Below are 144,179 nucleotides of genomic sequence, written 5' to 3' on the forward strand. Positions count from 1 at the left end.
GTAGTGTTACTGTGTACTGCAACACTGGTGCATTTATTTAGCAATCTGGTGCCCAGTCTGTGGCCCTTTGCCCTCTGTGTTTCTCTATTGCCATGCTATGATAGTGATCTCTAGCAGTCTCATGTATTATGTCTCTAGTCTATTAATGTCTGCTGAAGCATGTCTCCAATTTCCAACAACCCCTATAGCATTTTCAAAGCCTCCTGCACCGTGTCTGCAGTCTCTGACCATCTACTGCATCATGTCTGCAGTCTCTGACCATCTACTGCATCATATCTGCAGTCTCTGACCATCTCTGGTATCATGTCTGCAATCTCTGACCATCTCTTGTATCATGTCTGCAATCTCTGATCATCTCTTGTATCCTGTCTGCAGTCTCTGATCATCTCCTATATCATGCTTGCAGTCTCTGACCATATCTTATATCATGTCTGCAGTCTCTGACCATCTACTGCATAATATCTGCAGTCTCTGACCATCTCTTGTATCATGTCTGCAGTCTCTTATCATCACTTGTATCATTTCTGCAGTCTCTTATCTCTTGTTTCATGTCTGCAGTCTCTGACCATCTCTTGTATCATGTCTGCAATCTCTGATCATCTCTTTTTTCATGTCTGCAGTCTCTGATCATCTCTTGTTTCATATCTGCAGTCTCTGATCATCTCCTGTATCATGCTTGCAGTCTCTGACCATATATTATATCATGTCTGCAGTCTCTGACCATCTCTTGTATTATATCTGCAGTCTCTGACCATTTCTTGTATCATGTCTGCAGTCCCTGACCATCGTTTGTATCATATGTGCAGTCACCCATCATCTCCTGTTGGTCAGGAGGGGCTGCAGTAGCAGCAGCGGCTCACAGAAGGCACTGGAGTTGGAGGAACAAGTGCACCGTGATAGAGGCACACTAAGAAGAAGGGGAGGGAGGGATGTCAGGGGGCGGGAGGAGAAAACTTCCCATAGAAAAGGAGGAAGCAGCAGCTGCAGTAGAGAGCGGAGCCACTGCTTATTGTATGGCTCCTGTCAAAGGCGGAGTGCATTTCATATCACTCCGCCTGTGACAGAGCCGGAACTATACAGGAAGCAGCGGCTCTGTCACTGACTCAAAAATACCAGCAATTGCATTGCTGGTATTTATATTGTACCGGTACCGGCTGGAGATCCCCAAATACCGGCTGTGTCAGTAAATTACCGGCTGGGTGACAACCCTACTCCTGTATCCTGTCTGCAGTCTCTGACCATCTCTTGTATCCTGTCTGCAGTCTCTGACCATCTCCTGTATCCTGTCTGCCGTCACTGACCAATTCTTGTATCATGTCTCCAGTCTCTGACCATCTCCTGTATCATGTCTGCAATCTCTGAACATCATTTGTATCATGTCTGCGGTCTCTGACCAACTCTTGTATCATGTCTGCAGTCTCTGACCATCTCTTGTATCATGTCTGCAATCTCTGAACATCATTTGTATCATGTCTGCGGTCTCTGACCAACTCTTGTATCATGTCTGCAGTCTCTGACCATCTCTTGTATCATGTCTGCCATCACTGACCAATTCTTGTATCATGTCTCCAGTCTCTGACCATCTCTTTTATCATGTCTGCAATCTCTGAACATCATTTGTATAATGTCTGCGGTCTCTGACCATCTCCTGTATCGTGTCTGCGGTCTCTCTCTGACCATCTCTTGTATCATATCTGCAGTCTGATTGTCTCCTGTATCATGTCTGCGGCCTCTGACCATCTCTTGTATCCTGTCTGCAGTCTCTGACCATCTCTTGTATCCTGTCTGCAGTCTCTGACCATCTCCTGTATCCTGTCTGCCGTCACTGACCAATTCTTGTATCATGCCTCCAGTCTCTGACCATCTCTTTTATCATGTCTGCAATCTCTGAACATCATTTGTATAATGTCTGCGGTCTCTGACCATCTCCTGTATCATGTCTGCGGTCTCTCTCTGACCATCTTTTGTATCATATCTGCAGTCTGATTGTCTCCTGTATCATGTCTGCGGCCTCTGACCATCTCTTGTATCATGTCTGCAGTCTCTGACCATCTCTTCTTTCATATCTGCAGTCTCTGATCATCTCCTTTATCATGTCTGCAGTCTCTGATCATCTCTTGTATCATGTCTGCAGTCTCTGACCATCTCCTTTATCATGTCAGCGGTCTCTGATCATCTCTTGTATCCTGTCTGCAGTGACCATTTTCTGTACCATGCAGTTTCTTTAACTGAATATTCCTTACATTTCTTGTCCTTTGGCCCTTTGGTGATGTCAAGGGCCACACTTGAGGCACCCTATTTTAAGAAAGTTAGCCACCACTGCTTTAGTGTTGCTGTATTATTTTGGCATGTGTGGTGGTATTGGGCATGTTACCACAAGGCATGGCTGTGAATGGGCCCAAGGTACTGCTGAACTGGAGCAAAGAACATTATCTCCAGAGCTATGCTGTGTGGCTGAGCTGTGCAAATCTCAGGACTGGATGGACAAAAAAATAACAATCTTAGGGCAGATAAAACCTGTTTGTTTGAAGCAAAGTTTTGCTAGTGGTCCATGTTAAGAAAAGACTGCCAAACTCTAGTGGATCATAAGTCATGACTTTCACATCCATTCATAATTACCGTATTCTGCAAAGAGCGCTGGGACGAAAAGGCCTACAAGAATTGGGTATATGTTGCATTGAATACTGTAGGTCGTATATTTTTATGCTTCACACTAGCTGGCATTAATTGTGCTTAATCATTAACCACAAACCTTTTATTCTGCCGATTCATTGTGACTTTGCGATACTGAGAGATGACGGAGTTCTTTGTGCACAATGACAAATATTGTGTAAATCCACCCCGGCCTGCGATGCTGCTTCCTCCTTTTCAGGATGAATCTGGGTCAAAAGAGGAAGAGGGTCTCTTCTGCTTTTCAAGTTTGACATCTCTTATAGGCGGTTCTCATTTGCTGCATTTATTAATAAATAGGATTACAAACTGTATCAGTGGTTGCCCATTGCCTTGCAAGAACAGTCGGTGCACCAGATATCTGCACTGCCTATTACAGTCATGGTGTGTACTAGTTAAAGTGAAACTTCTCAATTTTTAGGAAAAAGTTTGTGAATGTTAAAAAAAATCCCCCCCCCCCCCCAAAAAAAAAAAAAGAAAAAAAAAAGAAAAGTAACCTCCTCCAATGGCTGCAGTCTGCAACATGGCCAGTATAAATCTTGAGCCAGCCTCTCCCCGTCTGCACCCTAACTTCCCAAGGCTCACCTTCACTGACAAATAATATCCATAGGCATTACAGCAGTGATCTCCAAACTTTTTTTTTCCAGCCCTTTAGGCACAAATCCTGACACTGGCAGCAACAGTGGTGCACTATTAATCCCATGGACATCAATGATGGAGCACTATTCTTCCCATGGACACCCATAATGGGCCATAATTTTTCCCATGGACACCACCCATGATAGGCCATTATTTCTCCAATGGACCTCAATGATGGGGCATTATTCCTCCCATGGACATCAATGATGGACCACTATTCCTCCCACTGACACCAATGATGGGGCATTATTCCTTTCACTGAAACCAATAATGGGGCACTATTCCTCCCACGGATTCCAATGATGGGGCATTATTCCTCCCCTGACACCAATGATGGGGCACTATTCCTCCAACTGATTCCAATGATGGGGTACTATTTCTCCCACGGATTCCAATGATGGGGCATTATTCTTCCCCTGACACCAATGATGGGGCACAATTCCTCCAACTGATTCCAATGATGGGGTATTATTCCCCCCACTGACTTCAATGATGAGGCACAATTCCTCTCACTGATACCAATTATGGGGCACTTTTCTTCCCACTGACACCAATGATGGGGCACTATTCTTCCTGCTGACACCAATGATGAGGCACTATTCCTCCCACTGATTCCAATGATGGGGTATTATTCCTCCCACTGACTTCAATGATGAAGCACTATTCCTCCCACTGACACCAATGATGGGGCACTATTCCTTCCACTGACACCAATGATGAGGAACTATTCCTCCCACTGGTACCAATGATGGGGCACCATTCCTCCCACTGACATCAATGATGGGGCACTATTCCTCCCACTGGTACCAATGATGGGGCACTAATCCTCCCAATGACACCAATGATGGGGCATCATTCCTCCCACTGACACCAATGATGGGGCACTATTCCTCCCACTGATACAAATGATGGGGCATTATCCCTCCCACTGACACCAATGATGGGGCACTATTCCTTTCACTAACATCAATGTAAACAAGGAAGAGCTCTGTCCTGTCAGCAGGAAAGTAATACATTGACTTTACCCACAAAGCAAGGAATGAAATTGATTACTTCCCCTAGTAAAAACACCTTACATAGTACACATAAACACTGGCTAGGCACACATTTAACCCTTTGCTCGCCCCTGATGTTTAACCCATTCCCAGCCAGTGTCATTGGTACAGTGACAGTGCTTATTTTCAGCACTGATCACTGTATTAGTGTCACTGGTTCCTAAAAAGTGTCAGTTAGTGTCCGCCACAAAATCGCAGCCCCGTTATAAGTGGCTGATCGCCGCCATTACTAGTAAAAAAAAAAAATGTATTAAATTAAAATATCTCATCGTTTGTAGACGCTATAACTTTTTTTTTTTTTTTACCAAAAACCTGTAGCAGAATACATATTGTCCTAGATTTATGAAGAAATTTGATTTGATGTTTTTATTGGATATATTTTATAGCAGAGAGTAAAAAAAATTTGTTTTTCAAAATTGTAGATAATAAAAACCGCAGACGTGATCAAATACCACCAAAAGAAAGATATTTATGGGGAAAAAAAAAGACATAAATTTTATTTGGGTACAGTATCACACGACTGCACACGTGTCAGTTAAAGTAACGCAGCGCCTGATCGAAAAAAAAAATGGCCTGGTCACCAAGGGGGGGGGGGGGGGTAAATATTCCAGAGGCTAAGTGGTTAAGACCACATGCACACTAGGCGCTGTGAATCTGATCCATGCGTTTTCATGCATCTGGAAGGCGCAGCTGCAGCCTGCAGCCTGTCCTGAAAAACACTGTGCCAAGACGCGGCTGGGCACTGTACTGACGCATTTAGGGCTGTATGCATTCGGGGGCAGAAATTCTAGTATGCATGTGACCTTTTGTGTTAATCTGCATTTCGGTGCATTTGATTTGACTGCTTTTAAAGAAAAGAGAATTCTATGTGTCCAGGGACAGATCAGATACTCTGATTGCATCTAAATGCACGTAAACATATAGAAACGCACTTAAAGTGGAACTTCCGCTCATCTGCTTCCTCCCCCCCAACTCCGGTGCCACATTTGGCACCTTTCAGGGGGGAGGGGGGAGGGGGGAACGGGTACCTGTTTTTGACAGGTACCCTTCCCCACTTCCGGGGGATAGTGCCACGGCGCTGTCCCTCGGAAGTTCAGCCGCCTCCTTTTTCCTCCTCCGCCGGTCCAATTACAAAGGGCAGCGCGCTTCGCGCATGCGCAATAGGGAACCAGCTGTGAAGCCAAAAGGCAGCACCCGAGAGCCGATACGGAAATTGGCTTCAGGTGCCGACATCGCGGGAACCCTGGACAGGTAAGTTCTAATATCTAAAAGTCAGCAGCTACAGTACTTGTAGCTGCTGACTTTAAATTTTTTCATGGGGGGGGGGCGGAACTCCTCTTTATGAACAATTTCACAAAATACTTTAGGACTGGAAAGTTTTACCCCCTTAATGACCAGGCCATTTTTTGCGATTCGGCACTGCATTACTTTATCTGACGATTGTGCGGTTGTGCGACGCTGTACCCAAATAAAATTGATTTCCTTTTTTCCCACAATTAGAGCTTTCTTTTGGTGGTATTTGATCACCTGTGCGATTTTTATTTTTTTGCGCTCTAAACAAAAAGAAGCGACAATTTAAAAAAAAAAAAAAATGTTTAAATTTTTTCATAAATTTAGGTCAATATTTTTGGTAAAAAAAAAAATCCTAATAAGCGTATATTGAATGGTTTGTGCAAAAGTTATCGCGTCTACAAACTATGGGATATTGTTTACTAGTAATGGCGACAATCAGCAATTTATAGTGGGACTGCGACATTGCGGCGGACAAATCGGACACCTAACTGACACTTTTGTCACTTTTTTGGGGATCAGTGACATTATTACAGTGATCGGTGCAACAACAATACTCACTGTTAGGCCCTTTTCACACGGGCGTTCCGTATGTCCATATATCACCCTATCCGTTTGCGGGTGATATATGGACATAATGCATGTCAATGGGATTGCGGATGTCAGCGGATGACACCACTGACATCCGATTTGCGTCCTTTCAGTTCTGTTCCATTTTTTGGAACAGAACAGAACCCTATTTTTTCTTCCGTTTAAAAAACGTAAAGGGCGCAAAATCGGATGTCAGCGGTGTCATCCACTGACATCCGCAATCCCCATAGACATACATTATGTCCGTATATCATCCGCAAACGGATGGGATGATATGCGGACATACGGACCGGATGACACAAATGTCATCCGTGTCCGTTAAAAAAAAAAAAAAAAGTGCCGGAGCGGATCGAATACGGTCCGCTCCGTGTGAAAGGAGCCTTACTGTACTATTGATACTGGCAGGGAAAGGGTTAACATCAGGGGCGATCAAAAGGTTAAATATGTTCCATGGCAGTGCTTTCTAACTGTGTGGGGGATGCGCTGACAGATATCGGTGTTCCTACTTAGCAGAAACACAAGATCTCTGTCTTCATCCCTGTCAGAACATAGGCAGACCGCTGTTCTGTCTCTCAGGAACGATTGTCTGTAGCCTCTGGACCCACTGATTGGCTCCCTCTTAAGCCAATCAGTGCGGGATCGCGCCTCCAGCGGCGGTGCTCGCGCCCCTCCTGGAGCCCCTGGATGAAATGACATATAGGTCCAATTGTAAACAAACTTTATACTTGCAGATCCTCCTTGTCTACTGTATTTAATGTACTTGTGCTTACATTTACAAGCATTTACCTGCATGAAACCCGGATAAACAATTCCTGAACGAATGAATCTTCTATATGTAAACACAGCTAGGAGTGTCTTCAGCCATAGGAAATCATGACATGCTGCCAGATGTGTTCAGGAATTGGCTCCAAGGGGATTCTTGGCACATGTGTTTTGATGGCAGCGCAGATGAGACCTGTGCAGGGGAAGTTATCTGGGAAGCAGAAAAACTTTAATGCCGCCAAGATCACTTTTTCATGCATACAGATGTTCACGCTTTAACCCTTTTTGCTGCCAGAGCCAATTTTGCATTTTTTTTGCACACATGCTTAAAAAAAAAATTTGGGCCTGAAAAAGGCCGTTGATAAGGCAGTACAGCCAGCCCTCCTATACTGGGCCCAGGTCCCAGCAGTTCAGAAGGGGGGGGGCGCCCACTGTACTGTCTTATTGTAGACACTGATCCTCTTCTAACTTCACTGAGCGTTGCCAGCTTCTCCTCCTCTCCCTCCCTCCGGCTGCACTGCAAGGGGTTTGGTTCTAGCACATGCAACCCTTCCATCTGCCCCCCCCCCCCCCGTGTACCCATTTCCCCTGCGGCGCTGCCAGCTTCCCTCCTCTCCCTCCCTCCAGCTGCACTGCAAGGAGATTGGTTCTAGCACATGCGACCCTTCCATCTGCTGTCTGGCCCCCCCCCCCCGTGCCAATTTCCCCCGCAGCACTGCCAGCTTCCCTCCTCTCCCTCCCTCCAGCTGCACTGCAAGGGGATTGGTTCTAGCACATGCGACCCTTCCATCTGCTGTTTGGGCCCCCCCCGCCCCCCTGTGCCAATTTCCCCAGCAGCACTGCCAGCTTCCCTCCTCTCCCTCCCTCCAGCTGCACTGCAAGGAGATTGGTTCTAGCACATGCGACTGTTCCATCTGCTGTCTGGGCCCCCCCCCCCTGTGCCAATTTCCCCCGCAGAACTGCCAGCTTCCCTCCTCTCCCTCCCTCCGGCTGCACTGCAAGGGGATTGGTTCTAGCACATACGACCCTTCCATCTGCTGTCTGGGACCCCCCCCCCCCCCCCGTGTGCCCATTTCCCCCGGAGCGCTGCCAGCTTCCCTCCTCTCCCTCCCTCCGGCTGCACTGCAAGGGGATTGGTTCTAGCACATGCGACTGTTCCATCTTCTGTCTGGGCCCCCTCCCCCCCGTGTGCCCATTTCCCCCGGAGCGCTGCCAGCTTCTCCTCCTCTCCCTCCCTTCAGCTGCACTGCATGGGGATTGGTTCTAGCACATGCGACTGTTCCATCTACTGTCTGGGCCCCCCTGCCTGTGTGCCCATTTCCCCCGCAGCGCTGCCAGCTTCCCTCCTCTCCCTCCCTCCAGCTGCACTGCATGGGGATTGGTTCTAGCACATGCGACCCTTCCATCTGCTGTCTGGGACCCCCCCCCCCTTGTGTGCCCATTCCCCCCGCAGTGCTGCCAGCTTCCCTCCTCTCCCACTGACAGCTGCTGTAGCTGCTTGTATACATAGGCAGAGCTCCGTTCTTTGTCTCTGCCTGACGATCGGCGTGTGCCAGCAGACACCCAATGCCCAGCACCCGCAGATCGTCTTCTGCATCTACAAACTTTAGGATATTTTTATTTATTTTTTTACTAGTAATAGTGACGATCAGCGACTTATAGTGTGACTGCGATATTGCGGGGGACATTTTGACACATTGTGGGAACCAGTGACACTAATAGAGTGATTAGTGCTAACAATATACACTGTCACTGTACTAATGACACTGGCTGGGAAAAGGTTAAACATCAGGGGCAATCAAAGGGTTAACTGTGTGCCTGGCCAGTGGTTTTGTGTGTACTATGTTGTGATCTTACTCAGGGCTGCTGTTAGAAATCACGGGGGCCCGTACAGACCTGGCAGCCCCCCCCCCCCCCCCCTCCGGATTTATCAAGACAATATTTTCACTAAAAATACACTAAAATCATTATTAGCGGACACAAAAACCTGCGTGAATCAGCCCTCTTTAAAGCGGAGTTCCACCCTGGGAAAGTTTTTTTTAATAAAAATACCCCCGGGACAGTCAGGGCTAGTGCATTCCACAATGGCTAGTCTCTGATCTGTCCCGGGTTGCACTTACCTTTTAGAAGAAATACTTACCTTCGAAAAAGTATTGTCCAGCGCTGCCATCTCAGGTGTGGGCAGCTTGAAGCCAGCGCGATCCTCTTCTGTGTCCTCTTCCGTCCTCTTCGTTCCCACGATGCACTGCACCGGCCCCGCCGTCACTTCCGGTGCCGCAGCGTCATCCCTGCACAGCTTCTGGGCATGCCCAGAAGCTGTTTAGCAAGGTATGACGGCGCCTGCACCGGAACTGATGTCGGGGCCAGTGCAGGCGCATTGATTCCTGGGAGCGAGCCGCCGGGGGAGGAAGAAGGAAGTAAGGAATATTTTCTTCTAAACAAGGTAAGTAAAAAAAAAAAAAAATTGCGATTATCCATTTGTTTTTCAGGTGACCCCGGGCATGAAGATGGAGGTAAGTATAATTTTAGGGTGGAACTCCACTTTAATGTTTTTTTTTTACATTTGTTTTAAAAAAAATTATAATTTTTTTTTAAATGTTAAAAATGTTCACAATTATTTTATTTTACTTTTCTTTTTAAATTTTGTATTACAATGTTTCATTTTTATTTTTTCCAATTTGGTTATTTTTTTACAGGACAGGGAAGCCTGCAGTGCTGCGGGAGGGGGCACAGTGAAAGGGGGCACACGGGGAGGGGGGGCACAGTGAAAGGGGGCACACGGGGGGGGGGTGTATCAGAAGCAGGCAGAACATGGAGGGAAATCGGTGTCGGAGAAGCAATTACAGCAATGATTCCCTGTGTCTGTGTCTCTCCCTGCAGCAGCTGAAAGCTGGCAGGAGAGGGGAAAAACTGGCTTTCAGCTGCTGCAGAGATCCGCACAGGGCTTCCTTCTGTAATTGCCCCTCTGACCGACTGCAACAATTCCCTGTGCTGTTGGGGCCCCCTGTGTGCCCAGGCCCCCTACAGAAGGACTGGTGGTCCCCCCCCCTATCAGCAGCCCTGTGTCTCTCCCTACAGCAGCTGAAAGCTGGCAGGAGAGGGAAAAAACTGTCTTTCATCTGCTGCAGAGATCCGCACAGGGCTTCCTTCTGTAATTGCCCCTCTGACCGACTGCACCAATTCCCTGTGCTGTTGGGGCACCCCTGTGTGCCCGGGCCCCCTACAGAAGGACTGGTGGTCCCCCCCCCCTATCAGCAGCCCTGGTCTTACTAAGGGATGTGGTGGATTTTATACCCTGCTTTGCAGGGAATTACAATCCATCACTTTCTCACTGACAGAATAGAGCTCTGCCTTGTTTACATAAGCAGAGCTCTATCCTGTCTCTGTCTTTGCCAACCAGCGGGTGCCGGAGGATATCCATCGGCACCCGCTGATCGGCTTGCCCAGCGTCTAATCACAGCTCAGCTGGGTCTCCGGCGGCCCCCCTACCCAGAAGTGTCAGATCTCACACTAGATAAATGATCTGGCACAGAAGAGCGGCTCTGCCGCCATACATCTAAGTGATGCGGTTGGCAAGCGGTTAAACAAATTTTACTGAGATGTCACACAGATGTCTCGTAAAGATAATTTGTGGGCCATGCAGGGTGGGGCAGGGATTTCCTCTCACTGTGCTGCACTGATAAAAAAGTACTGCGCACTGTGCCAACACAGGAGCTGGGCACAAAGGAGACAAGGCATTTTGCCCTGTCCATGTGGTTGGACTCCGCTGGAATAGCCAAACACAGTCCCACCTTATCTGGTGTGAATATACCCTTATACACTTTATTAGGTACACCTTGCTAGTACCGGGTTGGACCCCTTTTGCCTTTAGAAATACCTTCATTCTTCCTGGCATAGATTCTACAAGGTGTTGGAAACATTCCTCAGAGATTTTGGTCCATAGTGACATGAGAGCATCACGCAGTTGCTGCAGATTTTCTGGCTGCACATCCATGATGCCAATCCCCCGTTCTCCACCACATCCCAAAGGCACTCTATTGGATGAGATGTGGTGAGTGTGGAGGCCATTGGAGTACAGCAGTGGTCCTCAACCCTGGCCTACAGGGCCCACTAACAGGCCAGGTTTGCAAGATAACTGAAATACATCCCAGGTGATATCATTTGCTGCTCAGTGATTGCAGTGCTCTCGTCTGCATCTCCCCAAGGTAATACTTAAAATCTGGCCTGTTAGTGGGCCCTGAGGACCGGAGTTGAGGACCACTGGAGTACAGTGACCGGATCTAGTGAGTGTGGAGGCCATTGGAGTACAGTGACCTGATCTGGTGAGTGTGGAGGCCATTGGAGTACAGTGACCAGATCTGGTGAGTGTGGAGGCCATTGGAGTACAGTGACCGGATCTGGTGAGTGTGGAAGCCATTGGAGTACAGTGACCTCATTGTCATGGTGAAGAAACCAGTGGTGAGATGATTGGAGCTTTGTGACATGGTGCATTATCCTGCTGGAAGGAGCCATCAGAAGATGGGGACACTGCAGTCATAAAGGGATGGACATGGTCAGCAACAATACTCAGGTAGGCCATGACGTTTAACTTACGACTGCCCGCCGCAGTTATACTGTGGCAGGCAGCCCCTCCTGGGCAAGCCGACGTAGCTATACGTCAGTCGCGTGCAGGAGGCTAGGGGGCGAGCGTGCTCCCACCCCCGCTTGTCAGCGGGGAAGCCAATGCAGTGGGCAGGTGGCTCCGATTGTCGCCTGACTCCCACGATCGCTCCCCGCTGAGAGAGAAGGACGGTCAGATGTTGTAAACACAGCAGACCATTCTTCTCTCTGAAATGATCACAGAGCTCCTGTAATCCTTCTATATAGGATTACATGTCTCTATAGTCATTCCACAAGCCACGCCCCCCACAGTTAGAAACACGCCCCTAGGTACACATTTAACCCCTTGATCATCCACAGTGTTAACCCCTTCCCTGCCAGTGTCATTATTACTGTAACAGTGCATATTTTTAGCACTGATTACTGTAGTAATGTCACTGGTACCCCAAAAGTGTCAAAAATGTCAGTTAGGGTCTGACTTCGGGGGGGGGGGGGGGGGGGGCGATTTGAAAGACATCTGCGCAGATGTCTATTGAAATCGCCCCCCCCCAAGTCGCCAAGTAGTGTAGGAACTACTTTTGGGAATCAGTGCAGCGCCACAAAGTCGGCATCGCACCAATTTGGACGGTGCCACTGCCAGCAATAGGCTCTAAATTTACGATCAGCTGTGCTGGCGGTGACGACACTGACATGCGCAGTTTGTCGGATGCACTATCCGATGGTAGATAGAGAGCGGAGGAGGGGAGAGAATCTATTGTCCGATTCTGCCTCGTTCTCTGCACATCTATCGGGACGGATGGGAATACAGTGCAGTGTATTCTTATGTGAGAAATGGCGGGAATATTGTCTGATAGAGAATACAAACACAGCTCTTGACAATATTCCCGCCATTTCACACATAAGAATACACTGCACTGTAATCCGATCCGTTCTGATAGATGTGCAGAGCCAGAGAGCGAGGCAGAATCTGACAATAGATTCTCTCCCCTCCTCCGCTCTCTATGGGCGCGCATGCGCAGATGCGACGATTCTTCCCGCAGCCCTCTGTCGAAGAGTGCATCCGACGGACTGCGCATGCGCAATAATGACGCCAACCCCAGCTGCGGAGCAGTCAGCTGGAGTGACGTAATTTACCGCGCATGCGCAGTCCATCGGATGCACTATCCGACGGAAGGCATTATCCGACGTGACACAGGCAATAGGCTCTGATTTGGCATGCGATTCGCAAAGTCGGCGTCGCACCGATTCGGACAGTGCCGCTGCAGGAAATAGGCTCTGATTTGGCGTGCGATTTGACATTTCAGATCAGCCCGACGTGAACGGGGGCTACTTGTCCTCTAAACCAGGGATCCTCAAACTACGGCCCTCCAGCTGTTGCGGAATTACACGTCCCATGAGGCATTGTAAAACTCTGATATTCACAGACACAGGGGCATAACTACAGGGGTTGCAATTGCAACCGGGCCCCATGCTCCGTGCGGCTCCCCTGTACACGTGGATAGGAGAAGCTGCGGGGGCAGCATGTAGAGAAATCACTTTCCTCCTTTTTACTCCTGTAGCTGCAGGAGGAAAATGGAGGAGATTGGTTCCTCTGTATGCTGCCCCCGCCATTCCTCCTATCCAGTTCACTTGTATTCTGCCATCTCTGGGCCCATGTGTGCTCCCCTGGTCCCCCCCCACTGTGCTCCCTCCCCTCTCCTGCCGGCTGCTGCAGGGGATGCGTCACAATAGAGGACCAGGAAGGGGTCGGTAAATATGTAATTTACCAGCTTCTTCCTTTTCTGAATGGACAGAGTCATAGTCAGTCACATTGTAAAAAAATAAAATAAAATGATAAAAAATAATACAATTAAAATACCAAAAAATAAAAACTACTGACACCAGTGGTCGCAAAGGTCACACTTGCAACTGGGCCCTGGCATTCCGACACCGTGGGGAGGCCCCAAGATGGCAGGAAGGGGGCCCACTGCAGAACTTGTGAAAGGGTCCCGCTGCGGGAGTGTAATTAAGGGCCCCGCAACGAGAGTAAAGGTGGGAAGAGCCCCAGACTTGAAGGGAAGGGTCCCGGCCAGGGGTCCGGGGGGCCCTTCATGGTTTCTTGCACCGGGGCCCTGAAGGTTCTAGTTACGCCTCTGCACAGACATGACTAGGCATGATGGGAATTGTAGTTCCTGAACAACTGGAGGGCCATGGTTTGAAGACCCCTGCGTCTAAACGCATGTAAATGTAGGTTTGGAATGCGGCCTTATTCCTCTCAGATCATTTCTCCTGTGTGAAAATAACCAAAAACACACGCCTGTTCTCTTGAATGTAAATTTCATGAAATGACTTGTTTTTACACAACATTCTCCCCGCCGGCCTCTCACAGCCAACGTCTTCAGCACACAGAATATTTGGCAATGTGAGGCTGAGAGGAGGGCGTGGAGGAGGAGGACAGGAAGGGCTGGGAGGAGATTCATCATATTTTACTCCAGAGTACTGAAGAGAAGTTCTTACAGCTTACAGGTGACCTGACCAGATCTCCGAGCGACCGTCGCCATGGACCAGCGCAGAGTGCCCTTCCAGGTACCACACACCGCCTCATATTTGCCACTCGGCAACCAAATAGGCCTTTGCACTTGAAAAATGCCTTCTTGAAATGGTTACCGTGAGCATCTCTGAGGCAATATTTTGTTCCTATTCTTCTAATCTTTAGCATATTCATTTCAGGTGCAGTAACCCATGGCAACCGGATTTCATCTTAGCCCACGTTCACATTGGTCCAATTTGACGTGCGATTTGACATGTCAAATCAGAGACAATTGCACCGTTCGAATCGGTGCGACGCCGACTTAGCTGCGTCGCACTGATTCCGAAAAGTAGTTTCTGTACTACTTTTGGCTACTTTGGGGGGCGATTTCAATAGATATCGGTGCAGGAACCTGTGAAATCACCTTCAGGGCTGGTTCACACTCTTGCAAGTGCGGCGATCGCATGTAATATCGGAGCGCACTGCTCCTTCGTTACATGCGATCGGATGTGCGGATGCGAATTCAGCCATACACCTTGTATGGCTGAAATTCGCACTGCACCCACACCAAAGTCGCACAGGACCCTTTTTTCCAGCCACATCAGGATCGGATCGCACAGTGGTTCACACTTGTGCGATCTGATCCTGTGTGAACTGTCAGATTGCACTGCGATATGCGATCAAACTGGGGGTGTCGTTAACATTTAATTGACACCCCCTGCGTATCGCATATGGCAGTGTGAACTGCCAGATGTGCGTTTGCGATGCAAATTCGCAGCCTTCCCCGCATCGCACAAGTGTGACCCGGGACTCAAAGTCGGATTGAAATCGTGCGTTCAGCTGAACGCGCGCAATTTCAAATCGGCCCCAAGTGTGAACCTAGGTTACGAAAGTGTTTTTTTTGCCTTGTTGACCTCCAGTCAAGTGGTTTTACCCCCCCCCCCCCTTTATAGCCAGGTCATTTATTGCGATATGGCACTACGTTACTTTATCTGACAATTGCGCAGTCGTGCGACGCTGTACACAAATAAAATTTATGTCTTTTCCCCCCCCCCCCCACAAATAGACCTTTCTTTTGGTGGTATTGGAGCACCTCAAAAATGACTGCCAATTTTGAAAAAACATCAATATTTTTTACTTTCTGCTTTAAAATATATCCAATAAAAAATGTATAAAAACCGAATTTCTTCATCAGTGTAGGCCAATATGTATTCTGTATGTATTTTTATTTATTTTTTGCTAGTAATGGTGGCGATCAGGGACTTAGCCCCCGTTCACACTGGGGCGACCTGTCAGGCGACCTGGTCACCTGACAGGTCGCCGTAGGTCGCCTGGCATAGAGAAGCTGTGGACCCGTTCTAATAGTCGCTCCGACTTAGAAAAAGGGTCCGGAGCTTCTTTGGGGCGACCTGGAGCGACCTGCATTGACTTCAATGTTATGAAGTCCGTGCCGGCCGCTCCGAGGTCGCGGGGCGAGCAGCGCGCCGCGACCTGTGAGTTCGCCCCGGGAAGTAGCGTCGCCCCAGTGTGAACGGGGCCTTATAGCTAGGGCTAGGTTATTGCGGTGAACAAATCGGCACTTTTCCACTGCAAGTACCGGCTGGGCTCTACCCGGCCCTGCTTGGCCCGGTTTGCTTTTCCACTGCTGGTACCGCATGGTACGGTGTTGGAACGGTTCGGTACGGTTTGGTGCGGTTTGGTACGGTTTGCATTTCCACTAAAGTAGTACTAAAGTTAAGTGGGTGGGATAACAACGGGGTGGGTGGGATTCTCTGACCAATCAGTGGCTAGTAGTGACTGCATGCAAAGGATTGTGGGATATGGTACCGGGATCAATGTCCTCCCTACTGACAGAACGGTGGTCTGCCTTGTTTGCCCTTCTGCCTGTGGACTAAACAATTGGTGGGCGACGGCGGACATCGAGTGCACGGTACCCCCCGCTGGGCTCCAGCTGTGTATGATCACAGTGGGAGCAAGTCGCCGCCGGCGCATGCCCAAGACTCAGAAAGTGTCAGATCGCATACTGGACACGTGATCTGGCGCAGAACGGCCGCAGTATAGGTGCGGTGGGCAGTCGTAAGGTGGTTAGAGCAAATTTTATATTTATAATTTTAAATGAGATTTAGGCTTAGTTTACACTTGTGCCTAGGGTAAGGTAAAAACTATACAAAGCCACGGGGGTAAACACGTGCCGCGGATTTGCACGTATTGCAATGCAGCAGAAACTATTTGCCTGCACTGGATCACATGGTACAACTTGATCATGTGATCTGGTTTCAGTACGTTTTAAAAATTGGTGCATGCATGATTTTTGGGGGCGATGCAGTGCGATTTCAGGCCTTGCACCATACTGAATCACAGGTGAATTGCACAGGACTGCAGTGGCCATTCCTGTGCGATTCATATGTGATTCATAGCGTGAACCTAGGCTTAGTGTGTGGGCAGATGTCAATATTGGGCTGGAGTGAAGTGAAGCAGGGGGTAGTGCGATGTGCATTTTAGCTCTTCACACAGTTCCCACTTTTAGGGCTCTTTCACACGGGCGATCCGATCAGATCCGCCTGTCAGTTTTTTAGGCGGATCTGATCGGATCTGATCCATGCAGCTCTATGGGGCAGCGGATGTCAGCGGAGACACCTCCGCTGACACCCGCTGCCATCCGTATCCGATCCTGTCCTTGAAATCTGGACGGATGGAAACCCTATTTTTCCATCCGTTCAGTAATCGGATCGGATGGGATGGGGTGAGAGCGGACAGGCGGTCCGCTCTCATCCGATCCCCCATAGAGGGCAGCGGGGGCTGAGACACCTCCCTCTCCGCTCTGCAAGCGGAGACGGAGCTGTCATCCCCCGACTCAGCGGGGATCGCGGATCGATCCCCGCTGAGCAACACGGATCCGCCTACGGAGACGGACCGTGTGAAAGAGCCCTTATTTTTTATTTGAGGTGCATAAAGTAACACCTGTTTAATGTCACAACACAGCAGCACCGTGCGTTGCACTGCTATGCAATGCCTTCCTGTGAGCTGCACTTGTGGTCTGCGTTGCAGTAAGAACAGGGTGCAAAGAAAACAATTGTTTTCTATGAGCCCTATTGGTGATTGGTGTTCTTCCAGTGCGGAAGAAATGCCAGTCACTACACTATGCCTGAATTAAGCCTAACCCAGTGGCCACTGGACGCGCATTGATAGCCCTCAGTGCTGGGCCCTACCATGGGTCTGGCTGGGTCCATTAGACCCAGTCGGCACTTAACCACTTTAGCCCCGGAAGGATTTGCCCCCTTTCTGACCAGGCCCTATTTTGCGATTTGGCACTGCATCATTTTAACGGACAACTGCGCGGCCGTGCGATGCTGTAAAAGTTAACGACACCCCCAGTTGCGATTGCATATCGCAGTGCGATCTGCAAGTTTGCACAGAATCGGATCGCACTAGTGTGAACCACTATGCGATCCGATTCTGCTGCGGATGAAAAAATGCCTCATGTGCGTGTTTATTGCGGATGCGGTGCGAATTCAGCCATACAAAGAATATGGCTGAAATTCGCACTGCACGTGAGCTCGCATTTAATTTAGGAGCAGTGCGCTCCGAATTACATGCGATCTCCGCGATCGCACTAATGTGAACCGGCACTTACTGGGTGGCTACCTCAGGTTCACACTCGGCTTGCAGAAGAGGGGGTCTGGAGTGTCCCTGTTCACCATTTGGGGACAAATCAAGTCGCAATTTTTGCTCGAATTCTGACCTGAAATGGAGCCAAAGACGCACAGGACCCTTCTGCAATGCGCTTCCCAGCCACCCCAGAGATGTGTCAACGGGCTCTATTGAGAGCCGGTCACACTCTCCTGTCATGCAAATTGGATGCAGGGGAAACCGGCCTCCGATTCGCATAAATGAGAACCCAGCCTGAAGGAAGTGTGCCCATCTTTAGTTCTGACTTCACTTGCTGCATGCTTCTGCTGAGATAAAGACTCATTTATGAGGCCACTGAACCAGCATGACAGCTAAGGAAGTAGTGTTTTCAGAGTTTGGCAATGTCCCAACCTCCTCCGGCTGCAGAAAATGATAACATTACATAAAGAATAACAAACAACCCCGGTGATGCGCAGCGTGCAATGATATTTCCTGCTGCGACTGTTTTTTTGTTACATATGCGGCGATGGCTTTAACCACTTTACCACCGGAGGATTTTGCTGTCTTACGTCCGGGCCACTTTTTGCGATTCGGCACTTTGCGAATTTAACTGACAATTGCGCGGTCGTGCGACGCCGTACCCAAACGAAATTTACGTCCTTTTTTTCCCACAAACAGAGCTTTCTTTTAATGGCATTTGATCACCTATGCGATTTTTAGTTTTTGCGCTATAAACAAAAAAAGAGCGTAAATTTTGAAAAAATAACAATATTTTTCACATCTTTTTATATGAAATTCCCCCCCAAAAAAAATGTAAAAATCATTTTTTTAATTTTTGGCCAATTTGTTTTCTGCTACATATATTTGGTAAAAAAAAATCACAATAAGAGTATTTTGATTGGTTTGCGCAAAAGTTATTGCGTTTACTAACTACGGGAAAGATTTCTGTCATTTTTGGTGTTTTTTTTTTTTTAACGAATAATAACGGTGATCTACGATTTTTTTTGCAGGACTGCGACATTGCGGCGGACAGATCGGTCCCCTAACTGACCTTTTTGACACTTTTGGGGGGACCAGTGACATTACTACAGTAATCAGTGCTAAAAATATTGACTGTTACTGCAATAATGACACTGGCAGTAAAGGGGTTAGCACAGTGGGTGATCAAAGGGTTAAATGTAAGCCTAGGGGAGTGTTTACTAACTGTGGAGGGCGGGGCTTGTGAAATGACCAAAGAGACCTGTGATCCTAAATAGAATGATCACAGGAGCTCTGTGATCGTACCAGGGAGATGAACGGTCAGCTGTGTTTACATATACATTGTACATTCACATCAGTCCCTGCCCTCAAGGAGCTTACAATCTAAGGTCCCTAACTCACATACATACACAGTAGGGCCAATTTGTTTTAATACAGGATCCAATTAACCTACCAGCATGTCTTTGGAGTTTGGGAGGAAACCGGAGTACGCGGAGGAAACCCACAAAGGCACAGGGAGAACATGCAAACTCCAGGCAGGTAGTGTCGTGGTTGGGATTTGAACCAGCGACCCTCTTGCTGCTAGGTGAAAGTGCCAACCACTACACCACTGTGCCGCCCAACCACTACACCACTGTGCCGCCCAACCACTACACCACTGTGCCGCCCAACCACTACACCACTGTGCTGCCTATTCTTCTCTCTGAGCGGGAAACGATCACAGGTGGCCGGTGACAATCGGGCCACCAGCCCCGTGCATTGGCATCCCCGCTACCTACTGGGGGCGGGAGCACACCGCCGGCGGCGCACGCTTGACCTCCAGCACCACGCGTGCGAATGACATAGTGCTACGACGGTTTGTGCAGCCGAGCCAGCCTGCTGCAGTAAAACTGTGGCGGGCGGTTGGCAAGTGGTTAAAAAGAATCTGTCCATAAGATTATATGTGTATATCAGATATTTTATGTGTTATTTACCTGTAAAAGCCTACGTTTTGTAGCCATTCAAAAGCCCTGAAACTGCTGCTGGTTGCCACCATCTTGGATGTGATGTCAGCAGCCCCAGCAGGCTGTCACTATGGCCACCCTCCATAGCAGCCGTTCCCAAACTTTCCACCTTTGGGGATCCCTAGAAATATTTTTCAAGTCTCAGGGAGCCCTTGCTAAAAATGTATTGTGTGATCAGTAGGGCTGGGTTCACACCGATTCATTTTGCAGCGTCTTTTCAGTTTTGCAGAAATGCACTACAGTCCATTTAACATGATTTCTTATGGGTCATGTTCACACCTCTGTGTTTTCAACCAGTGTTTTTTTTTTGGAAGGGGTGAGGGAGGTTTTTGCCCGCAGCAGGTTGCGTTTTTGGTTCTATAGACTTCAATGGAAATGCATCAGAAATGCATGAAAAACGCAGTGGAAACGCATTAACCACTTAAGCCCCGAAAGATTTCCCCCCCTTCCTGACCAGGGCCTATTTTGCGATTCGGCACTGCGTGACTTTAACGGACAATTGCGCGGTCGTGCGACGCTGTACCTAAACTAATTTGACGTCCTTTTTTTCCCACAAACAGAGCTTTCTTTTGGTGGTATTTGATCACCTGTGCGATTTTTTGATCATGCGCTATAAACAAAAAAAGAGCGTTAATTTTGCAAAAATAACAATATTTTCACATTTTTTTATATGAAATTCCCCCAAAAAAATGTAAAAATCTAATTTTTTTAACATTTTCGGCCAATTTGTTTTATGCTACATATGTTTGGTAAAAAAAATCGCAAAAAGCGTATTTTGATTGGTTTGCGCAAAAGTTATCACGTTTACTAACAAAGGGAAAGATTTTTGTCATTTTTGGTGTTTTTTTTTTTAACGAGTAATGGCGGCGATCTGCGATTTTTTTTGCGGGACTGCGACATTGCGGCGGACAGATCGGACCCTTGACTGACATTTTTGACACTTTTGGGGTTACCAGTGACATTTCTACAGTAATCAGTGCTATACATATGCACTGTTACTGTAAAAATGACACTGGCAGGGAAGGGGTTAACTGTATTGGAGAGGGAGGGGTTAAGTGTGTCCTAGGGGCGTGCTTCTAACTGTGATTGGACATGGCTACTAGTGTAAAAACAGAAATCAACGGTCCTACATAGTAGAACCGTCTGATCTCCATTTTTACACAGGGGAGAATGACAGGCGGCTTGTTTACATCAGCCACCTGCCTTTCTCCCTTCCCGGCGAACGATCGCGAGTGACTGGCGGACATTGGGTCCGCCGGTCACATGCACTGACTTGTTAAGGAACGAGCCGGGGCGGGCGCGTGCCTCAGCGGGCGCGTGCTCGCCCGCTATTGGCTCACAAGCGAGTGACAGGCTAGTGACGTACCGGTACGTCACTTTGCCTGGCCGGGGCTGACCGCCGCAGTATATGTACTTGCGGCGGTCTGCAAGTGGTTAAAGACACAAGCACTGATGCGTTTTTGATGCATTTCTGCTGGTTTCTCTGGCATGACAACAGACACCTCCCAAAGCACCAAACACATCAAAAATGTGTCAGAAACTCATGTCAAAATAAAATGCAACGGAAAAATGCATCCACTGCAACCCGCTTAGGTTTGAACCTAGGGTAAGTTGTAGATATAATAATAATAATAATAATAATAAGTAAAAACTCGACACAAAGGCTAGTCATTTTTAACACCCACATGCCCTATAGGGGAAAATTATTTTCACTAATAGTCATAAAACTAAAATTAAGTAAATAATTATAGCCATAAAAGAAAAGCAGTGAAAAGGTTGGTGCTCCCTCCCATTGGAGGTCAGGGGAAAGAACCCTCCCCTCACATTGGTGGCCAGTGTAGATGGGTCCTCTTACCATGATGGTCAGTGGGAGAGGTGAATTTTCAGATTGTTAGTATGGTGCTTTCAACAGCCGACTCCGACTTTTCGGCTGACAAAATCCTGATGTGCAGGCTATAAAATTTTTGTCGTCCGTCAAAACAACGTCCGATTTTCGTCTCATTAGTACAGATTTCGACGGAAAAAAATCTTATGAGCAAGACTGGGCATGCTCAGAGATGAAAGAACACATAGAAAGCAATCCAACACATGACATCACTTCTGAAGTAGAATTCTCGTACGGGAAAATTTGTATGAAAAAAACCTCTTCACTTTCCACATCAGACCAGCATGCCAAAAAAAACGGACGACAGATCGTTCGATAATCTGATCGTGTGTACGGGGCTTTACATTGGTGGCCAGTGATAGAACCACCTCTTAACGTTGGTGGGCAGGTGAGAGAAGGACCCTTTAACGTTGGTGGTCGTGGTACTTCTCCCTTACATTGGTAGTCAGTTGGAGATGGGCCCCTTACACTGGTGGCCAGTGAGAGAAAGACCCCTTAATGTTGGCGGTCATGGTAGTGCTTCCTTACATTGGTAGTCAATAGAAGACAGGCCTCCTTACATTGGTGGCCAGTGAGAGAAAGACCTCTTTAAGCTGGTGGTCATGTTAGTGCTTCCTTACATTTATAGTCAGTAGAAGACGGGCCTCCATACATTGGTGGCCAGTGAGAGAAGTATGCCTTTACATTGGTGGTCATGGTATGTAGTGCTCCCTTACATTGGTAGCCAGTAGAAGACAGGCCTCCTTACATTGGTGGCCAGTGAGAGCAAGACCTCTTGAAGTTGGTGGTTATAATAGTGCTTCCTTACATTGGTAGTCAGTAGGAGATGGGCCTCCTTACATTGGTGGCCAGTGAGAGAAAGACCCCTAACATTGGTGGCCATGGTAGTGCTCCCTTACATTGGTAGTCAGTGGAAGACAGGCCTCCTTACATTGGTGGCCAGTGAGAGAAAGACCTCTTGAAGTTGATGGTCATTGTAGTGCTCCCTTACATTGGTACCCAGTAGAAGGTGGGCCTCCTTACATTGGTGGCCAGTGAGAGCAAGACCTCTTGAAGTTGGTGGTTATGGTAGCTCTTCCTTACATTGGTAGTCAGTAGGAGAGGGGCCATCTTTCATTGGTGGCCAGTGAGAGCAGGACCCCTAACATTGGTGGCCATGGTAGTGCTCCCTTACATTGGTAGTCAGTGAAAGATGGGCCTCCTTACATTGGTGGCCAGTGAGAGAAAGACCTCTTGAAGTTGGTGGTCATGGTAGTGCTCCCTTACATTGGTAGCCAGTAGAAGACGGTCCTCCTTACATTGGTGGCCAGTGAGAGCAAGACCTCTTGAAGTTGGTGGTTATGGTAGTGCTTCCTTACATTGGTAGTCAGTAGGAGACGGGCCATCTTACATTGGTGGCCGGTGAGAGAAAGACCCCTAACATTGGTGGCCATGGTAGTGCTCCCTTACATTGGTATTCAGTAGAAGACAGGCCTCCTTACATTGGTGGATAGTAAGAGAAAGACCTCTTGACGTTTGTGGCCATGGTAGCGGTTTCTTAGGCAGGATTCACATATGTGCGAATTGGATGTGACCGGCTGTCAGTGGAGCTGGTTAACACATGTCCAGGAACAGCCGCGGTTCAGTTTCCAAAAGGGTGCTGTGCGTTTTTGAGTCCGGTTCAGGTGCGAATTCAGGCAGAAATTTGCACCTGAACCGCACCTGAACCGGTGAACAGGATTGCACTGGAGCCCCGGCTGCAAACTGTGGCTGCACATATGTGAACCCAGCCTCACACGGGTAGTCAGCTGTGCATAGACACGATAGTGCTCTCTTACATCAGTAGTCGGTAGAAGACATGCCTTCTTATATTGGTGGTCATGGTAGTGCTCCTTTACATTGGTAGTCGGTAGGAGACGGACGCCAATATTTTGATGGTCATTGGGAAGAATGTCAACCTTAAAGACAGTTGAAAAGGTCCTTGGTGTCTGTGGTTACCTATCAAAGATAATGGGGATAGACTCAACAGGTTCCCCTCCACAGCCCTTGATTTTAGAACTATACTGTCACTATCAGGAGGTCAATTTGTCACTGCCCACTAGTCAAATAACTCCTAGCATCCTCTAGATCAGGGGTGCCAAACTTAATTTCAATGCGGGCCGCATCAAAATTATGGTTGTCCTCAAAGAGCCGGTTATATCTGTAAGTTTAGATGTCCAGAGCACCCCATGCCCCCTTACACCCTTACATGAGATGTCAAGAGCCCCCCACCATCATAAGTCAAGAGTCACCCACCCTCCCTTACATCACAACGCACCCCCTTACCTTGTGCTACTGCCAGGAAGAAGATGCGGGTTGATCTGGGAAGAAGAAAGTGCAAGGTATGGAGGAGGACCAGAGGAGGGCTGGAGTCAGCTTACAGAGTCTGCTGAATGCTGAGACCAGCGGAGGCAGAGACAAGGTGGTGGTGTGGCTGCAGGATCTGTAGGAGGAGTTCTGCCCTCCTCTCTGCTGCAGACTGCTGAGAAGGGGGGGGGGGTGCAAAGACAGGCCTTTCTGCAGCAGCACAGAGAAACACAGGATCTGGCAAAGGAGTTCTGTCCTCTCTGCTGCCGACTACTGAGACAAGGTGGGGCAGAGAGGTGTGAGGGCCACATGAAATGACCTGGGGGGCCGCATTCGGCCCGCGGGCCTTGTGTTTGACACCTGTGCTCTAGAGCAGTGATGGCAAACCTTGGCACCCCAAATGTTTTGAAACTACATTTCCCGTGATGCTTAACTACACAGCAGAGTGCATGAGCATCATGGGAAATGTAGTTCCAAAACATCTGGGGTGCCAGGGTTTGCCATCACTGCTCTAGAGCAGTGGTCCTCAACCCTGGCCTACAGGGCCCACTAACAGGCCAGGTTTGCAAGATAACTGAAATACATCCCAGGTGATATCAGTACTCTAGTCTGCATCTCCCCAAGGTAATACTTAAAATCTGGCCTGTTAGTGGGCCCTGAGGACCGGAGTTGAGGACCACTGCTCTAGAGGAACCCCGGGAACTCCACAGAACCCTGGTTGAGAAAGGCAGCTCTATAGTATTTCCCAATGTTTCTCCCTTGAGAGCTACATAAAAGGTGAAGGGAGGGGCAGAGCATCTGGGCCAGCACAGTAAATAATTGGACAATCCCAGAGGAGGAGCTATGGCTATGACATGACAGGAGGGGAGGGGTTGTGCTAGGGAGTTGACTGTCCCTCAACAAGTTCAGAGGCATTTCAAATACTTAATATTTCTGTGATTTTACCTACACATTTTTTGGTTAACTTCCTTTGGAAACTGATAAAGGCTTATGCCCCGTACACACGCATCGATAATTGGCCGGGAATTTTCGGCCAACGTCCGATCGGCCGATTTTCGGCTTGTTAGTATGATGCTTTCGACAACCGACTCCGACTTTTCGGCCGAATAAAATCAGGTGTGCAGGCTATAAAATTTTTGTTGGCCGTCAACACAACGGCCGATTTTCCATCAGTCAGTACAGATTTCGGGCAGACAAAAATCTGATGAGCAAGACTGGGCATGCTCAGAGAAGAAAAAACACACGGAAAGTAAACCAGCACATGACATCACTTCTGAAGTAGATTTTTGTTGGCCGAGAAAATTCATGTGCAGTCTAGGCACATTCCAACCAACAAAACACCACTCTGGACAAAAGTCGGACGATCGGTCGGCCGATAATCGTTGCGTGTGTACGAGGCATTAGGCTTCCAATAAAGACTACAAGCAGACATTTCATCACTTCTATCACTGACCCATTGTAATGTCATGGCCCGCTGTTGTCACTATCAAGAAACCCTCCCTGAATAATGCAGCCAGCACTGAGAACATGTAGACAGGACATGGCTGCAAAAAGGCCACTGTAGATCTGCAATACTTAAGATGCAACAAAGGATAAAAAAAAGAGGAAAACAAATATTTTCTCTAATAAAAAAGTTTATTGGAAACAGGGCTTTAGCAAACTAAACATCGTTCAGTTAGTGTTTACATTAACATTACACTTTAATCCTTCGTAAACTGTTCCCACATTCTTTTAAAATGTCCAAAAATAACAATTCCAGCCTGTTTTGTATAAAAGGCAGTTTATGAAAGCCCAGCTTAAAGCGGTGTTCCAGCCTCACCCCCTCCCCCTCCAAAAATTAAAAATCAGCAGCTACACATACTGTAGCTGCTGACTTTTAATATTAGGACACTTACCTGTCCTGGAGTCCAGCGATGTCGGCACCGCAGCCGATGTTTCCATCGGCTGTCGGGTGCTGCCGCCGCCGTTGCTGTTGAGGGAACCCGGCAGGGAAGCCATGCAGCTTCACGGGCGGGTCCAGAGTTGTATAAAGTACTCGAAACCCATACTTGAGTAAAAGTACAAGTGCTCGATCAAAAAGTGACTTGAGTAGAAGTACTAAAGTACTCAACATTTTTTGTACTTAAGTATTGCAAGTAGTTTTTGTAAAAATGTTGCTATTCAAGTACTGAAAGTAAAAGTACAAGTAGTTTTGAAAAAAAAAAATGCTACTCAAGTACTGAAAGTAGAAGTACAAGTACTGTGTTATGTAGTTATTAAAGAAAGAAGTCAAAAGTTTGAACATCATATTGTTTTTTATTATTTCAAATGCAGCTTTTATTTATACATACAGTAGCTTTTATTTTGGTATGCGCTCATAATACACATGTTTTGAGCTTCAAGAAACCTGCCATCTACTGTTCTGGCAGTGGTAATTTTTATAATTGTAACGAGTAACTATGCAGCACAAAAAAAAAAATATCGGAGTAGAAGTATTGAAATCATTGAAAAAATGTAGTGAAGTAAAAGTGGAAGTAGGAGAAAAAAATTCTACTCCAGGAAAGTACAGATACCGCCTTTCGGTACTTAAGTACAGTAGTGAAGTAGTTCTACTTAGTTACTATACATCTCTGGGCGGGCCCCTAATGCGCATGCGCGAAGCGCGCTGCGCATTTGGTTTGGCTGAGAGGTGGGGCAAGGAGGAGGGGGCCAAACTTCCGAGGGACGATGCAGCGGTGCTGTCTCCCGGAAGTGGGGAAGGGTACCTGTCAAAAACAGGTACCCGTTCCCCCCTCCCCCCTGAAAGGTGCCAAATGTGGCATCGGAGGGGGGGATGAAGGAAATGGGTGGAACTCCGCTTTAACTTTTAGTTTAACCCCTTCCCTCCCAACCCTATTGTCCCTTTTGACTGAGTCCAGGGGGTGGGAAGGACTGCCCAATACTGTGACCATTGTTATTGGCTTTCATAGGGGTCACATGATTGAGAGACAGTCCAGCCAGATCATGATTATTACCAGAGACTGATTATATGTATATGTGCAGCACATGGGCATTAAAGCCCACCCTCCTTGCCCCCGCACATATCTATGCATTATGTGGGTGACAAGAGGTAAAATCAACTAAAGACATTCCAGTCGCATAAAAATTAAAGCTGTGCAAAGTCAGTTTGTTTTCTTTGAACAGCAGCAGAGTAGTAATGCCTGAAACACCCTTTGCTGAGTCAGACTTACAGCTCTCCTATCAGCAGGAAACAAGAGAGGCCCAAAGCAAAAGAAAATAGGTGCAAGGCAAGCATGACTAGGCTAGCAGGGTAGTCTAGTTGTTAAAGGTAAAATAAATACCATGGTCAGGAGTTAGTAGAAGAGACATAGGCATTGATTGGTGAAAGTAATGCTAGAGAGGGGCAACAACTGTGTAGAGGTGAGGTCGTAAAGTCTGAGGGGCACTTCGACGATAAAGAAACTTCCCACCCTTCTGTCCTGTGGATGGTGGACTTGTTGGTGGTTGTAGTGGTGTGGTGAATGGGATCCTAGGAGGCGTCCACATTTTTTTGTGTAATATCAGAGTACCGTCTATGGCATGGCATCCTCTGGTTAATCCCAGTTTATGGTGGGTTAAAGGGAATTTGTGGAAATGCAGGTGTCAGAGGGAGATTTCCTATTGTCCTCAAGCTGGTGTTCTGTGGCTGAGGACCTTTAACCACTTAAGCCCCGGAAGATTTTACCCCCTTCCTGACCAGGGTTTTTTTGGGGATTTTTTACTGCGTGACTTTAATGGACAATTGCGCAGTCGTGCGACGCTGTAACTAAACGAATTTGACGTCCTTTTTTTCCCACAAACAGAGCTTTCTTCTGGTGGTATTTGATCACCTGTGCGATTTTTTGATCATGCGCTATAAACAAAAAAGGGCGTCAATTTTGCAAAAATAACAATATTTTTCACATTTTTTTATATGAAATTCCCCCCCAAAAAAAAGTAAAAATCTAAATTGTTTAACATTTTCGGCCAATTTGTTTTATGCTACATATGCTTGGTAAAAAAGATCGCAAAAAGCGTATTTTGATTGGTTTGCGCGAAAGTTATCGCGTTTACTAATAAAGGGAAAGAGTTTTGTCATTTTTGGTGTTTTTTTTTAACGCGTAATGGCGGCGATCTGCAATTTTTTTTGCGGGACTGCGACATTGCGGCGGACAGATCGGACCCTTGACTGACATTTTTGACACTTTTGGGGTTACCAGTGACATTACTACAGTAATCAGTGCTATACATATCAGCTGTTACTGTAACAATTATACTGGCAGGGAAGGGGTTAACTGTATTGAAGAGGGAGGGGTTAAGTGTGTCCTAGGGGCGTGTTTCTAACTGTAAAGGGACATGGCTATTGGTGTAAAAACAGAGATCAATGGTCCTACATAGTAGAACCGTCTGATCTCCATTTTTACACAGGGGAGAATGACAGGCGGCTTGTTTACATAAGCCGTCCACCTTTCTCCCTTCACTGGAGCGATCGTGAGTGACCGGCGGACAATCGGGTCCGCCGGTCACATGGACTGACTTGTCAGTGAACGAGCCGGGGCGGGCGCGCGCCTCGGCGGGTGCGCGCCCGCCCGCAATTGGCTCACAAGTCAGTGACAGGCGAGTGACGTACCCCTACGTCAATCTGCCTGGCCGGGGCTGACCGCCGCAGTATATAGTCGTGCGGCGGTCGGCAACCGGTTAAATGGTTCCGCAGATACAAATTTTGTGTTGGTTTGGTAGTGCCTCCAAGGATCGGCAACCTGGGTCATTTTTGTTATTTGTATATATTTCTGTTCTAAGGAATGTTGATATGTTGTTTATTGTTAATAAATGGACGCTATGGTCAATTTTGACTTCAAAAGTGTGTCGGTTGTATCATTTTAGTTATAAGTGGCAAGTGGGGTTCACAGGGCTGTAGCACATAGGGCACTATCTCTGGTATGCCTTAAGCCCCGTACACACGAGAAGAAATTCGGCGGGAAATTTCGTCCGACACCGATCTGCCGATTTTCGGATTGTTAGTATGGTGCTTCCGACAACCGACTCCGACATTTTTCGGCCGAAAAAATCCTGGTGTGCAGACTATAAAATTTTTGGTCCTCTGTCAAAACACATCCGATTTTCGTCTCATTAGTACAGATTTCGATGGGGAAAAATCTTATGAGCAAGACTAGGCATGCTCAGAGATGAAAGAACACAAAGAAAGCAATCCAACACATGACATCACTTGTGAAGTAGAATTCTGTCGTACGGTAAAATTTGTGTGCAGTCTAGGCACATTCCAACCAACAGACACCACTCTGGACAAAAGACGGACAACCGGTCGGCGGAAATTAGTGTGTGTACGAGGCTTTAGTCATGAGCTTTTCTGATTGGATAAATCTAGCTTGGACTCTGCAGCAGTGTCATACATCTGCAGAGAGACTTCTGATTCCAAACAGAGAGCAAGGGTTCTTTTGTAACACAGGTGGCAGAAGACAGGTATATCAGATAGTGATCCACAAGGGATATTATATGCATTGAGTTTGCATCTTCTTGTTTTATGGATGCTGCTGTTACCTTCAGCTAAATCAAAGCGTTCTGTAAAGTGTTTGGTATCAGGAACAGTTTGGAGGAACAAGCTGCCCATTTGAGTAATGCAAGTCCTGTGGAGCAATGTGAAGGGATCTGACGTGGACATCTAGGAGATGGTTTCACCACTTACCAATTTCCTTTCCGGCAGTTGGGCAAGATTCTTGATGAAACAAAATCTGTGTAATGGTTCTCTATTGTGTCAACATAAGATCCTCATTTCTCAGCTGATAGGCTTACTAGTATTTATTAATGTAGATGCCACTATAAAGGAAAGAAAATTATAGGTTGTTTGGAGCAGCTCTTCTCATCCATTCTCAGTAATGTCAGGAGGAATGTTAGGATTCCGTCTGACATTGCTAGGGTTTCCTTGAGCTGTGGGCTGACTGACCTTCTATCTGATGGTGCCTGCATAATTCCAAGGCCAATGCCACGTTGCAGAGTCAGCTGCATAATATGATATTTGTAGCTATCCGTTTGTGTGACATTGTGATCACCCCTGTAAAAGAGGGCATTCTTCCTCCTAACTACCAATAAAAGTAGTCTTCTTCCCGCTGACCCCAATATAAGGAGCATCTTTCCCACTGACCCAGTGCTGTATTTTGGCCTAGGCCAACAAGGCCCAGGCCTAGGGCAGCACTTTGCAGGGGGCAGCAAAAAAGCCACCCCCCCTCCACCTGAGACTCTATGGCACTGCTTGCTAGAACCGCCTCTCTCACCCCCCTCTCTCTCTCACTCACCCCCTCTCTCACCCCTCTTCTCTCTCTCTTTTCTCTCTGTCTCACCTCCCTCACTCTCTCTCTCACCCCCTCTCTCTTTCTCTATCCTCCTTTCTCTCTCTCTCTCTCTCCCCCCCTCTCACACTCTCACCCCCCCCTCTCACTCATCCCCCTCTCTCTCTCTCTCACTCATCCCCCTCTCTCTCTCTCACTCATCCCCCCTCTCTCTTTCTCTCTCTCATCCCTCCTCTCTCTCTCATCCCCCCTCTGTCTCTCTCTTAGATTCCCCCCTCTCTCTTTCATCCCCCCTCTCTTTCATCCCCCCTCTCTCTCTCTCCCTCCCTTCCTCATCCACCCCCCTCTCTCTCCCTCCCTCACCCACCCCCTCTCTCTCTCATCCCCCCTCTCTCTCCCTCCCTCACCCACCCTCTCTCTCTCTCGCCCCCTCTCACCCCCCCCCCATGAGATCTCATGGGTTCATGCTGGGACTTGTAGTCCCTCAGTGTTGGATGGAGTCACATCCGTTAAAAAAGTGTGGGGAAAATGTACATGGGGGGGCGCCCAATTTTAGTCTTGCCTAGGGCAGCACAAAACCAAAATACACCACTGCACTGACCACCAATGTAAGGAACATTATTCCTACTGACCACCAATTTAACCTTCTCCCATCCGCGCTACAGCCTATATACGGCTGCAGCGCGGACTCACATTTTCGGGAGGCCGTCTTTAAACGGCCTCCCAGAAACAGTCTCCCCGCGCGCTCCCGCGAGCGCGCATCGGGGAAAATCTGTGTCGGCCGTGTCCCTTGGACACAGCCGATCACAGATCGTGGTGAATGGCCAATCACAGCGGCCATTCACCACGTGATCGGACCGTCCAATGAGAGATGATCTCATATGTAAACATATGAGATCATCTCTCATCGCCAGCGCTCCTTCCTCACACAGAGCCTGCGTGTGAGGAAGGAGGGAGAGCTGCCCAGCGCCGGGGACACAGAAAAAAGTAATCAGGGCACCTACCACCAGTGCCCTGATTACTAGAGGTACACCAAACACACCTTCAATGCCCACAGTGCCCGCCATCAGTGCCCCCATCAGTGCACACAATCAGTGCCCATAGTGCTGCCAGTCAGTGCCCATCAGTGCCTGCTCATCTAGGCACTGATGAGCACTGACTGGCAGCACTATGGGCACTGAGTGTGGGCACTGATGGTGCTGCCCGTCAGTGTCCATCAGTGCCACCCGTCAGTGTCCATCAGTGCCACCCGCCAGTGCCCATCAGTGCTGCCCGCCAGTGCCCATCAGTGCCGCCCGTCAGTGCCCATCAGTGCCGCCCGTCAGTGCCCATCAGTGCCGCCCGTCAGTGCCACCTCTCAGTGCCCAGCAGTGCCACCTCTCAGTGCCCAGCAGTGCCGCCTATCAGTGCTCATCAGTGCCGCCTATCAGTGCTCATCAGTGCGGCATATTAGTACCTCCTCATCAGTGCCACCTCATCAGTGCCCATAAGTGCCACCTCATCAGTGCCCATAAGTGCCACCTCATCAGTGCCCATCAGTGCAGGCTATCAGTGCCCATCAGTGCCGCCTCATCAGCGCACATCAGTGAAGGAGAAAAATGTATTTATTTTCAAAATTTACTGTCTTTTTTCTTTTTTTTTGTAAAAAATAAAAAACCCAGAGATAATTAAATACCACCAAAAGAAAGCTCTATTTGTGTGAAAAAAATGATAAAAATTTCATATGGGTACAGTGTAGCATGACCGCGCAATTGTCATTCAAAGTGTGAGAGCGCTGAAAGCTAAAAATTGGTCTGGATGGGAAGGGGGTTTAAGTGCACAGAAGGCAAGTAGTTAAGGAAGATTCCTCTCACTGACCCACCAAGGTAAAGAACATTCTTTCCACTGACCAATGTTTGGGGCATTCTTCCCACTGACCATCAATGTAAGGAGCATTCTTCCCACTGACCACCAATGTAAGGAATATTCTTCCCACTGACCACCAATGTTACATAGTTACATAGTAGGTGAGGTTGAATAAAGACAATAGTCCATCCAGTTAAACCTGTGTAGGTGTGTGTGGCTGTAATCATCTCACATAGCCCTGAATGTTCTGATCCTTGAGATGTACGTCTAAGAGTCTTTTGGAAGCCACCATACTTCCCGCAGAAACCACCTCTTGTGGTAGAGAATTCCACAATCTTGTAGCCCTAACAGTACCACGTTGCCTGAGGTTAAAAACGCTTCTCCTCTAATAGCTTTGTATGCCCTCTTGTAATCCCTTCAAATGAACAGCTTTTTTTTCTAAGCTGAGATCCCCATTGAGATATTTATAAATTGCTATCATGTCCCCCCTCAGGCGTCTCTTCTCCAGGGAGAATAAATCAAGCGATTGCAGATGCTCTTCATAATTAAGGTCCTCCAATCCCCTAATTAGTTTAGTTTCCCTTCTCTGGACTCTCTCCAATGTAAGGAGCATTCTTCCCACTGACCTCCAATGTAAGGAACATTCTTCCCACTGACCTCCAATGTAAGGAGCATTCTTCCCACTGACCACCAATGTAAGGAACATTCTTCTCACTGACCACCAATGTAAAGACCATTCTTCACACTGACCAATAATGTAAGGAGCATTCATCCCACTGACCACCAATGTAGGGGAAATTCTTCTCACTGACCACCAATGTAAGGAGCATTCTTCTCCCTGACCAATAATGTAAGGAGCATTCTTCCCACTGACTACCAATGCATTAAAAAACTGGACAGTTTCCAAATCCGTAGTGCTGCTTAACTCCCCTATCTACCAAGACTAAGGCTGCTTTCACACAGTTTTGGCATGTTTAATAAATTATAATAAAAGGACGTGTGACTCCAAAAAAGCCCGAAAAATGCAACCGTGGGTGCATCTTTCATTTATTTCAATAGGAAGGTGCGGTTTTGGTGCGATTTTTATTGCATGCACCAAAAATGCAGCATGTAGGACGTTTAAAAATAGAACTGACAAGCTGCTTTCTGTGGGGGCACCCGGCAGGAGGGAGGAGCCAGGAGCACCGGCAGGAGACCAGAGAAGAGACGGATCCAGGCTAAATTACTGCAAAGAGAAGGTAAGTATAACATGTGTGTTATTTAAAAAAAAAAAAAACCCCAAAGCTTTATAATTACTTTAGGATGCTGCTGGCCGTTCTCTGCATTTCAGGTTGACCACAGTAACACTGTAGGCCCATTTTAACAGCGTAAGTGGTGTAGGTGCTGGGAAGATCTTTCCATATATATATATATTGTGGTGACCTTCTAGTTTGAGTAGGCTGCTGGGAAAATTTATTTTGGCTCCTCTGTAACAAATAAAGCAGGGGATTGATTACTTAGGGCTGCTTAGGGTTCACAGGCTGCTGCTCTGTTACTTCCCCTTGTCTTCTGGACACTTCTAGAACATAGTTGGAGGAAGGACAGAATCTGCAGCCTGAATATCTTGGGGACTCCAGCCAATCCCTGGGAAGGTGTTCTGAGAAGGTGATGATGGAGCCCATAAATAGTCTGAGGCCTGGGAAGCAGGGGCAGTGTTCCTGGGTCCAGTTTTGCAGGAGGAGACCCCTGTTGAGTAGCACTGTCCCCAGGGGCAGAAGTCTGGGAGGAAACCAGCAAGAAGACACTGAGGTCAAAGCTAGGCTTAGCTGGGGGGGGGGGGGGGGCTATTTGTAAATCCAAGTCAAAGGATCCAGTTGGGTCAGGAGAAGCTCACAGGGGAGAGCCGGGAGAAAGTTGTAGGAGAAAGCCCAAGGTGACCAGAGGTGGTGTGAGTCTACATCCCCTTCACTTCAATAGGAAGAGCCTGGTGGATATCAACAGGCGGTAATCGATGATCTATGGCTAAGTGAGTACAAGGACCCAGTGCTCAAGAGTTGTGACAGTGAGAAGCTTTGAAACTCTGGAAGGAATACAGGTCACAGTTACAGCCCATTCAGACTGGCGCGATCCGACTTCGAGGGGCGAGCTGTGAAGGTACTTCACATAATGGAAGTCTATGCAAGTCGCTCCCAGGTCGCCCCAAAGTAGTACAGGACCCTTTTTCTAAGTCGGAGCGACTTGTGTCGCTCCTATTAGAACGGGTCCTGTGCTAATCAATGGCGAGCGACCGAGCGCTGACAAGTCGCCTGACAAGTCGCGCTAGTCTGAATGGGGTCTTAGCCTAGAGATTCAGTGGGACATTTCTTTATGCAGAGCAGCCAGGACCTGACAGAGGCTCCAACCATTCCCAAGGGTCCAAACCCAAAAAACAAAAAGTTTTGGCTGCAGTTTGGCATTGATATGTAAGGGGTTTGGTATATGGACTTTTGTTAAAGCATTAAACATTTTTTCACTCCTTATAGATTTGTTTTAAATGGGAGACCCAGAAGTCTCTTTCCTGAAGTTCCAAATAAAGTTCCCATCAGCTACTTTGAATTCAAGCACTTACTTATGTGTTCACACTTTTGGTCCACATTAGAACACATCCATGTACACGCATGCACGCACGCACGCACACACGCACGCATGCACACAGACACACACGTCTCTCAGCAGTGATAAGCTTTGTGCATTTTTCTAGGAGCCTGTGACTACCAGGAGATTTCAGAAGCTGATCATTAGCCAAACGGGTGCCACGGATGAGCAGATACTGAACCAGGTTAGGAGCCACTAATCTGAAACCACCAAGCATGGGCTTTTTATGTGGACACACAAGCCATTTTCTAATCTACTGTGAATAAAAATTACATTTCCATTTCAATCTACAGCCGACTATGATTTTCTAAAGCTTTCAAATGTCTCAATCCTGTGATCATGAGTTCTCATCCCCCTTGGAGTTCTCACCCCCCTGCTCCTGTAAGTGTCTCACTGCTTTTTCTAGAAAGTATGCACAAAGAATGGGGTAAAATTGCCACCCTCATTTATTGCATTATTTCAAGTATTTCTTTGGTGAAATACTTATCAATTCCTTTCTTTCTTCGCTGCAACTTTACTTTTCATGAATGCTTCCAAAAAATTACAAACCAGAAACTGATTTCCAAAAAACTCCTGCTAGTTGCTTGTTCTGAATATGAATTCCTGGTGTGATCGGATGTGGGCTGGGCTCTACTTATATAAGCTTCCTTCATCTTGTTCTATGCACCTATACGAATTTAAATGTGCTTATATTCCTTTTTAACACAGATCTATACTGGTCATACACTTTACGAAAAATCATTCAAACTTGATTTTGAAAAGTGAACACTTGGCAGTGAGAGCAAACGATCGTGCCATCATGTAACGGCTGATAAATTGTTCAATGGACATAAATTAATCCGTTTTTTGTTCCTTTTTTCTCATATATCTAATGCAAACAATTTGGATGAGAAACACATTAAGCTTGCAATTTATCGTTCCTTCGGCAGAACATTTCCAAACTTGTCCTTAATTTTTTCGGGTCAAAAATGTCACAACCGATTACTGATTTGTGCCCATTAACTGACCGAAAAATGAACAAACTGTCTAAATGACCGAATTTCGGCTGATTTTTCATATAGTGTATGGCCAGCATAAGAGTATGACAGGTGAGGCCAGTACTACAGTATAATATGGAATAATTAAAGTGTATGTCAATCCTAAATCTATTTTTAAGTATGTTTGCTATTATGTTTCACAGTTTTCTAAGACCCGGTTCACACTACTCCGACTTGGGACGCAACTTGCGTGACCTCAAGTCGCCCCAAGTCGCTTGTCATTACAAATGCAATGTAAATGAATGAGAGCCGTCTTAATATGCACTACTGAAGTCGCTCCGACTTCAGAAAAGGTTCCTGTACTACTTCAAGGCGACCTCTATCCGACTTGTGCACATAGACTTCAATGGGAGTCGCTCCTAAGTCGGATCCTTATCTATTTTCAAGCGACTGTGATCAGACTTTCCAGGAAGAAGAAAAAGATTAGCCAGGCATTCCCCACCTACAAAGTCGCCTATCATTTAAGTCTCTTCAAAGTCTCTTCAAAGTCACGCTAAAGTGGCGCTAAAAGGTCGCTCCTTCATGGGACGACTTTCTGGTATCGGTAGTGTGAATTGGCTCTTAGGAAATTGTTTTTGTGAATCTGTGTCAAAGTTTCTTACCGGGAGATCCTGCCGGTTACAACACTATACCACTGCCTGGCAATTAGCAGCAGCGTTGTCAGCCTGCTAAGGAAGCTTATTTAGTTAAGCCCCGTACACACTCGTCGAAAATTGGCAGGGAATTTTCGGCCAACGTCCGATCTGCCGATTTTCGGCTTGTTAGTATGATGCTTCCGACAACCAACTCCGACTTTTCGGCCGAAAAAAATCTGGTGTGCAGGCTATATAATTTTTGTTTGCCGTCAACACAACGGCCGATTTTCGTGCAGTCAGTACAGATTTCGACAGGGAAAATTCTGATGAGCAAGTCTGGGCATGCTCAGTGAAGAAAAAACACAAAGAAAACAAACCAACACATGACATCACTTCTGAAGTAGAATTTTGTCCTGCGGGAAAATTTGTGTGCAGTCTAGGCACATTCCAACCAACAAAACACCACTCTGGACAAAAGATGGACGACCGGTCGGCGGAAATTCGTTGTGTGTGTACTAGGCTTAAAGCCCGTACACGTGATAAGAAATTCTGAAGGGAAACTTCGTCCGACGACCGATCTGAAGACTTTCGGATTGTTAGTATGGTGTTTTTCGACAGCCAACTCCGACTTTTCGGCTGACAAAATCCTGATGTGCAGGCTATATCATTTTTGTCGTCCGTAATACAACGTCCGATTTTCGTCTCATTAGTACAGATTTCGATGGAAAAAAATCTTAAGAGCAAGACTAGGCATGCTCAGAGAGGAAAGAACACATACAAAGCAATCCAACACATGACATCACTTCTGAATTCTGTCGTACGGGAAAATTCGTATGAAAATAATCTCATTACTTTCCACATCAGACTAGCATGCCACAAAAAACGGACGACAGATCTTTCGATAATCTGATTGTGTGTACGGGGCTTTAGTTAGAGTGCCTATCTGATGGACTTGACAAACAACTCAAGGCGACCTGCAGGAGTCCATATGGCAGACTGACAGCACTGCTTCTAATTTGCCAGGCAGCTGTTTAGCATTAGTGCAGGTAGTCAATTTGCTAACCATCTGCTCTGTGAGCTGGTAAAGGGTTCCTTTAACCTTGGTTCCACAATAAAAGCCAGTACTACGTAGAGCTGCACGATTCTGGCCAAAATGAGAATCACAATTTTTTTGCTTGGAATAAAGATCACGATTCTCTCACGATTCTCTGTGTAACATCTTTTACATTATAAAAAAAATTGGGATAACTTTACGGTTTTGTTTTATTTTTTTTATTTTTTTATTCATTAAAGTGTATTAATTGCGTTTGAAAGACTGCTGCACAAATACAGTGTGACATAAAAATTTACAACAATCACCATTTTATTCGGCAGGGTCTCTGCTAAAAAAAAAATATATATAAATGTTTGGGGGTTCTAACTACTTTTCTAGGAAAAATAAACTGATTTAACTTGCAAGCAACAAGTGTAGGAAAAAGGTTTAGTCTTTAAGAGGTTAAACTTCCTTCCTCCGGCAGAGGAAAAGAAAAGATACAATGTAATCATTTGTGTTTGCAGTTCAGTGGGAGACTAATGCTGATAGGCTTTTGCGGGAGGCTCTTTTTTTTTTGACAGCTGCTCCCTCATAGCTATGTAAAGAATCGAGCAAGTGTCATGTTAAGATTGTCAGGGGGAGTGAATCGCGATCTCGATTCTGTTACGATTAATCGTGCAGCTCTAGTACTACGGTACATGACTAAGACCATAATTGGCTTAAACACGTTGATGTTTGCTGGCTGTTACCTCAATGTTTAACCATAAAGCCTATTATCTGTTAAACTGTACCATGGTGCCGGCTTTGGTTGTGTAACCAAGTATTATGGAGGCTTCAGAAACCTGTGTTCGAGCATCAGTATGCTACCAGCTGGAGATTTAAGTGAGGTTGTAGCACTGCATTGTCTGTTTTGGCTCCTTCGACTTCCCCTACCAGATCATTTACTTGTTGCAGAGGGTACAGTGGGTCTCCCTACCTCTATCCCTTTCCAGAGGGTAGGTCTACTGACCATTTTTGTTAATGGGTGACCACCTTAAGAAGAACCTTATGGTTTTCACTGTGTCAGACCAAACTCTAGATATTTGGCAGGCTTAGTAAGATACAGATAAGTAAAATCAGAGGAGGACCCATGTTTGTCCTCCAACTCTACCCCATTTCAAAGTGCAGATCTTCTGCCTATCCTTGCTATTAACCAAGTGAAGGACCATTGCTTGCCCCGCCTGTAAGGAGTTAACAGGACTGACAGTATTTGCTCACCACTGATGCTATACTTGTGGTTAGTATGTAAATAGCAGCACAAACAGGGGAAAGCCTTGTAACAGAGATGCTGAGAATGCCACAGTTTACATAACTTCCTTCTTCCTTCCTCTTTCAAAGGATTGCAGTGAGTTAAAAACAAATTATTGAGGCTGTGAACTTTGCCAGACCTCTTTTCCATATTCATAATTTGGGCAGATCTCAATATAGGCATTTTTATAGCGCTAATAATTTACACAACACTTTATATATGTATATATTGTACATTCACATTAGTCCTTGCCCTCAAAGAGCTTACAATCTAATGGCGCTTTTCCACTGCATGGAACCGAACGGTTCGGCTCGCTTTTGTGCTTTTCCACTGCTGGTACCGCATGGTACGGTTACGGTACGGTTCGGTACGGTTACGGTACGGCGGCGCTTTTCCACTACATGCAACCGAACGATACGGCTCGCTTAAACAGTACCACCTCAGTTGTGGTTCCAACAGGGCCGTACCGGTACCATATGCCACAATCCTTTGCATGCAGCCTTGACTATTTTGGCGTTTTTCCACTGCATGGAACTGAAGGGTTCGGCTCGCTTTTGTGCTTTTCCACTGCAGGTACCGCATGGTACGGTGTAGGTACGGTTCGGTACGGTTACGGTACGGCGGCGCTTTTCTACTACATGGAACCGAACGGTACGGCTCGCTTTTATGCTTTTTCACTGCTGGTACCGCATGGTACAGTGTAGGTACGGTTTGGTACGGTTACGGCACGGCGGCGCTTTTCCACTACATGGAACCGAATGGTACGGCTCACTTAAACAGTACCACCTCAGTTGTGGTTCCAACAGGGCCGTACCGGTACCATATGCCACAATCCTTTGCATGCAGCCTTGACTATTTTAGCGTTTTTCCACTGCATGGAACTGAACGGTTCGGCTCCCTTTTGTGCTTTTCCACTGCTGGTACCGCATGGTACGGTGTAGGAACGGTTCGGTATGGTACAGTACGGCGGCGCTTTTCCACTGCATGGAACCGAACGGTACGGCTCTCAAAAACAGTACCTCCTCGATTGTGGTTCCAAGAGGTACCATACCCGGTACCATATCCCACAATCCTTTGCATGCAGTCACTACTAGCCACTGATTGGTCAGAGAATCCCACCCACCCGTTGTTATCCCACCCACTTAACTTTAGTACTACTTTAGTGGAAAAGCAAACCATACCGTACCGAACCGTTCCAACACCGTACCATGCGGTACCAGCAGTGGAAAAGCAAACCGGGCCAAGCAGGGCCGAGTAGAGCCGAGCCGGTACTTGCAGTGGAAAATTGCCATTTGTCATTACTAGCCACTGATTGGTCAGAGAATCATTGTTATCCCACCCACTTACTTTAGTACTACTTTAGTGGAAAAGCAAACCATAACAAACCGTACCGAACTGTTCCAACACCGTACCATGCGGTACCAGGCAGTGGAAAACCAAACCGGGCCAAGCAGGGCCGAGTAGAGCCGAGCCGGTACTTGTAGTGGAAAAGTGCCATAAGGTTCCTAGCTCACATTCATACATACATATACTAGGACCAATTTAGAAAGGAGCCAACTGACCTATCAGCACGTCTTTGGATTGTGGGAGGAAACCAGAGTGTCTGGAGGAAACCCACGCAGGCACAGGGAGAACATGCAAGGCAGGTAGTAATACAATATCTTTGAACATATGTACAGCAACTAATTTTGGAGTTGAACAAACTGGAGATTTTGAAAAGCTAACCTAATGTCACTTTATTATCAATGTCTCTGTAGGCAAATACTGTCCTCACTACCGGGGCTGGAGTTCCGGTCGGTGACAAGCTTAACGTCCTTACGGCCGGCCCTCGGGGGCCACTGTTGATGCAGGATGTGGTGTTCATAGATGAGATGGCGCATTTTGGCCGGGAGAGGATCCCTGAGCGAGTGGTACACGCTAAAGGAGCAGGTGAGATATTGTACCATGAACACTAAGATCAACCCTTCTATCCCCGGTTGTCTGGATTGAAGAGGATGGGCATGAAGCTGTATATAAAAACATGCTTGAGTTCTACCACAGTTCATTTGTATATGATAGCTATGAGCATAGCTCATACCCAACCCCAAGAAGAAGAGAAGAGGGACAGTTTGGATGCTGTGATAGTAGTTAGTCATATGGGGGACACTACCCTCTACCTTTTGTTCTTAGGCTGGATGAGTAGCTTCTTGGAGATGTGTAGTCTGGTCACTCCCCATATAAATTGCAAAAAGAAGCTTGTAGTAGACCTAGTGTATTAAACCAGGACATATAGAGTTAGCAGTCTGAAAGGGTAAGGCTGGGTCCATACCTATGCGATTGCATGTGGGTTTCCTCACATCCAATTCGCTTGACAGGAGAGTGTGGCGGGTTCTCAATGGAGCCGGTTCACACATCTCCGGGGCGGCAGCGGAGCGCACTGCAGTAGGGTCCTGTGCATCTTTGGCTTCCTTTCAGGTCCGAATTCAGGCAAAAATTCGGACCTGATTTGCCCCTGAAACCTTGACAGGGATGCACCAGACCCCCTCTGCTGCAAGCCGCTCCGCAAATAGTGTGATCCCAGCCTAAACTATTTGTGAGAGGGGGGGGAACTGTTGCCGCTGTAATTCTTCATAGCCTGAATATCTGATAATTCAATTATTCTAGTTTTACTTTAGTTTGTCTCACTAGGACTGCGATAATCTAGAGAGTACATTATTTCATAACTCTATGTCAATTATATCACCTGGTTTTCTAGGCTACTGGTAGAGAAAGGAAGACTGTAATGTTAAGGCCATATCAAGGGATAGGTTTATCTTTAGATCTTTCAATTCATAATGATTGACCTGTAAGTCAAAAATGGTCCCAAATGTAGTTGGCGAGTTAGTTAAAATAGGCAAGGGATTAATGAGAAAGAGAGTAGTGACATCCACCCACATACATAGTTTATGTTTGTACCCAGGTAGAGCTTCCCCCATAGGTAAGTACGGTAGTTTGCATGGATCCTTATCCTTGAGAGTCCATTGTTTCGTAACTGTAGGTCAATTAGATCCCCTGGTTTTCTTTGCTAGTGGTAGAGAAAGGAAGACTGCAATGTTAAGGCCATATCAAGGGATAGGTTTATCTTTAGATCTTTCAATTCATGATGATTGACCTGTAAGTCAAAAATGGTCCCAAATGTATTTGGCGAGTTAGTTAAAATAGGCAAGGGATTCATGAGAAAGAGAGTAGTGACATCCACCCACATACTGTACATAGTTTATGTTAGTACCCATGTAGAGCTTCCCCCATAGGTAAGTCGTTTGCATGGATCCTTATCCTAGAGCAGTGATTCCCAAACTACGACCCTGCAGCTGTTGCAAAACTACACATCCCATTAGGCATTGTAAAACTCTGACATTGACACACATGACTAGGCATGATGGGAATTGTAGTTCATGAACAACTGGAGGGCCGTAGATTGGGAATCCCAGTCCTAGAGAGTACATTGTTTCGTAACTGTAGGTCAATTAGATCCCCTGGTTTTCTATGCTACTGGTAGAGAAAGGAAGACTGTAATGTTAAGGCCATATCAAGGGATAGGTTTATCTTTAGATCTTTCAATTCATGATGATTGACCTGTAAGTCAAAAATGGTCTCAAATGTATTTGGCGAGTTAGTTAAAATAGGCAAGGGATTCATGAGAAAGAGAGTAGTGACATCCACCCACATACATAGTTTATGTTTGTACCCATGTAGAGCTTCCCCCATAAGTAAGTCGTTTGCATGGATCCTTATCTTAGAGAGTACATTGTTTCGTAACTGTAGGTCAATTAGATGCATAAATCATAGTGCAGCGCAGTCATAAAAACCCTTTTAAGATACACAAAATACTCCAATTGACATAGTCAGTGGTAAAATGTTACTGATTAATAATAATAAGGGAGGCAGTCCATAAATATAAGAAATGTGAGAGAGAAAGACAAAGTCCACTTGTGGTCTGGTGAATATCAACAATCAGTGTGACTTCTGTGCTCACAGCTTCCCTCCACCAAGCATTATCTGCCTCTCACCTTAATACCTCGACCCTACAGGGTCAACTCGCATAAATCTGTCAAAAAGTCAGGGAACACAGCTCCAAGCACTCAGCCATCAGATATTTCAAAGCAATCCTTCACCTCAAAGTAAATGGCTATTGCAAACGACAAGCATGCCACGCTGCTGTGTAGGCTTAACAGCAGCGTGACCAACCCGGAAGACAAGCCTAGACCCGCCCAACGCGTTTCCGACCAATAGTCGTTCATCAAGGGGCTCTTTGGTCGGAAACGCGTTGGGCGTGTCTAGGCTTGTCTTCCGGGTTGTCTTCCGGGTTGGTATGACTGCGCTGCACTATGATTTATGCATTACGTAGAAGGTGTAAGGATTGCCCTTGAAGTGTCAGCTGCTGGTCTATATATTGTTTTAAAAAATTCAGCGCTGAATCTTTTTTCATTTTAGGTCAATTAGATCCCCTGGTTTTCTTTGCTAGTGGTAGAGAAAGGAAGACTGCAATGCTAAGGCCATATCAAGGGATAGGTTTATCTTTAGATCTTTCAATTCATGATGATTGACCTGTAAGTCAAAAATGGTCCCAAATGTAGTTAGCGAGTTAGTTAAAATAGGCAAGGGATTCATGAGAAAAAGAGTAGTGACATCCACGCACATACATAGTTTATGTTTGTATCCATGTGAAGTTTCCACCATAGGTCAGTAGTTTGCATGGTTCCTTTTCCCAGTAATTCCCTCCTAGCACAACACACAGTTTCAGTCACTCTTAAGGCTCAATACCTAGTTTAGGGGTATGCGTTTAAAGAGGAGTTCCACCCACCTGTGGTAAAAATAAAAGTCAGCAGCTACAAAAAGTGTAGCCGCTGACTTTTAAAAAACAGCCACTCACCTGTCCCAGGATCCAGCGGTGAACTCACCCCAGGCGGCAGGGGAGGACTGGGCCAGGGGGCAGGGGGGCAATTGCCCCCTGGGCCGCTCTGATGCTCCATAAAAAGTCTGCACCGCTTCTGCCACAGACATGCCTAAAGGATTCCTGGTAAAGAGAAGTAAAACGTCCCTGCCACTGATCTACTGAGTGTGGGCTGAAGACAAGGACAAAGCGCAGACCCCCCCCCCAGCATGGATGGTGTAAACTGTGTCTGAGTAGAAGCCGGTTCCATGCCCACTGGAGACTATTCTGCCCCGGCCAGCCCCAACCGAGCTGACCCAGCTGCCCCCAACCACCCCCTGCTGGCCAGGTCAGGAAAGCAGATTCAGCCTGTAAGTAGAGAGTATCTGGAGCAGGGCTTCAGCTTGGAATGGGGGTCAGGAGGAGGATTGGGAGAGTGGGAGGGGGGGTGAGGGAAAGTGGGAGGGGGCCCGAGTCGCTGCTCCATGGGCCTCGGATTTGTACTTGCCCCCTGGGCCGAACATTGCCAGTCTGCCCCTGCCAGGCGGTCTCACCTGCTGTCTTTGGTCCCCGGCTCTGACATCTTCACTATGGGCACCCGGCTGTGACAGCTTGTGGCTTCATAGCCAGGTTCCTACTGTGAATGCGTGAGTTGCACTGCACAATGTGAGTGGTGGATGCAGTCTTGTGGGACCTGTCAGTGTCCCAGAAGGCTGCAGGGAGGGAGGAAGGAGAACTTCCGTTCTGAGGTAGTGGGTAATGGTAGGATTCTCCAGTAATTCTTAGTAACAATTTGAGGACACTGAACTCTCTCTTGTAGAACTGTGAGCCAAGTCCTTGCACATGTAATGAATGGACTGAGCTTTGTAGTGGCAATTTGAGGAAATGTAATATTCCTCTTTGGACAGTCCGAGCAAAGTCCTTTCACTAAGAATTAAATAGACTGAGCTCTTCACGACACAGGGGGACACAAAGTCCCCTTTACATACAGTATACTGACTCTAGCACAAGAGGGATAGCCTCAGCACACACCCGGATAGTAAACAATTGGGCTGCAAGTTTGAAAATGACTTACTAAGCTATTGCTAGATTTGCAAAGTTTGTTGCACAATTGCAGAAAGTCTGCATTGCATGATTCCAGATCAACTTTCTTTGCAAATATTCTGCAATTCTGCTACAAATTTTTCTTCAGTTATGTTGTGCATTAGTCATCCCACCACAGGGTCACCGTGGCTGAATTTTCATGCTGAAAACTTGCAGAGCTCTTGCTGTAGACTCACTAATGCAACTTTGCCCTTGCTAGAGACTTGCCATGCAAATTTGCTACAAATTGGGAAAGTGTCAACTAGAACTTGTACTTCAAGTGCTCTGCAAGTGTACAACTTACCAGTGAAAATGTGCAGCAAGTTAACAGACTTACAATTCAACAAGTTATCCTTGCTATCTGGGCAGTCACTAGGATCTCTCTCACCAGTCTGTACTCAAATATGTCCTTGGAAAAATTGGTTGCCCCCTACCAATATTCTCAAGACAATTTCACCCTGTGGCACCAGACTGGATCATCAGATGACAGCCCCTCAGTCAACTTTCAGCAACTTCTTAGTAGCACTGGCCTCCAGCCTCGCAGATAGCAAGGATAACTTGCCACAAATTTGTGGCAGTGTTGAATTGTAAATCTGTTAACTTGCTGCACATTTTCACTAACAAGTTGTACACTTGCAGAGCACTTGAAGCACAAGTTCTAGTTGACACTTTTCCAATTTGTGTATCAAGTCTCTAGGAAAAGCAAAGTTGCAGTGGTGAGTCTAGAGCAAGAGCTCTGCAAGTCTACAGCATGAAAATTCAGCCACAGTGCCCCCTGTGGTGGGATAACTATTGCACAACATAACTGAAACAGAACTTGCAGCAGACTTGCAGAATGTTTGCAAAGAAAGTTGATCCAGGATCATGCAATGCGGACTTGCTGCAATTGTGTAACAAACTTGTGAAGCCTGGCAAGTCTAGCAATAGCTTAGCAAGTAATTTTCAACCTTGCAGCACAATTGCTTGCTATCTGGGTAGCTACACTGAGGCCTCGACAACCTGCAGGCACAGATGGCAGAATTGCCTAGGGGGCTAGCAGCCCTCTAGGCTGTGATGTCCTCCTCAGGGAAAAAGACCTAGCTGCTCTCAGTCTTAGAGTATTTATACACACTCCCAGTCACAATCTGGGCACCTCTCCCCAAGGATTGGTCTGAGCTGTATGAATGTTCAGCTACTGATTAGACTCTTCCTTCCCACTAACTTCCATAACATTTCTGGAACAATCAAGGGGGAGCAGGCCAGGACAATTAACACAGCCACACTGATTACAGTGAGCAAAAACTAAATTTGTCTAACAATGAAATGCAGCTCCACTGCATACAGAGAGCCAGAACTAAATTTACTTAATCCTAGCACATATCTAGGAGGGTGCTACACCTAGTTATGTCTGTGCCCCACACAGTGGCGGCTGGTGTATATGGGGCGCAGGGGTGCCGCCCGCCTATCCATGCGTCCGGCCTCCTTATCTACATGCGGGGTGCCGGACGCATGGAGTTCAATGGGGATTTTTTTTTTAACCATGTGATTGGAGCCAGAGGCTCTCACAGGCTAAAAAAAAGAGCCCACACAGTTGTGTGACAATAGCGAATGAAAATTTGCTATTGTCACATGGATCCTCCTCCTGGTCAATCAGGAAGCGGGTCATGAGACCCTTTCCCCGATTGGCCAAAAGGAGAGGCCATGCTATTGGCCAATGAGGAGGAGGAGGGAGGAGATGCCAGGGAAGTTGCCGCCGTCGCTGCCAGGGGAAGCCCCTGAAGCTGATGGGAGGCTTCTAATGGGTCCAGGCAGGAGTGTTCCAGGGCATCTTTAGCGCTTTAATGTAAGTGAGCCGGCGATGGGGGGGGGGGGGGGTGGTGGTGTGCGAACTGGGGAGCTGGTGTGGTCCGGGGGGGGGGCTATGGTGTGGTCCGCCTGCCGCCCCTCCTGGCCCATGGAGAACCAGCTGCCACTGGCCCCACAAGTTTGCATGCCAACTTCATATACCTTAAGTGCACACCATTGCATGGTGGGGTCCTTTAGAATGATAATTCCCTTTCCCGGTGTTGTTGAAAAATGTGGACATTTCCAGCATATACAGAGCCCACTAATCTACAAACCCGATTCCAAAAAAGTTGGGACACTGTACAAATTGTGAATAAAAACAGAATGCAATGATGTGGAAGTTTCACATTTCAATATTTTATTCAGAATACAACATAGATGACATATCAATTGTTTAAACTGAGAAAATGTATAATTTTAAGGGAAAAATAAGTTGATTTTAAATTTCATGGCATCAACACATCTCAAAAAAGTTGGGACAAGGCCATGTTTACCACTGTGTGGCCTCCCCTCTTCTTTTTATAACAGTCTGCAAACATCTGGGGACTGAGGAGGCAAGTTGCTGAAGTTTAGGAATAGGAATTTTTTCCCATTCTTGTCTAATCCAGGCTTCTAGTTGCTCAACTGTCTTCAGTCTTCTTTGTCGCATCTTCCTCTTTATGATGCTCCAAATCTTTTCTATGGGTGAAAGGTCTGGACTGCAGGCTGGCCATTTCAGTACCCGGATCCTTCTTCTACGCAGCCATGATGTTGTAATTGATGCAGTATGTGGTCTGGCATTGTCATGTTGGAAAATGCAAGGTCTTCCCTGAAAGAGACGACGTCTGGATGGGAGCATATGTTGTTCTAGAACTTGGATATACCTTTCAGCATTGATGGTGCCTTTCCAGATGTGTAAGCTGCCCATGCCACACGCACTCATGCAACCCCATACCATCAGAGATGCAGACTTCTGAACTGAGCGCTGATAACAACTTGGGTTGTCCTTGTCCTCTTTAGTCCGGATGACATGGCGTCCCAGTTTTCCAAAAAGAACTTCAAATTTTGATTCGTCTGACCACAGAACAGTTTTCCACTTTGCCACAGACCATTATAAATGAGCCTTGGCCCAGAGAAAACGCCTGCGATTCTGGATAATGTTTAGATATGGCTTCTTTTTTGGCCTATAGAGTTTTAGCCGGCAACGGCGAATGGCACAGTGGACTGTGTTCACCGACAATGTTTTTTGGAAGTATTCCTGAGCCCATGTTGGAATTTCCATTACAGTAGCATTCCTGTATGTGATGCAGTGCCGTCTAAGGGCCCGAAGATCACCGCCATCCAGTATGGTTTTCCGGCCTTGACCCTTATGCACAGAGATTGTTCCAGATTCTCTGAAGCTTTGGATGATATTATGTACTGTAGATGATGATAACTTCAAACTCTTTGCAATTTTTCTCTGAGAAACTCCTTTCTGATATTGCTCCACTATTTCTCGCCGCAGCATTGGGGGAATTGGTGATCCTCTGCCCATCTTGACTTCTCACTGCCACTCTGAGAGGCTCTTTTTATACCCAATCATGTTGCCAATTGACAGAATAAGTTGCAAATTGGTCCTCCAGCTGTTCCTTATATGTACATATAACTTTTCGGCCTCTTATTGCTACCTGTCCTAACTTTTTTGGAATGTGTAGCTCTCATGAAACCCAAAATGAGCCAATATTTGGCATGACATTTCAAAATGTCTCACTTTCAACATTTGATATGTTATCTATATTATATTGTGAATAAAATATAAGATTATGAGATTTGTAAATTAGTCCATTCCTTTTTTACTCACAATTTGTACAGTGTCCCAACTTTTTTGGAATTGGGTTTGTAGAAGGTTTGGTTGCAATTCAGAGGTTAGTCCTTGAATAGCCACAACAGGGACAGAGTTTGAGGATTTCTCATTGGGAACAGGTCTGCAAAAACGAATGAACTCATGCGTGTAAGATAAGAGAGAATCTGCTATATCTGAATTCACCTGTAGAGTACACAATGCCTACTGTGCTGTGTACTCAGGTGCAGAATAATACATGATTGTGCCACCCTGTGCTTGTTGAGTCCAGACTGGCACCATGCAATATCTCTGTCATTCTGTTTAACCTCTTCCTAGAGTGTATAATATGAAAGATAGCAGGTAGCCCTAATCGTAATAGATAGAGCAGTTAATTGCTTAGTGAATGCTGATATTGCTGTAGTGGGAAGGGATTGGGACTAAATAGAATAGGGACTAATTCACTAAAACTGAATAAAATGTGCACAGAATTGATGTTCTCAAAATACCCATTTGGATTTCCTTTTATTTTGTGGAAAAAAAGAACAACTTAACCACTTAAGCCCCGGAGGATTTGGCTGCTAAATGACCAGGGGGTATTTTGCGATTCGGCACTGCGTGACTTTAACGGACAATTGCGCGGTCGTGCGACGCTGTACCTAAACGAATTTGACGTCCTTTTTTTCCCACAAACAGAGCTTTCTTTTGGTGGTATTTGATCACCTGTGCGATTTTTTGATCACGTGCTATAAACAAAAAAAGAGCGTAAATTTTGCAAAAATAACAATATTTTTCACATTTTTTATATGAAATTCCCCCCAAAAAAATGTAAAAATCTAAATTTTTTAAAATTTTCGGCCAATTTGTTTTATGCTACATATGTTTGGTAAAAAAAATCGCAAAAAGCGTATTTTTATTGGTTTGCGCAAAAGTTATCGCGTTTACTAACAAAGTTAAAGATTTTTGTCATTTTTGTTGTTTTTTTTTTAACGCGTAATGGCGGCAATCTGCGATTTTTTTTGCGGTACTGCGACATTGCGGCGGACAGATTGGACCCTTGACTGACATTTTTGACACTTTTGGGGTTACCAGTGACATTTCTACAGTAATCAGTGCTATACATATGCACTGTTACTGTAAAAATACACTGGTAGTGAAGGGGTTAACTTTATTTGAGAGGGAGGGGCTGTGTGTGTCCCTAGGGGCGTGATTCTTACTGTGAATGGCTGTGGCTTGAGCTGTAGGGACACTGATCAACGGTCCTACATAGTAGAACCGTGTGATCAGTGTTTTTACGCCGAGGAGAATGACAGGCGGCTTGTTTACATTAGCCACCTGACTTTCTCCCTCTCCCCCGACGATCGTCGAGTGACCGGGGGACCCGATGTGGGGGGGTCCGTGACCACGCGGGAGCGCGCCTCCGCGGGCGCGCGCTCGCTCCCCAGAGCCTCACAGGCTAGCGACGTAGACCTACATCGCTCTGCCTGTGAGGGGCTGACTGCCACAGTAAATATACTGTGAGCAGCCGGCAAGCGGTTAAACAAGAAGTCTTATTGGATCACAATGGGAAACAAGTTTGTATTGTGCTCATTTTCTTTTTAAATTTTCAATAAATCAGCATCATTTTGGGAAATTGGGGTGAGCACAGTGATTTAGGTAAAATGTAACTTACATGGAGATTATAGTGAGCCACGAGCAAGATTTCGTCAACACAGAAACTCCACATTCTGCTGCTTAGGTAAAGTTTACTTCAGAAAAGCTTTTTGTATTTGTGTTTTTTTTTTTCCTTTTTGTATGTTCGATCATCATTTGTGTACTGTAGCTTTATTTTATTTTTTTTCACTTTTTTTCAGTTGCCTGTTTTTTGATTATGTAAAAAATGTGAAATTATGATGTCATTAATGAGTGGCCTTTTTTTAGCACACAAACTGGTCCAAGATAATTGTGCCTTTTTAAAATGCATTGCACCCTTAGGCTCCATGCACACAGGGCGTCATAAAAACGTGCTCCAAAGCTGTTTACATAACGCCGGGAAACAGCAGCTGTAAAAACGTGCTTTCAGTAGCTTTCTCTACTAGCGTTATTGCACGTTTGGCCACAGTAGCTGTTAGCAGCGTTTTTTTCTGCCTCCATTCAAAATCAATGGTTCCCTATGGGAGCCTATTGATTTGAATGGAAGTCACACCGCAGGTCGGATCAGGGTGATCCGACTTGCGGTGCGACCTGCACTGTGAGAATCTTGAGGGGGAACTCCACGCCAAAATGGTGAAAAAAAACGGCGTGGGGTTCCCCCCCAGGTTCCAAACCAGGCCCTTCGGATCTGGTATGGAATTTGAGGGTAGCCCCGCGCCGAAAAAACGGCGTGGGGTCCCCCCCAAAATCCATACCAGACCCTTATCCGAGCATGCAGTCTGGCATGCCAGGAAAGGGGAGGGGACGAGCGAGCGGCCCCACCCCCCCTGGATCATACCAGGCCACACGCCCTCAACATGGGGGGGTGTGGGTGCTTTGGGGCAGGGGGGGCTCTGCACCCCGCACCTCAAAGCACCTTGCCCCCATGTTGATGAGGACAAGGGCCTCATCCCCACAACCCTGGCCGGTGGTTGTGGGGGTCTGCGGGCAGGGGGCTCATCGGAATCTGGAAGCCCCCTTTAACAAGGGGGCCCCCGATCCCGGACCCCCTCCCTATGTGAATGGGTATGGGGTACACTGTACCCCTACTCATTCACCCCATAAAATGCAGTGTATGGAAATAACGACAGGAGACGTTTTGGAAAATTTATTAAAAATCTTCATCCGGCTCTTGTCCTCTCCGGGGGTCTTCTCCTCTCTGAGGGTCTTCTGCTCTTTTGCTGTCCGCCCTTCTTGTCTTCTCCTCTCCGGGGTCTTCTGCTGTCTTCTGCTCTTTTGCTGTCCGCCCTTCTTGTCTTCTCCTCTCCGGGGGGTCTTCTGCTGTCTTCTCCTCTCCGGGGGTCTTCTGCTGTCCGCCCTTCTGCTGTCCAATCTTCTTGTCTTCTCCTCTCCGGTCTTCTGCTCTTTTGCTGTCGACTGTCGGCTGTCCTTCTTCCTCCGGTCCTCCTCCTCCGACGTCTTCAGCGATTATGCCGGCCTCTGGTCTCTGCAGCTTATTATATAGCCATTAGGGGCGTGGTCGCCAGATGACGTCATCGGGAGACCACGCCCCCTTGTGTCACAGATGACGTCATCTGTGACACAAGGGGGCGTGGTCTCCTGATGACGTCATCTGGCGACCACGCCCCTAATGGCTATATAATAAGCTGCAGAGACCAGAGGCCGGCATAATCGCTGAAGACGTCGGAGGAGGAGGACCGGAGGAAGAAGGACAGCCGACAGCCGACAGCAAAAGAGCAGAAGACCGGAGAGGAGAAGACAAGAAGATTGGACAGCAGAAGGGCGGACAGCAGAAGACCCTCGGAGAGGAGAAGACAGCAGAAGACCCCCGGAGAGGAGAAGACAAGAAGGGCGGACAGCAAAAGAGCAGAAGACAGCAGAAGACCCCGGAGAGGAGAAGACAAGAAGGGCGGACAGCAAAAGAGCAGAAGACCCTCGGAGAGGAGAAGACCCCCGGAGAGGACAAGAGCCGGATGAAGATTTTTAATAAATTTTCCAAAACGTCTCCTGTCGTTATTTCCATACACTGCATTTTATGGGGTGAATGAGTAGGGGTACAGTGTACCCCATACCCATTCACATAGGGAGGGGGTCCGGGATCGGGGGCCCCCTTGTTAAAGGGGGCTTCCAGATTCCGATGAGCCCCCTGCCCGCAGACCCCCACAACCACCGGCCAGGGTTGTGGGGATGAGGCCCTTGTCCTCATCAACATGGGGGCAAGGTGCTTTGAGGTGCGGGGTGCAGAGCCCCCCCTGCCCCAAAGCACCCACACCCCCCCATGTTGAGGGCGTGTGGCCTGGTATGATCCAGGGGGGGTGGGGCCGCTCGCTCGTCCCCTCCCCTTTCCTGGCATGCCGGACTGCATGCTCGGATAAGGGTCTGGTATGGATTTTGGGGGGGACCCCACGCCGTTTTTTCGGCGCGGGGCTACCCTCAAATTCCATACCAGATCCGAAGGGCCTGGTTTGGAACCTGGGGGGGAACCCCACACCGTTTTTTTCACCATTTTGGCGTGGAGTTCCCCCTCAAGATTCTCACAGTGCAGGTCGCACCGCAAGTCGGATCACCCCGATCCGACCTGCGGTGTGACTTCCATTCAAATCAATAGGCTCCCATAGGGAACCATTGATTTTGAATGGAAGAAAAAAAACGTATAACGTGGCTTAACGCACGTTAAGCAACGTTATGGAGCCTTATGGAGCCTTTAGCAGCGTCAGACGTTTTTTGCAGCTTGACGCTGGAGCTCCTGAACCCACAGTTCCTGGGTTTTTTTTGGAGCTGTAAAACGCCTATGCCACTTGGAGCTCCTAAAAGCTCTATGTGTGCATGAGGCCATAGAATAACATGGATGGGCGTTCTGCAGCTGCAAAAAAAAACGTCTGACGCTGCTAACAGCAGCTGTAAAAACGTCCAGTGTGCATGAGGCCTTAAAAACCACCTTAAAGAGCATCTAAACCTAAAAACAAATATATATATATATTGCAGCTTACCAGTCCTTGGGTGCAGTGGCTTCTTTTTCAGGCTTTTTTATTTCTTATTTCCACTTGCGATCCTGCCAGTACTGCGAGCGTTTTGACGCAGGGGGATGAAACTGGCGGCAAGTTCAAAAATGTAAATACACCAAATGAGATGATACAAAGCTCTGTGATCCTAACGGATTACATTGTATCATGCCATTTCACCACAGGATTTCACCTGGTGACTTTTCCAGTGCCCTGCCTATGCTTTTCCAGTTCTTTGTGCCTGGAAAATAGAGAACGACCATGGCGTCCAAAAAGCGTTCTTTTTGCGCAAAAGCACTTTTAGACGAACTGGAAAACAGCAACAGCGAAATTGAGTTACTTGAAGAACTGAGCGATAGCGATTCGTGGGAAATTCGTCATCAGGTACGGAAAGTGACAACAGCGACGATTCTGATGTCTCTTTCTGACACATCGCTCTGTTGGAAATTCTGAAGAATCATTTGATATACTTCCCTATTTTCATAAGCGATGTGCCAGAAAGAGACATCAGAATCGTCGCTGCCCTCACTTTCCGTACCTGATGACGAATTTTCCCACGAATCACTATCGCTCAGTTCTTCAAGTAACTCCGTTTCGCTGTTTTCCAGTTCGTCTAAATGCGCTTTTGCGCAAAAAGAACGCATTTTGGACGCCATGGTCGTTCAAAATTTTCCAGGCACAAAGCACTGGAAGAGCACAGGCAGGGCACTGGAAAAGTCACCAGGTGAAATCCTGTGGTGAAATGGGATGATACAGTGTAATCCGTTAGGATCACAGCTTTCTATCATCTCATTTGGTGTATTTACACTTTTGAAATTGCCGCCGGTTCCACCCCCCTGCGTCGCAACGCTCACAGGGAAGGGAACCGGAAGGCAAGTGCTGGCAATCGGCGAGAGAGTGTGAGGACAGCGGGGGATCGCAGGGAAGCTGAGTAACATTGTGGGGTAATCCCGAGTGTGGCTCGGAGTTACCGCTTTTGGTACTGAAAGTTAACCCCGAGCCACCCTCGGGAAAACCGACATGGAGGTAAAAATTAAATGATCGGTTTTAGTGAATTATGTTTACATTTTCATTTAAAAGAGTTTTTTTTTTTTTTACAGAATCATACTTACCTAAGTGGATGCTGCATCTCTCCCCCACCAGCTCTAAGACTGAGCGATCAAACACCGCCGATCACTCTCAGGGCTCCCTGAGCAGAGAGCTGGTGACTGTGAGTCACTGCTGTTTGCTCCTTGGAGCGCTAGGCTGTGGAAGGGGCGGGAGCTGCTGGCTCAGGCTCTTTAAAAGGCTGAGCCTGGTGCCGGTCCAGGCATGTGGGCAGATCCTGACTTCATTGTCATGATCTTGCCCCAGCCTGGACCAGCTCTGTGTGCTTCATCCCGCTGTCTGCTGAAAATGGGTCACAGGAGTGCAGTCCATTCCATCCAAAGGAGAAGTACAGCCAAACGTGCTTTGGCTTTACTTCTCCTTTAAATAATGAACTGGCCTTTTATGTAATGTTTCATTAATTGTATGTGTAGCACCCTACAAGGTAGGTGCTAGGTAAAGTATAGTGGGCCTTGTCTGCTTAACAGCAGGGCCATGATTTTCAGCTGGGCTGTCATGTCTCCCATGTGTGGCTGTTGGGATTGGGGAGTCTCCCCACTGTACTTAATGAGAGGGTTCTCATTGGGCAGTGGAGGAAACCCAGCCAATGGTGCACTCAGGCCTGTATCTACCCCAGCAAGGCAGATTCTGCCGCACAGCATTCTGGGAGTGGGTATAAGTTTGAGGGGAGCACATGACACAGCGTCTTTGGCAGAAAGCAGAGTCCCAGGAGGGAGAGTGCGGCTGTCTCTCCTCCTTTCAGAGCAATCGGGTGTCCCAGGTGGCTTGCCTAGTGAGAGGGGACAGAAGGCTGAGCTGAGTTGCAGAGAGGATCCATTGCAGAGGACCAGCGGAGCTGAGAGGAGTCCAGTTTCAGGAAAGCATTCCCAGTTTGTGAGTACTGCAAACTGCCCCCAGGGGGGTCTACCTAGCGAGAGGGGACCACACCGGAGAAGTTCAGAGGGATCCGGGAGCTAGCTAGCCGGTGCAGGAGTAAGAGTAAAGGGGGGGCCAGTGTTGTCCCTGAAGAGTAAAGGGGGTGCCAGTGGTTGGGCCCTGAAGTATAGAGGGGGTGCCAGTGTGTGGACCCTAAAGTATAGAGAGGGTGCCAGTGTGTGGACCCTGAAGTGTAGAAGGGGTGCCAGTGTATGGGCTCTGAAGAGTTAAGTGTACAGGGTGCAGTTTGCAGTGTAGAGAGTTGCAGAAGCAGTTTGCAGAAGCTACCTCAGTCGGGAAGGACTGGAGGGAGCAGTGTCCAGGACTTTTGAGCTAACCAGAGGGTCAGAAGTCAAGTTTCAAGTACAGTGCAGCAAGTCAGTGTTTTTGAAGCGCCAGCAAGCGTTGGTCGGCCCCCAGCCGGCATCAAGACAGCGCTGAAAGGCATTTTTCTTCAAGTGTCCCATTTTGTACCTAGTTGAGCCAGAGGAGTATCCCACTCATTCCCTTCTCCCATCCCCAATATAAAATAAACAAAACAAACCAAAGATGTCGGACTTGTCTTTGACTCAAATCTCACACTTGAGTATTCAGCCTAAATGGGCTGAAGGTGTCACCGGTGACCATGGCAGACCCACATCAGGCCCAATGCCTGGATAACCTGCTGCATATGATTAAAGTCAACAAAATAACTTTCAGGGCTCACATATTTTCTGATGTAAAGGCACTGTAGCCCACTACTCTGCATTGTGGCATGCTTCAAAGCAGGTGCATTGGGTACCATTCAAAATAGGTATTACCACCACAATACAATAAGTTATTTGGAGAGAATTTTGCTGCAGCACTCCAGATCTTTTTCCATTCTGCTTCATCCATTGACTCTCCCAAATCACTTTCCCATCTTCTTCAATAGATGGAAGCTTCAAGTTGTATACTGAAGAGGAGAGGGAAGCATATAAGGGTGGAAATAGGGCTGGCGGAGTGTGGTCTATGGATTTTATTAGTTAGACTTTTTCAATACCCTATGTGTTTTTAAAATGACTCATGTGATTTGGTTGCTATGGCCAACACAATGCGTATTGCAGATCCATTAATCAATAGGGTCCAGAGTGTTTTGTGTACTGACTAATTCTATCTTCTTCCCAATCAGGAGCTTTCGGGTATTTTGAAGTCAGTGATGATATTACGAAATACACCAAGGCCAAAGTGTTTGATCGCATCGGAAAGAGAACAGAAATCGCTGTAAGATTCTCCACTGTAGGTGAGTGGATGGAAATGTAAACCTACCGATACCAGCAGGGCCGTTTTTAATATTGATTGGACCCTGGGAAAATATTTTCTTGGGCTCTCCCGAATTTACTTATCAACTATTTGCAGGCAGTGTGGGTTCAAGTGGCAGCTGCTTTGGACCACACAGCAATGACTGGGCCCAGGGCAGCTGCCCCTTTTGCCCTGTGTAAAAGACAGCCCTGATTACTGGTCTTGTACATTTATCTCCGCAGTGCTGAGTTCTTTGACAAATGCTGCAGCATGCACTGGTAAAAAAGCACTAAGGGGCTTCACAGGTGAACAACTTGCTCATTCATATGCATGTCTACACATCAGAAGCTCTATTCAAGAAACTTACACTAGAAGCCCACTCTCTGGATTTGTCCATATCACACTGAGTTGTGCAGCTGACATGAAGGCCTATGAGTTATCTCTTGTTCAGTTTCTTATACTGTTATTTCTTACTAAAATTTGCACAATACTTCATATTCCTACAGTTTACCGTATTTATCGGCGTATAACACGCACCTCAAATTTAGGAGGGAAATTTTAGGAAAAAAAGCTAAAATTTGAAATAAACAGCATTGAACTCAGAACTTTTTTTTTTTTAAATCAAATGCAGTCTTACCTGTGCCCTTGAATGCAGCCTCATCAGTGCAGGGTTCTTTCAGCCTCATCAGCGCAGTGTTCATCAATGCAGCCTCGCCAGTGCAGTGTACATCAATGCAGCCTCGCCAGTGCAGTGTACATCAATGCAGCCTCGCCAGCGCAGTGTCCATCAATGCAGCCTCGCCAGCGCAGTGTACATCAATGCAGCCTCGCCAGCGCAGTGTACATCAATGCAGCCTCGCCAGCGCAGTGTACATCAATGCAGCCTCGCCAGCGCAGTGTCCATCAATGCAGCCTCGCCAGCGCAGTGTCCATCAATGCAGCCTCGCCAGCGCAGTGTACATCAATGCAGCCTCGCCAACACAGTGTCCCCCAGTGCAGCCTCGCCAGCGAAGTGTCCCCCAGTGCAGCCTCGCCAGCGTAGGGTCCCCCAGTGCAGCCCCGCCAGCGCAGTGTCCCCCAGTGCAGCATCTCCAGCGCAGTGTCCCCCAGTGCAGCCTCGCCAGCGCAGTGTCCCCCAGTGCAGCCTCGCCAGCGCAGTGTCCCCCAGTGCAGCCTCGCCAGCGTAGTCTCCCCCAGTGCAGCCTCGCCAGCGCAGTGTCCCCCAGTGCAGCCTCGCCAGCGTAGTGTCCCCCAGTGCAGCCTCGCCAGCGCAGTGTCCCCCAGTGCAGCCTCGCCAGCGCAGTGTCCCCCAGTGCAGCCTCGCCAGCGCAGTGTCCTCCAGTGCAGCCTCGCCAGGGAAGTGTCCCCCAGTGCAGCCTCGCCAGCGTAGGGTCCCCCAGTGCAGCCCCGCCAGCGCAGTGTCCCCCAGTGCAGCCTCGCCAGCGCAGTGTCCCCCAGTGCAGCCTCGCCAGCACAGTGTCCCCCAGTGCAGCCTCGCCAGCGTAGTGTTCCCCAGTGCAGCCTCGCCAGCGCAGTGTCCTCCAGTGCAGCCTCGCCAGTGTAGTGTCCCCGAGTGCAGCCTCGCCAGTGTAGTGTCCCCGAGTGCAGCCTCACCAGCGCAGTGTCCCCCAATGCAGCCTCGCCAGCGCAGTGTCCCCCAGTGCAGCCTCGCCAGCGCAGTGTCCATCAATGCAGGGCAAAGTAACAGCAGCCTCACCAGCGCCATTGCAGAGAGCGGTGAAATACCGGTATTTTAAAAAGGCCGCGCTGAGAGGCAGAGGGGGGCGGGCCGGACCGAGGAGAAGCGAGGACGAGCGGCCGTTGTCATCAGTAGTCCCGGCGCCTATGATAGACGTCACACGTCCCGCGTCCCGGCATTGGTTTACTGTGCTGTCTATCATAGGAGGCGGGACTTCCTATGACAGCAACCACTCTTCCTTACTTCTACTCGGCCCGGCCCGCCCCCCTCCTCTGCCTCTCAGCGCTGCCTGGACTGTTTTTTTTTTTAATAGATCGGCGTATGTTTTGCCCTCCATTTTTAGGAGGAAAAAGTGGGTGTTATACGCCGATAAATACGGTAATTTCACATTGCCCTTTAATCCCCTTCACTCATTGGGAATGATTTATGCAAGTGAACCGCCTATTTGCCTTTAGTAAATCAATCTCAATGTGCAGATATGTATAATCAACCTTTTTTCAATGCTTGAGATGGATTGGTAAAGTGTAAGTCCATTAAAACTAAAATCCCTGCATCTATAGACATCCACGATGTAACACTAACCTATCTAACCCTGTAAAGAAGAAATCAGTATACTTACCTTTTTGGAAGCTGATCCGGTCTCCAGCAGCGGAAGCTCTGCAGAGGACATGGCCAGTGCCATCTTAAGAGCATTAAAGGGCCCCGGGCAATGCAGTTCACTGGGGCCCCGCCTACACAATCACCCACGAGAATAAAAATGCAAATTATCGATAAGGCAATATTTTTTGTTACAGCAGTGCCAGGCTAATGATAGTTTCCAAGTTTGGCGGCTGGGTCCGGTGAACACACACACAAATGGGAGTCAGACTCGACTTTCCTGTGTGTGCCTGTTCCCGTGGAGGCGGGCAGCTATTCCTGCAGTTGCGGGCTCCCCCTCCATGGCCCAAGTGGCCTGACAGCAGCGCAGGGCAGACAGGCGCTTTCCATCTGCTAAGCTTGGCGGCGGGATGCACGCGGGAAGCGGGACTAATGCTGGGCGCTGGGAAGGTGGGGCCCCCCGGGCAACTGCCCAGCGTGCCCATTCAGTAAAATGGGCCTGGACATGGGCGCCCACGGCTGTGAAATGAATAGGGAGTCACGTCACCCATAGACTTACTATGGGGCTTCCATTGTTGGCTGTGTCCTCTGCACCCGCCTATACAGCGAAGCTGTGGCTGACAGCTCTGCGTGGGGTCGGATCAGCTTCAAAAAAGGTACGTATGGCGAATTCTTCTTTACAGGGTTAGATATGTTAATATTAGATTGTGGATGTCTAAAGATGCAGGGCTTTATTGTTAAGGTGGACGTCTACTTTAACAATGGTATGTGTAAATGTGAAAGAATAGACAAAATGAATAGTGCGCTAACCTAATATATCAACATAACATCTGTTAATTAACACGTATCAAAATAAGTGCAAAACATATGATATCTTGTGATTAAGTCCGTGTGGATCAATTGAACAAAAGCTGGGGAAAAAAGACACAAGTCTCTCAAAAGATGTGGGGTGTAAAAAAGGTGTTCTGTGTCGAATAAGCGTGCCACTCTATAAAGGTGATCGTGTTCCCAAATAGGATCCTAGATATTTGTCAAGGTGGCCCCTTACCGCAGAAAACCTTTACGGAAAGCTTCCAAGTAATGGACTTTCTATGTCGTTGGTATGATGACACTTTATGGTAAAGATGGGTGCTTACCAGAAATCAGGGAGACTTGAGCATGGACTGCTGTAAAACAGGGAATTCCATGAGGAAGCCTGGAAGCTGGTCCGCTTTGCAATGGTGAGATTCCAGCAATGGAAGGAGCAGGTTCCACAGAGCAGGTACCCAATGTAAAGAAAAGGGACTGATAGTGCATTACCTTCAATACTTTTTATTAAGAAAAAAAGATGGCTACTTACATCAATCAGGACAAACAAATGCAAAACAAGCTCAAGAGCATGCACGGCCGCCTGCAGAACGGTCCGTGGCGTGGGATGTCGCAGCTAGCCCCCTCCGACGCGTTTCCACTTAGGAGTCGTCAACTGGGAATGGAGCTGAAAGCTGCGGCATCCTTCTACCTGTTTAATAATGCTGAAAAATGGGCACTTCCGGTCCGGCCGCAGCGGGGTCCCGGAAGTGCTATGACGCCACTTCCGGTTTCGTATTTTGCTGCTTAGACCGTTCCTGAGAGACCATCATAAGTGTAGAAGATGATGGTCTGTATGGCTGAATTTGCACCGCAATCGCACCTAACACGCACAGGACCCTTTTTTGGTCCACAGCAGAATGGGATCGCATGGTGGTTCACACTAGTGCGATCCGATTCTGTGCAAACTTTCAGATCGCACTACGATATGCGATCTGATCTGGGGGTGTCATTAACTTTTAATTGACACCCCCCAGCGTATCGCATATGGCAGTGTGAACTGCCAGGGGTGCGGATGCGATGCGGGAACACGCTATATATTTGCAGCGTTCCTGCATCGCACAAATGTGAACCGGCACTAAAGGTGCCAACACAAATAATATCAAATTCAAAATGTTATTTTATCACATTAAAATTGTATATAAAAACATCAAGACAGTATCCATACGATCTTATACAATGATGATGCATTATTTTCTCTCAACATGTTTTGCCAGGCTGTGGCTTCTTCAGGAGATTTAACATACATACTGCATGTGGAATCACAAAAGATTCAGTATACAATAAATTAGTTGATATAGAAATGAAAAGACAAAAGCAAAAAAAGCACACAAAATGAATGAAACACCACAAAGGGTGATTATACATTAAGTCCCGGTTCACACTGGTGCAATGCGGGAAACCTTGCGATTTAGTGCTAGCTCCTGCATCGCACCTGGTTCGCACTGAGATCTGCGAACTGCTGGGGGTGTCAATGTAAAGTTAATAACACCCCCAGATGGGTTCGTAGATTGCAGTGCGAACTGTGAAATGGTGCAAGACTCGGATGGCATAGGTGTGAACACCCATGCGATCCAATTCCAGTGCGGACTAAATAAATGGTCCTGCACCTTTTTGGTGTGAATGTGATTTGATTTCAGCCATACAGTTTGTATGGCTGAAATCGCAATGCACAGACATCGCATGTGATCAATGCGGTGTGAATCACATGTGATGTCTGACATCTGATTAGTGTGAACCGGCCCTTCACACCACATTGCTGTGCAGTTTACATGTGTGATGCGATTTCCTCCATACAAGCGGTTTGGCTGAAATCACATCTAATTCCCAGCAAAATGGTGCAGGACCCTTTTTTTGGTCTGCACTGGAATCGAATCACTTGGGTGTTCAGACCTATGCGATCTGATTCCTGCACCATTTCACAGTTCGCACTGCGATCTGCGAACCGTTCTGGGGGTGTCATTATTTTAAATTGACTCCCCCAGCGGTTCACAGATCTCAGTGTGAACCACAGTGTGATTCAGGTGCGATGTGGGAGCTGGCACTAAATCGCAGGGTTTCCCACATCACAGCAGTGTGAACCAGGACTTAATGTTTCAAACAGTGAGGGAAAAAAGTATTTTATCCCCTACTGATTTTGTACGTTTGCCCACTGACTAAGAAATGATCAGTCTATAATTTTAATGGTAGGTTTATTTTAACAGTGAGAGACAACAAAAATATCCAGAAAAACGCAATTCAAAAAGTTTTAAATTGATTTGCATTTTATTAAGTGAAATAAGTATTTGATCCCCTCTCAATCAGCAAGATTTCTGGCTCCCAGGTGTCATCTATACAGGTAACGAGCTGAGATTAGGAGCACTCTCTTAAAGGGGGTGCTCCTAATCTCAGCTTGTTACCTGAATAAAAGACACCTGTCCAGAAGCAATTAATCAATCAGATTCCAATCTCTCCACCATGGTCAAAGCTAAAGAGCTGTCCAAGGATATTAGGGACAAGATTGTAGACCTACACAAGGCTGTAATAAACTACAAAACCATCGCCAAGCAGCTTGATGAGAGGGTGACAACAGTTGGTGCGATTATTCGCAAATGGAACAAACACAAAATAACTGTCAATCTCCCTCGGTCTGGGGCTCCATGCAAGGTCTCACCTTGTGGAGTTTGAATGATCATAAGAACGGTGAGGAATCAGCCCAGAACTACACGGGAGAATCTTGTCAATGATCTCAAGGCAGCTGGGACCATAGTCACCAAGAAAACAGCTGGTAAAATACTACACCGTGAAGGACTAAAATCCTGCAGCGCCTGCAAGGTCCCCCTGCGCAAGAAAGCACATGTACAGGCCCGTCTGAAGTTTGCTAATGAACATCTGAATGATTCAGAGGAGAACTGGGTGAAAGTGTTGTGGTCAGATGAGACCAAAATCAAGCTCTTTGACATCAACTCAACTCGCTGTGTATGGATTAGGAGGAATGCTGCTATGCTATGACCCCAAGAATGCCATCCCCACTGTCAAACATGGAGGTGGAAACATTATGCTTTGAGGGAGCTTTTCTGCTAAGGGGACAGGACAACTTCACTGCATCAAAGACAAAGAGAGGATGGACGGGGCCATGTACCATCAAATCTTGGGTGAGAACCTCCTTCCCTAAGCCAAGGCATTGAAAATGGGTCGTGGATGTATATTCCAGCATGACAATGACCCAAAACACACGGCCAGGGTGACAAAGGAGTGGCTCCAGGAGAACCACGTTAAGGTTCTGGAGTGGCCTAGCCAGTTTCCAGACCTTAATACCATAGAAAATATGTGGAGGGAGCTGAAGGTTCGAGTTACCACAGGTCAGCCTCAAAACCTTAATGACTTGGAGAGGATCTGCAAAGAGGGACAAAATCCCTCCTAAGATGTGTGCAAACCTGGTGGCCAACTACAAGAAACGTCTGAGCTCTGTGCTTGCCAACAAGGGTTTTGCCACCAAGTACTAAGTCATGTTTTGCGAAGGGGTCAAATATTTTTTCCCTCACTGTATATATGGTAAACAACATTATACAATATGAACAATATCCTTCCCAAATATCACCCTGAAAGTTCCCTCACCTGCATCAGTATGCCACAGGGAAGAACAAAAGGGTCCCAGACTCGCCTATAAGGGAGAATTTAGATAGTAAATAAGAGTAAATCAATGTCTACGCTGATTGTACAGGTGAACAAAAGACAACAATCCCAAGAGACTTTTTAATAGATATAAGTCATGCACATACCTGTCATCTGTATATAGGAGGGGAAATACCCCGAAAACAGATTCAGTGGATTTGTATGCCAGCAGGTCTGTATTACATGCTTGTTGGTTAAAGGATTGAGCCACACAGGGATTGTCAGAAGGAGCAAAGAATCTTCTTAAGCCTCGTACACACGCAATGAATTTCCGCCGACCGGTCGTCCGTCTTTTGTCCAGAGTGGTGTCTGTTGGTTGGAATGTGCTCTAGACTGCACACGAATTTTCCCGCACGACAGAATTCTACTTCAGAAGTGATATCATGTGTTGGATTGCTTTCTTTGTGTTCTTTCATCTCTGAGCATGCCTAGTCTTGCTCATAAGATTTTTCCCCATCGAAATCTGTACTAATGAGACGAAAATCCGACGTGTTTTGACGGTCGACAAAAATGTTATAGCCTGCACACCAGGATTTTTTCGGCCGAAAAGTCGGAGTCGGTTGTCGGAAGCATCATACTAACAATCCGAAAATCGGCAGATCGGTCGTCGGACGAAAATTCCCGGCCGAATTTCCACTCGTGTGTACGGGGCTTTATTCGCTTCCTACTAAGATGACAAGGGGGTTCAGTACCTTGCTTCCATCCAAATCCCACCTACCATTGATCATTAAAAATTTTAGTGTCTCAACAAGTCACTGTCGTGCTTCAACTAAGTGACCAGTCCTTCCTAGGGCAACGATCGTGGCAAATTAAAGCCCCCCCCCATTTACTAAGCTCTGGGGCATCTGCGCTTAAAGTTGCACGGTTTACTTGCTTTTAGTAAATCAACTCCAATGAGTGAGAGGAACAGACAGCAATAAAAACATCTTCTATTTTTTAGAAGACTTGGAAAAGTTAGAACCTCTGTCAGGTATTTCTGCTGTGACCCCATGGGAAGATTTCCCCTCACTTGTTATGCAAGAAACAGTGGACAGTTTCTCTAGATGCCAATTTGAACCCAACTTGCACTGCTTACGTAGATTCTGATTAGTACTGTGGACTATAGCACTTTGCTTCTTCTACTGTGGTTAGCTTTTTTGTCTTGCCACTGAGATCCCTGGTTTGAATCCTGGCATGTTCTCCTTGTGCTCACATGACTTTCCTCCAGGTCCTTCAGTTATTCTCCCACACTCCAAAGACATGCTGGTAGGTTATTTGGCTCTTTTCCAAAATGGCCCTAGTATGTGTACAGTATGAAATAAAGTGCAAAGAGGTTGATAAGGCGCTACCTGTGAGTGACAAAGTGCTGGGTAAAATGGTGTACCAAATCAAAATGGTGAGACCCAAAGATAATAAGGTATATAAATAAATGAAATAAAGTGCACAAGTGTTATTATTATCCCAATGGTCTAGGAGGAATAACCCATTATTGTCCTGAATCCAACAATGTGCAGTGACAAAGTCAAAAAAGTGCTATGTGCAATAAATAGACAGAAAATGGAGAAGCAGTGATAATTTATTCCAAATCAAAAAACACTATACAGTGCAAATACCAGTAAGAAAGTGGTGCTTACTGGAAATAAATTATATAAATTGTGATGAAAATAAAATAAATAAATAAATAAATATAAGAATTCTTCCTGAGAAAATGTTGTGTACAAATAGTCAAAAATAATGAGAATTCCAATAAGTGAAAAAGAGGTTGCATCCACCTGTGTGTCCACTAGGTGTCGCACCTTACACACAACCTGTTTGTTGCAATTGAGGTGAAGCAGGTAAAAATCCCAGGGGTTCCTCCAGTGAGACCAGCGGGTACAGGCTCTTTAATTACTCAAAGACAAGAGAGGAAACCCCGTGATGCCGTATACAAATGCAATCAGACTGCTAGGAAACGTAATGACTCACGGTATAGGCTGTTCACGATCAGTATGTCTAGCCGGGATGCTTCCGCGTTCCACAGCCCGAGCTCCAAACACCGGAAGTGACATACGACGTAATAGACTCCACCCTACACGTTTCGTCAGAGGACGTCTGCTGGAGTATGCATGCATGTGAAGTAGGGACCTTAGTGTAAGTTTCTTGAGGACAGGAACCGATGTGAATATATAATATGTAAAGAGCTGTGTATGTTAGTAGCCCTATGTAAATACCTTTAATAATAATAATCAGGATAGTGTCATTGAATAAGGCCAATGATGGTAGCCAGTGGAAGGTTTTCCAGTAGTGAGTGATCACTGGATGGGAATCTGCTATAGGGTGATAGCTCATAGTCTCTTCTTTCCACAGCTGGTGAACTGGGCTCCGCTGACACCGTCCGCGATCCACGAGGATTTGCAGTGAAGTTCTACACAGAGGAGGGTAACTGGGACCTGGTTGGCAACAATACCCCCATTTTCTTTATCCGGGATCCCATTCTGGTTAGTAAACAATGGATAAGCATCATATCTATTATGTACAAAGTATATTATGAGATAGGAAAAGTTCTGTGCTCAAATGTTAATACACAGCTAAGATGGATAAAGAAAGATTAATGGAAGGGTCCTGAAAATGTAGCTTCATGCTCCCTCAAAGTTTGACCATGGGACCACAGGCCTAGGCATGTGATTGTCCATTAAAGAGAAAAACGTTATTTAGACTGGCTGATCTCCTTCAGCAAAGATCATTTCTGCATATTCCAAGGTATTTGGTTATGTGGCTAGAATTGAAAGAAGCCTGAAGCAGCATTTTCTCCTGGGCAGGAAATAATCTACCGTATATACTCGAGTATAAGCCGACCCGAATATAAGCAGAGGCACCAAACTTTACCACAAAAAAGTGGGAAAACTTATTGACTCGAGTATAAGCCTAGGGTAGGAAATGCAGCAGCTACTGGATCAAACTGGACCACCACGAGACAAAACAGGGGCTGCGGGCATGGTACAGGAGATGCAGGGCTCTGGGCATGGTACAGGAGATGTCACAGGTCATGGTACAGGCATGGTACAGGCATGGCACAGGCATGGCACAGGTCATGGTGTACGAAAATATCGGCGCATATCAGCCGATACCGATATGCATTGGCCAAAATATCGGTATCTGCAATGAAAAAACGATATCGGTCGATCACTAGTTCGAATCTTGGCCGGTTCCTGCTGAACCGACCAAAATTTGAACCATGTATGGTCAACCTAAGGCTTGTCATGCATGATTATACAATTTTCTTTTACAATTTTCCTTTAGAATGACCAAAACCATATATTATGAGGTCAAATCTAAACAGGTTGCAAGCCTTTGCACTACATAGTTGAAGGTAAATCTAAAGGAAATTGAATACGAAAATTGCATAATGTATGGCCAGCCTAAGGACACTAACCTGCAATGTATTGCATTTGTGTTCTTGGGGTTAAATATCCTTTAAGTGACATTTAGCCATCCCTGGACTGGAGGGCTGTGTAGTCAAAAGGCTGCTCTGTACATCAAATAGACTTCTGCTTTCATTATAAAAGACTGCTTTTCATTTTTGTGATAACGACCATGTGATATAGTTGGTTGCCAAAGAGGTGTACTAAGGTCATCATCATTCTCACGCCTAGAGAAGTATCATTTCTAAATACAGCCCTGCCCTGCCTAATAGTGATAAAGACTCTTTAGAAGAAAACTCATGTTTTGTTAATCATTGATACAGCGAGTATAATTCCTGTATAAACATTATACTTTTTTTTTTTTTTTATCAAATTCTTTAATTTATGTTCAAAGAGAATTGAAGGAGGCACAATAATTATAGGTTCAGTAACATAACAATACAATAAATATACAAAGATGGAGCACAAGAGATATATATTGGTTTATCAATCTACATTAAAGGGTTACTAAACCATTCACTATATCTGATCTCTCCAGGAGCCTGCATTCACTATATCTGGTCTCCCCAGGAGCCTGCATTCACTATATCTGGTCTCCCCAGGAGCCTGCATTCACTATATCTGGTCTCCCCAGGAGCCAGCAGTCACTATATCTGGTCTCCCCAGGAGCCTGCATTCACTATATCTGATCTCCCCAGGAGCCAGCAGTCACTATATCTGATCTCCCCAGGAGCCTGCATTCACTATATCTGGTCTCCCCAGGAGCCTGCATTCACTATATCTGGTCTCCCCAGGAGCCTGCGTTCACTATATCTGATCTCCCCTGGATCCTGCATTCACTATATCTGGTCTCCCCAGGAGCCTGCATTCACTATATCTGGTCTCCCCAGGAGCCTGCAGTCACTATATCTGGTCTCCCCAGGATACTGCAGTCACTATATCTGATCTCCCCAGGAGCCTGCATTCACTATATCTGGTCTCCTCAGGAGCCTGCATTCACTATATCTGTTCTCCCCAGGAGCCTGCATTCACTATATCTGTTCTCCCCAGGAGCCTGCATTCACGATATCTGGTCTCCTCAGGAGCCTGCAGTCACTATATCTGTTCTCCCCAGGAGCCTGCATTCACTATATCTGGTCTCCCCAGGAGCCTGCAGTCACTATATCTGGTCTCCCCAGGAACCTGCATTCACTATATCTGGTCTCCCCAGGAGCCTGGATTCACTATATCTGGTCTCCCCAGGAGCCTGCATTCACTATATCTGGTCTCCCACACTACACAGTACATGGAAATGCAATTCTTTTAGTAAATATAAACTGCTTTCCTAAAAACAGTATATAGCAGTCTTGTGACTTCTATCAGTGTCCGGTTAAAGCTTGTAGGAGCCGTTTTCATTCTAATCTAACTGTCCTAAGAGGCTGCAGGACTCTGACCCTCATTCTGGACAGTACTGATTGGCCCTGTGCTGATTGAATGCACCCTCTCTAGCAAAACTTTCTAGCAATACACACCAAACTGAGCATGTGCAGAGTGACTCCAGAGGCTCTGTTCTATCAGGAAAGGAACTGGGGACAGTGGAGAAGGGGAGGATCAGAGAAGACAGGATGAAACAGCCTTTTTAAACAATGCAGAGGATTAACCAGTGACGGCTGGTGCATTAGGGGCGCCGGGGCGCCGCCCCCCAATCCATGCATCCGACCCCCTAATCTACATGCAGGGCGCCGGACGCATGGAGTTCAATGGGGATTTTTTTTTTTAACATGTGATTAGAGCCAGAGGCTCTAATAGGCTAAAAAAAAAAAGGGCATGCTCTGCGCCACGAGCCCACCCAATTGTGTGACAATAGCGAATGAATATTCGCTATTGGCACACAGATCCTCCTCCTGGCCAATCAGGAAGCGGGTCTGAGACCCATTTCCTGATTGGCCAAAAGGAGAAGCCATGCCATTGGCCATGGAGGAGGAGGGAGGAGACGTAGAAGACAGGGGGAAGAAGCCGTAGCTGAAGCCGCCGTCGCCGTGTGCTGCTGCTGCCTGCACTCCCTCCACATATCCAGGCAAGGTGAGTGGGGCCTGGTGTGGTCCGGAGGGGGGTAGTATGGTGCGGTCCGTCTGCCGCCCCCCCGGCCCATGGAGCACCAGCCCCCACTGGGATTAACCCCTTCCACAGTGAGTATAACAAGCATGTAAATGAGCAGAAGCTCTGCTGATTTCCATCATCCAATTCTGTGCAAGCAAAAATGCTGTTACTTTAATTTTCCTTGCACATGACTGGATATTCTTTGCAAACTGTAGGTTTACCTCAATCGCAAAGCTCTGGGGCAACTGCAAAGTGCACAGTCTATTTGACTTCAGTAAATCAGCCCCTCCGAGTCATCGCCTAGTTATACCTCTTCCACTGAGTGGTTGAAATGGTGAGCAAAGTGCAGAATCTATTTGCCTTTAGTAAATCAACCCCAAAGTGTTACTAAACCCACAACAGTAAAATCAAATCAATCTGCATATGCAGTAAAGCATGCTTGTTATACTCACTGTGGAAGGGATTAATCCCAGTGGCGGCTGGTACTCCATGGGTCGGGGGGGGCAGCAGATGGACCGCACCATACTACTCCCCCCCCCCCCCCCCCCCCCAGGACCACACCAGGCCCAATTTTTTTCTGTCTAGTGTCCTACTCCTATAGGGGGCAGTATAACCCAATGGTCAAGAATGACAGGAGCTGTGTCCGTCAATGAACATCAGAGAAATGGATGTTACGGTAAGTCAAAAATCTAATTTTTTCTTCCAGCATGGAATGTGGCATCCCCAGCAATGTCTTTAGATTTACTGCACTAGATGGTTCATCTATAATGATTTAACCACTTTAGCTCCGCTCACTGTGCCTCTACTGCGGCACAGTGGCTCATTCCCGTCCAGCGACGTAGACCTACTTTGCTGGACTCCTCCCCTTGTGGGCGGCTGCCGGAGGCTCACTCCCGCTGTATTCAGTCACAGCGGGAGTCGGGCCAGGGGAGGAGCAGCGGCAATCGCCGCTGCTCTTCCCCGATCGTCGGGGGAATCGAATCTGGAGATCCGCCCGCTTGTGTAAACAAAGCGGGTGGATCTCCTAAGTGACACAGTGACAGATTGCAGAGTTCAGCATAGCTGAACATGCGATCTGTCCCTGTGTCACTCAGTCCCCTCCCCCCACACACGTCAGTAAGCACCAGGCATACATTAACCCCTCCCTCTCCAATAAAATTAACCCCTTCCCTGCCAGTGTCATTTTTACAGTAACAGTGCATATGTATAGCACTGATTACTGTAGTGATGTCACTGGTACCCCCAAAAGTGTCAAAAATGTCAGTCAAGGGTCTGATCTGTCCGCCGCAATGTCGCAGTCCCGCAAAAAAAATCGCAGATCGCCGCCATTACTCGTTAAAAAAAAAAAAACACCAAAAATGACAGAAATCTTTCCCTTAGTTAGTAAACGCAATAACTTTTGCGCAAACCAATCAAAATACGCTTATTGCGATTTTTTTTTACCAAACATAGGTAGCAGAAATTGGCCAAAAATGTAAAAAAATTTTGATTTTTACATTTTTTTGGGGGGGAATTTCATATAAAAAAAATGTGAAAAATATTGTTATTTTTTCAAAATTTACGCTCTTTTTTTGTTTATAGTGCAAAAAGTAAAAATTGCACGGGTGATCAAATACCACCAAAAGAAAGCTCTGTTTGTGGGAAAAAAAGGACATAAATTTAGTTTGGGTACGGCGTCGCACGTCTGCGCAATTGTCAGTTAAATTTGCACGGTGCCGAATCGCAAAAAGTGGCCTGGACGTAAGACAGCAAAATCCTCCGGTGGTAAAGTGGTTAAATTTCTTTTCAAAATGACACCTTTGGCACTCTATCAACAGTAATGTCAGGTTATACATAATAAATGAGCAGAGGAAATACTGCAAACATGAATACAGTTGAGTTTATATACTGTATACAAGAAGAAGGAACAGGTTCCCATATAAAAATACACCAGATGTGTGCTTCACTGCTGACAAAACCATCAGCCAAGGGATTCCTAAACCATTAAAGTTCAGCTCCGGGCAAAACGTTTTTTTTTTTTTTCCAAATACAGTGGGGAAGGCTAATTTTTTAGTGCTATGACTTCACTTCACTTTGTATCCATGTGACACCAGGACAAGATATAAGGGGACTGTGGGGGTGGGGGGGGGGGGGGGTCACCAGGACTTGAAGTCACAGAAGGCAATATAACACCCCACAGAGGTATAAACCCATCACCACTTTACTGAAAAGTATTGTATTACTCCCCTGGAGAAATTTTTCATCGCTACTAGTTCAGGAATCAGGACGTTCCCAGCCTCTGATCTGAAAAAAAGCATGCCGTAAGTTAAATCAAACCTTCTGTATACACAGGTGTGGGACTCGGTATGATGACCAGGGAACTAGCATTTCCTAAAGGAAATGTCAGCAATGATACATCCCAGTTTTTCTTTCAATACATTAATGTTTTCTTTGAGAAGAAAAACACTGGTATTGTGCATAAGAACTCTTTCACACGGTCCGCCTCCGTAGCTGAGACGGTGGATGACAGCTCCGTCTCCGCTTGCAGAGCGGAGAGGGAGGGGTCTCAGCCCCCGCTGCCCTCTATGGGGGATCGGATGAGAGCGGACCGCCTGTCTGCTCTCATCCGATCTGATCCGATCACTGAACGGATGGAAAAATAGGGTTTCCATCCATCCAGATTTCACGGACAGGATCGGATACGGATGGCAGCGGGTGTCAGCGGACATCCGCTGCCCCATAGAGCTGCATGGAGGATCCGATCAGATCCGCCTAAAAAACTGACAGGCGGATCTAATCGGACAGCCCGTGTGAAAGAGCCCTAAAACACTCCTATACACAGGGCTGCTGTTAGAAATCACGGAGCCCCATACAGCCTACCTGGCAGGGCCCCCCCCCCCCCCCGAATTTATCCAGACAATATTTTCACAAAAAATACAATAAAATCATTAATAGCAGACACTAACATAACAGGGAACTTGTGTGAATTAGCTCTTTTAATTGTTTTTTACATAAAAAAAAATATAATTTATTTTATAAATGTTAAAAATGTTTACAATTATTTTACAATTTTTTTTTTATTAATCTAGTACAATGTTAAATTGTTGTTTTTTTTTTTTTTTTACAATTTGTTATTTTTTTACAGGACAGGGAAGCCTGCAGCGCTGCAAGGGGGTGGCAGAGTGAAAGGGGGGCACACGGGGAGAGGGGGGGGGGGGCAGAAGCAGGCAGAACAGGGAGGGGGATCGGTGTCAGAGAAGCAATTACAGGAACGATGCCATGTGTCTGTGTCTCTCCCCGCAGCAGCTGAAAGCTGTCAGGAGGAGGAGAAACTGGCTTTCAGCTTCTGCAGAGAGCCACACAGGGCTTCCTTCTGTATTTGCCCCTCCTCCCGACCACACCGATTCCCCCGTGCTGCTGGGGCCCCCCTTGTGTGCCTGGGCCCCCTACAGGAGGACTGGTGGTCCCCCCCTATCAGCGGCCCTGCTTATACATGAGAAAGAAATCCCACATAGATAGCAATTACGGTAACGTGGAGTGGAGATCCACACTGAGCAGTGATGGGTGAAAGACCCTTTCTATGCTCAACCTCCTTTGTGGCCGGTGGTGGGGAACCAGATGGGAAAAGCTGACTGTAAACTAGATGCTGAGATGTAGTGATTTTGTACATGAGCACTGTTTCCGTAAGTGTTGAAATGTTTCAGAGTAATAATGGATCCTCTCCTTTGCAGTTTCCGTCCTTCATTCACAGTCAGAAGAGGAACCCACAGACCAATCTGAAAGACCCCGATATGGCATGGGACTTCTGGAGCCTTCGTCCTGAGTCTTTGCACCAGGTGAGTGGAGCATTTCCAGGGACACTTTGCAGCACAGCTATCGATTACTTACCTCACCCACTTCCCTGAAGCTCCGCCCACTACACATAATTATTCTCCGCCTACTTATTATTATTATTATATAGGATTTATATAGCGCGGACAGTTTAAGCAGCGCTTTACAACTTGAGGGTAGACAGTACAAATACAATACACTTCAATACAGAAGGAATCAGAGGTCCCTGCTCGTTAGAGCTTACAATCTAAGAGGGACGGTCAAGAGATACAAGAGGTAATACCTGTGGGGGGTGGGCTGATGGAGAAAATAAGAGCACAGTTGTTAGGTGGTTGCCAGATAGGTTTCTCTGAAGAGATGTGTTTTCAGGGATCGTCTGAAAGTAGTCAAAGTTGGAGATAGTCGGACAGATGGGGGTAGAGCATTCCAAAGGATGGGAGAAGCTTGGGAGAAGTCCTGGAGGCGAGCATGGGAAGAGGTTACAAGGGAGCTAGAGAGCAGGAGGTCCTGGGAGGAACGAAGAGAACGAGTTGGTCGATATTTTGAGACCAGATTAGTGATGTAGCTGGGCGCCAAGTTATGGATGGCTTTGTAGGTTATGGTTAATAGCTTGAATTTAATTTGTTGGTTGAGTGTCAGCAAATGGAGGGATTGGCAAAGAGGGGTAGCAGACACAGAGCGGTTTGCAAGGTGGATGAGCCTGGCAGCAGCGTTCATGATGGACTGAAGGGGGGATAGTCTTTTTAAAGGTAAGCCAATGAGAATGTAGTTGCCGTAATCGAGACGAGAGATTTCCAGGGAGTGGATTAGAAGCTTTGTCAGATTATAGGGTCTACTCAATAAAGAGAGAATTACAGGAAAATGAAAAGGCAATTTTAAACTTGAGGCCAAAGTAGCAGAGTTGGAATAATTCTCCCATTCAGCTGCACTACTTCTGCCTAAAGTTTAAAATTCTCATCACAATTCCCTGCAAAAAGTGTGAAATGTGCTCAGGTGTGACCATACAAAAAATGGAATATGGAAATAGAAATAAAGTGTAAATAAGTACATCAAGTAAGTTCAAAGTGTAAATAAATACATTGCTGGGACAATATAAATTACCTGGGACCGGCTCCTATTTGCTGGGACTGTCCCTGCAAAAACGGGACAGTTGGCAAGTATGTCATAATAGTCATCCTCTGGATGTTAGAGGTCCTGGCAGCTCTCATCATCACTGCATGTGAGCAAGGTGCAGCTTGGTGTGGCAGGCAGTAAACACCCAGGGGTTGATTTACTAAAGGCAAAAAGACTGTGCACTTTGCAAGTGCGGTTACTCCAGAGCTCCAATCATGTGCAAGCAAAAGTGCTGTTTTTTTTTTTAATTTTCCTTGCATGTGATTGGGTACTCTTTGCAAAGTAAAGCCTTACCCTTATTTACTAAGCGCTGGAACAACTGCGCTTGCAGAGTGCAACTGCACTTTGCAAAGTGCACAGTCTTTTTGCCATTAATAAATTAACCCCACAGAGTCCAAAGTAGGCAATAGCAATATACTGTAGAAAGTTCCAACTGTGCAGCTAGGCCTGGCGGGTAGGCACAACCATCTGGAGCTCCTTACAGACTGCAACAGTGGTCTGTAGACTTGGAAGATGCAGACAGCGCCTGCAACAAGGAGAGGAATGTGGCCTGACCGGTCAACACCCAAAGGGTGGGGGGCTTCCTGAAGTGAGGTAGAGGTAGTGCTTGCACTGTTCCTCCTCCTGAACCTTTCCCTACCTCTAAGCACTGTCAATATCAGAGATGTGTGTGAACACTGCTCTAGGTCAGTCTCCTATCTCCACCTCCACTAATACACAGACCAGGTGTTTGCCCCGTTCATCACGGATTCCAATGAGCGAAAAAGAATTCTGGTTGGCCGCACATCCAGTAAAATCAGCTTTATTTCAGTAAGTCCATAAAAACATGTCCAAAAACACAAATAGAGGGGAAAAGCATCATTGTTCCACTCTATTTGTGTTTTTGTACAAGTTTTTATGGACTTGCTAAAATAAAGGTGATTTTACTGGACGTGCGGCCAACCAGAATTCTTTTTTGCTCACTGTCCATGTCAGATTAGGAACCTGTCTCTACACTGGCCACTCACAAATGTGCGACAAACCCAGGGGACAGTGTCTCAAATAGACACTTCCCTGACCGAAGATGGCTGCTGAGGTCACAGGAGCATCAGCGTTCCAGTCGGACAGCTGTTCCCCTTGTTGACCGCACAAAGTCATAAAGGAACCAAGTTCCTTCCCTCCTACAGTTGGGTCACACATATCAGGTTACTGAAAGTCAGTGATGGATTTTCATATATAATAAAAGGTATTCTGACTGCCAGTGTAATGTAGCACATTGAGGCTGGGTTCAAACTGTGTGCGGAGAAGCTTGAAGCAGGGGGTCCGGTGCATCCCTGTTCACCATTTCTGGTCCAAATTCGGTCCAAATTTTTGGCTGAATTCGGACCTGAAACTGAGCAGAAGACACACAGGACCCTTCTGAAAACCGCTCCTGCTGCCATCCCGGTGCTGTGTGAATCAGGTCCATGTCTCCTGACATGCAAATTGTATTCGGGGAAACCCGCATCTAATTCGCACCAGTGTAAAACCAGCCTAAGGGTAGATCAGAATGACAGGCTAACATTTCCATCTTAAAGCGGAGTTCCGGCTTGTTTTATTTTTCTTCTAAATAACCCCCGTGATGGTCACACCTAGTGCTATTCGTAATGGTATGCGTATGAAATGTAGGTATTTTAAATCGTGATCTTTTTAAATAAACTCACTTTGTTGTCCCCGGCGAGCGCACTCCCATCTTTAGTGTGGGCATCTGAAGCCCACTTGTTCCTCCTTACGGGATACAGCGCTGCACACTCATTGTGTTTCAGGCTTATCTCCACCTTGCATTGCGTCATTTCCTGTTTTGAAATCCCATGATGCTACACGCGGCTGATGTCCATTGACTCCTGGGATTGATGACACTCAAATCCCAGGAGTCAATGGGTGGGTGGACATGACATACCTCAGAGTGGCAAGGTACAGCGGAAGCAGCAGATTCAGCATAAATTTAAAGTGGAGTTCCACCCTAAATTTATACTTACCTCCATCTTCTCGCTCCGGGTCACCTGAAAAACAAATGGATAATCGCAATTTTTTTTTTTTTTTTTTACTTACCTCGTAGAGAAAATATACTTACCTTACTTCCTTCTTCCTCCCCTCGGCGGCCACGGCCCGTCGTCACTTCCTGGCTTTTGCAATGATTCCTGGGAGCTGAACGTCATCGCTCCCAGGAATCATTGCGCCTGCACCGGCCCCGACGTCAGTTCCGGTGTGCGCGCGTCATTCCCTTCTAAACAGCTTCTGGGCATGCCCAGAAGCTGTGGAGGGATGACGCGCGCGCACCGGAAGTGACGGCGGGGCCGGTGCAGTGCATCGTGGGACCGAAGAAGAAGGAAGAGGACACAGAAGAGGATCGCGCCGGCTTCAAGCTGCCCACACCTGAGATGGCAGCGCTGGAGAATACTTTTTCAAGGTAAGTATTTCTCCTAAAAGGTAAGTGCAACCCGGGACAGATCAGAGGCTAGCCATTGTGGAATGTACTAGCCCTGACTGTCCCGGGGGTATTTTTATTTAAAAATTTATTACCAGGGTGGAACTCCGCTTTAAGGTATTTACTTTGCTGCGGAAAAAAAAAGTGTCCAAATAGACATTAGAAACTAATCAGACGTGGGGGGTGGTGTCGTGTAAAAAATTACTGGAACTCTGCTTTAGGATGTGGTTCTTGGTTGGGGAGAAAAATAAGTCTCTTTAGTCTTTTTATCATTTATTCCTGTGGTCAAGTCTAGGAGAGAGGGTTTAGGGGTGTGGGATACCCAAAAGTGCACAAAAGTTGTACAGGTAGTTTGATAAAAGTAGTAGTAGGCCTCTTGCTAATTGTTGACCTTGTGAGAGCAGTCACCATACTCCTTAAATTGCAGTGGATCTCTCTCTACTCAGTTCGGCTCTTGACCCTCTGATAGCACTCAAGGATACCTTGATCTATGGGCAACAATTCATTCTTACATTGTCCAGCAATAGCTTCTACCCAGCTCCTCTGTGACACTCCTCAGCAAGAAGATTCTTTTCAGATACACCCTTAAGGAGGACATCCTTTAATCCCAACTCCCTCCAGATAGACACTCCAGCAGGCAGCCATCATTTCTTGGGCCTCCAGCACATGCCTCAGGCTGAGGCATGCCCAAAGAGACAAAATACTATCCTCCTCAGGCAAAACTCAGGAGATGCAAAACACCCAGGAATGGTCTCCCAAATACTTAGTATTTACTCCCAAGTATTTATCATCTTTCCAAATCATAACTCTGAACAAGGATTTCAGGGGTTGGGTGGGGCAGATACATAACTCAGAGATTGTCCTTCCCACTCTAATTACTGCAACCTCCTTCACAGTAACAGGCAGAAGCAGGGCCTGGACAGGGGGGTGGGCAAGAAGGGCAGCCTCCCTGGTTGCAGCAGTGGGGGAAAGGGCCCTTACTCCTAAGCTCTAAAACAGTGGTTCATAAACAGGGACATGCTGTAGCTTCATGTCTACTTTGACAGCTACTGCTGTAAAAATCAGGAAAATGTCCACGAATGTGCAGTGCACACTCCATGCCAACCATGGACAACTGGTGCAAGGGGGCAGTGAATAGGCAAAGACGGTACACCCATTCTATGGCATGCACTAGTAGTGAGGGGAGAAGGTGCAGTTCCCCATCCTTGCTCAGGGTGCTGAACTAACTTGTCCAGGTACTGGGCAGAAGCAATTAGGTTAAGATCTGCAGGACTAGCAGAGCCTAAAAAAAAATGTAAACAGAGCTCAAGCTGGTTACAGCCCAGCAAAAACACACTAAAGTTAGTTAGGGACTCAACAGCATAGGGCAGGGTCCCTACAGTAATCTGCTAGATCGTTTCTCAACTTTTATTCCATAGAAGAACCCTTAAAATAACTTTCTCAGCTCTTGTAGTAAGTGGGTCTTCTCTGAAAGTAACTTGGGGGGGACAGGTGAGGTTTTGCAGTGATGAGTGCGTGGGGCCCCTGTGCTCCCTGAGGGTCACACCTGCAACCTTGAGCTTAATGTATAATAGAGGTAAACAGAGGGGAGAACATACTGCTACCTCTAGTTTCTCCTATTCACACTTTGCGTTTCTTATTACTAACCCCATGCACTCTGCATTATTACTACTAACCCTTATGATCTGCATTACAGTACTACTGACCTCTGAACTCTGTTTTACTTACTTATAAACTCTTTGTTACTCCCTCTTGGTCTGTGTGCTCTCTGTTACTTACTACTGACCTCTGCACTGTGAGTTACATACTACTGACCTCTGAACTCTGCATTACTTACTCCATATCCCTGCACTCTGCCTTATTACTACTTACCCTTATAATTTGCATTAATTACTATTGACCTCTGAACTCTGTGCTACTTACTCCTAAACTCTTTGTTACTCACTCTTGACCTGTGTGCTCTCCGTTACCTACTACTGACTTCTGCACAGTGCATTACATACTACTGACCCGTGAACTCTGCATTACGTACTCCATACCCCAGCACTCTGCCTTATTACTACTGACCCTTATAAATTGCATTACTTACCACTGACCTCTGAACTCTGTGCTACTTACTCCTAAACTCTTTGTTACTCACTCTTGACCTGTGTGCTCTCCGTTACCTACTACTGACTTCTACACAGTGTGTTACATACTACTGATCTCTGAACTCTGCATTACTTACTCCATATCCCTGCACTTTGCCTTATTACTACTGACCCTTATAATTTGCATTACTTACTACTGATCTCTGAACTCTGTGCTACTTACTCCTAAACTTTTTTTTACTCACTCTTGACCAGTGTGTTCTCCGTTACTTACTACTGACCTCTGCACTGTGAGTTACATACTACTGACCTCTGAACTCTAAATATCAAATAACGATCATCCCAGCAGCCATTGTGTCTGTGGCTATAGAGGGTCTATATGTTGACAGATCATGCCCGGCAACCAAATCTAAAGGAATAGATTGGGGCAAAAGAATACAGCAATAAAAAGAATTATGAAACAGAAAGTAGAGATGTAATTAAATATAACTGAGGGAATATGCAATACACAACAAAAATAACCTGTGTAGCACCCTACAGGTAGGTGCTAGGTAAAGTATAGTGGGCCTTGGCTGCTTAACAGCAGGGCCATGATTTCAGCTGGACTGTCATGTCTCCCAGGTGAGATTACTGAGAGGGGAGTCTCCCCACTGGCTCTGTGAGAGGATTCTCATAGGGCAGTGGAGGAAACCCAATCAGTGGCTCAGTCAGGCTTGTATCTACCCCAGAAGGCAGATTCTGCCGCAGAGGATTCTGGGAGTGGGTATAAGTTTGAAGGGAACGCATGACGCAGCGTCTTTGGCGGGAAGCAGAGTCCCAGGAGGGAGAGTACGGCTGTCTCTCCTCCTATCAGAGGAAGCGGGTGTCCCGGGTGGAGGCATGGGAATCCAAAGAGTGTGAAGCTGAGCTGCAGAGAGGATCCGATGTTCCGAGAACCAGCGTAGAGAGAGAGAGAGGGGTCTAGTTCCAGGAAAGCCTACAAAGGTTGTGAGTACTGAGGACTGCCCCTGGGGGTCTGCCTAGTGTCAGAGGGGACCGCTCCGGAGAAGGTTCTAGGGACCCTGGAGTCAGCTAGCTGTTAAAGGGGGTGCCTGGTCAGAGGACCCTGAAGTAGTAGAGGGGGTACCTAGGTAGAGGACCCTGAAGTGTTAAAGGGGGCACCTGTAGTTTGGGCCCTGAAGAGTCAGTGCACAGTGTGGAGTGTACAAAGTTAAGAGTTGCAGCAGCACAAGTTTCTACACAGAGCTACCTCAGCCAGTGCAGGGCTGGAGGTAGCTGTTTAATGACTTTTGAGCTAAAGCAGTGTCAGGAGTCAAGTGTTATACAGTCCTGGATCTTCTGAGTTAAAATCAAGGTTCAAGCACAGTTTCAGTACTGCAGTATCTTTAGGCGTTAGGAAGCGTTGGTCGGCATTCAGCTGGCGTCAAGGCAGCGCCAACAGGCATTTTTCTTCAAGTGTCCCAAAGTGTACCTAGTTGAGTCAGAGGAGTATCCCACTCATTCCCTTCTCCCATCCCCTAAATACAATAAAACAGAACAAAACAAAGATGCCGGAATGGTCATTGTCTCAGTTCTCACACCTGAGTTTCACCCTATGGCTTAGGCTAAAGCTAAATTGTAATGTGCCCACCAACTGCCTTTATGTGCTCAGCAATAGGCTCATTGTTAGCAGTTAGATTGGTCATTTGAAGGGCAATCAGCAGGGCTCTGAACTGCCTGCCAATGGCCTCATTTCAATGGCAGTGTGAACGTAGCCTGAAATAAATAAATACACCAACCATATCACCAATGTACCAATGAGTCAGCACTTTAGCAGGGGGCAAGAAACCAAAATCCACACCCTGCCCGTAAGATATCCTTTACTTTGATATCTGTTCACACGCGTTTTAATCTGTATCTGGTTCCTAATGATATTTGTTTTTAATATTTAGGTGGCCATAAGGTTTTAATGGCAAGTAATAAATAACAGGACTGGCATTGGTGACCTATAAAAAGGGCAGATTTCTATTGGCTGTGTATAAAAGGGTACAATGTTATTCTGTAATGTGTATGTCAGCGCTAGGAGGGTATTGTAATTAATGTGTGGGCATGCCTACTAGGGAAGAAATAATAGGAAATTATTTATGAATTTGTTATTTATTTGTTACAGGTACTTGTATAGCGCCGTCAGGTTACGCAGTGCGTTACATATACAGTGCATGTAGAAAGTATTCACAGCCCTTCACTTTTTCCACATTTTGTTACAGCCTTTTTACCTTTTTCCAAAATGGAATAAATTCATTATTTTCCTAAAAATTCTACAAACAATACCCAATAATGACACAGTATAAGAAGTTTGTTTAAAATCTTTCCATATTTAAAAAAAAAAAAAAATGAAAAAAAAAAAAATCACATAAGTATTCATAGCCTTTGCTCAATACTTTGGTAAAGTGCCTTTGGCACCAATTACAGCCTCAAGTCTTTTTGAGTATGATGCTACAAGCTTGGCAGTTTCTCCCATTCATCTTTGCAGGACCTCTCAAGCTCCATCGGGTTGGATGGGAAGTGTCGGTGCACAGCAATTTTCAGATCTCTCCAGAGATGTTCAGTTGTAATTCAAGTCTGGGCTCTGGCTGGGCAACTCAAGGACAATCTCAGAGTTGTCCTGTAGCCATTCCTTTGTGTTCTTGGCTGTGTGCTTAGGGTCGTTGTCCTGTTGGAAGATGAACCTTCACCCCAATCTGAGGTCCAGAGTGCTTTGGAGCAGGTTTTCATCAAGGATGTCTCTGTACATTGCTACAATCATCTTTCCCTCGATCCTGACTAGTCTCCCAGTTCCTGCCACTAAAAAACATCACCACAGCATGATGCTGCCTCCACCATGCTTCACTGTAATCCCTACTGTGGTATTGGCCAGGTGATGAGCGGTGCCTGGTTTCCTCCAGACATGGCACTTGCTATTCAGGCCAAAGAGTTGAATCTTTGTTACATGCGACCAGGGAATTTTGTTTCTCATGGTCTGAGAGTCCTTCAGGTGCCTTTTTGGCAAACTCCAGGCGGGCTGTCATGTGCCTTTTACTGAGGGGTGGCTTCCTTCTGGCCACTCTACCATACAGGCCTGATTGGTGGAGTGCTGCAGATAAGGTTGTTCTTCTGGAATGTTCTTCTCTCTCCACAGAGAAATGCTGGAGCTCTGTCAGAGTGACCATCGGGTTCTTGGTTACCTCTTTGACTAAGGTCCTTCTCCCCTGATCGCTCAGTTTCACAGGGTGGCCTGCTCTAGAAAGAGTCCTGGTGGTTCCAAACTTCTTCCTTTTACGGGTGATGGAGGCCACTGTGCTCATTGGGACCTTCAATGCTGCAGAAATTTTTCTGTACCCTTCCCCAGATCTGTGCCTTCATACAATCCTGTCTCGGATGTCTACAGACAATTTCTCCATGGCTTGGTTTGTGCTCTGACATGCACTGTTAACTGTGGGACCTTATATAGACAGGTGTGTGCCTTTCCAAATCATGTCCAATCAACTGAATTTACCACAGGTGAACTCCAAGTTGTAGAAACATCTCAAGGATGGTCAGTGGAAACAGGATGCACCTGAGCTCCATTTTGGGTGTCATGGCAAAGGGTGTGAATACTTATGTACATGGGATTTTTTTATTTTTAATAAATTTGCAAAGATTTCAAACAAACTTCTTTTACATTGTTTGTAGAATTTTGATAAAAATAATGAATTTAATCCATTTTGGAATAACTAGGCTGTAACGTAACAAAATGTGAAAAAAGTGCAGCACCGGATCGCACAGTGGTTCACACTTGTGCGATCCGATCCTGTGCAAACTGTAAGATCGCACTGCGATATGCGATCAAACTGGGGGTGTCGTTAACATTTAATTGACACCCCCTGCGTATCGCATATGGCAGTGTGAACTGCCAGATGTGCGGATGCGATGCGGGAACAGGCTGCATATTCGCAGCGTTGCCGCATCGCAGAAGTGTGAACCGAGCCTAAATCGCAGGGTTTCCCGCATCGCACCAATGTGATCGGGTTCTTAATTTTGATATCAATCACACTGTTCTGTTCCTCTCTGTATTTACCCAACACCCCCTCCCCTTCCAACTCCCAGTGCCTGAAAGCATGTCAGATTGTCAATATGTTGTAGTGAATAGAGCCTGATTAACTGACATTAGTTATTCTTCAGGGTTTGGAGGAGCAGGCTCTATGAAGGTGCAGCCTTGTCTCCCTATGATAGGGCTACAGGACACGTTCTCCTTTAAGCACATGTATTTTTATTAGGGCAACAGAGACAGGACAGGCCTGCAGAAACCTCCACCTCCTCTTCTGCATAACATAGATGGGCTGAGTTCTGTAGCCCTCACAGTGATCTGGAAACAATGTAACTGATAACAGTGCAACACAGGCAGAGAGAACAGGGAGTTGTCGGCTAACAAGATTTCTGGCAGGATCAACAGGTAATGTTTGCACACATTGAAGAAATATAACAAAATACTTTCAATAATATATTAAAACAAAAGGGAACCTAATAGAAGTTCATTGTTTAGCTGGGAAAACACACATAGTTTTTTTTTTTTTCCTTCAGTCACCAGGCTGAACAAAAAAAAAGAACAGATTTCCCCATCCTCCAATGTCAGAATACACTGATCAGTGCTACAGCTGATTGGCTGCAGTGGCTGATTGAATGAAATTTTTCTAGCAGTCCTGTTCATCAGAAGTTGATCTACCAATTGTCTTCTGTTGAACAGGGAGGGCCACACACAGATTAAAATTTGGCAAGTCCGTGCTGAACCGACCATATTTTGATCCGCACGTACCCAATTATTGAAATTACATACGCTTTAGGTAGGAGTGACAATCAAGATATTTCTCCAGCACAAGATTCTTTTAAGGAATATAAAGCTATACAGTGATAGTATGTGTCATTGTTGTTGTCAGGTGTCCATCCTGTTCAGTGACCGCGGCATTCCGGATGGATTCAGGTTCATGAATGGATATGGATCTCACACCTTCAAGCTCGTGAATGCACAAGGGGAGGCTGTGTACTGCAAGTTCCACTACAAGGTGAGGGTGACATTATGGAAAATAATGAATAGTGGCCCATGGTAGTGTGTTAGCTTTGGGTATCACCAGCATCCCACATCTGTTTCATCCACAGCTAATGCTTAGAAGGTTCTCAGTGTTTAGGACTCTGTAGTAATCAACATAAACTTTGTAGCAGGCACTATAAGGTGCCCTGTTCCTACCTTGTCAAAACTCCACTGTCCTGAGCCTTCTACAGCTCCCAGAATAGGATAAACAAATACTGACTTTCTATGAGTTGATATGCATATAGGCACCCAATGATTGCTACCCAATGGCCTCCCAATGATGGCTACCCAATGGCCTCCCAATGATGGCTACCCAATGGCCTCCCAATGATGCCTACCCAATTGCCTCCCAATGATGCCTACCCAATGGCCTCCCAATGATGGCTACCCAATGGCCTCCCAATGATACCTACCCAATGGCCTCCCAATGATGCCTACCCAATGGCCTCCCAATGATGGCTACCCAATGGCCTCCCAATGATGGCTACCCAACGGCCTCCCAATGATGGCTACCCATTGGCCTCCCAATGATGGCTACCCAATGGTCTCCCAATGATGGCTACCCAATGGCCTCCCTATAATGGCTACCCAATAGCCTCTCAAAGATGACTACCCAATGGTCTCCCAATGATGGCTACCCAATGGCCTCTCAATGATGGCTACCCAATGGCCTCCCAATGATGGCTACCCAATGATGGCTACCCAATTGCCTCCCAATGATGGCTACCCAATGGCTCCCCAATGATGGCTACCCAATGGCCTCATAATGATAGCTACCCAGTGGCCTCCCAATAATGGCTACTCAATGGTCTCCCAATGATGGCTACTCAATGGCCTTACACAGATGACTACCCGAAGTCCTCCCAATGATGACTACCCAAAGTCCTCCCAATGATGACTACCCAGTGGCCTCCCAATGACAGCTACTGAATGCCCTCCCAATGATGGCTATCCAGTGACCTCCCAATGATGGCTACCCAGTGACCTCCCAATAATGGCTACCCAATGTTCACCCAATGATGACTACCTAGTGATGGTGCTAGTCTTGATTCATGGTCTTGATTTGTGGCTGAATCTGTAGATCAGGCTGGTGACATACCTTTAGGAGAATACCTTTAGAATAGGAGTGTCAGAGTTGGTTTTATCTCAGCACTATCAACGCTACAGTGGTAATTATATGGCTGTGATGACAGCTGCCACCCACTAATGTATTTAATGAGAATATTTTGAATTTTTATGCAGACTGACCAAGGTATCAAGAACCTGACAGTGGAAAAAGCAAACGAGTTGGTGGTGAAGGACCCCGATTATGCCACCCGAGACCTCTTCCAGGCTATTGCCAAGAAGAACTTCCCATCCTGGACAATGTACATCCAGGTCATGACCTTTGAGCAAGCAGAGAAATGTCATTTTAATCCCTTTGACTTGACCAAGGTAAGTGAACCTAATTCTTTTGACCCTTACTCTAATAAAGGTTGTACATTTTACCCTTTTATACAGTAATTTACAGAGTATGTAGAATCCTAACCATCAGTTCTTGGGAGGGTAGGGGTCATATAAAGGATAATTGCAGCACTTATGGGTACTGATATGCAGCACTGATGAGCACTGATAGGTGGCACCGATGGGAGGCACTTATGAGCAATGATGGGTGGCACTGATGGGCCGTACTTATGGCCACTGATGGGTGGCACTGATGGGCAGGCACAGATGGACACTTATAAGGCAGTACTGATTGACCTTACTTATGGGCACAGACTGGTGTCACTGATGAGCATAGACTGGTGTCACTGATGGGTACAGAGTGGCATCACTGTTGGGCACTTTTGGGGCTGCATTGTAATTACCTTTACATGTATTCCCTGTGAGGAGATGCTGCTTATCAGCTCTCTTCACCTAAAACTCTGTCAGTGTGAGAGAGGAAAAGCCGATAAACGGCAGATTCCTTGTTTACATGTGATCGACTGTGATTGGACACTGCTGATCACATGGGAAAAGAGGTGTGGCTGGAACGCTTTGCTGAATTCGAGATCGCGCCGTGTCCTAGGAACATGGCGTGTGCGCAATCGCCACGCTGCGTGCGGCTTAAACAGGCAACGTTATATGAAGTCATCTCAGAACGAGAGTCGCACCGCTCCACCATCATTTGACGGCGGACGGGTAGCGAGCGGTTAAACTGCCAAAGGATTTGTATTTCTGTCTATCCAGTCCTACCATTTACACATCTGTACCACACAGCATAAGGTAGGAGACTTAAACTTTCTCTGCTGTGGTTAGAGTAGAATTCCAGACATTCCCTCACATCCAGTATTGTCTATCAAATAGATATAAAGTTGAAAGATGTCTTCCAAACAACCATAAAAACACACCAACAACAGTAGAAAGACCCTTTCTCACTGTATCGACCCCCCCTGGTTGCAGTTGGGTTTAAAGAAGGATACAATTTTAACCACTTAAGCCACGGAGGATTTGGCTACTCAAAGACCAGGGCCTATTTTGCGATTCGGCACTGCGTAACTGACAATTGCGCGGTCGTGCGACGCTGTACCCAAACAAAATTGACGTCCTTTTTTTCCCACAAACAGAGCTTTCTTTTGGTGGTATTTGATCACCTGTGCGATTTTTACTTTTTGGGCTATAAACAAAGAAAGAGGGACAATTTTGAAAAAAATAACAATATTTTTCACATTTTTTTATATGAAATTCCCCCCCAAAAAATGTAAAAATCTAAATTTTTTAACCTTTTTTGGCCAATTTGTTTTCTGCTACATATTTTTGGTAAAAAAAAATCGCAATAAGCGTATTTTGATTGGTTTGCGCAAAAGTTATTTCGTTTACTAACTACGGGAAAGATTTATTTATTTTTATTATTTATTTCAGGTTCTTATATAGCGCTGTAAATTTACACAGCGCTTTACATGTACATTGCACATTCACATCAGTCCCTGCCCTCAAGGAGCTTACAATCTAAGGTCCCTAACTCACATACATACAGTACATAGTAGGGCTAATTTTATACAGGATCCAATTAACCTACCAGCATGTCTTTGGAGTGTGGGAGGAAACCCACACAGGCACAGGGAGAACATGCAAACTCCAGGCAGGTGGTGTCGTGGTTGGGATTTGAACCAGCGACCCTCTTGCTGCTAGGTGAAAGTGCTAACCACTGCACCACTGTGCCGCCCCATTTATGTCATTTTTTATTGTTTTTTTTTTAAACTAGTACTGGCGGCGATCTGCGTTTTTTTTTTTTGCGGGACTGCGACAAATACGTCGGACAGATCGGACGTTTGACTGACATTTTTGATACTTTTGGGGGTACCAGTGACATTACTACAGTAATCAGTGCTATACATATGCACTGTTACTGTAAAAATGACACTGGCAGGGAAGGGGTTAACTTTATTAGTGATCAGTGGGTTAAATGTATCCCTAGGGGCGTGATTCTAACTGTGGGGGGCGTGGCTTGTGATGTAACCACAGAGACATACGATCCTACATAGCAGGATCGTGTAGTCTCTGCAGTTACACCAGGGATAATGACAGGCGGCTTTGTTTACATCAGCCGCCTGCCTTTCTCCCTCTCCAGCGGGAGATCGTGAGTGGCCGGCGGACATTGGAGCCGCCAGTCACTCGCGCGGGGATGTCAGGGAACGAGCGGAGGCGGGAGCGCGCCTCCGGCGGCGCGCGCTCGCTCGCCCCCTAGAGGCTCCTGGGTGAGCGACGTAGCCCTACGTCGGTTTGCCCAGGAGAGCCAGACTGCTGCAGTAAATAGTCGTGCGGCGGTCGGCAAGTGGTTAAAGTTTACCTAAAGGCAAAAGTTTTTTTTTTAGTTTTGGATAGAGTGCAGAGGGACTAGAACGCTTGTCAGTTTTTATTGCTGTCTGTGCTCCTGCTAAGAAGATTCATCCTCTCTATTTGTCCTCTTTACCATTATCCTTAAAAGTGAAAGTGAAGAAAATCCCACATTTTGGGTTGTCCCCAGAAAAGTAATAGAGGATAAATCTTCCAATAGGGACACTAGTTCCATAGTTGCCAACATTCGAAAAAAATTTCCAGGAACGCTTTGCAACACAGCTATCAATTACTTACCACACCCACTTCACTGAAGCTCCGCCCACTCCGCATAATTAATCTCCGCCTACTTATCATCAGATTATAGGGTGTACTCAATAAAGAGAGAATTACAGGAAATTAAATTCTCCCATTCAGCTGCACTACTTCTGCCTAAGGCCCCTTTCACACTTGCCGATTCGTCGATCCGCCAATCCCGTGCTGAGTAGGCGGATGGCAGCTCTTTCTCCGCGCTGTGTGCAGAGACAGAGCTGTCAGGTTCCTGCTCTTCTCTACGTGGGAATCGGATGAGAACAGACCGCTTGTCCGTTCTCATCCAATCCCATCTGATCCGCCAGACGGATGGAAAATAGGGTTTCCATCCGTCCGGATTTTTACGGACAGGATCGGATTTGACGTCATGATTGAAAGAACTGAAATCAAATGAATGAAAGAGTCTGTCCTGGAACAGTCAGTCTGGGGAAGAAAGGGCTAGGTGATGCTGGATGTCCTCCAGGCAGGAAATGAGGTGCACTTTATCTGACTTGCTACAGCTTTTCATGCTCACTGTTAGGTCCCTTTCACACACTCCGTCCATCGGACGGACTCCCTGAGCAGGAGGATGACAGCTGTGTCTCCGTGCTGTGTGCGGAGACACAGCTGTCAGTTCCCCATACATCTCTATGGGGGAAATCGGATGGGAACGGACCGCCTGTCCGTTTTCATCCGATCCCATCCAATCCGATCCGCCAGACGGATGAAAAATAGGGTTTCCATCCGTCCGGATTTTTACGGACAGGATCGGATGGGATGTCAGCGGACATGTCTCCGCTGACATCTGATGCCCCATAGAGATGCATGGGGCATCCGTTCAGATCCACCTAAAAAACTGACAGGTGGATCTGATCGTTCCGCCTGTGTGAAAGGGGCCTAAAGTTTAAAATTCTCATCACAATTCCCTGCAATTCTAAAGTGTCCAATGTGCTCAGGTGTGACCATACAAAAAATATAATATGTAAGTATAAATAAAGTGCAAGGTGTAAATAAGTACCATAAAACCTAATTATACTATCTATACTGTCTATACTATCTGGTATAATTAGGTTTTATTATACTTATTAACACCTTGCACTTTATTTATATTTACATATTAATTTTTTTGTATGGTCACACCTGAGCACATTTCACACTTTATTCACATGTCATGTTACCAGATATTTTTACACATAAGATTGTTGCTTTCATCCTACCTACCTTTATGTCTGTGAATGTGTCTTTACTCTCCAGGGGTGACGGTCCTTCTCTGCTGTGGCGGCCGGCATTGCCGAGAAAGAGTGCCTTTGGTTCAAAAATGGCGCCAGGCGGCGCCATTATGTAACTGCACATGCGCCCGGCTGAGCTTGTACAAGCTTTCCTGAGCCTGGCAGGCATCGGAACAGTGTATGCGCAGTTACGATGTTGGCCCGAACAAATTTTTTTTCATGGGCACCGGCTGCTCATAATGGGCATTTACGGGCAGCCCGATTAAAGGAAAAACAAATATATAGTGCAGCGCCTGATAATAATAACTAATACACATATGCACAAAAATGATATGAAAAAGATATAAGACAACAGTCCTACAAAAGATCATACATAATTGTGACTAATGTGCACATATTTAGTGAAACATAACAGTCCTGGTAATAAACAGTCTCTGAATCTGATGAGAAGGAGAAGTGATGACAGGAGGCCACTCCCACAATAGAGCAATAATCCACCACCATGAAGAAACAACCGGGGTACTCTTACTCTTACCAGGCGAAGTGGACCCTCAAATTAATGAAAGGTCAATCGGGCAAGGAATGAGTATCTGGTGTCAGATCTGCAAGTTTTCGGTCACTAAACTCCTTTAGCTCATAAACCGAAATGGATATAAACTTATCGGTTGTAAACATCCCCAACTCCTCCACAAGTACCTTATAAAGAAACAAGGGGGGTCCGATAGTGTAATACATTCAAATTTAAGGTTTTATTAATAAACAATGGACAGGTACTCACATAGCGTTTGTTTGAAAAACAGCATAGAAATTCCAAAATGGCCATGGCAGAAGCGTGCTAACGTGCGTCATATGGCTGACGCGTTTCGTCATCATAGATGTTGTCAAAGACGTGACTAACATCCGTAAGCAGGCCTATAAATACAGCAATGACAGTTAATCATGCCCGATTAAAGGGCTGGGACAATGTAAAATACCTGGGACAGGCTCCTTTTTGCCGGCACTGTCCCGGCAAAAACAGGACAGTTGGCAAGTATGTAGTTCTGGTGACCTTGGGGTCCCCAAGGAGTTCCCTTAATTTGCAGGGATTTCATTTCACTTCTTGTTTAGCTATGGAAGTTGACGAAAATCTCTGCAATGGGACACAGATGGCGAAAAAAAAATCTAACACGGGTTATAACCCTCTTTTGCTCTATCCAAAATGAAATAAAAAAGTTTTGCCTATAGTTCTACTTTAATGTAGACCAAAAATAGCTAATGTAGAGAGCCAAAGTCATTTTAATGTTTTATCTTAAGCACTATGCAGTTTTATCAGAAGTGACATCCAGATGAACTCATTATTCTATATTAACAGGTCTGGTCTCACTCTGAGTACCCGCTGATCCGTGTTGGAAAGTTTGTGCTGAACCGAAACCCAGATAACTACTTTGCTGAAGTGGAGCAGATTGCCTTTGATCCAAGCAACATGCCCCCCGGCATTGAGCCGAGCCCGGATAAAATGCTGCAGGTCAGTGAAATGTAAAACCTTCGAAATGTTCATTGAGCTGAGCTCTCAAGTACTGGTACAATATATAGTTATGTCTTATCGCCATCTTGTGGCAAAATTGTATATGACTTCAGGAAAACTGCTTACTATATTATCAAAGCGTATTTCAAGGCAAAGTACTATTATTTTTACAATACAGGATTTTTACAGACCCAACAGTTTGCATAGCGCATTAAAAAAATACATTTAGTACACTTCTGCAATGCATAAACATTTCACAATGTGTGCCAGTTTGAGTGTGTTCCAGTGCCTACCAGTTCTTTAGCACCCAAAGCAAAAAAATACCTATTTGTGCCACCTCCATGAGCGATAAACGACTTCAGCAGCATAGGCTGCAAGTCCTGCCCTTTCTCCAACCCCATCCTCCTACTGAAGCACCCAGGGTGGCTGCCCTTTCTTTCAGAGGAAGACTCGCCTAACAGAAGAGGCATTAGCACAGGGGACACATCATACAGAATGTAAGTTATGTCCTTTGTGCTGATTTTTAGTGCTTTTTTTTATTATGGCTGCATTTAGGCTTTAAATATGTAATGAGCAAATATGGCTGCACCCATACATATGATATGACTACTGAATAAGAACAGAAAGATCTATAAAACATTAAAGCGGAACTTCAACCAAAAGTGGAAGTTCTGCATTTCTTCCTCTCTCCCCCCTCTCCTCTTCAACTTTTGGATCATTTTTTTTTTGTTTTTTTTTGGGGGGGGGGGGGGGGGAATAGGTACTTGGTTTTGATGGGTACCACTTCTGCCTGGATCACATGAGTTATCTGAGCAGAAGTGCACCCCCCCTCCTCTGCCTGCAGCCGCTTGGGTCACGTCAGAGGTCCCAGAAGGCTGCGGGACCATTCACACAATGCAGCGCGGCTCATGCATGCATAGTGGGAAACCGGCTGTGAAGCCACAAGGAGTCACAGCCAACATCCCACGGCTAGCATGGCGGTACTGAGGACCCAAAAACCAGTGAAGACCCGGCCGATGTGCACTGGATCCCTGAACAGGTAAGTGTCCTTTATTTAAAAATCATCAGCCACAGTATTTGTAGCTGATAGCTTTTAGTTTTTTTTGGGGAAGGGAAGAACCACTTTAAAGTGTTACTAAAATATATATATATATATTTTCTTCGTAAGTACTGCTTACATGTTCTGTGCAACAATATCACACAGAAAGGTCCCTTTGCTTCTCTTCTGCTGCCACTGTCAGCTTCTTCAACAGCACAATTGTTATCATTAACACTGTGCTGATCACAGTACATTTTTACAGACTCTGTTCCCTGGGAGTGAGTTGAGTACTGTCTGTGCTAATATTTTTTGCACTAACAGGTAAATTATTAGAAGAAGCTTTTGGGATCATACCCTCTTCCCCTTAGTCAAAGAAGTACAAAATGACTGAGAAAGAATTGTACTTGTGGCCTCATAGCAACCCCATCAGGGTCAAATGTAACATGAAAAGCAAAAGCTGAATTATGTAGGGACTATGGGGCATCACAAACAGTTCTAATTTCAGGGGTTTTGTTAATGTGACCCTTTGTCAAAGCCTAACCATTGCAAATTTTAGAAAAACATAGACTTTTTAGACACACCTATATAAAATCCAAAAAGTTTATTAAAAACAAAACAAATTTCACATCAATTATAAAAACCATATAAAATCAGACCAAACCATATTCTAGCACCAACTAAAGTCAGCTGGCAACCCAGGGCCCTGTGGTGATAGCCAACACAGTTGAAATTGGTCAGCATCAATGATACAAACTTGACATGTTTCGCAATATTTCGCTTCTTCAGGAGCTCATTAAATTATTCTAGATGGATAAAGAGAACAACAATAAGTACATTTAATAGTATATATAAACAGTTTTTTAATAATAAACAAATAAATTAAAAATAGAGATACTGTGTTCGAGGGCCAAAGCTGGAATAACAGCATGCAACAAGGTCAAGGGCAGATGTAGGGGCACACACATTACCAGCACCATAGTATAGTAAAGTGTCCCTCCTACACAAGCAGATGGAACTGTGAACAAAAGATAAAGGAAGCGAGACACACCACCTCAAAGAAAGAGAAGGGTAGGTTATATTTTTACCACCCTAAAACGTCTCTATTGATAAGAAACAGGAGTAGGCTTTTTTTCTCAGAAAATAGGTGCAGGACTCAACCAAGACCCCCTCCCCCCAAATCCCCATCCCCCCGACACACCGACACATACACCCTCCAAACTGCATCAAACAGTGGGTATGGTCAAATTTCAATAACAGTGGTAGGGTCTTAAAAGGGGCATTAAATACCAGGAATGCAGTACAGAGTTCAGAGTTTGGTGGGGTTAGACACAGAGTGCAGAGTTCAGGGGTGCTCTATGTGCAGAGTTCAGGAGCACGCTACACACAGAGTGCAGAGTCCAGGTGTGCGCTACACACAGAGTGCAGAGTCCAGGAGTGCGCTACACACAGAGTGCAGAGTCCAGGAGTGCGCTACACACAGAGTGCAGAGTCCAGGAGTGAGCTACACACAGAGTGCAGAGTCCAGGAGTGCGCTACACACAGAGTGCAGAGTCCAGGAGTGCGCTACACACAGAGTGCAGAGTCCAGGAGTGCGCTACACACAGAGTGCAGAGTCCAGGAGCGCGCTACACACAGAGTGCAGAGTCCAGGAGTGTGCTACACACAGAGTGCAGAGTCCAGGAGCACGCTACACACAGAGTGCAGAGTCCAGGAGCGCGCTACACAAAGAGTGCAGAGTCCAGGAGCGCGCTACACACAGAGTGCAGAGTTCAGGAGCGCGCTACACACAGAGTGCAGAGTTCAGGAGCACGCTACACACAGAGTGCAGAGTTCAGGAGCACGCTACACACAGAGTGCAGAGTTCAGGAGCACGCTACAGACAGAGTGCAGAGTTCAGGGGAGCGCTACACACAGAGTGCAGAGTTCAGGAGCGCGCTACACACAGAGTGCAGAGTCCAGGAGCATGCTACACACAGAGTGCAGAGTTCAGGAGCGCGCTACACACAGAGTGCAGAGTTCAGGAGCGCGCTACACACAGAGTGCAGAGTTCAGGAGCGCGCTACACACAGAGTGCAGAGTTCAGGAGCGCGCTACACACAGAGTGCAGAGTTCAGGAGCACGCTACAGACAGAGTGCAGAGTTCACAAGTGCGCTACAGACAGAGTGCAGAGTTCACAAGTGCGCTACACACAGAGTGCAGAGTTAAGGAGCGCGCTACACACAGAGTGCAGAGCTCAGCCTTCTTCCACAGCTGCTTAACTCTGCATCCCCCATCCACATCTCACTTTCACCCCTCTTCTTCTCTAGTACCTCTTTGCACATTGTGGGTGGCTCTGCCTCTCTCATTTGCATTGAGATCATCCAGTAGGAGTTCCAGCTGAAAAAAAGCCCTGGGGGTAGGCATAAGTAGCTCTTCCTCAAAATAGCACCAACGTATGTTGGAGTGGCTCAATCAAATTGACTTACATGACAACAATATTGTGCCATATATAAAAAAAAAATATATGAAAAAAACAGTGTGAGATGTATACTGCATACAAGGGACCTAGTACAGAGGGTATACATCAGCCCATTAAGGCTGTGCTAGCCCTTTAATTGTCATAACTGATGACGTAGAGCTGCTCACCTCAAAAGATATACTCATAAAAAAGGATAGCTGGGGATAAAGTGTTGATTGAATTATATGACTGTGAGTAGTCAAAGTAAAACCTATTCAGCTAGAGGAGTGTCACTTGTTACAGTAGAATAGTTCCCAAATAGCTTTCATAAAGTGTGAGGATCTGCAACGTAAAGAGTCAACAAGTAACCAAAAAGGCATCTTAGCTGTTCATGACATGTACTGTATGCAGTAAAACTAGCACTGAATTAGAAGCAGAGAAATAAATAGCCAAAGCAGAGCCAAGCAAGACAGTCCACATACCCTGGTCGCCATGGGTCGCCACAAGCCAGCCCTCCACATGTAGATAAAGGTGGTGCCTGACGCTATACAAGGTCCACATCTGCGCCTTATATGTGCGTCTCGGTCGGGGCATCCACGCCATCTGGTAATGGCGTCTCCCAACCCGGCCGATCTGATCTGGTTGGGTCAGCTATTCAATTACACCTGTCTGATTTTATATGGTTTTTAAAATTTATGTGAAATTTGTTTTGTCTTGAATAAACTTTTTGGATTTTATATATGTGTCCCTAAAAAGTTCACGTTTTTCTAGAATTTTCATAGTCTATTTAATAGGATGTGGCACCATCTTTCTGTGCACCCACGGTACCACCCTGTGTTGGTGTAACCTCTATTGAAAGCCTAAACATTATTTTATGGTTCACAGGGCCGTCTCTTCTCCTACCCGGACACACACAGGTACCGCTTGGGGCCAAATTATTTGCATATTCCAGTGAACAGTCCTCGGTCAGCCAATGCCTGTCACTACCAGAGGGACGGTCCGATGTGCATGTTCGCTCATCCAAGTAAGAGCACTTTGTCTGTGTGAGAGTAGATCGTGTGTGATTATTTTATCGATATTAAAACAAAGTGGAAACATAAAAACAAAGAGGGGGCTGGGGGACTTTTAAACGGATACGGTCATCAGACCAATAATCAGATGATAAATAGGGAAAACAATTTTATTAAAAACCAGACATACATATCCAGTGAAAGAATACTGTATACAGAAACACAAAGATGTTGCAAGTAGCATGTAACAACAACGCTGATTGGCCCAACATGTTTCGCAAAAGATCGCTTCTTCAGGGGCATTAACAAGGGTGTGACCACACCAATGCTACTAGAAATTTAAAGAAACAAAAAAAAGGATGAATAATAATAATACAGTGATTCATCCTTTTTTTTGTTTCTTTAAATTTCTAGTAGCATTGGTGTCCACCGGGTCCACCGGGTACACGCGCAGGGGGGTCCGTGACCAAGCGGGAGTGCTCATTTGGCGGCGCACGCGATCCCCAGAGCCTCACAGGCTAGTGACGTAGACCTACGTCGCTTTGCCTGTGAGGGGCTGACTGCCGCAGTAAATATACTCTGGGCAGTCGGCAAGTGATTAAGGACGTTGAAAAGCTTCAGCTATTCAGAATGAGGCAATTAAGGCCTCTATAAGTTATCCAGAGGATGACTACTGATTGCTGCCTCCTGAGGCTTTTTGCGTTAAGGAGAGCAGTAAGCCGAGAGACTTCTGAAGGTGAGGTGGTGTTGACTTTTTCTGTGTGAAAGGAAAACAAATGGACTATTGGTTTTCTGCTGTATGACCAGCAGTGTCTGCCCAGCAGTAGGTTGGGACAGACTTCATAGGTAGGTTCCTGTGTTGTGAAGGTAGACGCCCCAAGTGGCCAGGGTTTATTTTATGTTTGTTTGATTTATGCTGTTTGGATGCTTGCACTTGTTTCCAGCAAATTGGAAGAATAAACCATAGACCGTTGTTTTCAACCACTCCTCGGCTGTCTCTCTGTGTAGCGAACCCACCCAAGGGGTCACCCACACCCGCTACCGAGCAAACCCCTTACAGCACATAGAGCTTTCTTTTGGTGGTATTGGGCACCACTAGACTTTTTTTTTTTTTTTTGAGATAAACAAAAAAAAGACAGAAAATTTTGAAAAAAAACAAATATTCTTTGCTTTTCTGTAATAAACATCTAATTAAAAAAAATATCAAATTTCCTTTTAGGAAAATTTTAGGTCAAAATGTATTCTGCTACATGTCTTTGGTAAATAAAATGCCATTAAGTGTATATTATTTGGTTTGCTCAAAAATTATAGTGTCTGGTATAGATATTGGAATTTTTATTTTTTTAAGCTAGTAATGGCGGCGATTAGCGACTTAGAGTGGGACTGTGATATTGTGGCGGACAATCTGACACTTATGCCCCATACACACGTGCAGATTATCTGCAGACTTTTGTCTGTAGACTTACCTTTTCTATGTAGTGCAAGGGCCTGCCGGATTGCATACAAATTGAAAGTGTTTAGATTTGATCTCATATTATATGGTTTTGGTAAGTCTGCAGACAAAAGTCTGCAGATAATCTGCACGTGTGTATGGGGCATAACTGACACTGGCTGGGGGTACGCTAATGAGAAACTGACACTGACATCAATAATGGCACTAATACAGTGATCAGTACTAATACTATACACTGTCACTGTACTAATGACAGTGGCTGGGAAGGAGTTAACATCTAGGGGCGATCAAGGGGGTTAAATGTGTGCCTAACAATGTGTGTATTATGTGGTGCTTTTACTAAGTGTTCTTGCTGTTTTTTTTCCCTTACTTTGCAGGTAATACAAAAACAGCAAGATCACCCATCAGTGTTTACAACAACACAGAGCTCCCTTCTGTGAATGACTGAGTTGATCAGCGGGTCCAGGCAATCAATCATTGGCCAGGACCCGCTGATCGGCTTGTGCTGTAACAAATTACAGCACAGCCAGGGCTAGGCGCGTGTGCGCCCCCCACCCAGAAGTGCTGATCACTTATCAGATATGTGATCCAGCGCAGAGCGGTCATCCTGCAGCAGTATATCTGCAAGCAGTTAAGAAGACAAAGAGGGGAAATTTACTAAAACTGGAGCATGCAAAATCTACTGCAGCTCTGCATAGAAACTAATCAGCTTAATTGAAAAAGCTGAAATTAGAAGCTGATTGGCTACTATGCACAACTGCACCCGTTTCTGAGTGCTCCAGTTTTAGTTAATCAACCCCGAAGCGTATACACCATCTGAACGATGTTCTTTGACAGTAAGAATGAGCTCCGCTCTGTCCATATCCTAACTGTATCTATAGCCAATACTTTTTCCAGAGTGGAAGAAGAAAATAACGTTAAACCAATTGCTGACCGAAAAACGTAAATATACTATGTGGTTTGCAAGTGGTTAATGGCGATTATGACTGAAGATATCAGCCATCCCCGGTATTGTTTTTTACAGCCATCGGCTGGCTTTCTCATGAAACCGGTCCAAGTGGCTTTTCGAAGCGGCGGGAGGGATCGTCTTCCACCTTTCGCCGGTGTTTCTTGGACTTACCGTTTCCGCAGGTTCGCCCAAGAAACAAACCGGCGGTGTGGCCGGCTGCTCCCATAGGCGATCAAAGAGTTAACACTCTTTGATCAACTCTATGGCCTTGGAGGACCGGAGTGACGGCATGACGTCACTTCCTGTCCAGGCTGGAAGTAAATAAAAATATATGTTTTTTAAAGCAAAAAAAGGATCTGTCATCCTTATTTCTATTACAAGTGATGTTTATGTTCCTTGTAAAAGGAATACAAAGTGATCACAAAAAATTGTAAAGGGACAGTGCAAGAATAAAAAATAAAAAATGAAATAAAAAATATTAATAAAAAACTGTAAAGTGCCCCCATTCCTCTGTGCTTGAGAGTAGAAGCGAACGCATACATAAGCCGTGCAGGCATATGTAAACGGTATTCGAACCACACATGTGAGGTATGAACATTAGAGCGAGAACAATCATTCTAGTGCTAGAAAGCCCCTGTAACTGCAAACAGGTAAACTGTAAAGGTGTTTAAAGCATTACCAATGGAGATTTTTAGGTACTGTAGTTAGTCGCCATTCCACGTGCGTGTGCAATTTTAAAGCATGACAGGTTAGGTATCTATTTGCTCGCAAAACCGCTATGCAAATATCGTGTGACATAAAAAATTGCAACGCTTGCCATTTTATTCCCGAGGGAATTACAATGTTTGGGGGTTATAAGTAATTTTCTAGAATAAAATACTGATTTAAACTTGTAAACAAAAGGTGCCGGAAAAACTCTGGTCTTCAAGTGGTTAAACCCCTGGCAGAGTTTTTTTTTTTTTTTTTTCTGTGTCTCATTGGGGAGATTTCCCTTCACTTCCTGTCCCACTGACACAGTTGGAAGTGAGTGGAGATCTCTATAAAATTAAGAGAAATCCCCTCTGAGACATTTGTCACTGGTAGCTGTATCTGTAGCTTTATACTGAGTGGGGAAGGATGAGAACCTCGGTCAGGTTTTTATTGCTCTCTTTTAAAGAGGCTGTAAACCCCCCCCCCCTTAAAAAAAAAAAAACGGAAAAAAAAAAAACCCTGTAAGACAAAGGCATAATGAGCTAGTATGCATTGCATACTAGCTCATTATGAAATACTTACCTTGGAACGAAGCCCCCGCAGTGCTGCCCGCTCACCGTTGACTTGGCCGTCATGTTCGGCCGTCCTACTTCCTGGTTCGCATCCTCCGGCCATCTGATTGGCCGGAGGCGCGATGACATCGCATGCGCATGGGAGCCGCCGTTCACGGAACAGGGCTCTGAATTAACAGCACGGGTGGTCGTTCCTTCAGAGCGAATGCGCCTGTGACGTCATCAGATGCATGCAATATAAATATCTCCTAAATGGTGCAAGTTTAGGAGATATTTACAGTACTTATAGGTGAGCCTTATTTATGGCTTACCTTTACGTACAAGTTATAAGAGAGGGTTTACAACCACTGTAAGGAGATTTTTCCTCACTTCCTGTCCCGGTAGCTGTCACAGACAGAGGTTCGCATCCACTGAGAGAAGGACAGTCCAAGTGATTGGAGGAGTGTATTTGAGGGTAGAGAGGAGCTGGGAGGGCACTGTTGGTGGAGTGTGGCAGGTCAGGCAACTATGGAGTTTGCCAAAAACTGTGCGTAGACACAGGTGACACAGGCAGAGGCACACAGGGTACCCTAGGAGTCACTAGATGACAGAGGTTGCTTTGGGATGCACTGAAGTCACAGGGCACACAGGACAGATTGAGATCACAAGATGTCAAAGGATAATCTAGGGTGCAGGGAAATCAAAGATGAGGATGCTCTGGGATGTACTGTGGTCACAAAATGACACAGGATGCTCTAGGGCAGCGATGGCAAACCTTGGCACCCCGGATGTTTTGGAATTACATTTCCCATGATGATCATGCACTCTGCAGTGTAGTTGAGCATCATGGGAAATGTAGTTTCAAAACATCTGGGGTGCCAAGGTTCGCCATCACTGCTCTAGAGTGTACAGGAGTCACAGGAGGCCACTTGGGTCACAGGTTGCCCTAGGACAAGGGTCTGCAAACTTTACAAACAAAGGATTTGTTTACTGTCCTCTTGGGGGGCCAAATTGTGGCCAATGAGGGTAGAAAAATTTTAATGCCTGGAATCAATGAGAGTAAACAATGGCTCGGGTGTGGTTTTAGGTTGCATAGTGTCTGTGGTCAGTAGGAGAAATAGTGCCCCATCGTTGTTGTCAGTGGGAAGAATAGTGTCCCATCATTGGTGTCAGTGGGAGGAATGGTGCCCCATCTTTGGCATCAGTGGGAGGAATAGTGTCCCATCATTGGTGTCAGTGGGAGGAATAGTGCCCCATCATTGGTGTCAGTGGGAGGAATAGTGCCCCATCACTGGTGTCAGTGGGAGGAATAGTGCCCCATCATTGGTGTCAGTGGGAGGAATAGTGCCCCATCATTGGTGTCAGTGGGAGGAATAGTGCCCCATCATTGGTGTCAGTGGAAGGAATAGTGCCCCATCATTGGTATCAGTGGGAGGAATAGTGAACCATCATTGGTGTCAGTGGGAGGAATAGTGCCCCATCATTAGCATCAGTGGGAGGAATGGTGCCCCATCCTTGGTGTCAGTGGGAGAAATAGTGACCCATCATTGGTGTCAGTGGGAGGAATAGTGCTCCATCATTGGTGTCAGTGGGAGGAATAGTGAACCATCATTGGTGTCAGTGGGAGGAATAGTGAACCCTCATTGGTGTCAGTGGGAGGAATAGTTCCTCATCATTGGTATCAGTGGGAGGAATAGTTCACCATCATTGGCATCAGAGAGACAAATAGTGCACCATAATTGGTATTAGATCCCCCCCCCAGCAACATTAGACCTCTCCCTCAGCACTAGATCCCTCCCAGCAACAATAGATCCCACTCCAGCAACAATAGATCCCACTCCAGCAACAATAGACCCTTGCACAAAAGCAGATCCCCACCTTTGATAATAGGTCCTTCAGCAGCCAGCAACAATAGACCCTCCAGCACACCCCTTGCTATTTCATACATTCAGTACTGGAGGTGCCGGAACTGGGTTCCCCCGCATCCCCACTACAAAAAAAAGCCCTGTCAGTATGTGTTTAAAATTGATGTCTGCCCAACCATGATTAGAACTCAGAAATTATGGACATATTTATGACTGCTATTATTTCTCACTATTTCCATAGGCCATGTACCAAACTATTATCCGAACAGCTTCACATCTCCTAGGGATACACCCAAGCACAAGGAGAGCGCCTGCACATCTTCTGGAGACATTGACCGCCATGACAGCTCTGTAGAGGATAACGTGTCCCAGGTAATGAGGTTGGGGACGGGAAGCAAGGTTAAGATTACCTAAGCTAATATATATAGAACTGGGACTCTTCTGTATTAACTACTAAAAGTGAATATTTTTTTTCCCCAAACTAAGATAAAAAAAGGTATTAAAGTGTATGAAAGTTTTTACACCCTGGGTGTTTGGACTGGGGCACCAATATGGATGTATAATGCTATCTAAAAAAAGAAGACAGAGGAATCCCAAAAAAGTGAGCAATACTAGCAATATAAACTGGAAAATGTATGTTTTATTAAATAACCAAAAGCATACACTCATAAGCCCTAAGTGACACTAAACTTTGGTTTTAAAAAAATAAAATTCTATTCAAGTCCATATTCTTAACTCAGAAAAGTCCCTTCTATTGATCTCGGCCTCCTCCAAATTTCCAGATTACTGTTTTTTTTTTTTTTTTTGTGTTTTTGTTGTTATCTGACTTCCTATTAGAGGGTGGCTACATTCATTCTCCATGGTCCCACTGTACAGCCATGGCCAAAAGTTTTGAGAATGACACAAATAATAATTTTCACAAAGTCTGCTGCCTCAGTGTTTTTAGATCTTTTTGTCAGATGTTACTATGGGATACTGAAGTATAATTACAAGCATTTCATAAGTGTCAAAGACTTTTATTGACAATTACATTAAAGCGGAAATCCACCCAAAAGGGGAAGTTCCGCTTTAGGGATTCGTCCCTTGCTCTTCTTGCACAATTGGCACTTATGAGGAGCGCGGGAGGATGAAGACGGCTGGGGTGAGCTCACCCCTGGACCCTGTGACAGTCAAGTGGCTATTTTTTAAAAGTCAGTATCTACAATTTTTGTAGCTGCTGACTTTTATTTGTGTTTTATAGGTGCTGGAGCTCCACTTTAACCACTTTACCACCGGAGGATTTTGCTGTCTTACGTCTGGGCCACTTTTTGCGATTCGGCACTGTGCGAATTTAACTGACAATTGCACGGTCATGCAACGCCGTACCCAAACAAAATTTACGTCCTTTTTTTTCCCACAAACAGAGCTTTCTTTTGGTGGTATTTGATCACCTGTGCGATTTTTACTTTTTGCGCTATAAACAAAAAAAGAGCGACAATTTTGAAAAAATAACAATATTTTTCACATTTTTTTATATGAAATTCCCCCCCAAAAAAATGTAAAAATCAAAATTTTTTATCATTTTAGGCCAATTTGTTTTCTGCTACATATTTTTGGTAAAAAAGATTGCAATAAGCGTATTTTGATTGGTTTGCGCAAAAGTTATTGCGTTTACTAACTAAGGGAAAGATTTCTGTCGTTTTTGGTGTGTTTTTTTTTTAACGAGTAATGGCGGCGATCTGTGATTTTTTTTTTTGCGGGACTGCGACATTGCGGCGGACAGATCGGACCCTTGACTGACATTTTTGACACTTTTGGAGGTACCAGTGACATTACTACAGTAATCAGTGCTATACATATGCACTGTTACTGTAAAAATGACACTGGCAGGGAAGGGGTTAATTTTATTGGAGAGGGAGGGGTTAATGTATGCCTGGTGCTTACTAACGTGTGTGGGGGGAGGTGACTGAGTGACACAAGGACAGATCGCAGGTTCAGCTATGCTGAACCCTGCATTCTGACCCTGCCTGTCACTTAGGAGATCCGCCCGCTTGTGTTTACAAGCCCTGGCCCGACTCCCGCTTTGACTGAATACAGCGGGAGCGAGCCTCCGGCGGCGCGCGAGAAGGGGGAGTGTCTGCGGACGTAGGTCTACGTCGTCAGACCTACAAGAGCCACTTTGCTGCAGTACAGCTCTAGTGAGCAGACAGCAAGTGGTTAAGTTAATGCAAAAGATCTTCTTTTGCAAGACCTCTGCATTTCGCCCTGGCATGCTGTCAATCAACTTCTGGGCCACATCCTGACTGAAGGCTTGCCACTTGCCGTAAGTGATACCCGGGTGATACCGCTCCGTCCGGCATACAATCTTGGAGGTCACGTGCGTGGTCACGTCCGGTGTGACCTCCGAGATCATTATCGTATGCCGGACGGAGCGGTATCACCCTGGTATCACTTACGGCAAGTGGGTGAGTGACGGATCGGTATCGGGTGGGAGATGGAGCGGGTGAGAGACAGGGCAGTATTGAGTGGATGCCGAATGGAGCGGTATCACCCGGGTATCACTTATAGCAAGTGGGTGAGAAATACCGATCTGCCAGCAGATCTGCTAATGTGGAATTGCTTATATCTTTAATCTGTACATATGTGAGTGGCATATTCAATAACATTTGTAAACGGAATTATGCTATGTGACATCATTTTACCCTTATAGCCGGTTCACACTACCACGACCAGAAAGTCGCCCCGTGACTTGAAGAGACTTGTTTAGAGACTTGTTTAGAGACTTGGAAGAGACTTGGAAGAGACTTGTGCACTATTTTGAAGAGACTGGCGACTTTGTCTGTGGGGAATGCCTGGCTAATCTCTTTCGGCCCCGTTCACACTGGGGCGATCCGACTTCCAGGGGCGACCTCCGAGGTCGCGGTGCGAGCAGCGCGCCGCGACCTCAGAGCGGCCGGCACGGACTTCATAACATTGAAGTCTATGACGGTCGCTACGGGTCGTCCCAAAAAAGCTCCGGACCCTTTTTCTAAGTCGGAGCGACTTTTAGAACGGGTCCGCAGCTTCCCTATGGAAGGCGACCTATGGCGACCTGTGAGGCGACCAGGTCGCCTCACATGTCGCCCCAGTGTGAATGGGGACTTATTCTTCCTGGAAAGTCTGATAACAAGTCGCTTCAATTAAGATAAGGAGGCGACTCCCATTGAAGCATATGGGACAGTCGGATCACAGGTCGCCTCAAAGTAGTACAGGACCCTTTTCTGAAGTCGGAGTGAATTCAGTAGTGCCAATTAAGACGGCACTGATTGATTAACATTGCTTTTGTTATGTCAAGCGACCTGGGGCTACACAAGTCGCCTCACAAGTCGTGCTAGTGTGAATGGGCTCTTACATGAGCAATATTTGGAATATCGGTAATATCGGCCAGTTCTGGGGCCGATACAGATATATCGGCAAAAGTCAATATCGACCCTCGATATATATCAGCCTTGGCGATAATCGGTCGATCCCTAGTGTGTACACAACTTTTGACATCCGACTCAGATCACATGATAAAGGAATGAATGCCTGGCAAAGATGACAGCCGTTCAGCATTACAATCATCTTAGATGGGGCACAGCAGAAGGCAGGTAAAGATGAATTTATCCACAGTGCCTGCAGCTACAGAAGTGAGCGAAGGCTTGTTTTAAAGTTATTTTTATTGCTTGTTCAAAATATGTAAATAGTTGAACATTATCTGGGCATAGTTGTGCTTCAAGGAGTTAGTTCCTCTTTACAGAAAAAAAAAGAAAAGGTGAACTAACACCAGACATCCTCTCTGCTGTACTTGCCTCCAGGGTTCCTAAACTCTCAGCACCCCTGCAGCCGCTCCAGTGGTCCTGGAATTTGAAATCAATGCTAATATAAATGAGGAATAACCCCAGTAGTGGATCAGATAGTGATCCCCCCGCCAAAAGACTCAGGTCCCTTGTGCAGCAAATATAGTGGCAATGTTTTTTTTTGATTGAAAGCTCCCATTAACAAATTGGAAAACCAAATAAATATTTACAATGTTGCCTTATATATATACATTAAGGTGATGCTAACATTACTGTATTGGAACATCATCATGAGTGATATCATGTTTGGCTTTAGGTGAGAGCTTTCTACAGAAGAACTCTGAACTCAGAGCAGCGCCGGAGACTGTGCGAGAATATTGCTGATAACCTAAAGGATGCTCAGCTCTTCATCCAAGAGAGAGCGGTAAGTCACATTATTGACTCAATAATCTGAGAGAGAGAGAGAGAGTCTCAAACAGCCACGGATTTGCTCTCCTTTTAGAAGACTAGTGTCAACAGAGAGTACTCTGTATTTAATGTTCATTTGTGAATAAAAGGTTATATATAAAACAAGAAAAAAAGTATATAACAGTTAAATTAGCGAACTCAAAATATGACCAAAACATGCTCTCATTTCCCTTTCAATTCATTTTACAAGTTTTTTTTTCCATTTATTTATTTTATACATGTAAAAGGCTACCTTTATGCGTCCTAATGGTTTAAAAACAAGAGATCAGACACATGTAATACTACTGTTTGCAATTCCTTATATAGTTTCAATATTCTTTTAGTTTTTAAAGCAAAGCGCCACTTCATATTTTTAAACAATTGTATTTTAGATGTTGGGACAAGTTTGGAGCAGCTGCTTCCTATTTTTATAATAAGTGGTAGCACATAGGATTCTATATCTACATGAATACACAAAAAAATAGTCCAGGCGCTGATCCCATAGAAATGTCCCTGGGTGATGATGGAACCAAATAATGCGGTGGTATATAAATGATCAATAGACTGTGACTTGCCAAGGCTGCCAAACCCTAAACATGGGATGAAATCATGAATTGGCAATACTGGAAAAGAAGGGCGGCGCTCACTGGTGTCTATAAATTTCTGTCCTCTATGGATAAAAGACTGGAAAGTGTCTCTTTTAAATAACAATGGTATTTATTGAAATCATGAATGGATAAAGGGTTAAAATATTTTCCACGACAGTCCCGACAGTCCTAAACCTCCTTGGGTTGCTATGGGATACCAAGGGAGATGTAAATGCAGCAGATAATAGCCGGTGTTACCTGGGGATCTGCTGGCGTCCCACTTGATGAAAGGTGGCTAGTGGAGAATAGGGTACCTCGAATAGCGCATTGGCGCCGTAGTTGCCACCAGAAAGCAAGTTTGTTTACACACGTGACCAGCCAGACTTCCTGATCGTCACTTCCGGTGACGCGATCTCCACGTCACTTCCGGCCAACGCGGAAGCAGCGGAGGATTCGGGAACCCGATGCAGGCAAGCTCTTATCCACCGTAAGACTGTGCGGCGGCCACACACAGTGTCCCCCTTCCAGCCTGACTACGGCGCCAATGCGCTATTCGAGGTACCCTATTCTCCACTAGCCACCTTTCATCAAGTGGGACGCCAGCAGATCCCCAGGTAACACCGGCTATTATCTGCTGCATTTACATCTCCCTTGGTATCCCATAGCAACCCAAGGAGGTTTAGGACTGTCGGGACTGTCGTGGAAAATATTTTAACCCTTTATCCATTCATGATTTCAATAAATACCATTGTTATTTAACAATGTCTTTAGAGACACTTTCCAGTTTTTTATCCATAGAGGACAGAAATTTATAGACACCAGTGAGCGCCGCCCTTCTTTTCCAGTATATCTACATGAAAAATGTTTGCATCCAGAGATGCGTACCCGATACTAATTATATGAGCAGAAGTTCATAAAACTAGCCTATTACAGGCATATATCTCCCAGTCTAGCAATCATTTTTAAAGTTTTAACCCGTAAGAAATAGAAAACCTCTTACAAAAACAAAAAAAGAGGTTAACTGCCCTAAATGTTAGTACCAATTAGTGCACCATCCAGCCCCAGTAGCTTAGCCTCTCAGTTTTACAGTCGATGCATTTGTGAATTCTGTATACACCAAAACACCAAAACACACACACAGAGGCTAAACATCTACTATGCATGAGGCCTAATTTACTTTAACTGTTTCAACTATAGGCTCCTTTCACACGAGCGGTGCGTTCGGTGGACTCTGTTTTTCTCAGCGGGGATCGATCCGCTGATCCCCGCTGAGCAGGCGGATGACAGCTTCGTCTCCGCTTACTTTGCAGAGACAGACCTGTCAGATCCCCGCTCTCCTCTATGGGAGATCGGATAAAGACGGACCGCCTGTCTGTTTTCATCCAATCCTATCTGATCCGATCCTACAGACAGATGGAAAATAGGGTTTCCATCCGTCCGGATTTTACGGCGGGTTCGGATCAGAGAGCAGCAGGTGTCAGCGGACATGTCACCTCTGACATCCGCTGCTCCATAGAGGTACATGGAGCATCCGATCATGTCCGCTGATCGGAAAGCCCATGTTAGAGGGTCCATATGCAGACTGTCTTGATTGCTTTATTGAGGATTGCCTGTGTAGCATTGGCTTTAGGTTAACTCAGATTTACCACTTTCTATCATGAATAGTCATTCCAGTTGTTTCAGGTATAAGTGTAGTCTGCTAGGATGAGGCAATTGCCGGCTTCTTGCACCTCTTGGAGGTTTTAGAGGGAAGTTCTCCCTGTCATATTTCCTAGATCTGCTGCTACCTACCTAAGGCCCCCCCCTTCTACAAGACCAGTGATACCAGGTTTTCCTACACCTGCTACTTTAGTCTTATTATTATTATTATTATTATTATTAACAAAGTGAATAAAAGCCCAACAGGGATGATGGGAGCCCCTCATAAAGTGCAGACCTGAGGACTCTAAAGTGCAGAGATCTCTGCGCTTCCGAGTTCCCAGGTCTGCACATTATATAGGGGCTCACACCATTGGAATCCCTAAAATAAAATAAAAAAGCTGTTGGGTAATTTAATGTTGTCAGCATCTGCCAAAGATTAAAATGAACTGTCTTGGTTGGATTGATCCTTTAAATCATGATTTGTTCAACATTCTATTTTTTTATCAGGTGAAAAACTTCAGGGAAATTGACCCAGAGTTTGGCTCCCGTATTCAGGACCTTCTGGATGAGTACAATGCTGCCAGTGGAAAAAAGGTGGGTGTCCTTTTAAATACAGTAATGCACATTTTACCCCCCCCCCCCCCATGTAAAAAATATCATCACTGTGGGTGCTAAATGACAGAGATTGGCATCCAGAAGAAAAGCCACAAAGATCTCTTATTAGAGCTCAATGTTCTTCTGAAATGGAAATGGTTGGAGACCTTTTTGTTTCAAAGGAACCCTTGAAAATTTTTCAGGTCTCTATAAGCTTCTGCTAAAACCAGTTTATTGGAGACAGTGGAAAAACATGCTGCTTACATTGGTGGTCATTGAGAAGAATGCTGCTTACATTGGTGGTCAGTGATAAGAATGCTCCTTACATTGATGGTCAGTGGGTAGAATGCGCCTTACATTGGTGGTCAGTGGGAAGAATACTTCTTACATTGGTGGTCAGTGGGTAGAATGCTCCTTACATTGGTGGTCAGTGAGAAGAATGTTCCTTACATTGGTGGTCAGTGGGAAGAATGTTCCTTACATTGGTTTTCAGTGGGTAGAATGCGCCTTACATTGGTGGTCAGTGGGAAGAATACTTCTTACATTGGTGGTCAGTGGGTAGAATGCTCCTTACATTGGTGGTCAGTGAGAAGAATGTTCCTTACATTGGAGGTCAGTGGGAAGAATGCTCCTTACATTGGTTTTCAGTGGGTAGAATGCGCCTTACATTGGTGGTCAGTGGGAAGAATACTTCTTACATTGGTGGTCAGTGGGTAGAATGCTCCTTACATTGGTGGTCAGTGAGAAGAATGTTCCTTACATTGGTGGTCAGTGGGAAGAATGCTCCTTACATTGGTTTTCAGTGGGTAGAATGCTCCTTACATTGGAGGTCAGTGAGAAGAATGTTCCTTACATTGGTGGTCAGTGAGAAGAATGCTCCTTACATTGGTGGTCAGTGGGTAGAATGCTCCTTACATTGGAGGTCAGTGAGAAGAATGTTCCTTACATTGGTGGTCAGTGAGAAGAATGTTCCTTACATTGGTGGTCATTGAAAAGAATGACCCCTATATTTGTGGTCAGTGAGAAGAATGCTCCTTACATTGGTGGTCAGTGGGAGGAATAAGCCTATTACAATGTTATAATATAAAAATAGCTGCGCTAAATACCACAGGTAGATCTTATTAAATAATTACAAAAGCAGCTACACAAAATGATTCTGAAGCAATCTAAATACATGTATATCAAGGAATGTATCGCTAATCATAAAAATAGACAGATAAAGTCCATATAAGATGATAAAATCCACGTGACAATGTGAAGCCACACTGACAATCCTGGAAGTGTTAGAGGTGCAATAGATCAGCCACCAAAAGAGCTCTTCCAAAATACCCTTACCAGATCAACGGATCATAAAGGCCATATACAGCAGATGATATAAATCTGTGAAGCATCGATCTAAAACACCAGGTTTTTCACATCATGCCTTCCATCTCAAGCCACTGGACTGCTTTAGTGATCTCTCAGAAAAAAAGCAAGAAATACCTCTCATGGTGTGGTATATCAAACATATATTTATTGAAAAAAAAGAGAGAAACTCACATTTTTGCAGAGTGGCAGCAGCGTGTATGTGTGGTCAGTCACTAGCGTGGTTCCATTTCTAACCAAGAAAATGGCCGCTGTCTTACTCAACTGCGCATGCGTCCGGACATCCACCAATGAGGGTCCACCCAATGCGTTTCGTCACACGTATTAACGTCGTCACTGGTCAGAATTCTACCCTCATGAACAGCTAAAAAGATGTTTGGTGTCATGCCACTGACTGTGCCAAATGGTATTGGGTTTGAAAGTATGCAGGCACCATGGGAGGTCAATCAGCCACAGTTCAAGGAACATTTAGCAACTTCTGGAGGTATTCTAGATTTACATGGAACCCTGGTTAAAAAAGGCTGCTCTAATGACTAAACTTTAGATGTCATTGGGTTTAAGGAAATCATGCAGTCCACTGGCAAAGCAAATTCCTCCCCGGCAGTGAGAAGGAACAAACTATGCACCAATCTGTATAACTTAATCCAGTACTGCAGGATCAACCCAGAGCCCCAACTGAGCAATATATACTTTAAGCTTTTTTATTTGATTTACCATTGCTACCTAATGTGGTGAGCATTTCACAGGCTGAAGCTGAACCCCAGTCTTACCTTAATTCTTGCACAATTGTACAGACTCCTCTCCTGGACTGGCATCTCTTACTCTATATTCTTTGTACACTGTGAGATTCTCACCAAGTGCATTAGAAGCTGCTGGAAGTCAGATGGAGCCTGATTGCGGACATCCTGACTGTCACTGGCACACCCCTTTATTCAGGGCTGGCCCAAGACATTGTGCTGCCTGGGTCCAAGAATGAAATGCTGCCCCCCCCCCCCCCCCAAAAGAAAAAAAAAAATTCACGCCCTCCACCAAGGCCCCCACATTCTATAGGACTATGAAAGCAGTCAGAGGGGTGTGAGTGTGTACGGAGTGACAGCAGGAGCAGGACAGAGCAGTAGACACTGGGCAGATGAGCGCACCAGGCTTTCTACTGTCTATAGTGCCACAGTGCCCTGCAGTGCTGAGGGCATGGTAGAGGAGAATGCGGGTCTGCGGGCATGGTACAAGAGAATGCGGGGCTGCGGGCATGGTACAAGAGAATGCGGGGCTGCGGGCATACTACAGGAGATGCAGTGCTGCGGGCATGTACCTTGCCCGCAGCACTGCATCTTCTGTAGTATGCCTGCAGCCCCGCATAATGGCAGGTAGTGTGGCTGTGGAGCCGTCTCACTTACATGTTCCTAAAGGCGCCTTAGGATTTAAAAATGGTGCCGCCCGGCGCCAACACATCCCCGTGCATGCACCGCCGCCGCTTGGGAAAGCCCGTACATGTTTGGCTATTCCCGGAAATAGCCGAACGTTTACGGGCTTTCCCGAGCGGCGGCGCATGCGCAGTGTGCATGTCAGGCCGGCCCCGCAGCCGCGAGCCTTTTATTTTTTTTTTCAATCGAGTAATAGCCGAAGAAGAGAAGAGGCGGCCGGGGGCTGCCCCTCTCTAAGTGCCGCTGGGGCCCATGGTCCCACCGGGACCCATGGTAGGGCCGGCCCTGCCTTTATTCACTGGATTTCAATTCTTTTAATCATGAAGACTCAGCATTTCGTGTCGGTCTTGCCTCTGGTGATTCTCATTGAAAATCAGGAAATCTAGGAATGCCCACTTCTACAGCCAGACACCCACCCAGCAGGCATTTTGATATTTGCATAACTCCTCCCAAAAGCCAGCCCACTGCTTCTGTTAGGGCAGGGTGATGTCATATGCTACGTACAGCACCCGCTGACTCCTCCCACCAGTCCTGCTCTACCTGCTTTGCATATAGAAGTACAGAAACACAGTGAGAACATCAATGGGTCCAAAATTAATGCAAAGGCTTATTTAAAAATGTAAGTAGCATGTTGATGAGGGGAAAAGGAGGAACCAGGGAAGGCAAAATAAGAACAGATTAAACCTCACCTTTAAAGTGGCCAAGTGTGTGGCAGGAGGAGCAGATATTCACTCAGAACTGTGGGATACCTGCAGCAGCTGGATGTGGAAAGTAGCATTGTTTGAATAATAACGGAGTATATTTTTTCCCCTTTCTTGTAGGAACCCCTGCATAAATATACTCGCTACGAGTGTTCCGAGGCGCAGTAGGGGACAGGAAACTTCTACGGACTTGGGAAAGGAAGAATAAGTTCTCATTTCATTACTGAAGCCTTAATGTTCCTACAATTTCATAACTAAGCAAAAGTTGTAAAAGTTGAAATAGGATTTTTTTCTTTCAGTTATGGATAGATTGGAAAATGTTTAAGTCTAGTGAGAAAGGTTTACAATCTTTGTCAGGATTTTATTGTTATCTGTTTCCCCATGAGGGAGATTTCCTCTTTCTTCCTGTCCAGGTGACAGAGCAGGAAGGGACAGGAAATCTCTCAAACATGGACAGAGACAGCCCCTAAAACCGGACCACCCTAATCAAAACAAAAAAATGTTTTTATGCAGTTGGGCTTTTAAGATCTTCTACATGGATTTAGTATCAACCAGGGGCAGTTGATGGTTTAATCTGTTTCTTATTATTTTAGAAAATGATATAGTTAACAATCATCATTTAAAGAAAAACTCCATCTTTCCACATACTTTACATTATCATGGACCAAGCGAAATATGTCCCTCATTAACCTGCAAGGCTGCTGGATGTACAGTATAAACTGTATGTAGCTGCGGCTACATCCAGCATACCGCACTGTGTTCCGGAAGCGAGATGAGACTTCCTGTCACATACCCGGCACACAGAAGAGTCTACGGCACTCAGAGCAAGAAATTTATTCTATCAATGAATACAAAGCTTCCTCTGACTGGCTGTGTCAGAGGTTGTGACATCATCTGCCTGCCTCTCTGACTCAGCCAGTCAGAGGAATCTTTGTATACATTGATAGAGGAAGCAATGTATTCTATCAATGAATACAAAGCTTTCTCTGACTGGCTGTGTCAGAGGTTGTGACATCATCTGCCTGCCTCTCTGACTCAGCCAGTCAGAGGAAGCTTTGTATTCATTGATAGAGCAAGAAATGTATTCTATCAATGAATACAAAGCTTCCTCTGACTGGCTGTGTCAGAGGTTGGGGCATCATCTGCCTGCCTCTCTGACTTAGCCAGTCAGAGGAAGCTTTGTATTCGTTGATAGAGCAAGAAATGTATTCTATCAATGAATACAAAGCTTCCTCTGACTGGCTGTGTCAGAGGTTGTGACATCATCTGCCTGCCTCTCTGACTCAGCCAGTCAGAGGAAGCTTTGTATTCATTGATAGAGCAAGCAATGTATTATATCAATGAATACAAAGCTTCCTCTGACTGGCTGTGTCAGAGGTTGGGGCATCATCTGCCTGCCTCTCTGACTTAGTCAGTCAGAGGAAGCTTTGTATTCGTTGATAGAATACATTACATAGTTAGTTACAGTTAGTTAGTCAGGTTAAAATAAGACACAAGTCCATCTGGTTCAACCAAAAAAAAAAAAAAAAAAAAAAACAGTATTGAAAACCCAGCCATACAATCCCATTAACACAATCCTATAACCGCAGTGGATCCAGAGGAAGGCGAAAAAATTGCTTCCTCTAAGTGCCGCTGCTGTGCACTCTTCCGGGTATGACACAGCAAGTCTTATCTTGCACCCGGAACACAGTGCGGTATGTTGGATGTCGCTGCAGCTATGTACAGTTTATACCGCACATCTAGCGGCCTCACAGGTTAGTAAGAGACATAGTTTGTTTGGGCCACCTTGAACCAAACAAACTCCGTAAAGTGTGTGGAAAGATGGTGTTTTTCTTTATTAAGTAATTTGAAGAACGAGCCATTCTACAGTGTTGACAGTAGAAAAAAAAAGTATAGAAGATATATACAGAAGGTTATGGGTATGCAGTCTTTTATCTTCAGGGTGGGGATAATGCCCCCCAGTAGAGTTATGCGTAAATGTCAATAAAAGGATTTGAAGACAATCTGCAAACCTGAATGTGATAAAAAGAAGAGAGTAAGAAATAGGAAAGCTAAATGAATAATTGGGCAAATGATGATTCATATCGAAGGGATAGGAAGTGATAGGAGAAAGCTTGACAAGGTCTTACCATGGGGGGGGGGGGGGGGGGTAGCAGTCATAAGAGCATGTCCATTTCAATTCCTTTTGTATGGAGAAAGCAAAGAGTGTGAATTAGAGAAGTTGTTCACTCATATGTACCATTGGCACACAAATACCTCTCTTCAGTTGTTATCGTTGGCCTGTATCTCCTCTATTCTTATATTAGTTATGGTGTTTACTATTAAGTTAAACGTGGGGTGATACTGATATCTAGGAAGAGAAGGATGAGCCGTTTAGATGCAGATATGACATGGCAAAGCTGCAGTTTTTTTCTGGTTGGAAATAGTACCAAGGAGGATGGATAATAGATGTATATATATATGGGGTGGGGTGGCCAAAAAAGGTTTAGACCTAATTTGTCAATAATTCTTCTGCCCAATTGGTATCCACTCAGACACTTTTCACATGAGATGAAAACCCCACCTGATGACCACATCATCAGGATGCCCTCACCAACCCTTTGACATTAAGTAGGGGTGCTCAAGAACCATATTCATAAATGCCTAAATTCATCCGTGACTTGGATCAACTGACTTGATCTGAAAGCCTATAGCCAAAGTTTTATTGCTGTCAGCTATTATTCTGTGTGAATAAATAAATCATTTGAGTTCCTGTTGTTAATAAAAAATAAAATGTTATCTTTTTTTCATCTGCATATTGTATGAGTGAAAGCGCTACTGATCTACAAATGTGATATTTTCAGCATATATAATTGTATGCACTGACCAAACGGGTCAAAAAATTAAGAAACCAATGCAGCATTTTTTAAGGGTACCGTTCATTAATATTTAAGGATTGAAGGTCCAACAAAGTACAAGGGTTGCCTTTTTCTAGTATTTAGTTCATATAGTTGCAGTAGAGTGCAGTTTGGGTAAAGCCTCACATTGATGGGACACCTTCTTCTGGGCCAATAGGAATTGTCTTCTAAATAAGTTTATTGTGCTTTCTGTATATTTACATTTTATATACAGTATAGTAATTTAAAATGCCATTTATGGCTATATTTATTCGAGTATATAGGGTTGGTTATATGAATTAGGAACAAAAACAAACAGAGTTATACTGTATACCATTCAGCTGTAGTTATTAATTATTTTGCATTTGTTGAATAATACATTTCAAGAGCACAGATGCTCCTCTTTGATAAAGACATTGGAGCTTACATTATATTACCATAAGTATTGGGACGCCTGCCTTTACACGCACATTAACTTTAATGGAATCCCAGTCTTAGTCCATAGGGTTTAATATTGAGTTCTCCCCCTTTGCTGCTTTAACAGCTTCAACTCTTCTGGGAAGGCTGTCCACAAGGTTTAGGAGTGTGTCTATGGGAATGTTTGACCATTTTTGCATAGTCGCATTTGTGAGGTCAGGCACTAATGTGGACAAGAAGGCCTGGCTCGCAGTCTCCGCTGTAATTCATCCCAAAGGTCTTTTATTGGGTTGAGGTGCAGGCCAGTCAAGTTCCTCCACCCAAACTCGCTCATCCAAACAAAAAAAGAGCGACAATTTTGCAAAAATGACAATATTTTATTTTTTTATATGAAATTCCCCCCAAAAAAATTTAAAAATCAACATTTTTTTAAATTTTTGGCCAATTTGTTTTCCGCTACCTATGTTTGGTAAAAAAAATCACAATAAGCGTATTTTGATTGGTTTGTGCAAAAGTTATTGCGTTTACTAACTAAAGGAAAGGTTTTTGTTGTTTTTTTTTTTTAACGAGTAATGGCGGCGATCTGGGATTTCTTTTTTTGCGGTGCTGCGACATTGCGGCGGACAGATCGGACCCTTGACTGACACTTTTGGGGGTACCAGTGACATTACTACAGTAATCAGTGCTATACAAATGCACTGTTACTGTAAAAATTACACTGTGAGGGAAGGGGTTAACTTTATTGGAGAGGGAGGGGTTAAGTGTGTCCCTAGGGGTGTGATTCTTACTGTCATTGGACGTGGCTGTGTGTGTAACAGCACAGATCAACGGTCCTACATAACAGGACCGAGTGATCTGTGCTTTTACACAGAGGACAATGACAGGTGGCTTTGTTTACATTAGCCGCCTGCCTTTCTCCCTCTCTACCCCGACGACTGCGAGTGACCGGCGGACATCGGGTCCGCCGGTCACACGCGCCGGCTTCTTCGGGTACGAGCGGGGGCGGCGCGCGCTCGCCCCCAGGCTAGTGACGTACTGGTATGTCACTTTGCCTGGGAGGGGCTGACCACTGCCGTATATAGTCGGGCGGCGGTCGGCAAGTGGTTAAAGCTAGATACACACTATCCAACTTTTGTGGTTAGATTTCTTTCAGATTTACCTTTTCTATGTAGTGCAAGGACCTGCCAGATTGCATACAAATTGAAAGTGTTTAGGTTTGACCTCATATTATATGGTTTTGGTAAGTCTAAAGGAAAAAGTCTTCAGAAAATCTTACAGTGTGTATGGCCCATAAGAGTTCCCTTCACTGAAACTAAGGGGTTAAGCCCAACCCCTGAAAAACAACCCCATACCACAATCCCCCTCCACCAAATTATTTAGATCAATGCACAAAGCAAGGTCCATAAAGACATGGATGAGCGAGTTTGGGATGGCGGAACTTTAGAAGGAGCAGATTCCAGCTGGAATGACAGCTTCTGTTGAGAGGGGACAGAATGCAGCCTGACCGTCTAATATCCAATCAGGAAGGTGTCCAGAAGAGTTGCCACCCTCTTTCCCTCCCTTTCAGAACTCTCTCCCTACTGCGATTACTGTCCCTTACAGATGGGGCATCTTTCCCTACTTTGCCAGCTCACAAAATGCTAGCCAAGCCTAGGAGCTAGAGCCTCAAACAGGTTCTGCCTGACGCAAGATGGCTGCTTGAGTCACATGAGCAGGCAGCATGCATCGCTGCCCCAGTGACCCAGGAAACCATAGAAGAACCATGGTCCTCCTAAATTCCTCTCCCACTGCAGTGTTGGTGCGGAATAGCGCCACCTGCAGGGGAAAAAGTAGACTGCATTCAAAAAGTATCCCGTATAGACACGGGCATTAGAAGCTATATTGTTGGCAAAAATAGATTGGGGCTGAGGAATAAATAAGGAATAAAAGAGGAATTTTACATGTATACAATATACATAAAAGCCTGGTGGAAAATGTCCCAACTCTGGACATGTGCCATGGGTGACTATCAACAATAAACTTTTATTAATAGTCACCCATGGCATATGTCCAGAGTTAGGACATTTTCCACCAGGCTTTTATGTATATTGTATACATGTAATAAAGTCATCTTTTATTCCTTATATATCCCACAGCCTTAATCTATTTTTGCCGACATTATAGCTGCCAATGCCAGTGTCTATATGGGATACTTTTTGTATGCACAGTTTTCAGCTATGTTGTCAAACACCCGCAAGCGATGGCTATGTTGGGTTATTTATGCAAATGATTGGCCTGATCGTTCTACATTTGTGATGCTGAGAAAGTAGACTGCATCTGCCTACATGCTGGACAGCTTGGTCTGTTAAAGGAAGTTGAAAAATAATACTTACTGGCAGGGTAACCTGGTAAAACTAAAAGGAACACAAATGAAAAAGGGAAAACGAATGCAGTCACCACTTCTATGGATTACAAAGCTGCAGTATATGTTTTTGGTTTTTAACACCACTTTAACTGAACTTTAAAGTGGAGTTCCACCCATTTTAGTCACTTTAGATGTATGTAATCCCCTTTAAAACAACTTTTACCAATGGAAAGTTTTTTTTTTTTTTTTGCTAGTAAATACCTTATTTTGTGCTTTATTTATCCTCTTCTCACTTCCGGGTCCGATCGGCGATTACATCATTCGGCGATTCGCAGTGTGTGCTGGGATGTATCTCAGGGCATGAAATCTCGCATTAATACACAGATGAACTGTACTGCGTGTTCTGCCCCGCCTCCGCCCCGCCTCCTTCTCAGTGAGCGAGGACTGAAAGCATTATATCCTCACTAAGCTCACTGAGAGGAGGCGGGGCAGAGGCGGGGTGGAGCACAGCCTCAATACACTACATACATACAGCTCACTGAGAGGAGGTGGGGCGGAGGCGAGGCAGAGCACGCAGTGCAGCTCATCTCCTGTGTAATAAAGTGAGATTTCATGCCATCCCAGCACACACAGCGAATCGCCGAATGACGTAATTGCCGACCGGACCCAGAAGTGAGAAGAGGATAAATAAAGCACAAAATAAGGTATTTACTAGCAACAAAAAAAAATAAATAAAAACTTTCCATTGGTAAAAGTCGTTTTAAAGGGGATTACATACATCTATGTAATCCAATTTATTAAAAATGGGTGGAACTCCACTTTAAATACTTCTTATTTAAAAATGAGACAACTGAAGAAAACAACAAACTCATTCTGTTGATTGATTTAATTTCTTTCAGATCTGCCATAGGCATTACAAGGATTTTTTTAAAAACTATACTTTAGAGCCTTCTGTTCTTAACATACTCAATTCCAGTTGACTTGCTGAACTTTGTCAAAATGTTAAGAGGAAAAAATACCAACCCTTCCTCAGTATCCCTTTAGATATGCAAAATTATTATTATTTTTTTTTTAACAAAGATGAAATAGTAAAGTAAACTTCGAAAAATTGCAGAGAATGCCATATTTCATGCAACAAGTTGCCTGCATTTTCACTTCTATGCAAACTAAGGGGCAGTGATACTATACCACATTAGCGGCCTTCTTGAGCACAACCATGTTGGGTCATGGAAGGTTTTGGAAGAATTTACCAGGCCCTTCCTAAGACATGCAAACCACTGGTCTAGATGTCTCCGTCAGTGGTGTATTTTGGTTTTGTGCTGCCCTAGGCAAGACTAAAATTGCCCCCCCCCCCCCCCTATGTAAATTTTCCCTACTCATTTTTTTAACAGATGTGACTCCATCCAAAACTGAAGGACTACAAGTGCCAGCATGAACCCCTGAGATCTCATGGGGGGGGGGGAGAGAGAGGGAATCAAAGAGAGAGAGGGGAGGTGAGAGAGAGAGAGAGAGAGAGAGAGAGGGGGGATGAGAGGGGGAGGGGATGAGAGAGTGGGGGGGTGAGAGTGGGGGGGTGAGAGAGGGGGGGATGAGAGAGTGGGGGGGATGAGAGAGTAGGGTGGATGAGAGAGAGAGAGGAGGATGATAGAAAGAGAGAGAGAAGAGGGGTGAGAGAGAGAGAGTGGGTGAGAGAGGCGGTTCCAGCAACCAGTGGCCAATAGAGTCTCAGTTGGAGGGGGGTGGCTTTTTTGCTGCCCCCCTGCAAAGTGCTGCTCTAGGCCTGGGCCTTGTTGGCCTAGGCCAAAATACAGCACTTGTCTCCGTATACAAATGTACACTAAAAAATTTCCAGTTACCTGTTATAATATTGCAATGGGTCACCATTATTCTATATGTCTACTATACAAACATTTTCTCTTTTAATAAACAAATATATCAAGACTGTATCTCCATTTACATTGCTTTATTGTACAAAAACATATACATGTTAAAGACCATGGAATATCCAAACCCCATTAAAATATGGTCCCACTCCATCACCCCCTTGTCCAACAAATGGTATTCCAAAACGTGGCATTAGACACAGAAGCCTGTGAGTTGGACTTTGAGCAGTCAATTGTAATCCACTATATCCAGGAAAAGGATCCAATAATATATAGTATATGCATAGGAAGCATACTGTTTTTAGAATACAAAAACATATAAATAGAATGGACATACAGGCGGCTCCCCCAGTTACAAACAAGATGGGGTCTGTAGGTTTGTTCTTAAGTTGAATTTGTAAGTCGGAACAGTTACATTTTTTAAGTGTAGCTCCAGCAGAAAATTGTATTATTTTTTTTTTTTTTATTTAACACCCCTGTAACATTTGTTTTGCTGTCTGTGCCCCTGTTCAGAAGATTTCACCTCACTTTCTGTCCCTATGACAATTGGATTTTGAAAATTGTTTTGGTTGTTTTGGAAAGAAGGATTGATGATAAAGCTTCAGTGGAGACACCTTTTTCCCATGGTACCGCATAAGTGGGGTAAACACTATAAGAAAATCGGGCAAACGATTGTCCGATTTTCCCTGTTGTTCCACAGCAAATCGGAACCGATGAACTAAAATTCTTAAGAAAAGTAGTACAAAAATTCTCGTATGATAAAGGCTTTTTTTGTTGTTTATTGTTTCTGATCATGCGCAGTCTTTCTTTTCTGATTTTTCTTGTACAAAAACGGTACACATTAAATGAAAATCGTTCATTTTTCCTGTATGAGAAAAATTTTGGAGTTTGTCCCTTCGAGAATTTTTGTACGAAAATTCTGAATCGTCTGTAGAAAGTTCTGTTCACACTATATAGAGATCATACGAAAATTATTTGGACGAAAATGTTCGCCCAATTTTCTTATAGTGTGTACGAGCCCAGGGGAGGACTGGGCCAGGGGGCAGGGGGGAAATTGCCCCCCGGGCTGCTCTGATGCCCCATAAAAAGGCTGCACCATTCTGCCATGGACATGCCTAAAGAATTCCTGGTGAAGGGAAGTAAAAAGTCCCCGCCCCTGACCTACGGAGTGTGGGATGAAGACAAGGACAGAGTGCAGGCCTCCCTCCCCCAGCATGGATGGTGTAAACTGTGTCTGAGCAGAGGCCGGTTCCATAACCCACTGGAGAATCTCCTTCCCCAGCCACCCCCGACCAGGCTTTCCCAGCTCTCCCCAACCAGCCTCCTCTGGCCAGGTCAGGAACCTAGATTTGGCTAGAGAGTACCTGAGCTGAGCTTCAGCATGGAGTGGGGGTCAGGAGGAGGCCAGGAAGAGGGAGAGTGGGAGGGGGGCCGAGTCATTGAACCATGGGCCTCTGGTTTGTACTTGCCCCCTGGGCCGAAAGTTGCCAGTCAGCCCCTGTACGAGCCTTTACAGGAGTGAATTTCTCTCCCTAGGGGTAGATTTCCTCTCACTTCCTGTTGTCTCCCTCCTTTTGTAAGTAGGAGTCATTTGTAAGTCAGATGTTTGTAACCCGGGGACTGCCTGTATATAGACAGGGCTGCTGTTAGAAACCACGGGGCCCTATACAACCAACCTGACAGCCCCCCCCCCACAATAATTGCAATTTACTATTCTTCAGTTATGAATGAACACAGTGAATGATCTGTACCAATCACTCATTGTGCTCATTCAAGAAAGGAAGGGGCTCGTAAATGTGACATATTTACTGGACCCTTCCCACATTCTCCATTCTGAAGAATCCTAGTGTATGCTTGCAGCTGCCGGTGGGAGGGGGTGGGGGTAAGCTGACAGCACTGCGCGGGTAAGGGGACACACGGACAGAAACATATGGTGCACAGGGAGTGTAATCGTGCGGGGGGGGGGGTGAATTACTGGAACTGATCCCTTGTATGGCTCTCTCTGCAGCAGCTGAAACCCAGGGGAGGGAGAGGAGAAGCCAGCTTTCAGATGCTGCAGCGAGAGCCATACAGGAGGACCAGTGGCCTTATCCACTGCCCTGTATATAGAGCAATAGTCCTATATAGAATAAAGGTGGTTGTAGTTTCACAAACAAGTAATTGGAAGGTTTTTTTTAAATGAGAGGCCTTGAGCTTGTTATAAGTGAAGGAGGGTGAAGGGTAAGCAAAATCGTATCTACAAATAATAAAAATAGTTTTTCACAATATTAGAAAATTTTGGCAGGCTAGAGGCTGAAATTTAAATGGTAACATTTTTTAATATTAAATTTAAAAAAATGACTTGTTTGGCAGTTATACAGGTCATATCATATACAGTAAGTTAAGAACAAAGTAAACGAACCCATTCCCAGAAGCCATGCCCAGATCTTCCTACTCTGGGTTCCAACATAGCGAAAATCATGTTTTGAAAATCACTCCCAACTTTATTTTACGGAGATTTGTTTCTGGACAGGATTCAAGCCTATGGAAATCAAGAGTGCATGCATTATACAGTACTGTGTTTTTATTGCCCTATCCACCGCTTTGAGTTATTGGGGGAGGGAAATAGCTGCATAAATACAGATTATTAATATTACTGCCCTGCTTTACTGAACTTTAAAATCTTGAGCTTGAAAGTTGATATAATACTGGTGGAATGACTAAGTTCGCCCTTCTGCCTGGGAAGAGTGGGAATTTGATTCATGGAATCTACATCTTTGTGCCATAGCAGCCATTGTTCTGAGCACTCTATGTGAGGTCAGTGCCAACCATAGGCATTCTTGCCGAACTTGTACACCAGCCTCCTGTCCACCCGTTCCAGGATGCCCGTCTTGTAGTAGTGCCTGTAATTACAATAAAAGATGTATCAGAAGTCATAAGCACAGTTTATTGCTATTACTATTTTACTATTTCATTAGAAAAATTCTATGCAAACGATTCTTCCCCCCAACTGATCTAAAGCTGCAAGCCTGAAAAGCCAGTATTAGTTTTAGAAAAACAATCAAGACTGGGTTGGCATTTTTTACATAGTACTGTATATACTCGAGTATAAGCCGACCCGAATATAAGCCGAGACCCCTAATTTTACCACAAAAAAGTGGGAAAACGTATTGACTCAAGTATAAGCCTAGGGTGGGAAATGCAGCAACTACTGGACCCAACTGGACCTCTACAAGACACAAAACAGGGGCTGCGGGCATGGTACAGGTGATGGCGCAGGTCATAGTATAGGCATTGCACAGGTCATGGTAAGGGCATGGCACTGGTCATGGTAAGGGCATGGCACAGGTCATGGTATAGGCATGGCACAAGTCATGGTACAGGCATGGCACAAGTCATGGTACAGGCATGGCACAAGTCATGGTACAGGCATGGCACAGGTCGTGGTACAGGAGATGGTATAGGCATGGCACAGGTGATGGTATAGGCATAGCACAGGTGTTGGTATAGGCATGGCACAGTAAGTACAGGCATGGCACAGTATGTACAGGCATTGCACAGTATGTACAGGCATGGCACAGTAGGTACAGGCATGGCACAGGAGATGCAGTGCTGCGGGCATGGTACAGAAGAATGTCCTGTACCATGCCCCCAGCACTGCATGAGGAAATGCAGGGGCTGCGGAGGAGTCTCACTTACCTGTCGGTGAGCCGCTTTCGATTTAAAAATGCGCCGCCGATGCTCAGGAAAACCCGAACACGTTCGGCTATTCCCGGGCATGCCGCACATGCGCAGTTACACGTTGGCGCAGAGCGGCGCCATTTTTAAAAACACAGTGAAGCCAGTGACTCAAGTATAAGCCGAGGGGGGCACTTTCAGCATGAAAAAACATGCTGAAAAACTCGGCTTATACTCAAGTATATACGGTACATTAGTCCAGCTTGAGCCAATATAACTGCATATACCATAATTGTGAAGCCCCTCTGGAAGCTGAAAATCACTGTAGTAGGCACTGCTACTCCAATGATCTCCACTAGCTTCTGGGTACCATGCCGAGCAGCTGCCCTGCTGCATTCTGAACACAAGAGGTCAAGCGCTCAGCACGGGCCCCTTTAGGAAATGCTTTACATTTTAATAATGAATGCAAAGCATTCTCTGATTGGATAAGGTGGAAAGCGTGACATCACCACCCTTCCTCTACACCTCGCCCAACTAGTCTACACAAATGATGCCAGAAAACTAACAAAGCAATAAGTTGCAAACCTGATTTAGTTCGGAACTTCATTTGAAGTACCATCAAAACTTTTTAGTTTTGTATACAGGCGGTCCCCGGGTTACGAACACAATAGGGACTGTAGGTTTGTTCTTAAGTCGAATTTGTTTGTAAGTCGGAACATGTACTTTTTTAAGTGTAACTCCAGCCCAAAAAATTCATAAGGATACAGACAGCAGTACAAACCTCATTGTGGCTCTAACCCCACACCATACAGTACTGTACTAGCCAAAACTAAAAGGCTAAAAGAGACCCAGAAGGATAGTTACATTCAACATAGCTAGAAGTACAAGTACAATACAGTGGTCCTGCTTCCAATACAGAGTAATGTAATCTCACCAGTTTCCAGACAGTTCCACCAGCTTCTGCCTGTGCAGTGGGATGCTTCTGGGCAGTGTGGGGCAATCAGTACATGTAGTACATGCAGCGTGCATTGTGGCTGGCACTAAGATGGATGCTATCCAGCACAGGAGCGAGAAGAAGCTGGAAGAAGCAAGCAGTGATGTCACGCGGGCGCCGCCACCGTTCGTAAGTAGGAGTCGTTCGTCACGCCCCCGTTCGTAAGTAGGAGTCGTTCGTCACGGGGCCCCGTTCGTAAGTAGGAGTCGTTCGCAACTCGGATGTTCGTAAGTCGGGGACTGCCTGTAGTAGGGAACTGTTAAAAATCTGGTTTTATCCCTGGCTGTGTCTCCTTGGAGAGATTTCACCTTTCTTCCTGTCCCATAGCAGGAAATGAGAGAATTCTCTTTAGAGGTAGGAGAAATCTTCTCTTAGGGCTTGTCTTCAATGGAAGCAAACCATGTAGATTTTTTTCGGTTTTCTGCCCCTGAAATGCCCCAAACCCACTTCGGGCAATCATGACTGTGCAACTGATAGGCACAATACCTAAAGAAGTGGCAGCTCATTTTCAAAGTATTTGCAAGCATTAAATATGTAACCCTATGTAGGAGGTTCTGGCAAGCCAGGTGACCCCATTAGCAGATTTCCCCTCACCTTCAATTCCGGTGACAACTATAACATTTTGGATTTCCCTACCAATTTCATTCCTAACAACAATAGTCACCACGACATTCAATAAAGGTTGACTTTCCCTAGTGGGGACACAGACCGCAATAAAGACCTAGCAGAGGTTCTAACTTTTCCACACTCACTCTGTCCGAAGTAAACACTCTAAATAGGTTTAGGTTTGAATAGACTTCAAAAGAAGCCCTCCACGTACGATAAGTGCACTTGCAGAAAAGACCATCTGACAAAACAGGCATCCACCCAAGCAAACAATACTATCAAGTGTGTAGATGGGGGAAACCAAAATATGCAAAAAACAAAAAGAAGACTTTCCCACAAAAAAATTGTCTACAGCACAAAGGTTATATGAAAACTAGAAGGATCTTTATTGCATTACATGAACACCATACTATATTAAAAGCAACTCCCTGAAGAAAATCCCACATAATTATACATTTAAAAGCACTCAAATTGGAGGTTTATTTGGATTTTTTTCCCTATATATACACTTAAAACGAGATTACAGAAAAGGGTCATAAACTACTGCTTAAATAGCAATATAGGTTTCTGGAAAGAAAACCACAGACATTGAGCAGGAAGGGAGATCTGGTAAGCATACGGATATCAAGCTATATAATTGGGTAACATTAAAGCACAAAGTCTGTTACTGTACCGTACTTCACAACAGGTGGCAGTGAAGGTTGCATTACTCAATTCGGTATAATCTCGTCTGGGCATCACATTTTTTATTAAAGTAGTTACATGACAAGTGACGTAACTCATAGGGGGAAGCCGGGTGATGTCACATTTTACCAGAAGTAAGGTTTCTGTGACCCCCAATGTGTACTTTTACATGTGAGACAGTAACTTTAATGTGAGTATAATACGTTTCCAGATAACAAATTATTTTTTGTAATCCTACACTATGGAGGTATTTGCACACTATAGTGATTTGGTAAGTGGAGGAGACCTCATGAGATTTATGCACAATTGTCTCCTGGAACTGTACTGTATTTGATTACCATGAGAAGCAGGTTTAGTTTCTTCTTTTTCATTTTTTAATGTAATTGTGTTTATATAAATAAAGGTGCATACAATGATTGCAAGGATCTACACACAGCAAACTGAATGACGCACTAGCAGCGCTAGATCTTAAATGCAACCCAATAGCTGGGAAATATAGTCAATCATAAAGTTCATGCACAGTGCCCGAATGACCTCCAGAGATGACGGTCCAAACAGGTCAATATCCTTCAGCGTTCACCACACAGGACCCTTCACCTCACCACGGTGCTCACCCCTAAGGTAATACACTCACCAAATATCAGGTCAATATAAGCCCAAACACCATGCCGATCGCCAGCTGAGAATGGACCATCCAACCTCCACTGTACCCTGAAAGGGGAACCGGCCTCCACCAGAAAAGCTCCTGATTGGTCTCAGACAACCTGGTAACCGTTTTGTGGGGTGATCTCATATGGGGCCAAACGATCAAAGGCAGTGCATGCAAAAATAATAAGGTCTCATAGAGTAGTACTGTTAACTGAAACCTCTTTATTTCCCAAAGTAAAACATTCCCCTGTAGCAATTGCACTTACAAAAGATAATAAAAGACAGGCATTGAAAGCATGTAGAGGTAAACCTGCGTGTTGCAGCCGGTCCCCGTGCTGTCTGTTCGCCGCTTGGTACCTTAGCTGGAGCGAACATCCAGGTCCGGCGTCTGGTGCAGGCGTACCTCGTGACCACGCTCTGACGCGTTTCGTCAGCAAGTGACTTCAACAGCTGTATTTCCCAGCTATTGGGTTGCATTTAAGATCTAGCGCTGCTAGTGCGTCATTCAGTTTGCTGTGTGTAGATCATTGCAATCATTGTATGCACCTTTATGTGATTCATTGTTATAGCAGCAGCTTGCACTCATATGTGATTTTATGTGATTTTTATCTTGTCATTTTCATGACATTTGCTGATTAAGCGCCGGGTGAGCAGGTTTCGTTAGTTCCCCCTTTTTTGTCTACATTCACTCTTGCTCCCTTTTATACGTAATTGTGTTTATATTCACAGATTTCTGTAATTGTTAGTTACATGAATATTGATTTTTAATTTATACCCACTATTATTGGTAGTTTATTTTTACGTTCTCGGCAGCATAACACATATAGCTTTAATAATATCAAGCCATAAAAGCTGTTTCCATACCGTACTTCACAAAGGGTGGCAGTAAAGGTTGCAGTACTCAATTTTTGTATAATCTTGTCTGATCATCAAAGATTTTATTAAAGTAGTAAAAAAAGAAAGAGGGGACTTGTGGAATACTATCCCCAAAAAAAAAAACAAGAGAAAGAAATAAAAAAATAAAAATAAAAAAAGGGGAGCAGGGGGTGAGAGGGGGGGTGGCAGGAGATGAATAAATTAATAGGTTTGGGGGGGAGCCACCAGCGAGCCCTTGTAACCTGAAGACTAAGAAGGGTGGAAACCTAACAAAGTTAACCCGGGTAAAACCCCTTCACTCTACTCCAACCATCAATCTCTCCTCCGAGAACAGAATACCCTCTTGCTTCTCTTATCAAGCCATATCATAGAGCTGACTCTCACCTCATAGCCCGGCTGAGCTTTTCATAATTCATCCTGTTGTTGTGCTTCCTCTGACCCCACATCTGCGCCAGTGCTTCAGACTTCACCACCCGGAAGAGGCCCTTTTCCTGGTCCTCCCAGTCCAAGACGCCATTATTGTCCTCGGGTGACAAGAGAAGGTCACGGAGAAATTCCCACAGGTGAGAACTGTGTAAACCTGGAACAGAGTTTTTTTATTTAGTGCCTGGGCCTCATTTACCACAGCAGCCAGAAAAAAATGACTGTGTTGCCTATAGCAAACCAACATGATTCCAGCTGTCATATTCTAAATCAGCATTGGAACAGCCGAGAGGTAGTTGAGGAACAGGATCAACAAGAGCAACCTTGTCATTCAAAGCTTTCTTGGAGGGGTCACTGTGTATTACACTTTTTTAATTACTTTCCTTCATGAATGCAAAGTGTTCTCTGATTGGATGAGGTGGAGAGGCAGGGGGACTGATGTCACAATCTCGATCTCTTCCAATCAGAGAACACTTTGCATTCATTGAGAAAATGCAGTTCTCTAAATGGCACCCGCGCCAAGCACCAGTGCAGCTGCTCGGCAGAGGACCCTGAAGCCAGTACAGCTCACTGGGAAAGTGGTGTCTACTACCATGTTTTCCAGCTTCCACAGGGATCCCACAGACATACTTACATTGGTCCAAGCTGGACCAATATACTGTAGCTATATAAAATTTGCCATATCTAGAATCCAGCTTTTAGCATTCCCTCAAACACCTTGCATATTATTGATGTTTGGGGTAATGACGCCACAATCTCCACCTCGTCTAATCAGAGAACACTTTTCATTCATTGAGAAAATGGAAAATTTCTTATTTGCCAAGTGGGTCACCTCCCTGTGTTCAGCAAGCAGCAGGGCAGCTGCTAAGCATGGGACCCTGAAGGCAGTGGAGATCACTGGAGTAGCTGTTTCTACTAGAGTGATTTCGAGCTTTCACTGCAATCCACAGTAACTGTGTGAAAGTTGCCATACCTATACTTCAGCTTAACCAAATGTATAAACTAACTTTTTAAATAATTATTTTGAGTTGTATATCTGCCCAGCTGTTGGCTTAAGAACTGTAGTTAATACAGGGGCGTAGATAAGGGGGGAGTCAGGGGGGTCCGAACCCCCCCAGAGCATCGGTCAATTTCACAGCACCTAGGCTAGTGTAGCCTATCAGCTGTGGGAGCCGCACTGCCACTGGGAAGACCACCTGTCTCGTCCACAAGGCTGACAGGCAGGACCCGCATGAAGCCATGTTTACTATATGCTTCACTAACAGATCTGCCCGCTGGGGGAGCTGTATATACTGTATATATGCACACACCACAATTTGTAACAGCGTGGCAGGCATCCTAATTATTGTTCTCTGGGTACTCAAGGCTGAACCCCCCCCAGGAAAAGGAGTTAATAAGCAGGGGTTGGTTTTCCACATTTATCCACATTACCTGCCCGGTTGTGTTTGGGAGCTCGGTGTTTCTTCACGACTTCTGGCTTTATGTGGGCCTTATCTTCACCTAAAGGAGAAATCGATGACGCAGAGGGACAAAGATTTAGGAGTCAAATAAGGGAAAATTTTTTATTTTTACTTTTCTTTCATTAAAAACAAAATAGAAGAGGAAATCATCTAATAATAAATCTGTGTAAACGTAAACTTAAACCCGCGCTAAAAATGATATGTAATAGTACTTAAAATAGTGCTACCTGAAGCTGCTGCCCACTTAGGTAAAAGACCAAGATAGAATGAAATATTAAAAAACAGCGCTAACAGGAGAATGTAAATGAATAAATACAATCCTTCAATAATAAAGTGCACTTGGTGATGAATGTATGACAATAAAAATTAATATATATAAAATATATATAAAAATACAAAAATTATATATATTTTAAATTATATATATTAATTTTTATTGTCATACTTTCATCACCAAGTGCACTTTATATTGTTTCTTATTGAAGGATTGTATTTATTCATTTCCATTCTCCTGTTAGCGCTGTTTTTTAATAATAAATCGAATTACTGGCATTTAGACTGGAAAAAAATAGTTAAAAAAGTAAAGAAAAAAAAAAGACTAGATATGGGTACACTGTCATGTACTGAATTAAATAGTATTTTGTATTAAAAAGGGACATATTGTACACTTTTACAATATTTATTACGATTGGAAGTGAAAAAACATTTTCCCCCCGTAAATAGGAAATTTTGCAGGTTAATGTTTTGTACTATATGGAGCAATAGGGTCCTTTCCATATTTTTCTAGAGACTGATTGGTATTCTTTTGTTAAAAGAGCTCTGTAGCTCTAACTTTAAAGTGGATGTAAACCCTCTCCTTTACCCAGTGAGGTGAACAGCCTCAGATGATACAAAGAGATGAAACAAATCTCCCTACATAAGTTTTACATATACTGTATATCTGCTGTCTTTAGCTTTCTATAAAGTGAACATCGTGTTAGAATTTTATCTTTCAGCAGTGGGAGTGGAGTCTGGGCATACACTGTGTGACAGCTGATTGGAGGAAAGACACACCCCGCCCCCCCTCCATATAGGCAGAGGAAGAAAGAAACTTGCAGAGCCGTGCTGTGAACAGAGCAACTCTCTGCTAAACTATTTATAGTAACTTACCTGACACAAATCCCCAGCTGCTTTTACCTCCTGTGTCAGAAAACTTGTCAGAAGTTATCATGCTGATAACAGAGGAATGGAGCAGTAGAAAGACACGGGACTCATGGCTTTGGAGAGAGATAAGTAAACACTAGAGATATAGGTGTCCAGGTCAAATTTCATGAATCGGGTTTACATCCACTTTAATTTACACTGAATGACTCATCACAGTGACTTCTCCCTTATCAGATGGCTCAGGCTCAAGTTCTAACCAGACAAACACACCTGGTAAGCTGCCAATGAACTGCCTTCTCTTTAGATAACAGAACTCTGGGAATTCTTTTTCACGGTTGGTTGTAAAACAAAGATTGTATACATATAAAGTAACCAATAAAAAGTCTGTTTATAAATTTGTATTCCTAAAAAAAAAAAAAAAAAATGTAAAACTAATTAAAATCAAATTAACCTGAAATCCTTAGAGTTTAAATAGTGATTTTAAACTAATTTTTAAATACCAACATGTTCTACTTTTCTGTCCTGTGCAATGGCTTTGCACAGAGCAACCCTGATCCTCCTCATCTTAGGTTCCCCCCCCCCCCCACCCCCCCCACCGGCGCTCCTGACTCTTCTCCCCTGCAGAGAACCCCCCATAACAAGATGCTTGCTATGGGGGCACTCGTGCAGACTTGCTTTTAAGCCGCGCTCTGTGTTAGAACCACTTTAAATCGGTTGTCCAGTCAATTTTTCAAAAATTAAAAGTCAGCAGCTACAAAAAAAACTGTAGCTGTCGACTTTTAATAATAGGACGCTTACCTGTCCAACGAACCAGCGATGTCCTCACTCGGCCGGTTTCTTGCCTGAGCTCCATTCCCTGTTGCTGCAATGGCATACTAATTGCGGGCAGCCAGCTGTGACTACTTGCAGTTTCACAGCTGGCTTCTCACTGCACATGTGTGAGCCGCTCTTCGCTATTTGATTGGTCCTGTGGCTTTCTGGGACCTGTGACATGTCCCAGAATACTGCAGGGGAAGTAGAGAGCCAAACTGCAGCTCAGATCGCGGCTGTGATATGATTGGAAGTGGTGGAGCAGGTACCTTTCAAAACCAGGTACCCACTACCCTCCAAAAAAAAAACAATGTCCCAAATGTCAAGGAGGAAGGGGGAGGAGGAAGAGCGAAACCTCACCTTTTGGGTGAAGTTCCGCTTTTACTCCAGGCAGATAAAAAAAAAAAAAAAGGACAAATGTTACAAATGTTAAGGTGGTTCTTTAACATACATCTGGCATAAGTTCTTGAACCTATCTTGATATCGGCTTCCCACCTTCCGCTGCACAGCAGAACTCAGACTCGAAGAGGGAAGGGAAGCACTCTGAACCAGTTAGGCTCTGTTGGGTGCACATGCTCCGATAGTGAACATGATGACATCAGGAGAGAGCAAATGTCTTGCTACTTCTTTATGGTAACCCCCCTGTTCTCTCAGAGATATATTAAAGTGTAGAGATGGGCTGAACGACCCCCTGTTCAGTTAGTGCCAGAACTCTCGAACATTGTGAAAGTTCAGAGCCGAATAACGAACCCCATTGAAGTCTATGGGACCCGAACTGGAAGAATCAAAAGTGCCCATTTTGAGGGCATAGATGCACGTTATTGGGCATACAAAGGGTATGGGAGCCTGGGTACTGCCCTGGGGGACATGTACCAATGAAAAAAAAAAGTTGGTAAAAAACAATTTTTAAATGGAGCAGTGATGTACTGATGCTTAAAGTAAAATAATAACAATGCAAAATTTCTTTAAAATATAGTGCCTGGGGGGTCTCATTAAGTCTGCGTGTATAGTTGCGCATCTGTACCATGTATAGAACCTGCTGCAGCAAAAATGACATTTATAAAGGCAATAGGATGACATTTTCCCTGCAAGCTTTTTTTTATTAAACAACTGCTTGGGGAGCCAGTCTCTTTGAGGCCACAATGTAGTGCACTGGAAACAAGATTAGAGATTTTTTGGATAAATTCTGTTTCGCAGACTTTGGATAAAGGTAACGGGTACGGAAACATTGGGCTTTGGGTGTTGGTGGTGCCTTCAGACCATAACCCTATAGAGGTACTCTTGATAAAAGCAAGAATTGGCCTTGCTATCAAAAATTGAAATAATATGCCCTGGTCAAACAGGTGTGGAAAAATTGGCACAAACTAAATTTCTTTGACTTGGACTGTCTCCTGTGCATTTACTGTTCCATTGACTTATTGCAGCTTACATCATTTTTTTCTAGTTGTTTATTTTCCTCAGAACTTCACTTGTTTGATTATGCTGTTAATTGTTCCCTTTGTTTTGAAAACTTAATAAAATTATTGTAAAAGGAAAAATTGGGCTTTGGGTGTAGCTGATTCTGTCAAACCGTAACCCTATAAAGGTATTCTTGATGAAAGCAAGAATTAGCCTTGCTGTCAAAAATTAAAATGCTATGCCCCAGTCAAACCGGTGCAGAAAAATTGGACTTTGGGCGTTGCCCTATAGCCCTATAATCCTATAGAGCATTGATGGTGAACCTTGGCACACCAGATGTTTTAGAACTACATTTCCCATGATGCTCATGCACTCTGCAGTGTAGTTGAGCATCATAGGAAATGTAGTTTCAAAACATCTGTGGTGCCAAGGTTCCCCACCACTGCTATAGAAGTACTCTTAAAAGCAAGATTTGGCCTTGCTGTCAAAAATTTTTAATTTTATGCACCTGTCAACTAGGTCTGGAAAGATTGGCCCTTGGGTGTTAATTGTGCCCATGAAACCCACACCAAAAAAAAAAAAAAAAAATCGCAGATCACCGCCATTACTAGTAAAAAAAAAAAACAAAAAAAAAACCACAATAAAAATGACATAAATCTTTCCCGTAGTTTGTATACGCGATAACTTTTGCGCGCAAACCAATCAAAATACACTTATTGCAATTTTTTTTTTACCAATAATATGTTGCAGCAAACAAAATCGACCTAAAATGTTAAAAAAATTTTGATTTTTTAATTTTTTTTTGGGGAATGTTATATAGCAGAAAGTGAAAAATATTGTTTTTTCAGAATTGTCGTTCTTTTTTTGTTTATAGTCCAAAAAATAAAAACTGCAGAGGTGATCAAATACCACCAAAAGAAAGCTCTATTTGTGGGGAAAAAAATTACATTAATTTTATTGGGGTACAGCGTCACACGACCGCACAATTGTCCGTTAAACTAACGCAGTGCCAAATCACAAAATATGGCCTGGTCAATAAGGGGGAAAATCTTCCGGTACAGAAGCGGTTAAAAAAAAAAAAACCTTGCCTTTAATAACACAAGCGGCTATTCAGAATTAATAATCCTTTAGCAAATAAGACAGTCTCAGATATCTGAATTGTAGCTGTGCATTGTTGCTTTGACTATAGTGAATATACTGTTTTCATATGCATGTTCTTTATTATGTTAGGGGATTAAAATAATATAAAAAAAAAAAAAAAACTTTTTCAACCAGCAGGTTGTGCTGTAAGCACATTTTTACAAGTTTATTAGGCTAATCTTAACTGGCTCCCTATTAAATCCTGTTCTTTTCAGATTGATAGATACAATTTATAGACAGTGTCTAGACACTGCTCAGAGTCATTTATAGCCAGTTGATGACAGCCTGCAAATAAACCTCCTTTACCCGATATCAAGACTCAGGGCCTAGTTCCATCAGGGGCGTAACTACAGGGGTTGCAGGGGTTGCAATCGCTACCGGGCCCCATGCTCCAGGGGGCCCGGTAGCAAACCAGTGGGTGAACTTCCAGGATCGCAAAGGTCACACTTGCGACCGGACCCTGGCATTGCACCACTGTGGTGAGGCCCCAAGATTGCAGGAAGTGGGCCCACAAGATTGCAGGAAGGGGGCCCACTGCAGAACTTGTGAAAGAATCCTGCTGCGGGACCGTAATAAAAGGCCATGCAACGAGTGTAAAGAGCCCCAGGATTAGTGGGAAGAGCCCTGGGCTTGAAGGTAAGGGCCCCGGCCAGGGGTCTGGGGGGCCCTTCATGGTTTCTTGCATCAGGGCCCTGAAGGTTCTAGTTACGCCTCTGAGTTCCATAGTTGCCAACATTTAAAAAAAATTTCCAGGGACACTTTGCAGCACAGCTATCAATTACCACACCCACTTCCCTGAAGCTCCGCCCACTCTGCATAATTAATCTCGCCTACTTATCAGATTATAGAGTCTACTCAATATAGAGAGAATTACAGGGGATTAAAAAAGGGAATTTCAAATTTAAGGCCACAGTTGGAATAATTCTCCCATTCAGCTGCGCTACTTCTGCATAACATTTATGGGCAGCCTGATTAACGGGCGCTTTCAGGGATAATATAAATGACCTGGGACAGGCTACTATTTGCAGGGACTGTCCCAGGAAAAAAAGGGACAGTTGGCAAGTATGTAGTTCTATGGTAAGGTGATATTATATTGTTACTACAAACCCCTCATTTCATAGTGAAAAGATTCCTAGAATTTGCAGAAGATATGGATTTTCTTTTAAAAGGAACTGGATCTGTTACTTACATTCTATGCTGTGTGGAGGGGGCAATTCCTCAGTACAGGAAAGCAGTGGAGTTCCTGGGAAAGAATTAAAAAACATAGCTTAATTCCAAAGAAATCCATTTTCTCAACCCATTTTTCCCTCTTGGTTCTTAAAACATATTGGTTCGCTCCACCTCCACTTTGCAAATGCTTTACTGCGCCATTATAGATGAATTAATTGAGCCCAGTAAATCTCCTTATAGCGTAAGATGGCCATGCACTATTAGAACTTTATTTGAAAATTTTCATTTTAAAACCTTTATTCAATTTTCTAATCATTTGTGGGATAAATTGACATTGGTTTTCAATTGCAGGGACGAGAAAATTTGAAGGAGCAGGATGGAAAAGTTTATATAGAATGAAGAAATTTCTAATAGTGTATGTGGGTTTTTTTTTAGGATAGTCAATTTGTCCCCAAATTAAATGTTAGAAGCAAGCAAAATCCAATACTTTCAATTTACATTAATCAAGTCAAAGATACTGAGAATTTTCATGCAGATTTTTGTAAAAAAAAATGTTTTTAAAAATCTACTAGGGTAAGGCCAGCTTTAGTCTTTACATAGAAGAGAAGACTGGAAGAAGACACAGGTCCTTCCAGTCCAAGTGTGTGGCACATACTGTACATACTTACATTGACCCAAGCTGGACCAATGTACCTATGCAAAACTAGAACCCAGCTTTAATGCCTTAGCATTCCCCTCAATTATCATACTATCTGTAGCGCTCACCCCCAAAAGGGCCCATTGAGAGATGCTTTATCAAACTTGAACTTGGATGGGTGCGGGGTAACTGTGGGATACCACAGTAATGTTAAATAGCAACTTGAGGACACTTGACTCCCTCAAAGCTTCCTAGCTCAGTCCTTGCAGCAGCAAATAATGGAATGAGCCTCTCAGGAATCCTAACAAATGTCCACCTTTTAGCACAGACTGACACTGATACCAGAGGGATTCTAGTAGCACAGTCATTGGGGTCTCACACACTGGTCTGTACTCACAAATGTCCTTGGATATTTGGATGCCTCCTTCAAATATCAGCCAGACATGTCTCCTATGAGCTCCTCAGACCAGATCGCCAGACAAACCCCTCGATCAGATCCAGTTAAAAAGGTTGTAAACCTCCATTTTTTTTTTTTTAACGAACACCTGAAAGAAAAACACATAATGAGCTAGTATGCATCTAATACTAGCTCATTATGAAACCCTTACCTAAAAACGAAGCCCCGCAGTGCCAACCGCTCACCTGTCCATGGGCAACATGTTCTGTCGCCTTTCTTCCGGGTTTGCGGCATCCAGCCATCTGATTGGCTGGAGCCGCAATGACGTCATTCCCGCGCATGCGCATGGGAGCCGACGGTAACGGCACGAGCGGCCGTTCCTTCAGAGCGCATGCGCCAGTGATGTCACTGGTTGCATGCAAAGTAAATATCTCCTAAACGGTGCATATTTAGGAGATATTTACAGTACCTATAGGTAAGCCTTAATATAGGCTTACCTATAGGTACAAGTTGTAGAGGAGTGTTTACTTCCTCTTTAAAAGTCAATAGAATAAGCTCCCCAGTTACTGCAGATGGGACCTCGATGAACAAGTGTAGCTGAAATGCCAGAGGGGCAGCAGCCCTTCACACTGGAATCTTCTCCTTATGGACAAGAACCCCTTCTGCCCCAGGCCTAAAACTATTTATGCTCCCTCCCAGCCACCTACTGGACACCCTTCCCCAGGGACTGGCTGCGACCACATAAATATTTAGACTGTAGATTTGACTCTCCCGACCCACTACTTTCCAGAACCATCCAGAAGGCAGGGGGAAGCAGTCAAACCCACAGCCCGTGAAACTCAGCCCAGACCAGAGCAATCACAAGCAGCTCCACTGATTACAAAAGGAACGAACGAACTAGATTTTCCTAACCTAACTAGGAGGGGGGCTACACATCAATGCTAGGCTCACTAGTCTGGAGTTTCCTGGTATACATCTGGACCATTTATTGAAAAAAAAAAGCTGAAGCAGAATATTAAAAGAATATGAATGTTAAAAATTTAAACAGTCCCATAGACAATAAAGGGCCCCAAGGATGTACTGTATAATATAGCAGTTCTGATACTTTTTCTTAAAGAAGCATACATGGGAATTCCCTGTTTTAGGTTTTTTCTGGCTGTCATGTAACACAATACATATGCCTGTAGAGGACCTTCAATCCAGCTCACCATGTGTGCGGATTTCCTGCAAGAGGCTGTAGAGGTAATGCCCGCAGGCTCCTGCAGCCTCCGTGAAGTCTTCCTTGGTCATACTGCAGAGCTGGTGGCCGGTCACATTGAACTGGGAGAAGGGGATGCAGGTGGCATCCAACTTGTAGTTGTCACAGCAGTACTGAAGCCACTCACACACGTGGTCCTTGCTCCAATGTTCTGGGAGTACAGAGGTCCATTCAGAAGGCCCATCTGGAATAAGAGAAACAGTGGTAAAAAATTATTGAAACTTATACACAGAGATGTATAGTAACTAAGTAGAACTACTTCACTACTGTACTTAAGTACGGAAATGCGGTATCTGTACTTTCCTAGAGTAGAATTTTTTTCTCCTACTTCCACTTTTACTTCACTACATTTTTTCGATGATTTCAATACTTCTACTCCGATATTTTTTTTTCGTGCTGCATAGTTACTCGTTACAATTATAAAAATTACCACGGCCAGAACAGTAGATGGCAGGTTTCATGAAGTTCAAAAAAATGTGTATAATGTCATGTGTAAATCAGCGCATACGAAAATAAATGCTACTGTATGTATAAATAAAAGCTGCATTTGAAATAATAAAAAACAATATGATGTTCAAACTTTTGACTTCTTTCTTTAATAACTACATAACACAGTACTTGTACTTTTACTTTCAGTACTTGAGTAGCAAAATTAAAAAAAAAAAACTACTTGCAATACTTAAGTACAAAAAATGTTGAATACTTTAGTACTTCTACTCAAGTCACTTTTTGATCGAGCACTTCCACTTCTACTCAAGTCACTTTTTGATCGAGCACTTGTACTTTTACTCAAGTATGGGTTTCGAGTACTTTATACAACTCTGCTTATACAGCAAAAGATGTTGTAGAAAAAAAGAAAATAAAACCCTGTTACGTCTGTAGATAAATCATTGTTCTATGTTAGATTGATATCAAAATAAGGATATGCTGCACCTTGCAGTACTTTAGAGCACCAAATCTCAACCAGTATTACTTTAGATGTTGCTTAGGGTTCCTTGATCTTTTTTTGCTGTCCATTAGGGTGGCATTCTTTCTACTGGCCACCAATATTAGGGGCATTCTTCCCACTCACTCCCAATGAATTGGTTTTAGCAGCGGTTCCCCAAGACCTGAAAATTATTTCAAGGGTTTCTCTGGGGTAAAAAGTTTGAAAGAGGTGAATTTAGAGAAAGGGGCTTTTATTTGCTTTAACACACTTTATTATAAAAGGACAAGCTATCATGGTTGGGTCTTCCTCAAATCCCACATGACGTGTTTCATACCTTGCACTGATAAGGACCACAAAGTTTGAAACAGCTGTATCCCAGTTGTACCTTTCCTTACACTAGAGGTTTTGGAAGTACAGGTATATAAAAGGAGGATAGGATAAGACAGATATGGCCGCCTTATGGCTTAATAATTCCCTCTTATATTTTTCCTTTACAGCTGAACTCCAGGAGACCTAAAAATCCAGGTGCAGCCAGGGTTATCTGCTTGTTTAGGTTTAATTAACCACTTGCCAACCGGCCACCGTAGTTTTACAGCAGCGGGTTGGCTCTATTACGCAACAGGACGATCTGTCCGCCGCAATGTTGCAGTCCCACAAAAAAAAAAAAAAAAAAAAAAAAAAAAAAAAAAAAAAAAAAATCGCTGATCACCGCCATTACTAGTAAAAAATAAATAAATAAATAAATAGATACATTAAAAAATTACATTGGTCTATCCCCTAGTTTGTAGACGCGATAACTTTTGCACAGACCAATACATTTTTTGTTTTTTTACCAAAAACATGTGACAGAATACATATTGGCCTAAATTAATGAATACATTTTATTTTTAAAATTTTTATATTGGGAAAGTTTTATAGCAAAAAGTTAAAAATGTTTTTCTTTCAGAATTGTTGCTATCTTTTTGTTAATAGCGCAAAAAAAAAAAAAAAAAAACACAGAGGTTATTAACCACTTAAGCCCCGGAAGATTTTACCCCCTTCCTGACCAGGGCCTATTTTGCGATTCGGCACTGCGTGACTTTAACGGACAATTGCGCGGTCGTACGACGCTGTACCTAAACTAATTTGATGTCCTTTTTTCCCCACAAACAGAGCTTTCTTTTGGTGGTATTTGATCACCTGTGCGATTTTTACTTTTTGCGCTATAAAAAAAAAAAAAGAGCAACAATTTTGCAAAAACAACAATATTTTTTCAAATTTTTTTATATGAAATTCCCCCCCCCCCCCCAAAAAAAATGTAAAAATCAAAATATTTTAACATTTTAGGCCAATTTGTTTTATTCTACATATGTTTGGTAAAAAAGCGTATTTTGATTGGTTTGCGCAAAAGTTATTGTCATTTTTGTTGTTTTTTTTAACGCGTAATGGCGGCGATCTGCGATTTTTTTGCGGTACTGCGACATTGCGGTGGACAGATCGGACCCTTAACTGACATTTTTGACACTTTTGGGGGTACCAGTGACATTACTACAGTAGTCAGTGCTATACATATGCACTGTTACTGTAAAATGACACTGGCAGTGAAGGGGTTAACTTTTTTGAGAGGGAGGAGTTATGTGTGTCCCTAGGGGCGTGATTCTAACTGTGATTGGCTGTGGCTTGAGGTGTAGGAACAGTGATCAACGGTCCTACATAGTAGAACCGTATGATCACTATTCATACACAGGGGAAAATGACAGGCGGCTTCTTTATATTAGCCGCATTCCTTTCTCCTGCGCTAACGGACGATCGCGAGTGACCGGCGGACATCGGATCCTCCGGGCAAACGCACGCGGGGGGGGTCCGTGACCGCGCGGGAGCGCGCCTCTGGCGGCGAGCGCTTGCTCCCTAGACCCTCACAGGCTAGCGACGTAGCCCTACATCACTTTGCCTGTGAGGGGCTGACCGCCGCCGTAAATAGTCGTGCGGCGGTCGGCAAGCGGTAAAATACCACCAAAAGAAAGCTCTATTTGTGGGGGGAAAAAAAAAAGGACATCAATTTTATTTGGGTACAGCGTCGCATGACCGCGCAATTGTCAGTTAAAATAATACAGTGCGGTATCGCAAAAAAGGGCCTGGTCATTAAAGCGGAGTTCCGGCCTCGGGGGTCAATTTTAGCTAAAAATACCCCCGGGACAGTCAGGGCTAGTACATTCCACAATGGATAGCCTCTGAACTGTCCCCGGTCGCACTTACCTTTTAGAAGAAATACTTACCTTGAAAAGTTCTTCTCCAGCGCTGCCATCTCAGGTGTGGGCAGCTGAAGCCGCAGCGTCCCTCTTCGTGTCCTCTTCCGTGGCGTTGGGAGTCCCACAATGCACTGCACCGGCCCCGCTCGTCACTTCCGGTGCAGGCGCGGCATCCCTTCACAGCTTATGGGCATGCCCAGAAGTTGTTTAGCAGGGAATGACGCGCTTGCACTGGAAGTGACGAGTGGGGCCGGTGCAGGCACATTGACTCCTGGGAGCGATGACGTTCAGCTCCCAGGAGTCAATGCAAGGAGGAAGACGCGGCGCGGGCCGCAGAGAGAGAGAAAGTGGAAGGAAGGTGAGTATATTTTCTTCTATAATAAGGTAAGTGACCAAAAAAAATAAAAAATCGTCAGTACCCATTTCTTTTTCAGGCTGCACTCAGCAAGCGGATGGCCCAAAATCGTTTTTTTCGATTTTGAGGCCAGAACTTCGCTTTAAAACCTTTCTTCCTGTAATTGGCAATGAAGGGCGCTGATGGCGTCAGCACTGTCCTTTTCCATAGTGCTGCTCTTTAGTGGATTACAGGTAGCTGATATTAGGACACATTCTGTGATTAAGGCTCCATGCACACAGGGCGTCATAAAAACGTGCTCCAAAGCGGTTTCTTGACGCCAGGAAAAAGCAGCTGTAAAAACGTGCTTTTAGTAACTTTTTCCATTTGCGTTATTGCACGTATGGCCACGTCGCTTTTAGCAGCGTTTTTTCTGCGTTTTTTCTGCCTCCATTCAAAATCAATGGTTCCCTATGGGAGCCTATGGATTTGAATGGAAGGCACATCGCAAGTCGGATTAGGATGATCCGACTTGCGGTGCGACTTGCGCTGTGAGAATCTTGAGGGGGAACTCCACGCCAAAATGGGGAAAAAAAATAGCGTGGGGTTCCCCCTCAAGATTCTCACAGCGCAAGTCGCACCGCAAGTCGGATCATCCTGATCCGACTTGCGATGCGCCTTCCATTCAAATCAATAGGCTCCCATAGGAAACCATTGATTTTGAATGGAAGAAAAAAAAAACGTATAACGTGGCTTACCGCACGTTAAGCAACGTTATTCAGCCTTTAGCAGCGTCAGACGTTTTTACAGCTTGACGCTGCAGCTCCAGAACGCACTGGTCCTGGGTTTTTTTTTGCAGCTATTAAACGCCTATGCCACTTGGATTTCCGAAAAGCTCTATGTGTGCATGGGGCTATAGAATAACATGGATGGGCGGTCTGCAGCTGCAAAAAAAAATGTCTAACGCTGCTAACAGCAGCTCCAAAAACGTCCAGTGTGCATGGGGCACACGTGCAGATCGTCGACCGAACGATCGGCCGTCTTTTGTCCAGGGCTGTCGGTGTCTGTTGAAAAGTGCAAAAGACTGCACAAGAATTTTGTCCGCCGACTACAGCCGACTTCAGAAGTGATGTCATGTGATGGTTAACTTTCCCTGTGTTTTTTCTTTTCTGAGCATGCCCAGTCTTGCAAATCTGCTGTCTGTCGGCCGAATTCTGTATTGACTGGCGAACAATCGGCCGCTCTGGTGTCGGCATACAAAAATTTTAATGCTTGCACGACAGATTATTTTCGGCCAAAAGTGCGCTGTCGGCTGTCGGAAGCATCATACTAACAAGCCGAAAATCGGCCGATCGTTCGGCGGCCGAACATTTTCGGCCGACAATCTGCACGTGTGTATGGGGCATAACTCAGTTTTACAGTTTTTGTAACAGTTTTTACAAAAAACGTGTGCATTTGCTATTTTTTTTTTTTTTTTGCAAATCAGCCTGCAAAGCACTGCAACCACAATCATGGTGCAATGCCAAACTCCTGCAGACTCCTTCTCAAACTCCCTGTCCAGACCAAGGTACGGGCTTTCTAATAGAGAGCTGGAGGAAGTGTCAGTGGAGTGCGAGTGCGGTAAATCCCCCCAGGTGGGTTCCCTTGGGAACTACAAATCAGTCTGCTGAGGTGGAAGATGGGACTTGTAGTTCATTCATTGTAGCCTGCACAGCTGCGGGGGAGTTGGTTTGGGGGTGGTGGGTTTCATTTGTATCCTAAAAACAGATGCAACAAGGTGGAGTTAGCTTTTCAGCTGTATAAAAATACATGTATTGTTTTTTCATTCAAAACATATATGGATAAAATAGTGTTTCTATTTCTTGGAGTTCAGCTTTATAATTAATGAATCCTACTAATGAAGATGTAAGGGAGGAGTGAAGCATTCCAAGTGACGCACACCTGCTTGCATAAGCCTGTATGGCTGTTTGCCTATCTGGCGGAGGGGAAATCCCGGAGTCTGCAAGTACAGGCCACACCAGTATTAACACAGACCGGCTTTGATGCTGATGACAGACAGGCAATTACAGATACGTTACTGTAAGCATTTATTTCTGATTGTCTCCTAGCGACATGGCTTAATGTCACCTGTCTGATCACATTTCCATAGAATATTCAAGCACAGCCCATCCACTTTCAGCACAAAGCCTGGCCAGGAAAAAGCTTTTTTTCCTACAAATAGAACTTTCTTTTGGTGGTATTTGATCACCTGTGCAGTTTTTTTTTATGCTGTAAAAAAAACAAAAAAAAAAAAACAATATTTGTTTGCTTTTTGCTAAAATATCCAATTAAAAAAAAAATCAAATCTCTTCTTCAATTCAGCCAATATGTATTCTGCTACATATTTTTGGTTAAAACAAATCCCAAATAAGTATATATGGATTGGTTTACGCAAAAGTTATAGCATCTACAACTAGGTCATATATTCAATAAATTTTGATTTTTTTACTTTATTTTTTTTTTTACTAGTAATGGCGGCGATCAGTGACTTCTAGCAGGATTGCGATATTGTGGCACACAAATCGGACGCTGTCACTTTTGACACTTTTTATCGGAACCAGTGACACTAATACAGTAATCAGTGCTAAAAATATGCACTGTCACTGTAGTAATGACACTGGCTGGGAAGGGGCTAACATCAGGGGCGATCAAAGGGTTGACTGTGTGCCTAGCTGGTGTTTTCTTAATGTGGGGGAGTTGCTTTTACGAAGGGAAGGCATTACTCCATGTCCCTGCTTTGCAGGAACACAGGATCAATGTCTTCCCTACTGACAGAAGGACAATCTGCTTTGTTTACTTGTGTACCCGCTGATCGGATCCCGCTGTTCACCCTCACAGCCGGAGCGAGTTGAGAGTGCGGGGTCACATAAATATACGTGATCCTTTCCTTTGCACAGCTGCCACCCAGTAGGTGTAAAGCTACAATAGGGCATTGTAAAGGGGTTACGAACCTCATACAAATGTAAGTGGCATGAGTATGGCCACATCAAATTACAGATAATAGGACATACCGTATTTTAATCATGGATTTCCTCTGCTTTTTTCGGATTGTAGTAAAAGCTTATTGTAACACACATATACATGTCTTCTTGCATAGTAGGTGAGGTTGAATAAAGACAATAGTCCATCCAGTTCAACCTGTGTAGGTGTGTGTGGCCGTAATCATCTCACATACCCCTGAATGTTCTGATCCTTGAGATGTACCTCTAAGAGTCTTTTGAAAGCCACCATACTTCCCGCAGAAACCACCTCTTGTGGTAGAGAATTCCACAATCTTGTAGCTCTAACAGTAAAGAACCCCCCACGTTGCCTGAGGTTAAAACCCTTCTCCTCTAATCGCAATGTATGCCCTCGAGTCCTCGTGCAATCCCTTCGACTGAATAGCTTTTTTTCTATGCCGAGATCACCATTGAGATATTTATAAATTGCTATCATGTCCCCTCTCAGGCGTTTCTTCTCCAGGGAGAATAAATCAAGCGATTGCAGACGCTCTTCATAATGAAGGTCCTCCAATCCCCTAATTAGTTTAGTTGCCCTTCTCTGGATTCTCTCCAGCTCCAACAAATCCCTCCTGAGGACTGGCGACCAGAACTGGACAGAATACTCCAGATGTGGTCGGACCAGAGTTTTATAAAGTGGAAGGATTATAGTTTTATCTCTGGAATACATCCCTTTCTTTATGCATGCTAATATTCTGCCGGCTTTGGCAGCTGCCGCTTGACATTGCATGCTATTGCCTAGTCTATCATCAACCAAGACTCCCAGATCTTTCTCCATTTTTGATTCCCCCAAGGGTTCCCCTCCTAAAGTGTATTGTGTTTTTAGGTTTTTAGTCCCCAAGTGCAAAACCCTACACTTCTCCACATTAAACCTCATTTGCCATGTCGTTGCCCGCTCTGTTATTTTGTCCAGGTCATTCTGTAGGATATCTGCTTCATGCTGTGCAGTTATTGCCCTGCCCAATTTTGTGTCATCTGCAAAAACGGATATAGAACTACTGATCCCGTCCTCAATGCGGTTTATGAATAAATTGAACAAGGTTGGTCCCAGGACTGAGCCTTGGGGGACCCCGCTTACCACCTCAGACCAGTCTGAGTATGCGCTGTTTATTACTACCCTTTGGACACGCCCTTTTAGCCAATTCCGTATCCAAGAGCAAACCCAGCGGTCGATACCTGCAGACCTTATTTTATAAATGAAGCGCTTGTGGGGAACTGTATCAAACGCCTTAGCGAAATCCAGGTACACCACATCCAGGTCTGCCCCTATCTAGCTCACAGCTCACCTCCTCGTAGAATGTTAAGAGATTGGTTTGACAAGAACGCCCATTTGTAAACCCGTGCTGGTTACTGCTGATGATGTTGTTGTCTTTAGCAAACTCTACGATATAGTCCCTTATCATCCCCTCCAGAAGTTTACAAACTATCGATGTCAGACTGACAGGCCTATAATTACCCGGGATATGCCTCTGCCCTTTTTTGAATATTGGTAGGACGTTAGCTTCCCTCAAATCCCATGGTACATTTCCTGTCATAATACTGTCAGCAAAGATCAGGAACAGTGGTCTAGATATAACCTTACTGAGTTCTTTAAGTACTCTCGGATGTACGCCATCCGGGCCTGGTGATTTATTTGTGTTAATTTTATCCAGCCTTTCCCTGATTTCACCCTCTGTTAGCCATAGTGGCAAGTCCTGTGTATTACTACTAACCATATAGTCAGGGTCAGTGTACCCCTCCTTTTCCTGTGTAAAGACTGATGACCAAACGCTTATATTAAAAAAAATGCCGTAAATGTAATCTCTGCAAATTAATGGTATTCTTTGGGAACCCCCACGGCACCAGAACTAGTGTCCCCATTGGAAGATATCCCTTCTATTACTTTTCTGGGAATTACTTTTCAGTTCTCTGCTTGGGGAGCCCTCAGAACCGAGTGATCTGTGGTCTTTGATCACTCGGTTCTCAGTCTTAGAGGTGCCGGGGGACAGATGCAGCATCCACCTAGGTAAGTAGGATTATAAAATAAACATCCTTTTAACATGAGGAGAGTTAACTAAAGACAAGTTGGACGTGCAAGTAAAAAGGTACTGGATATATATATAAGGAGGAGATGACCCTATCTCCAGTGCTTAGTGCAGCCCAGATGAACCCAACCCGGGGTATGTGACCCTTACTTGGTGCCGAACAAGAAGGAGAACATGGAGGAGGTACCACCCTACCAACCCCTCTCCCTATATGTCAACATCAATAAAACTGGCCAACGCGTTTTATGAGCTTCAAAATTAGCCCTTCATCTGGGCTGGACCATAGAGTCGAGTGAGGGCTATCTTGATCGTTTTCCCAGCTGCCGGCGGGTCTGGTCAGCGGGGGAAAATAGCCTGGATGAGGGGGGGGGTCACCTCTTCCACCGCACCGTAAGGGTAATCCGCCACTGGGACCACCCTTATCTAAAAGCCGACCACCCGCGGTTTAAAAAAATACCGGGGTTATGGCAGCTATCTGCTACCATAACCCCCGGTATTTA

At 45.2% G+C, this 144,179-nt stretch overlaps 2 protein-coding genes across 3 annotated transcripts in view; one reads left to right on the forward strand and one right to left on the reverse strand.

The window, feature by feature from the left end:
- The first annotated feature begins 14,020 nt into the window (after positions 1-14,020).
- Positions 14,021-110,571, forward strand: LOC309565267 (catalase-like). Of its 2 annotated transcripts, XM_082270153.1 has the most exons (14): positions 14,130-14,171; positions 34,804-34,881; positions 40,388-40,559; positions 56,033-56,143; positions 65,264-65,394; positions 72,108-72,212; positions 82,788-82,913; positions 84,182-84,373; positions 89,606-89,758; positions 94,121-94,259; positions 99,995-100,125; positions 103,867-103,974; positions 106,733-106,819; positions 110,427-110,571. In XM_082270153.1, exons 1-14 carry the CDS (start codon positions 14,145-14,147, stop codon positions 110,472-110,474), a joined length of 1,608 nt encoding a protein of 535 aa, XP_082126279.1. In that variant the 5' UTR covers positions 14,130-14,144; the 3' UTR covers positions 110,475-110,571. The 2 variants fall into 2 exon arrangements, with proteins under 2 accessions (XP_082126280.1, XP_082126279.1); XM_082270154.1 differs by lacking the exon at positions 34,804-34,881 and having other exon boundaries at positions 14,021-14,171.
- A 9,808-nt stretch (positions 110,572-120,379) lies between these two features.
- Positions 120,380-144,179, reverse strand: part of ELF5 (E74 like ETS transcription factor 5) — a 76,866-nt gene continuing 53,066 nt past the window's right edge. Inside the window, exons 3-7 of the mRNA XM_082270162.1 lie at positions 135,078-135,311; positions 132,855-132,908; positions 127,146-127,214; positions 125,676-125,871; positions 120,380-120,708 (exon numbers count right to left, since the gene is read on the reverse strand). Of these exons, the coding sequence (XP_082126288.1) occupies positions 120,624-120,708; positions 125,676-125,871; positions 127,146-127,214; positions 132,855-132,908; positions 135,078-135,311 (638 nt within the window). The 3' untranslated portion in view covers positions 120,380-120,623. The remainder of the gene's footprint in view (positions 120,709-125,675; positions 125,872-127,145; positions 127,215-132,854; positions 132,909-135,077; positions 135,312-144,179) is intronic.

This window comes from Pelophylax lessonae (assembly GCF_965119305.1).
Source record: "Pelophylax lessonae genome assembly, chromosome: 10".
Taxonomy (NCBI): domain Eukaryota; kingdom Metazoa; phylum Chordata; class Amphibia; order Anura; family Ranidae; genus Pelophylax; species Pelophylax lessonae.

Bases quoted from the DNA above. Each gene is read 5' to 3' on its own strand.
- LOC309565267 (XM_082270153.1), top strand. From the start codon at position 14,145: ATGGACCAGCGCAGAGTGCCCTTCCAG. The intron at 34,882-40,387 runs GTTAGGAGCCAC...ATGTCTCTGTAG, and splicing joins ATGAGCAGATACTGAACCAG to GCAAATACTGTCCTCACTAC. The intron at 103,975-106,732 runs GTAAGTCACATT...TTTTTTTATCAG, and splicing joins TCTTCATCCAAGAGAGAGCG to GTGAAAAACTTCAGGGAAAT.